General features: G+C 37.2%; 2 protein-coding genes across 2 annotated transcripts; one reads left to right on the forward strand and one right to left on the reverse strand.

The window, feature by feature from the left end:
- Positions 1-26823: 26823 nt before the first annotated feature.
- On the reverse strand, positions 26824-48991 carry LOC149781316 (uncharacterized). Its single transcript, XM_089935410.1, has 12 exons — positions 48953-48991; positions 47024-47195; positions 43956-44226; positions 41869-42036; positions 40182-40369; positions 38823-38988; positions 34583-34694; positions 33738-33888; positions 32413-32557; positions 30892-31063; positions 29722-29903; positions 26824-26949 (listed from the first exon to the last, which is right to left on the reverse strand). Exons 2-12 carry the CDS (start codon positions 47192-47194, stop codon positions 26891-26893), a joined length of 1785 nt encoding a protein of 594 aa, XP_089791536.1. The 5' UTR covers position 47195; positions 48953-48991; the 3' UTR covers positions 26824-26890.
- Positions 48992-52133: 3142 nt separating this feature from the next.
- LOC149781317 (uncharacterized) lies at positions 52134-91925 on the forward strand. The gene is made up of 12 exons (XM_089935411.1): positions 52134-52152; positions 66861-67066; positions 68015-68115; positions 69025-69192; positions 69726-69913; positions 75866-76031; positions 77645-77756; positions 80648-80798; positions 81484-81628; positions 88686-88857; positions 89548-89729; positions 91790-91925. The coding sequence occupies exons 3-12, from the start codon at positions 68016-68018 to the stop codon at positions 91852-91854; spliced, it is 1449 nt and encodes a 482-aa protein (XP_089791537.1). The 5' UTR covers positions 52134-52152; positions 66861-67066; position 68015; the 3' UTR covers positions 91855-91925.
- The last annotated feature ends 40385 nt before the right edge of the window (positions 91926-132310 follow it).

Genomic DNA, 132310 nt, shown 5'->3' on the forward strand with positions numbered 1-132310 from the left:
GCGATTCAAACTGCAGCCTAGTTGCCTTTGGTTTAACAATACTTGCAGAATTCTGCTGCCATGATCTCTAAAAAATAAATAACTAGATTTGAAAACTTAGTTTTAGCAATGCAGACTAGTATTATTTTCTTAATATTTGTTATTTGAATTATCAGGTTATTGAAATACAATTTACTAGATGCAATACATCATGAAAATGTTCCTGCAGTTGCTCAAGATATAAAAATCTACAACTTTTAGTTTGAAATCCTGACAAAGCTAAGTTTGTTGTACATATATATGATCATTCCATGATTTTATTATATATTTCTTCCTGCTAAAAAAAAACTCTAAGTACCAATATCAGAAAATTAACATAGAAGTGTTTTCTCATGCCTACAACCATCATTATAGTCACAGATGCATGAAATAAATGACTTTTCAATTATGTTCATAACATCTGAAATTTCCTTGTTATTTCTATCTTTACTTCATCTCTTACTTGTACGCCAACAAGAATGAAAAATTAGCCAAACTGTCATATCCTAGCTTTTGAAAAATCATTTGCATTACTTAGAACTTGCTGCCTTCATTCATCTTCTTAGTCAACTCCTGCTTCGGTTCTATTAGCAAGACACATGAAAGCATAATCATACTGTAATATCATCCAAAAAGACTCCATAATTGAAATGGAGATAATCTGTACTAGATTGATGTCACTATATATTTACTTTATTTTCTTCTAGTTAAGGATATTGGTCTAAAATTTCAAACTTCAACAATGTTTAACTAGAAAATAATGTGAACAACATGCAGTAACGTTAAATTTTTACCAAAAAACTAACCATAAATCCCTGGAAGGATCAGCATTTTGTTGTTCAAGCATTTAAAATCTAATAACAGGTTGTCAAAATTTCCGACTTTTGGAGATCAAGTTTTATGACAAATAACAATAGTATGCAATGTTCTGTATAATGGTCGGATTTACCCAAGGTTATTTTTCATGAGGGCAATTCCAACCAAGAACACAAACTTAAAGAAAAGGTAGAATTATAATCAGTTTGTATTGAACTTTGAAGAAAGGAATTAATATGTAATTTTAAAAAAATAAAGGTATAAATCTAAATAAAAATTAGATGTTAATTCCCTCTACGATTATCTCTATCACAACATCCACAATACCCCCGACTGACTGCTTCCCGTATCGTAGTTAGGCACACAGTAGTCGGCTTCAATCATGAAGCTGTCGATCTCATGGCAACCACCTCAGTGGTCGGACTATATGGCCAGATTACCATAACGGATATTAAAAAGTTTAAACGTACACGATTCAACTAGAGTTTAAGGTTTAAACGTATATATATATATATATATATATATATATATATATATATATATATATATATAAAGAAGACGCATGAACTTACCGCCAATTTCCACAATGACTCCATTCCAAAGCCCAAACTGAGGCAACTTTGCCAGAACTTTTTCTCCTTGTATAATATTTAAGGAATTCTCTGAGGTTGTGCAATCATCCCAATCAAACCAGCAATATACGGACGACATTTTTCTTAAAAATGTAATCGGAAGTTTTGCAATGCTTAATGCGCGGATGTCCGACAGTTGTTCCAGCCTCTTCCTGATGACGAAATTCGCGTGCATTTTACGCACGTGGTTTCGTTCGTTTATGTTTATTAAATCTGTATATTTTTAGATTCATTTATTTATTTTCATTACACTTTGAAATTTAATTTCTTTTACCGTAAAATAATTTGGAAATATCGTATATTTTATATTTACATATTGAAAATGACGTCATTAATATTTTATCTTGGGAGATTTCGCGGTATAAAATAAATGACCTACACCATATGCCCACGACAGTGTAGGTAATAATATATTGTCAAATGGCCGATAAAAATCAGAAAAGGGCTTTTAGAACGTACAAACAGTATTTGCAGTGTGAAAATCCGTCGGATAATATGCCAAAAGCAACAAAATAGCGTGTGAATAAACGTCTAAAACAGTCCAGTGATAACACCGTTCCAGCAGCAGGACCCGAAATCCAAGATGCAGATACTGATCATGATCATTCAATTCTAATGCCAATCAATGACACCGGCGCCTATGATGATGAGATAGACGCAGATGATCCGTAAGATTTAACAAGTATTTTCTTTACCCTTCGCTTTTATCTGTATACTGATTAAAACTTTTTTCCCTTAATGTCTATATATAAGGGGACAAATCGCGAATAGACGCTTAGTAATGCATACAGGCAAAAATAAAGTGGTTTTTATTTGCACTTCCCTCACTATGTAATGTTTTGATATATTCAACTATAATATTGAGTGTGTACAGTAATAATTTTGTACACTTTTTTCCATCTCATCCTTTTGTATTGTTTTCAAATCTACGTTGAGCAAAACTCTTGTATGCACACACCATGTCGGCCAATTCTGCGCGTCGGGTAATTCTGCGCAACGATACGTCATTTCTGTACACATTGGATCACGTGTTATTTGGGTCAAAAATGCATTTTGTATCAAGAAAGAACGATCGTACTTTAATTAAGAAAAGTGATATAAATAAAGGAAAATATAAATTAAAAAATGCTTAAATTGTGCATCACTGACCTATTTATTTGGGCAAATACAATAGGAAACACGTTTTGGTTTTACCGAAGTAGATGACATTGTTGACAGCTTTAGTTTCAAATACAACAACTATTTTTTATTTCAGAGCTGCTTGTGTTACAGATCATGCTGATAACACTGGACAACAAATTTTTACAAAAGTCATGTTACTGAAATAAAATTAGTCAATTCTTATCAATTTTTATGTGCTGAACACGAATATGACAGTCAAATTGCAAAATTGGCTCTAGTTTTTTTGTAATCTGCAAGAAATTAATGTTTACATAACGAAATGCATTCCAATAGTAAAAGGTCAACTGTAATAGCCTACCTATAAAAAATCAAGTCATTGACTACATCTTAGATTTCTTCGCCTGTCTCTTGTACAGCTGTTCGGGAGCATCTCTGAGGAGTGTCCAGCAGTAGTCAGCCAGCATTGTAGTGGACCATTTTCCCTGGTATCTTTGTTCCATTGTTGCGATATCTTGATGAAAACGTTCGCCGTGTTCATCACTAACAATACCACAGTTGCTAGGAAAGAAATCCAAATGGGAATGAAGGAAGTGAATCTTTAGAGACATATTGCAGCCAAGTTTCTTATACTTCATCAACATGTCTTCTACTAGTTCCTTATAGTTTTCTGCCCTAACATTTCCGAGGAAGTTTGTAGAAACTAGGCGAAAAGCATTCCTTGCTTGTTTCGCGTCACCTTCCAGCAAGTTGTTGAACCGGTCATCTTTGAAAAGCTCTCGAATCTGAGGACCCACAAAAACTCCCTCTTTAATCTTTGCTTCGCTGAGTCGAGGGAATTTTTCATGCAGGTATCGGAATGCTGGCAAAGTCCGGTCAATGGCTTTCACGAAGTTCTTCATCAAACCTAGTTTGATGTGAAGGGGTGGTAGCAAGATTTTCTGAGCCTCAACCAGAGCTGGGTGTTGGATATTCTTCTCTCCAATGGCTACATTCTGCCTGTGAGTCCATTCCTTCCTCATGTAGTGCATTTCCCTTGCTCGGCTATCCCACTCGCATAAGAAACACATGTATTTTGTATATCCTTGCTGCAGTCCCATTAAAAGGGCAACTACCTTCAAATCACCACAGAGGTGCCAGCTGTACTTGTTATACTCAATGGAATTCAGTAGCTGCCTTAAGTTATCGTATGTCTCTTTCATGTGGACAGCATACGCTACTGGAATAGATGGAAGAATGTTTCCATTGTGCAAAAGCACAGCCTTGAGACTCAGTTTCGAAGAGTCCACAAATAGTCTCCATTCTTGTGGGTCATGAGTGATTTTTAAAGCATTCATGAGGCCCTCAATATCGGAACAGAATATCAGATTACTTTCCTTTCTGAAGAAAGGCTCCAATTGCTGGTGGCGCTTTCGATATGCAGTAATTGTGACATCTTCTTCTAGAAGATTCCATTGTTGGAGTCTTGATCCTAGCAATTCTGCCTTGTTCTTTGATAAGTCCAAATCACGAATCAGGTCATTTAGTTCTTCCTGTGTTATTCTGTGTGGGGTTGATGATGCACCACAGTGAAAATCTGGATCACTGCATGCTGATGGACCAGGAGAAGAACAGGTCGACTCACCTTTGTCTTTGTCAGATGAATCAAGAGAATATTCTGCTGGAGGTTCTGGAATAGGAAGTCCCTCACCATGTGGAACTGGTCTCAATGCAGACGGAATGTTTGGGTAGACTATTCTCGACTTCTTTCGCTTCGTTATTCCGCCGGAAAGAGGAGGAACCAAGCAGAAGTAACAGTCATTTAGGTGGTTGCTTGGCTCTCTCCACACCATTGGGACTGCAAACGGCATTGATGACCTTTTGCAATTCAACCACTGTGAAAGCTGTGTTGTACATGTAGCACAGCATATATGCGGAGCCCAAGGCTTGTCTTGGTCACCAACCTTGCATCCGAAGTAAAGATGATATGCCTTCTTCACTTGAGAATTGATACTTTTCTTCTGGTTGGCAAATGTCACTTCCCCACAAATATAGCAAAAATTGTCCGCGGTATTAACACACTTTCGAGGCATTACTGTTCTTTATTGTACGTAAATGGATAAAATAATAAGTTTTATGTAACAGTAGCTCGAACTGTCTCGCACAACGTCTAAAATATTTTAAATGCTGAACCTATCTGATTGGGCTTTATATAGTACACTGCTTACGTCAGCTTCAGCAGCCGCCTGGCATTAGTATAATAGGCCTACACATGTATAGTACACTGCTGACGTCAACTTACTTCAGCAGCCGCATGGCATTAGTATTGCATTGCATCAGAAAATGATGCAATCAACTGTGGATGATGTGAGCATGATGGTATTATGCAATGTTACATCATTATTCCGGATGTTGCTGCAGTCCTACTGGAGAAATTTACACAGTGAAACATAGAAAATGAGGTATATGAATATCTTCAAAACGAGAGCCAATACAAATTTTTCACGGTTATATTCGTGTTCGGCACACCAAAATACTACAGATTAGGGCCTTTTCAAGTCAGTAATGATTTCACTGTTGACCAGTGTAATTTGTGGTTTTCTACTGGTATGCAGCAAACCTGGTTTCATGTCAATGTAGAATCTGTTTGGTTTGATGCTTTAGAAGATCTTCAATCAAATGACAGTGAACAAAATGAAACTACTTCTGCCAACAGTGATACAAATACTAGTGATGCCAATTTACCAAGGAGCTCCCATAAGTGTTGCACAAAGTGCAATTTTAATACTGACATTTGCACTCAGGCACAATCTTACTGGGGAATGTTTGTCAGATTTATTAACATTAATCTCACTGCACTGCATAACCACAACATTTTTACACAAATCATTGTACAAATTTAGATCTTGAGTGCATTTCAATCACCATTAGTATTTCACAAATTCTGTTCAAAATGTAAGATCCTGACAGAAGAAAATGCACAACAGTGCACAGGTTGTAGCTCAGAGCTAAGTGAGAAAAACAGCACCTCATACTTTGTTGAAATTCCACTGCTGTTTCAAATACAACAGTTTTTTCAGAGATAAGAGTTTCATAAGAAATTGAAGCATAGATTTAACAGAAAGAAAAAGGCTCATAATAATATTGAAGATATTTATGATGGAGAACTCTATAAAAAGTTTTCATGCCAATGCTGATTTCTGGATTGCAGCAATAACTTAAGCCTGATGTGGTATACAGATGGAGTGCCACTATTTAAGTCATCTAAAATAAATATATGGCCACTCTTTTTCTCAGTGAATGAACTTTGAATTCAGGAAAGATTCAAGCAGGAGAACATGTTGTTTGCAGGTATATGGTTTGGCAGATCAAAGCCTTCAATGCATTGCTTTCTCAAGCCTTTTAATGAGAGTTTAACACCATTCAGAGACACAGGATTTGAGATACATTGTTCACATTGTGCATCGATGATTGTTGTTAAAGGTTTATTGCTATGTGGTACTTGTGACTTGCCTGCCAAATGTATGGTAATGAATATGACACAGTTTAATGGCAAACACGGATGTCCAAAATGCAAACAAGAAGGAAATGTTAGGAAAATTGGTAAAGGGCATACAAGAGTATTTTCTTTTGATGCAAATTGTATTGATGGACCAAAGAAAGACCATGAAGAATTCATACAACATGGCGATGAAGCTTTTGCTACCTCTAAGCCTGTTTTTGGAGTGAAAGGACCATCTTGGTGGACAAATTGCTGCCCAGATATCATCAATGGAACTGTCATAGATTACATGCACGCAGTACTGCTTGGTATTGTTCGTCGTCTGCTTCAGCTTTGGTTTGATCCAAAGTTCTCTAGTGAATCCTTTTCAATTTCAAACCAAGTTCACATTGCAGATCGTAGACTGTTAGAAATCAAACCACCTTATCTTATCCATATACACCCTAGAAATATTAAAGAACTGTCCAAATAATGGAAGGCATCAGAGTGCAGAGCTTGGCTTTTGTTTTATTCAGTTCCAGTTCTCTTTGGACTATTCAAAGATCAGTATTTTCAGCATTACTTACTGCTTGTAGAGGCAATATACATCTTAAATTTAGAATCAATTTCTTCTCAGGATTTACTGCATTGTGAAGAAATGTTGATCAAGTTCAGCTGTATTTTTTCAGCCTTATATGGAGATCAGCATATGTCTGCAAATTTGCATCAATTGATACATCTGCATGATACTGTTAAACAACTTGGACCACTTTAGGTATATTCCTGCTTTTCATTTGAAAGTATAAATGGTAGACTTGTGAATCTTTTTCATGGAACACAAAATCTTCTTGTTCAAATTGCCAATGCTGTTTCAACAATGTTAAAGTTACCTGCACTTTCAAATACAAAAATTGTCAATGAAACAGAAGTAGGAATATTCTTTTAAAAACTAAATGCCAGAAGTTACCATCACAAAATTACAGAGACTATATTTGATGATGCATACATTGTTGGTAAGAAGCATTTACAAGTACTTGACATCAAATATCTTGCTGCATTAAGTCAATCTTTAAATAACTTTGCAATTGGTAATTGCTATGTATTTTACCAGATTTTGCTAAATGGAATTCTTTATCACAGTGTAAAATATAACACACATTCAAGAAATTCTTGCTCTGTTCTTTATTCATTGAATGATGTAAACCAATGTGGACAAATTATGTTCTAAGTTAAAGTTTATCCACTGTGCTGCTGCTTGTTGAATGACTGCAGATGCACTCCTTCATTCCTTGCAATTGTAAATAAATTCACAAAAGATGAAAAATGTGCATTTGTAGATGAAACCACATTGGTTCATGCATGTTTGAATCACATTTATACTGGGAAATTGTCTGATCATTTTGTAGCCATACCTCTTGAAAACATTGTTGGTCTGGGTTTATTTATTAATTTTTTAAAAGATAAGAGCTGTATCATACTAAGACCTAATACTGTGGGAAGTGATTGAATTAGTTCTATAGTAAGCATTGTACGGGATGACTTTGATAATATACTGGTTATGTGTATTTGTAAGGACAAGTTTTTGTATAGTTTAAAACTGTTTTACCTGCAGATTGTAATATTTGTATTTTTAGGAATATTAACAGATTAAAGACAATCAATAGTTATTTTATGATTATAATCCATGTCACTCACTGACAAAATAGCCAATTCAGTGTACAGTCACTTTAAAAAAATTTCTTATATGCAAAAAGCTCAATTGTTTATCTAACCTGGCTGATATTTTAAACAAGATATATCATTCAATCGGAAAAAAGACATTGTAGAAATAAATTACATTTTATATTAAACAAGGAAAAGAAATCAGCTTAATTTGAAATATATATTAATAATGTTCCTATTTAAGTTCAGACAGAAATGTTGGAATAATACATTTTATGCATGTAGCAGCTAAGTACAGCTGTTTAAGTAAGTAAGTATTGAAGTAAGTATTGAAAATGTATAAACATATATTTAACTAGAGTGCATTATCAGATGCTATGAATTAAAACAAAATAACATTTAAATTTGACTTGTTTCTTACTGCACATGATCTCATGCAGGAGCTATATAGCTACCTGCCGACTTTAAACTGTCATGACTGAATAAATTATAATTTGCATGAAAGCTTATGTAGAATTTTAGATTTTGCAAGCTTGCCAACTTGTAAAATTTCCTTCTGCAAGCTTTAATTTTTTATTTTGCAAGCTTGCAGACTTAAATTGGAAACATTTCTTTTGCAAGCTTGTGCAAGCTTGAACTTCAGATTTTGCAAGCTTGCAAGCTTGTACACTTGGAAAAATTCCTTTTGCAAGCTTGCACAAGCTTCAACTTAAGATTCTGCAAGCTTAAAAGCTTGCAGACTTTAAAAAAAATTCTTTTGCAAGCTTGTGCAAGCTTGCACAAGCTTCCTTACTAGCTTGCAGCAAGCTTGCTGCAAATTTGTAGTAAGCTTACATTTTGGTTTGGGTATTGCCCATTTAACTGTTTGCCAAGCAGTATGTATCCATTCTCCTGTAATTATTACATAAATAACATATCATCAACACTGCCTGTGGGTACACAATTTTCTGAACATAATAAATTTTTTAAAGAAATAATCATTAGAGACGAGTACCTTTTATTTCCAAACACAGCCTGTCAATGAAACCTTATGCGCTGTATGTTTAGCAATTAACAACTAGATGCCACAAAAAAAATGCAAGTGCACGAAAACAAACTTTGAAAATCAATGAAACCCCCCTCCAGCCTAAGTTGGAATCTGAATGTCATCAAATCTAGGATACATGTAAATATTATGATTACACTGTAAATGATATGTTAAAATATAAACATTTATTCTTTAATTGTCAAAACATGCTATAAATTGTAAATATTCTAATTATCATGCCTTGGGTGGGAAATACAAGACCGAAATAATACATACAATAGATGAAATAAATTGTAGCCAGGTATGCAGAAGAATGTAATGCATATGAATGCTAAATAAAGTTGTTGATATATGTATTTTGGTAGGTTTACAGATTACAAATACAAATCTTGCAGAACATAAAGAAGAAGGAACTAAACATGGCTCATTGTTGGTAAATTAGCTCTCACAGAGTAACTGTATTTTAAGCAGACACTGATGTTCAATAAATTTTCTTGTGTCTTGTATCCCACTCTTAATTTTGTGGACTTACCCCTGGGAGAGTGCCTTGGAAATTTGAGCTTGCCCAAACCGAATTTCAGCTTGACTCAGGAATTGGCCAATTGGATTTGTAAATCCCTGCTTTTAAATATTTTACCCTTACAGCTAATATGAAATCAAATATCTTGGATCTAACTCTCACACAGCTTTAAGACATGTGGAAACTGAAAATGATCTTGTTCCAGGGAATTTATAAATACCTGAACATGTATATTCTGATGTACAATACCTCATAAAACTTAGCAATTAATGATTGCTTCTCCAGTATGATATATCAGTACATTTGGAGGCTTTTACCTTCACCAAACATTTTAGCACAGATTTCATACCATAATTTTTCTCCTGCATTATGTATCTTCATGTGTACATACTGATTTATGCTGCAACTAAACAACATATCACTTACTTAATATTTAAACTGTGTGTCTCCATTATATTTCCTCTTGTGCAATTTTAGATCTCCACAGACTAAACATTTCAGCACATTCTTCATATTTAAATGGTGTTTCTCCAGTATGTTTCCTTACTTGATGATTAAATGATTTCTATCCAGAATGGGGCCTCATGATCCTCACAGACATTCACTCTTATTGTACCCTCCATCACCATCTTTGCTAGCCATAGTATGATGTGTTATGCTATCTGCACCTTGGCAGATCTATCAAATGTTTCAGTGCTACATGTCTGTGAATTTCACTGGATGCAGCACCAAGCCACAGCATCCTTACAAAATCAAGATTTTCAAATTTGTCCTGTGGTTTAGAAAACTGGAGGCCCACAACTGGAATCAACTCATAAATCAATTGTCCACTGACAGATGAGTTTGCAAAATGCGCCTTTTCCCTCCAATACATCAGTAATACTTTCAGTTTCAATGTTAAATTTACATTAAAATCCTTATGTATTTCTTAAGATATCTTTTCCCAATGAAACTACCATCATATTTAAGTGTTTTTTCATTGTGTACTTGTTTTGATTTTCTTTTTGACTAAATCTTCAATCACACACTTCACATTTTAAGCAGATCTTCTTGAGTATGAATTGTCACATGCTGATTTAGAGTTGCACTACCAGTAAACATTTTATCATATACATCACACTTAAATGGGTTTTCTCCAGCATGCATCATTTAATCTTTTTTATACATCCACTGACTAAATATTTCATCACACACCTCATATTTATGTGGGTTTCTCATGCATGTACCATCATGTGAACCTTTCGATATCCACTGTGACTAAACATTTCATCACATATCCTCACAATTAAATGGTATTTCTTGTGTATGAATTCTTATGTGCCTCTTCTGACTCTTACCTCTACTAACCATTTCATCACAGACTTCACACTTAGATATGTTTTCTCCAGTATGGATCCTCATGTGCAGATTCAATTAGTCTCTGCTCCAATTAAACATTTTCCCACAGTTCACACTAAAATGGTTTCACTCTAGTATGGATTCTCAAGTGCCTCTTCAGATGTCCACTCTGACTACATATTTCACACTGAAATGGTTTTTCTCCACTACATGTTCTCATGTGTCCCTTTAGACTTTCACAATGACGAATCATGTTATGACATACCTCACACTTACTTGGTTTCTCTCCAGTACGTGTCCTCATATGCAGTTTCAAATGTCCACTCTCACTAAACATTTTAACACATACTTCACACTATAATGGTTTTTCTCCTGTATGTATTCTTGTGTGCATCTTCAGATAACAAGGTCGACTAAACATCTTATCACATACTTCACAATGAAATGGTTTTTCTCCAGTATGTATTCGCATGTGCCTCTTCAGAATTTCAGTCCGATTGTACATTCCACCACATATTTCACACTGAAATGGTTTTTCTCCAGTATGTATTCTCATGTGTCTAATTAGACTTCCGCGATGATAAAACATTTTGTGACATACCTCACACTTACTACATGGTTTCTCTCCAGTATGTATCCTCATATGCAGTTTTAAATCTTCATTCCGACTAAACATTTTATCACACACTTCACACTTAAATGGTTTTTCTCTAGTATGTATTCTCATGTGCCTTTCTAAAGGTGCAAATTGACTAAACCCTTTATCACATACTTCACACGTAAACGGTTTTTCTCCAGTATGCACCATCATGTGTTGTTTTAGATTTCCACGATGATTAAACAATTTATCACATACTTCACATTTAAATGGTTTTTCTCCAGTATGTATCCGCATGTGTTGTATTATGCCTCCACGTCGACTAAACCGTTTACCACATACTTCACACTTAAATGGCTTTTCTCCAATATGTATCATCATGTGCTGTTCTAAAATTCCAATCTGACTGAACCCTTTATCACATAGTTCACACTTAAACGGTTTATCTCCAGTATGCACCCTCATGTGCCTATTTAAATTTCCACAGTGACTAAACATTTTATCACATACTTTACACTTAAATTTCTTTTTTCCAATATATATCATCATGTTCTGTTCAAAAATTCCAATTTGACTGAACCCTTTATCATACAGTTCACATTTAAATGGCTTTTCTCCAGTATGTATTATCATATGCAGTTTTAAACTTCCAATAAGACTGTACCGTTTAGCACATAGTTCACACTTAAATGGTTTTTCTCCATTATGTATCCTTGTGTGCTTTTATAAACTTCCAAATTGACTAAACCCTTTATCACATACTTCACACTTAAAAGGTTTATCTTCAGTATGTGCCCTCATTAGACCTGCAAGTTGTTCTCCACCTTTTTTTTTTTGTGTTTGACTGGCGGCGGAGACCAACGTTGTTCTGCACCATTCGTGCTGAGACGTCCGCGCTATGTCACCTCGGATAATCGGACCGCGCGCTATTAATTAATAAATTTATTTAGACTAACCTTTGTATCCAGACGGTAAGTATAATCCCTCTTCTAATGATCCACAGCGGTAAATCTTTTAGAACACACACTTTTTTAGTATAAATCCCTGTCAGAACAGAACACCTGTGTATTCATCGGCTGTTGACATATTTGAATTACCTACGCATGCGTGTAAAGCACCATCACCACGAGGCAAGAGTAACGCGTGAAAACCGTCTAGTTGTTGTGGGGTTTAACGCCATTTTTCAGCACACGATAGGCTATATATGGCGGCCAGTATTAATGGTGGAGGAAGAACCTGGGAAAACCCCGGAAAGAACCACCGACCCACTAGAAGCTACTGGCAAGCTTTCTCACATACCCACATTGGCTGAATCTTAGTCACGAACCGACGCAGGCAGAGGTGAGATGGCAGTGATCCGTAACGAAGAGCGCTTTTGACCACTCGGCCTCTCGGGGCATAGATCACTGGGAATTTACTGATGCTTGCGTGGGAACTGTGTCGTTACGGCAGAAATTTAGGAGAGAGAGAGAGAGAGAGAGACGTAATGTCAGAAATGTGAGATAGAGTGAATGATAAATAAATTGTAAAAAGACCACAAACTGTATTCAGATGTGAAAATATGCTACACAATAATAATAATAATAATAATAATAATAATAATGTATTATTAGTACTAGTAGTAGTATCTTCAATCATATTTAATAACATTTACAATGGTATAAATGGATTTTATGACATACATACATATCTACATATTAATACTTTATATTACTTATAAGAAGAACATGATTATTATGATGAATATTATTAATAACATTTGCAATGGTATTTATGAATACATACCTACCTACCTACCTACATACATACATTACTTAACATTACTTATAACATGATTAGCATGATGAACTTTATTAATAACATTTACAATGGTATTTATGAATACAAACATACATGCATACATACATATATACGTCTGTTATAATTTGACACCTTAACTTATAACATATGGATAATGTTATATTTTAATCAAAAACAATAGTTTCTTCTTCCCTTCTGACCACTGAATTGACAAGTGTTGCAACAATTTACACAACAATTACATTTGCCTCAAGAGCATATATTGCAACTTCCCGCGGAACATTCTTTTAAGCCAGCGGGAAGTTTATCCATTTCTGGGATCCACAATGCCTCAAGAATTTTTCTTCTTAAACAGAGTTGACTATTTTTCGCAACTTCTATCATGTTTTCATCTGTTGTTGTCATCATCATGCTTGTCCTGTAAGGTAGGAGACAAGCATAACATTTTCTCCCATCTCTGGCACATCTCCCAATCTCTTGCCAATAGCTCAGAATGCTCTTTGGGCATCCCCAAAGAATAACGATATCTACATCGCTGATTTGGATCCCCATTCCGAATGCTACCGTAGCAACAAGACAGCGAATTATGCTTTCGAGTCTTCGAAATTCCTTGATAATTCCGTCCTGTGTCTCTTTATCCGTGGAAGAATGAAACATTTCAATACTGACTAAAAATCATAGTACAGTGAATCACGGACATATATTAAACACAGCATTTAATTAGTTTCTTAAATTTCACACCATAAATAGGCTATACTATTTGCTGGGACAATGTTGGTCGACAGTTAAAGGCAAGGCATCATTCTAGGAACCGTGGCAACAAGTACATGATTTGGGCCTTAGCATATATAGCAAAGAACAGAGTGAACACCATAATGTACAAGGAGGCCTCTGATGTGAGAAGAGCTGTAGATCTACCAATGTCCACTTACTTTCCTTCTCGAGAGGAGATACAAGCGACCAGGGATAGAATGGAAGCTGTTGTGTCTCGAATCCTGACTGAAAATATCCCATACCTCTATCCACTGGCGGACCTTGTTTGTCATCATATTGATCACAAACATTGGTCCGAATCAAGGCGGAAAAGTGAAGTAGTATGTACTTGCCTGATATTTATACTAAATGCCATTCTACTATCACTTTAATAACAATAATCTCATTCAAACGATGTACTGTTCATTTGTATTGATGTATGTTCAACATTGTTATGCTAGTGCCTACGAGTTGTCCGTGTTTTGGATTAAAAGTTTACATGAAGCAGTTTAAACAAATGTGCTTTTACGATCTGAGGAGATATGTGTGCACTTAGTTTTAGATTTGCAATTGTTTTTCTTTTCTTACTCTGATAGGTTGAAAGTAAGAGAACGTGCGTATTTATTTTGTGGCAAAATTACAACAATAGTAAGTGGAGAAAATTATTTTTGTCTCAAACGCTTTAACTGCATACTCTCTTATAAAGGCTTGGTATAAGTACAGTAATAAAACTGTGTTCCATTTCACAGTTTAATATTGGTGTGATCCCAGAAAATCCTTCAACAACCGCAGCTGTTTTTATGATACTGGAGCGGCTGCATGATTACGTTCCAAGAAGAGATGATAATCATGTGTATCCCATAGTGTGCTGGGGGGATGGCCTGTCTTGTGAAAGACACACAGATGCTCAAAATGCAAGATCCAATGCTGGGAATCCTGTACAAAGATTGGAGGGCTTGGTGCCATCACCAGGAGAAATTCATAAAAGAATGCTACTGCTTCAGGTAAAATAATACACATCTATAGCTTGTTTTGTACAGCTTTATGATGGAGATTCTACTGTTTCAAAATTATCCGTATTCTATTTTTTTGCACAAGTGATAAACATCGGTACCAATGTGCTTCACTTAGTCAAAATCAGTATCAATGTACATCATTGTTAAACTAATAACAGTTTTGGTCTTATCGAATACAAAGATATCTCCTGACAAACTCAAATTATTTCCAGATCTGGGAGAAGATGAACCGATGATACAATGCCTGAATAGATCCTGCCCTATAGGCTCCATCTTCCATCTATGTTGTTTTAGCCTAGAGGAAGACAATCTACCAGATGAGTGGGTGTGCGGTGACACATGCAGGAAAACTGTAGAGGAGAAGATTTATTGTGTGTGCCAGTCGGTCAAAGAAGAACCAATGGTCAAATGTTCCAATCAGCAATGTGACCATCAGTGGTTTCATGTTTCATGCAAAGAGATTAAAGAGCTTCCAGATAGTGGTAATAAAATAATGTATCTCTTCATTAATGTTGATCTCATGGAACTTTATCAATAGAAAGGATATGGCATTACCTAAAATCATACCCCAGCTGTTACTTTATAATAATGGTCATATTGACGTACTTAGAATTTTTTTTCATATTCTCATTTTTATGTAAGATACATGTGTTTTCATTTCCAGACGAAGAATGGTTTTGCTCTGAAAATTGCAAAAAGATATCAAAAAGAAGAGCAAGAAAGACTCTGTAAGTGAAAAGGCTGTTGACCGTAAATTCGAGTATACAAAGACGATTCTCATCAGAGGGATGGAAGATAAAGTAAGAAGAGATGCTGTCAGAGAAAATGATGGTCCATCAATGGTGTCCTTTTGGAAGCAAGACATGATCAAATTCCACAACAGTAACCACAGAAGATACTTTATCCTGGGGCACAATCTAATTACAAGTAAACCATGTTATGTTTGTTTCAGAGCATTAATGTATTTATATGTTAATTAGGGCAAGCTAACTCCATCTAACATCTATGAAGGAACAACCTATATTGAAGCCTTTTATTACTGTAATTATTCTATATTAGTTCATTATCCCAGCGACTATAAAGAACAAAATGGTTATCCATGATAAAACACATACAAGAAAAATCCACTAAATGCTTACTTGTTCATAAAGTAATTTTAAAAATTCCTGCATTATATTTTTTGGGTCCTTTAATGCGGTACTTAGTGTTTGCTTTAGGGTTACTGTACAAAAATATTAAAAAGTCATGTGAAAATAAATTATAAAAGTTATGACAAGTGTTTAAGTGGATGTTACAAAATTCCACTGTAAAGATTCTATCGGTTCATTTATTTAAAAACAAGTCACCTATAATTAATATAATTTTGGAACATCACGGAAGTGACAGCTGAATACCCATTAGGACCAGGGCCGGTGCCAAACCCAACCAGACTATCTGGCGCACTAGGCAAGGTTAGATTCTAGCGCCCCCCCCCCCCATATCAATTTCAACATTTATAAACAATTAAAAAAAAATGCGCCCCCTGAAATCAGCGCCCTAGGCGGCTGCCTAGTTTACCTATATGGTAGCCCCGGCCCTCATTAGGACTATATCAGAATCATCAGATGCATATATCAAATATTCTGAAGAAAATAGTTTTAATTTAGTGTGATCATTCTGCGGCAGTATATAACATCTTTATTTCATTTATGGGTCAGTAACAGTAAATTTGTATAAGAATCAGTTAAACAATGAGAAAACAGTCCTAAGTAACAAAGCAAATTAAATTCTTGCAGACTTATCTGGGTGCGTATCAGAGAGAATGCAGCAAGACTTGATGTGGAACAGAACAGTTAATCTTCGAGGAGGTGCCAGAAACAATGATGAGGTTGACCTAGTCATTGAATTTTTGAACAAGGAGTTCAAAGGTAAATCATTTGATAACGGAATTAGTATTAATCGTTTTAAATTGGAAGAATTTTGCTTTATAAATATATGAAGTCTTAGTATATGCAGTATTTTGTAATTCGTGGAAATACGACTTTAACATGATGTTCTTGGTGTCTAATATATTATGTGTTCATTAATTTGAAAACTGCCACATAATGTTAATTTTGGAGGTTAAAATATTAATGCTGACTTTTTATTATATTTATAGAAAGCTTACGATCGGCCAGTCATCAGCTGAGTGACGCCACTTTGGACAGGCATAGCAAGTTGGCTGGTGGGGTTGGTCATGCTCTAGATAAAATATACTCTACAACAGTCTCCGAATTGAAAAGTTTCCAGACAGGAAAATCAAAGTTTTCACAAAGAAAGGATATTGAGATTTTTGTCAGAGTACTGAAGGACGAGGAACTCTTAAGAAAAATCCCTGGAAGATATCACAGAGCTTATCAGAATTTCCGCTCATTAACAAGAATAAAGAACCCAGACATATACATCTCGCACATAAACAAATTATCACGCAAATTTGACAAAAGAAACAAAATTATCGCTAACTCACATGTCAATTTATAATGTATGTATGTATGTATGTATGTATGTATTTATAAATACCATTGTAAATTTTATTAATAAAGTTCATCATACTAATCATGTTATAAGTAATGTTATTTGTTAACATGTATGTATGTATGTATGTATGTATTCATTAATACCATTACAAATGTTATTAATAATATTCATCATAATAATCATGTTCTTCTTATAAGTAATGTAAAGTATTAATATGTAGATATGTATGTATGTCATAAAATCCATTTATACCATTGTAAATGTTATTAAATATGATTGAAGATACTACTACTAGTACTAATAATACATTATTATTATTATTATTATTATTGTGTAGCATATTTTCACATCTGAATACAGTTTGTGGTCTTTTTACAATTTTTTTTATCATTCACTCTATTTCACATTTCTGACGTGACGTCTCTCTCTCTCTCTCTCTCTCCTACATTTCTGCCGTAACGTCACAGTTCCCACCCAAGCATCAGTAAATTCCCACTGATCTATGCCTCGCAAGGCGGTTTTCACGCGTTACTCTTGCCTTGTAGTGATGCTGCTTTACACGCATGCGTGGGTAATTCAAATCTCGGGTCAACAGCCGATGAATACACAGATGTTCTGTTCTGACAGAGATTTATACTAAAAATGTGTGTGTTTTACCGCTGTGGATCATTAGAAGAAGGATTATACTTACCGTCTGGATACAAAGGTTAGTCTAAATAAATTTATTAATTAATAGCGCGCGGTCCGATCATCCGAGGTGACATAGCGCGGACGTCTCAGCACGAATGGTGCAGAACAACTTTAGTCTCCGCCGCCAGTCAAAAAAAAAAAAAAAAAAAGGTGGAGAACAACTTGCTGGTCTAGCACCCTCATGTGCGTATTTAAATTTCCTCGGTGACTAAATATTTTATCATATACTTTACACTTAAATGGGTTTTCTCCAGTATGGAGCATTTAGTAGGTATATTTTGCACTAGTATATGTCGATATGATTTAAGTCAGCTGTTTACTGTTAAAAAATATTTAACTTCACTACAATCTTTAAACTTTATTCTTTTTCTACAACCAGTACTCTCGCGTAGAAAACAAAATTCACCACATTTGAATGGTTCTCTCTCTCTCTCTCTCTCTCTCAAGCTGCACACTGAAAGACCGCAATACACATGCGTTTGCATGTTCTCGATGTACATATATCAGTGTACACACAGGAATTATGATTTGTTTCTGTTTGGATAATAATATATAGAAATATGAAATAAGATTTATGTGATTCGATAAGATTTTTTACTTTATTCCCTATTTTTAAAAACAAGTCATGTAATTGCGTCTCTCGGCCATTCTTGATTCGACATACATTATAAAATAAAGAGAATCGTAGTGATATATGCACAGATTGAACGTGAAAATGGTTAAAACTAATGCCGACATTATTTTATACATTTACTTTAACTATTGAATAATATGATTAAATCGAATTACAACATCCGTTTTGGAGATTACCCAAGTTCGAGTAGTCTTTATCATACCTTCACCGTTCCGGAATGTAACTATCAGCCATTTATGATGCTTCTCCAATGAAGTACGACGGATTACCGCCTGATATAGGGGGCGCTCACCAGTTATTGTGTACTTTTGAGAGAGTGACATATATTAGGTGAATATTTCTTTGGATATTCTACTTTTGAAATTGTACATGCTCTGAGCACACTGCTAACTAAAATCACTGCTTCCTTTTGCTAAAAAAAAAAAAATCAGTCTGAATTAGCAGGTATTAAAATAGGCAAAATGAATTCTGCCAGACTAGACAATACCAGTTTCTGAAGGTGCAATGAATGAATTACCAAATATATAAAATGTAAAAGAAAGTTATCCTCTCTTTTTTTTTAATACAATTAACCTTTGAAGTTCAGGAAGTGAAAATGACCAAGTGGAGCTAGCACTTTTTTGAAAGGTGCACATCGGAGTAAGGCCAAGCTGTATACTCTATAACCCATATTACACACATTAATCATATACGAAAATAAAAGGAATTAAAGTTTCTTTGAATTATACCTAAGATATACAAGGTCTTTTTTTAAATAGCCAGTAAAACCAGTGCGGAAAGCCAGGAAATGCTGTATCTTTAAAATTCTAACCCTATTTAAAGGATGAAACTGTACAGCGCCACCATAACTAGCCTATGAGAAAAGTAAATAATTCGCATCAAAATCGCTCTAATCATATTTAATTTGCTCTATATTACTATTCAAACAAAAGGAAATCATAATTCCTGTGTTTACACCGATATATACATCGAGAACATGTAAACACATTTGTATTTCGGTGTATTTCGGTTTATCAGTGTATTTCGGTGTTTCTAGTAGCCTCCTTGATTCATTTAGTTAATTCAGATATGTACTTCTCTCATGGCTAAGGAAGAAAGTAAAATATTCCCAAGTCAAGGTGAACTGTTGTCGAAATGTATCCATGTCAAATCGTACCCAAATCAAAATCTGCTTAAATGAAAGCATGTCCTACTCGTTGGTGTTCGATTTTTTTATTATTTTGTGTTGAAATTTTTTTGTTGATTTTTTTTTATGTTGAAAGTTCCGTATACAATTGGAGTATGCGTCGACCGTTTGGGGTACATCTACCAAACATTGCCAGCTTGAAGCAGTACAACGCAAAACGACGGCACGGTTAACTGTGGGGGATTACCAGAAAACTAACAGAGCCAGCACCATGCTGCAAGATATTTGGGTGGAAAGAGCTTCAAGTCCGACGACAACAAACAAACGATGTCATAACAAACCGGACTGAATACACCAGCTGGTTGACATCTCAGCAGCTCCATACGTCCCCGATACAGGAGCCATTGAGGACACTTATGTAGATTTCTCGACCCCTTGAGTTAGAGCATACAAGGACTCCTTCTTCCTCTTAATAATCCGCCTGTGGAACTTCCTAATATCAAACCTAATTAAAGTCAAATCCATCTTATGCTTTCAGACCAAAGGTTGGTGCGGCAATCGCATTGCTTTCGACAAATACGTTTTTAACATGTTTTTTTTCTGTACTTGGACTTCTCACCATATGCACATGGTTCACATAATATGTGAGCATTCTCCAGTGGAACACAGCACATTATTGGAAGTAGAAGTCATTTTTGCAAGGGGGGGGGGGTGTGGCTGGGAAAAAAACGTTGTTTTAGCCACGTTGTGTTGACTCATTAAATTATCTATAGACCAGTCTGAGCCATGTATGACGGGGGAACAGGCAGCCCCCAAAAATGGCGCCGACAGATTTATCAGACCTATAAAATATTTGCAACCAGGTTGAATGATGTTGGATATCTGTTAATTCTTGGGTGATTGTTCTCTTTTTCTTTTTCCATTGCAATTGTTGGAACGCTAAGTGCGAAAGATGGTTTTGGGTTTGTTAATTTGTAATGAAGCACACACACCACTCAAAGTGAACCCAAGATGCTTTAGAAATAACATCTTTATTGAGGTGTGGGAGGGCCCTGGCAAGTTACACCTGGGTTAGTTTTATTCTTATAAGTTGACAATTACCAAATTAACGATATTTCGTCTTTTCTTATTGCATCCCGTACAACCCGGTACCCACTATAATAGCATTTGTCGCAGACGCTGACAATATTCTATCGCGTTTTACGTTTTATGGATTCGAACTAATGAAGTAGTTTTCACTTGTCGATTGCAAGTTTGTCTGTATGCTTGAACCACATTGGTCACTGTCTTAGTTAAGAATATACCATACAATAATTTATATGAGCATACGCACTTATTGAACAAACATACATACATTAAACATGTACACATATTTAGACTATAATTTATTGATCAAATATTTATATTTAATGTAAATATGTATATTTCTCTAAAAAGTGTACAATAATCGATTTTTGGCTGTGTAAATCTCAGCGAGTTATATAGCATAGGTATTTAGCACATTCAACCACATGATCTGATGTAGGTAAACCCTGCGTGTTATTAATAGCGCCTATGTATTTTTTCCTCAAGCGCGTAACTGTGGCAGTGTCTAAATTCTGAGTAAAGTTGAGATCAGGCAATTATATATGGAAAAAAATAAGATAAGCTGCTGGGTATACTGAGATTTTTTTATTAAACAATTTATGTAGCTGAATTAATTACACAATTTGCAACAAGCTGTACTGAATTTGGATGAGTATAAAACTATTTCAGCAGCTGTTATTGATTTAAATTTCATTTTTTCATCTGTATCGAGATGAATCGATTTAATTTGTCTCAAAGTACATTTGTGTTGTCGGATTTTTACGTTTGCTATTCTTTTTTGTGTGGTTGCTTGTAAATTTCCAGTCTATTATCTGCTCTATTTGAGTTGATGACTTCGATAACAAGACAATCATCTATATTCCTTTTGAAACACTCATAAAGAAATCTATGTAAGTAAGACTTTTCTGTTTAAGTTTTTTTTTGAATTCCAATAACAATCATGAGGTAGCACATCTTACCGTTATATCAAAAATTATTTTTTGTTTAGACGACAGTTTCTGGTGATCCCATCTCTGCTCGCTTCGTAATTAACAAATATCGGATGCTTCTTTAATTCACCAAAATCAATATCTTTCTCAATTTTTCCCTTTATAAACAAAAGTGTCTTCTTCTAATATTACATTTTTTCAGCAGAGAAATATTTCTCGAGATAATCTTTGGCGTTTTATATCATCAGAAGAATTTGGTTTTCTCCTAATATATTTTAAGCGCTCTATATTTTTATGTGCCACAATAAACACAGCTGGGTCTTTCCCTTAACCCCCACACCACACTTAAGATATGGCTGTGGTTTAGTGCTGCCACGGAAAAAAACTGGCCATGTGATATCCACAGAACTCTCTACCAGAATTTTTCCACAAGTGTGTGACGGGGCCCCGAGTAGCCGAATGGTCTAAAGCGCTCTCCGTTACGGATCAACGCCATCTCACCTCTGTCTGCGTGGGTTCGAGTCTCAGATTCGGTTAATGTGGGTATGTGAGAAAGCTTGCCAGTAGCTTCTCGTTAGTCGGTTTTTCTTTCCGTTTTTTTCCCGGGTTCTTCCTCCACATTAATACTGGCCGCCATGTATAGCCTATCCTGTGCTGAAAAATGGTGTTAAACTCTACAACAACAACAACAACAACAACTGTGTGACTGATCCAATGATGTGCCATCGACAACTACTGATAGATGACTTATTCTGCTGTTGCAAAACAACTGCAAGAACAGTACTTTAGTCTAACCTGGATAAAACCAGCTTTCCCAAGGTCGATAATTACACCATAAAAATTACGGAATGATATAAAAATCGTTATTAACAGCGAGTAAAATTGAGAGATTAACAAAAATAAAGCCAAAGAAGATCAGAGAAGAAAAAACGCGAACGAAAGAGATTAGCTGTGATAGAACCAGCGTACATCACCAGGTTCGACATTGACGGATTAACCCATCATAAGAAATAGCCATCATTCGAATTATAGTTGTATGATTTGATCAAAATGGCGATGAATGAGTTTATGAAAGATGGTGCTGTTCATGTTTTTTCAAACATTTCAAATAGATAGTGATGGTCTTTTAATTGTTTCCATATTGAATGACAAATGAGCGGCTACTATTGTTAATTAAAAGTATTGTAAAACATATCAGCGATGATGGTCCGCCTTGAATTATTCGTGATAAACTCGACCCTGTCAAGGAATCACGTCAACAAAACAATGTCGTCACGATAAATAAAATTTCTAAAGCAGGTATTTTCACTGCAATAGACAAACCATACTGCAATAACGTGTATCCAGTGTCTGCAGTTGTTTACGCAAATTATCGTTTAAATGAACCGGCTATAGATACTCTTGCTCGGATGAAATTGTGTTGCTCAGCGTATAATGGAACATTTTGTATACTCCAAACGTGGAAAAGGACTTACAGAATCAAGAATTCAAAACAATAAAACGCTGTGGGAAAACTCATATACGGAGCTAAGATAGATGACGTACTTATATTTTTTATATAAAAATAAACCCACTAAAGTTTCCGATATTATAAAAACTATCGCAAATGAGATTTTGAACAATTCTGGTAAATATTGTAGTAAGAGTTCTCCTATAATTTTATATGATTAATTCTAACATGCGTATACCGACTCGGTGACAACATTTTAAAAAGAAAGAATAATATGATTTTGTTAGGTTTATATCTACTAAAAAATCTACAACATAAGTAAGCATGGCAAAATAAGCCATATACTATTATAGAAAATGTTAGTGTAATAATGGTCTCTAAATTCAAATTTTTGTCCACATGGGCATCCATATATAGAGACTGGATTGACTAGGTGGCTTTGGCAGTATTTAATTCCACTTTACTACTCGATAAAATCGCGATGAATTGTGTAGTGTCCGCTTTCTTCGTCTAAAAGTTTATCCTATTCATTTCAAAAATAGGGTCCGTAATTCCTTTATTTTACGTGCGTTGTAGTTTCTTGTCATCTTTTTACAATATGTTTTAGCATGCTTTCTTAGCTTTTCAAGGACTAAAAATACATCTTGAAAGCGTAATCTATGCGGCCATTTAGAGAAACATGGCGTTAATCTGGGAATGCAATAATTTTCAACTACTTATATTGAACTTTGAGTATTTCACTGTATTACAATCAGCTTCACATTCTAGTTGAGTTTGCCTAATGACAACGCTGAAGAGCTTTTCTGGTGAACGAAATGTTTTAAATGTATCCATAATGACATATAATACAAATTGCAGGCAAATAAGCTCGCCGTGATTTACATGACGTGATGTGGCTTTGTTAGCTTGTATCACTTTCATCATATACAGGCAAACTCGCATTATTGGTCTGCATGATGTAAGTGTTTTGTATTAATTTGTTCAATAATGTTTTAAAGACAATTTTGTATTCGTCAAAGAAAGCCTTTTTGTTATCGTTTGATGCATATATTTTACACTGTAGTCTCTAGTGAAGTGTTTATGTGTAATAAATCATAGAAACAAAACTGAAAACAGAACGAAAAACGAAGGTTTTACAACTGGTCTTTTTGGCAGTCGAATACGCTTTGGCTGCTAATAATAATAATGATATATGACATCCATGTTTAGTGACTACCGTGTGCGATCCAGTTCCTTTCATTTACTTTGGAATGGGCAAGGAGGTAGACTTAATATTTTATATATAAATAGTCGATTTAAATCCTAAGTTGTATCTGTTAATTTGCCAATAAATGTTATATTTCTTGAGAATGATTTTCTACAGATGATATTTTATTGATAAGTCCTCCTATCCTGGTTTAAGTAAATTATTAAGGATACGCTAACTTTGCGCATTTGAGAATCATATAATATATATGGCACATTAACCACCATTCGTGTTTTTTCCCCCGTAAACATCCTTCAAATTGCCATCTCTTCCAGCTATACTTCTTAAAGACTATGCTCTTGCTGACATCAACAGTTGTGCTTATTTGAGTGATATCTTAAGTGCAATCAGATGATGAAGATAAGATCAGACATTACTACATTTTAAGGACCCGAACAATCATCCTTTTGCCTCAATTTAGAAACTGTTCTTTGAACATTATAAATATAATATTTAATTCTATCATCATCACAATTTAGTGTACAACGTTACGGACACAATTTAGGAAATGTAAAAAGAAGGAAACCTAGTTAATTAATAAAGACATAGTTTTACCTTTCTACTGAGCCTTTTAAGATGGCACAGTGCCTCTTTTAGGTTTGGAAGTTATTATGTATTTGGTTTTGAAAATGTATTGAGCAAATACGTATTTCCAAAGGAGTCAAGGATTTCCATCCTTAGCATCAGTGTCTCTCTGGCACATTACAACACTTAATAATTAGTCTTTAAAATAGTTAAAAACATTTATTCACGAATTAAATCTTTAATTGCCTGTGGCAGCAAATTTCTCAAGATTATGCGATGCTATGAGTACAGACGGCACAATGACTTGTTCAATGGAAACGGATACTTGTGTTTCCCTTATTGTGTATTGCAATGTAAACATGTAAAGTATGAATAGCTCTTGCTCTGCTATTATACGCTTTTGAAAATTATGACTACATTTACCGGCGCTATATTGAATGGAGTCCCTCCTAAATCATATCGACTCTATCTACATTGTTGATCTCGCGGTTGGTACAGATGTTCAATCACAGGTGTTCAGTCCTTAATTTCGTATTACACACCCAGATTGTAACTACGCAGGTGTCTTCTTTGAAGCCACCACGTCGATATTTTTAGACTTTGTGAATCGAAATTTTGTATAAATCCAGATTTGATTCCAATTTAATTCATACTGTAAAGGCATTATATAGCAAACGTAGGAAAATCTTCGGCGTATACTTATGATATATAAAAAGCATTCTTTCAGCCAACTTAGAACAATCCACGTATATAGTTTTGCGTATATGATACATACGCGTGCAAAAGTTTGCACATGCATGCAGAGACTCCTAAATAAGTATTTCTTACGAAATAGTAGCAGTTCATTCAGGACTATGGTAAGTACAACACCAGTGAACATCGAATCCTACCTTTTTAAAACTCGTTTTTAAAAGTAATGGTGCCAGAATTGTCATTTATAATTCACCTTTTCGCCTTCCTTGGGGATTTTTCTGCATTTCCTGTAAGCCCTCTTTGCGATTTTATCGACATAGCATCGCAAGAGATATCACTAATATTAATTTGATCAAGTTCATCATTAATGAAACTTCGTGACTTAAACTCATGTTTCTCATTCAAACTGCATCTCCTATCCTAGCTAGCTTAGATCGACATAAACAGTGATCGTTCAAGATCCTCATTTTTATTTGAAGTATTTATGTTTCCACCAAAATCAACCCGAATCATTCAGTTCTGTCTGCCTTTTCTTTGCAGGGACTGAGACCAGTTCTGTTGACCTTAAAGAGCAGAACGTTTGTAGGTTACAGATTGTAAATAGACAGTTTTTTATAATAGTTTTTAAGTTTACATGGGCAACTGTATATTCTTGCTCGATATTTATATTTGTTTTCAAACTTTTCCGTGACGTTAAAACACACAAGCTTCAAATTTTTTTATATTTTTATATTTAGTATGGTTGCAAAAGAAGGTACAAAAATGTATGATAACACTGGCCTTAGAATTTGATTATAGTCCTATGGAACATTGAGCACTCTAAGGTGGCCACCAATTTTAGAATGCAGAAAAGGTTTTGTGTTCCTGTTCCAATTAAGTGTTAAGTCTTAACATGATTATACCAAGTTCAAAACCTGACCGCATTCCGTTACATAATGATCGTATTATATTAGGGGAAGTGCAAACTATTTTTGTTTTGTTTTGATGCATATGTGGTCTCTGCTACAGTCCCTTAGTTTGCATTATACGATGATATTATGTAAAGTATTTTTTCTTCAAAATCGAAACCTAAGTGAGCATACGGCATATATCATGGATAGTGCTTATTGTCAATTTATCTTAGCGGTCTAAGAATAAATTCATCATGATAGTATTTCAAGAGAAATTATAAAATTATAATAAATAAAACTTTGTTATCATATCATTTTTATTTTCATCGCAAAATATATACATTTCCACCTGTTGTTCAACCACGTTTAGCATTTAGAAGCTGGTGCAGCAGGGAGAGCGTTGTTGACCGCAAAATGAAGCAAACCTGTGGAAAGATTTAAATTGAAATGAAATATGGCACTTTCCGAATATAAATGTAAATCAGATATGGTCTTTTTCTATGTAGTGTTCACATGGTACATTTAAGGAAGTGTGGATATTTCCAAAACGAAAACACAACTTCTTTGTAACTTAAATGTGATGCATTTAATTCCGCTTCATGGTCGTAAACATAACTATCAATAACAAACTTTTAATTTAACATTTGTTCTTGTTTTGATATAATTTCTAAAGCAGGGAGACTCTGTACACCCTTGATTGTAAGAAATCTGAGCATATTAAGTATAGCGCAATGAACATAATTGCTGGTTCGTTTTTCGCTCGTTTGTTTATTTGTATGTATGCTTAAGAATGATAAGTCCTAACAGATGCACAACAACTGCGATAATATAACTGTTATAGGTAAAAATTTTAAGTACACATCACTTATCCCTTATAATAACTCTATAAACACCTTCGTATGGAGACCAAACTATATTTGCATTAGATAAAAGAAACATGCGTTCAAAAGCAACATCAAAGACTCAAAGTCTCGTTAGATAAATGATGCTGGTGCTTTATTTCAGGTATCACAATAAGTTCCTGATATTTCACTAGAGATATGTACGTTCTTTGACTAGATATGAAGAAATTGTTCTCGAGCGAAGTGGAAACACTGTAATGCTGTCATGAATGATTATTTTCACAAAAAAATGAAAAGACGTTTAATTTTCTTAACACATTCTAGTGCGAATTTACACAGTAATATTAGTGGGTTAGGGATACCATAGAAACATGGCAGAAAGACCCAACGTACAACGGAGGGTAATATCATTAAACAAAGTTAGTTAAGTTAGAATGATTTTGATTTATGTTTCTGTTTATTTCTATATTCATTTGTATTTCATATGCGTTTGCAAGTTTATAATTTACCCCTGTAAAAGACGCTGCTGCCAAGTTTCTTTTGTACTTAATTTCGGTTTGCAATCGACACTAATCAATGTGTGATACGCTTTTAAAAGAAAACAAACACTGCCTTTCAGCATTACTTTATTTCAAATATGTACCAAACTACTGATCTATTTAATTAACTCACTGACATGTACGCTAATTAGATATGGATTCATCTCAGATGCCTAACTATCAAAATAACGTATTCAACATGGAGTATCTCCTTTATGCCATTTAATTTGTTAAAACACGGATCAAGTTCATTAGATTTTCTTCATTTTCAGCTCAGCTGTATAAAGATTATCGTAATTATGTTACTCATCCAACATATAAACAATTAGCATATGTTATGGCGCACTTACAAGAATTAGTTACATTCTTTTCAAATTAATACACAGTTGTTACTTGCGACTTTTCAAGACCTGACTTAATCGAACCTATTGACTTTATCTTCCTATACAAAAGTCTATCGGTTGGATTCAATAACCATTATATGTTCTACTTAGACTCTAATGTTTTCATGTTTTGGTTAATGCTGCTTTTCTGTTGCGTCTAACTAGCATTCAAGAATGGTTAGAGAATCACCATATAAAAGTAGAGAATGAGTCTTAATAATTTTCTTAGTGACTATAATCGGAAACAATAACAGCTGCTTTGCCTGGTGATTTTCTTTAGAGACATAAAATAGGATACAATAACAGTTGGTTCACCTGATGATTTACCTACTGAATACAAATGAATAACAGAAAGTTGTTCGGCCAGATTAGCTTAGTAATACCTCAGCCAACCTCTACTGGATGTAAGGTACAAGACGTACGCATTTCACACATCCACCCCCACATTCTTTGATATGTAATCTAGTCTGAGTCTAAATGAGGAGGACATAAGGAAAACTATGTTACGGAAAAGACAACTGATCTCTCCTCAACTGTCGCTCTGCTATTGCGTATCGACGGTCCCGGTGGACACCAAACTGATGGTCAGCTGACACTTGTTACCAGTTAACTCGGTACTACTTGTTTCACCGAGTCCCGCTGACATAATCGGCTCGCGGAGAGGTTTACTAATCAAACTCTACACTCAGGTCCATCAGTGCAAGCGACTGACCTGGTTGTAGGCCTTTGAATTTGATAGTGAAACAATCTCTAGAGCTTGCCATCTTTATTTACGAACTAGATATGTATTTCAAATGAAATCTCAAATATTTCCACCATTATGTAAACAAAAGTCAGTGCTAACAGAATTTGAGAATCTTAAGGCAATCTGAAGACAAGGACCCGAGTAAACTCAATGTTTACACATACCTATATCACCTGATTTCGATAAATTTCATGGACATGTATACATATTTTCACAACAAAAGGTTCTTAAGCAACTGACCAATGTTTGTCTTCTATATGCCAGGTCCCGTAGTCATACACTTCTCCAGCATAAAGTTTTATCTAAGACTCAAGATTCGAACATTTTAAAAATCATGTTCAAAGTCAATTTACTTTTTTTTAAATTTATCTCACAGTAAGCGACACTATACACAAATTACGCATACCAAGCTGTCAATAATACAGACTTAAAGAAGGGGAATGTATGATCGCAACAAATCATCGTTGTAATTTTTATGGAATATGAAACATAATTTAGATTACGTTTTTTTTTTAACCTCCAATTGATTTAGGTGACTCTCTTAAATGAAGCATGTCGGCCAATCAGTGTGTGAATAAATTCCTGTATTCAGCCAATTTCTAAATGTTTTGTTTGCATCATGTACTTGTTGTTAGCGTCATTTCTTTGAGCGCTTTAAATAAATGAATAATTGCTCTTTAAAACGCACCTGCTAGAGCCCCTTGGAAGCCAGCATTGTAGTCGCATGCCACTTCATTCTTGACATAATCTCCTCTTCTGTCGTCATAATTGTCTTGGTTATCAGGGCCTCCTACCATTGCCCCCTTCAAGAGATTAGGATTGGGACCAGGATCACCAGCATTACACTGTGTAGTTGTAGTGGGACAAGAGCTGGGAAATAAAAAATATTAATCGTTACCATCGTAATATTGTAAACAATTTGGACGATTTTGTACAATGAGGATATGATACTGCAGTCCCTAGATTATATGTATAGTTTGGTGGAAATATTCATAACTTTTAAGCCCAATAGTCTGATTTCTAAGTGTTTGTCTCGACATAAAATTATGCAAAATTCAACTATGTAATATTTCTTAAACAACTTTTTTGATAAAATGTAAAGTGTAATCCCTCGGTTAAATCATTGTGAATGTGTACAGATTAAAAACATATTGTATATGACTTCCAAACTTCTGGATGCACATTGCTTTCTTTGCTGTAATAAATCATCGAAGTATAGATATCTGGCAAGGTTGTCTGGTAGTAAATATAACATGTTACAAAGCACACACTCATGAAAGATGTCAGTCAGTAAACTAGTATTATGCTTTACAACAATAAATGTTTAATATCTCTGCATATGTACTATCTACAGTAAAACATTAGAACGTCAAATCAAAGGCACTAGTTGACAAGCTCTCTGGACGTTTGAGTCATTAAACGCAATATTTTTTTTTAAATCATTGGCAATGCCTTTTTTTACAGAAAGAATGGCAATCAACTTCTAAACTTAAATACTAATTTTGTTTCTCACATGTTATATCGCTTAGGTCATATCTTTATAGTTTGTTTGATTTTACCAATTTAATCACCACCGTCTAAGCTGTGTTTTTTTATTTCGTATACTTTCTAGTTCACTGTTAAACAATGTAACAGGGGCCCGGTTCGAGTCTCGGATTCAGCCAATGTTGGTATGTGAGAAAGCTTGCCAGTAGCTTCTTGTGGGTCGGTGGTTCTTACCGGGGGTCTCCCCCGGTTCTTTCTCCACCATTAATACTGGCCGCCATGTATAGCCTATCGTGTGCTGCAAAATGGCGTTAAACCCAACAGCAACAACAACTACGGTGTAACATAGGAAGCCAAGGTCAAATATCCTTACCTTCCCCTGTGATGTGGATGCTCTGGATATTTTGATCCGAAGCCGATCTCATAGCTGATATGGTACTTGTTGTCTCCGAGAATGTAGTTGATTTGAGTCATGGCCCATGTGAGGTAATCGCTTGCTTCGATTCCATCTGCAGCTGCCAGTACGGCAACAAATGCGGCATTGCCTAAAAGAAAAATTGTGTTGCAAGTATCAGTAAGACTTTCAGTTATTTATACCACAAAATCGACGTAGTTAGGACAGTGGTAAAGTTTAAATCATTGATGGAAAATATTCTTGCTAAATACATGAAAAAGATGTGTGACCATGAATCTCTCAAAGGCGCTACGATCAAGTATAGTAGCATTCCGTTTCAAGTACAGTCATACCTTGCAAGTATATATAAAATGGATACAGCCTCTACGTTGCATTTATAATTAACTATCACTGGTTGTTGGTTTTCAAGTTGTAGTGTTGGCAAATACATACCATGTTCTTGAGATACAAACCTTTTGGCGTACAATCAATATATCAATAGCAACACACAACTTCGTACAACATTTACACATGACGATTTGTATTGCACCTTCCATGGTTCAATCACAGCTACTCGACAGTTTTATTTCCCGCATTTCGAGAGTACCTTCGTATGTATTAAGTGTAGTTATATGTGCAATCCTGCATGTTTTATTGCCGGAACACCTCTTCACTGCTTGTCGTTATGCAACACAACAAGGGAAGAATCCTACTTCAGGTATAAAACTCGTTACCCAATTTTAATGTTTTATTTAGACAGCACAATATATTTGAACATTTAACGAATTATTCCAAAAGCTAATGACGTTTCCGAACGACGGACATCCAATAACCCTACTTATGTTTCGAAAATACTTGCTTTGGTTATTAGTTAGGGACTATTTTCGAAAATACTTGCTTTGGTTATTAGTTAGGGACTATTTTCGAAAACACTTGCATCGTTTATTAGTTAGGGACTATTTTCGAAAACACTTGCATCGTTTATTAGTTAGGGACTATTTTCGAAAACACTTGCATCGTTTATTAGTTAGGGACTATTTTCGAAAATACTTGCTTTGGTTATTAGTTAGGGACTATTTTCGAAAATACTTGCTTTGGTTATTAGTTAGGGACTATTTTCGAAAACACTTGCTTTGGTTATTAGTTAGGGACTATTTTCGAAAATATGAATGCCCAAGAAGTAGTTACTGTTTTCTGTAATTATTATAGTTTATATTTTTAAAGCCTGCGTATAACATTTAATTGTTTTGATGAATACGTGTTAGTACGATTTATCCAATTGTCCTCAAAGACAAGGATGATAACATAGTAAAATGACAATTATATACGTATTATTTCGATTTATGTATTTTGTTCATAGCTTTCTTAACAGCATCAAAAATGGAATGTACCGATATCAAGTGTAATAATTAGCGCCTGAAAATTGTGAATGACCGATGTCTAATTAGTAAACGTTACACCAAGTTCTTTTTTGAATATTTTTGACATTATTTTGTCTACCTGCGTAACGATTGGCTCCCCACTGGTCCCTGTAGGCCAGTCCGCAGGGAGTGTAGGTTATCCCACCTCCGGGCTTATAACTCCTGATGAAACCCATCACGTCGTTTTTATAGGTGGCATCTTGGGTGATTTCATATAGCAGGAGCTAAAATAAAAATAATTGCTATAAGTAAAGGCAAAAATAACATGTTTTTGTGCGTGTAGGCACCCATGCTAACATGATAATAAGAAAGAGTGTCGTTTGAATTCTAAGCAATGCTTGTTAAAGGATGATGCAAGCATTTTCACGCAGGCATTTTTCTCTCTGTCTTTGTAACCATCAGCTTTTTCCATAGCAATATGCAGGATAACATTCAATCATCCTGTCTACAGCAACAGGCGAGGTAACGTTTCCGAGACATATATATATATATATGAAAGATAACTCGCACAGATTCTATATATAGCATTAGGCAAAATAACGTTCACTCTGTGTAAGTATACAGTATAACGTCCATGAGGCCTATCTATAGCAACATACTAGATAACATTTCGGAGTCCTATCTATAGCAATATGCAGGATAACATTTAATCATCCTGTCTATAGCACCAGGCGAGGTAACGTTTCCGAGACATATATATATATATGCAAGATAACTCGCACAGATTCTATATATAGCATTAGGCAAAATAACGTTAACAAGTTCACTCTGTGTAAGTATACAGTATAACGTCCATGAGGCCTATCTATAACAACATACTAGATAACATTTCGGAGTCCTATCTATAACAATATGCAGGATAATTCTCACAAATTCTATACATAGCGATATCCAATATAACGTTAACCAGTTAACGCTACGCCAATGTCCTGTAGAACGTCTATTTGTACTATCTATAGCAAAATGCAAAGTGACTTTCACGCGTCCTATATGTGGTAATATTCAAGATATTGTACCCTTTTCATTGCTCATAAAATTAAGAAATAATACTGTTTGTCGTGCATCATGCCAGATCGATGTAACCTAGTTTTTCCGATCATATTTAGTAACTCGAAATCGACATGTACCACGAAATGCATTCGACGTCATCAAGACTGGCTAATGAAGTCACCTGATGAAGATGCCATCAATTGAAATATTGATCCGGATATAGATTTCATCTATGAATATTTGATTGTAACCTAATTTATAATGATCGAATATTAAGAACAAAATCGTTCGAAATGATTGTTACATTTTAAGGTTCATAAGCCACCACAAGCACACACGCATATACGCTGAGAGAGAAACAGAGGCATAGGTGGAGATACAGAGACAGAGAGGAATGGTGGTCGATTGTCTTACAGTAGCAATTATATTCTTGTTATCCCAAGACAGGGACCAGGGTACCCCAGCTTCGTGGAACTGCCTAGCATCGCTAAGATACTTGTCTTCATTTGTCGCCTTATACAACCACGCCGCCGCCAGCGACAGTTCGTCTTTGAATCCAGTTGAGCTGCAAGTGAGAATGGACCAGTTTTAAATCAAGTATAATTTTATGTCAGAGCTTTCCCAAAAGTTTGGCTTAATCCCTCAATACACGTATGTTTCCTAATAGTTTGTGTGTAATTATCGTGATTGATATAATAGTCTCTTTTGTGTCGTATGGTTCGTTGATAATCACATCTTTAATTGCCTTTTTACTTGTATTACAATGGTGAATGGTGCCCCTGGTGGCCTAGTGGTCTAAAACACGCGCCTTTAACAACTACTGTCATCTCTGTCCTCGTCAATTCTAGTCTCAATCTTGGAAGTAGCTTCCCGTAGCTCGGTGGTTCTTCCCGGGGTTTCCCATGTCTTCCTTCACCAACCATACTGGCCTCCACATATCAATTGCTGACAAATCATTAAGTGCAAAACAGCACTTATTTTAGTTCTTTTTTCTATTCAATCTGTCATTAAAGGGTGTCAATCAAATTGCGTTTTTTTTCCTAAATGTGAAAATATCTACAAAACTTTAAAAATCAAAACTATTTACTGTTTCACATAGGACACAATGTGCAACTCTGTGAATCAAGAGAACGACACCGTGCATTATTCATGAAGTTCACATACTAATTTAAAAAACTTGGTCCTCAATAATCAATACGATTGAAAATGAAGCATAATTACTTTTCTTCATTAACCGGCAAAGAAACTTAGAAACTCACCCGTAGAAGGCGGTCGCCTGAGGGACACTCTGGCTGTAGATCCCTTGGTGAGTCTTTGCGAATTCGTATATACTTTTAGCCGCTTCAAGAAGTTTATTAGCATACGGAACATCTACAGTGTCAAAACATATATATATATATATATATATATATATATATATATATATATATATATATATATATATATATATATATATATATATATATATATATATATATATATATATTACAAAGTGAGACTTGCACTTTGAACAAACTTTGCAACGATAATTGGCGAAGTTTGTTTTCCTTAAGGAAATCGAGCAATCGATAAAGCAAACTATTCTGTTAAATTAAGTGTGTGTGTGTGTGTGTGTGTGTGTGTGTGAGAGAGAGAGAGAGAGAGAGAGAGAGAGAGAGAGAAACGCTGGTTTAAAAAGAGTGTCTTCATAGTTGCATGTGGTTTAAAAAGCTTCGTACTGATTTAATGAATTCCGAAACAACTACGCGGCTATAATAACGAAAATACAATTATGTATCAGGATCCTATTACAAGTCAATAATAAATTGCCATTTGAGCGAGAGACGACGTGGTTCGCTTACTTATGTACGTCTGTATAATCGCTGTTTACAATCAAGTGTAAGATTTGTCTCATCCCCTGGGAGCGTATCGGGAACGATGATAAAGGTGTACAATGTGACGCAAAGGACACACTGACACATTATGGGTTGCTCTAATATATTTGAATTTAATACAGTTGCAATGGTTGGCCATTTAGTTCCCTTGGTCAAATATTACTGCCTTCATTATTTTATGTATGTAGATGTCAACACGCCTTTTCTACATACTTAGAGTATTCCATTTCTTCTCCCCATGTAATTTAATTATGTTTTATTTATTGATCTATTTTTTTTTTTTTTTTACCAGTAATAAGTTAAACAGACCATGAAGCTGCAATGTGGAAATAATTAATGTTACTATCTAATGTAATTAGCGACAATTATAGCTCATTATGGTATATTTGCTGATTCTTTCTTTTAAAAGAAAACTTCCTGGCAGACGCGTTTGTTTGGGTCTTCTATATGACACTTGCTCGAACTGCTGACACGGAATGAGATCAAATGCATCCTATAGGGATATTAAAATGCATTATCCTCATACCCGTTTTGATTATATCTGCTTCTTACTAAGTGTTACAGCTTTTTTAATATTAGACTTTTCATGTTCAATAAAAGAGTTAGGTAATCGGTAATTGTTACATTCAACCATTGTCCTAAGTAAAAATATAAAAAGCGTACGTCTTAAGTATTGTTTTCAATCAGCGAAAAAATGTCGTGGCCCACTCTACCTTGATTATCTTCGATTGTGAAACTCGTCCAGTGAGAGTCTATACCTTTGTTCGCATTTCATTGTGCCTGTCCAAGCCATGTATGAATAATAGACTAAACTACGTCTTACACAGTTTTCCTCATTGTTTGATCCCTTTAAATGATGGTTTCATTTGTTATATTATTGTCATCATTTTTTTTTCGAGGCAGCATATTTGTTTGTAAAGCAAACTGCCATACGTTCGACAGAGAGGAAGATGAAAGTGATGCAGTAAACTTAGGGCATGTACTATTTGCATCTACGTCCCAATTTATATCTTGTAGGAATTTAGTGTTTCTCTGTTGATTATGGGGAATTGGTGTTCGGAAGATATTTCTTAAGTCGAGTAATTACTGAACTTCTAGGAGCAGACGCCATAATGTACGACAGTTCCACGACTTTTTGAAGGCTGAGTTTAATAAAATGGCCCTTCTCTAATTTCTTAAGATATGGAATTATCTGTATACCTTTAGGTATACATGTTTGGTACTTTGAGAGAGAAATAATTCTTTGTATTAGGTGTTTGGGTCGTGCGTTGTATTACATGGTGTTGAATACTAATATTCAGTTCGAAAATACGTACTAATTAGTCATACAAATGTGAAACAATAGTAACACTATTTAAGTGTGACATTAGAGTTTCGCGATGTGAGGTTATTAGGTGATTGGAGACAAATTGTACTGTATTATTTTTGTGTTTAAAAAGCTTTCAGCTGACAACGACTGTTATCTTGAGGTCCTTGAAAAAAAGGGCAAATAGGTCACGCTTATGCAAGCGTTTGATTTGCTCGCTCAGAAACCCTATGCGTGTAACTGTATTAATAAATGACGCAAGATGTCAGATTTGAAATTCCATACACAAAGTGCATTTTTGCAGAATTAGGCATGTTATGTATATTTGTTTTGCATTTTTAGGTGCTTTTATTTATTTATTTTATGATATGCTGTGAGCTATGTAAAGTTGTATTTTGTTGATGACCTTGCCCAAAATCAAGTTTCTTGTGTACGTGACCTGAATCATTGATTTTTTAATTCTATAAACGACTAATACATAGCATAGTGAATACGGGTTAACTATTAGGATTATTATTTTAGCCTGAGACAATGACATTGTATTTACTCGGTTCTCCATAATAATTTTAGTAATAGACTTTGTAATTATAAGATTGTATCTTGTAAATATATGTGTAACCTTCCATGATGAAGTTTTCCATTAGGGAATATTTTTTCATGTTCAGAAAAATGTAATTGTGACCTGAGGTCAAGTAGACGAATATACGATCTTGTGTTTCTAGAGATTATTCATTATTGATTTAAGAATCGGAGCAGAATCAGTTGTATTATTGTTGTGTCCAGTTGTTCATTTGGGCTGGACTTTCATTATTCCCATTATTTAATTCAAGGTCTTCTTCTCTGGAAATAAAAAGTGCTCAGAAATAACATTCTTGGAAATAGAGACTTTGGATTGATAGCGAAATTTCAAAATAGGATATATTCTTGGATCGTATTATCGTGTTTCAAACAAAAGACTGCTGGCACATCTCTTCGACACAGGCCATTACATGCAAATCAACACTTCCAGCATTAGATGTATTTTAGAATACTACTAAAGTTTGTTCAGAACTATAATCATTAGGACTTGTGCTAGTAGTTCTAGATTGTTTTGGAATTTATTTTTCTCAGCAAAGTAAGTTCCTTTTTTTTACTTTTTTACTTTGTGTTCTAGGGAAAGAAACTACTTATTGAATTTCACAAAGGCTGTTGCTTTTCACTCTTTTCCATTACTTACTTTATGACCATAGAGTCGTAGTAGACAACAAAGTTGAGATAACAGAAGTGTTATAGAATCAGATCCTAAGTAAATCTACGAAGAAAAACGGAACAAGTAAATCCTGACGTTAACAAGCTCGAAGTTTTCTAGTGCAGTCGTGTACATTTGAATCACATATCCGATACATCTAGTTATTGTGTGGTGGATATAGATTGGTAGTAAAGCTGATGGATATAGATTGGCAGTAAAGCTGATGGATATAGATTGGCAGTAAAGCTGATGGATATAGATTGGTAGTAAAGCTGATGGATATAGATTGGTAGTAAAGCTGATGGATATAGACTGGTAGTAAAGCTGATGGATATAGACTGGTAGTAAAGCTGGTGGATATAGATTGGTAGTAAAGCTGATGGATATAGATTGGTAGTAAAGCTGATGGATATAGATTGGTAGTAAAGCTGATGGATATAGATTGGTAGTAAAGCTGATGGATATAGACTGGTAGTAAAGCTGGTGGATATAGATTGGTAGTAAAGCTGATGGATATAGATTGGTAGTAAAGCTGATGGATATAGACTGGTAGTAAAGCTGGTGGATATAGATTGGTAGTAAAGCTGATGGATATAGACTGGTAGTAAAGCTGATGGATATAGACTGGTAGTAAAGCTGATGGATATAGACTGGTAGTAAAGCTGAGTCTGGGGCCTAACGTGTCATGCATATAACGACATTAGGAACCAGGGAAATAATCCTGACACTCACATTGGGTCCTATTTTATATATTGACTGTATGTACAAGTTTTGTGTTCTCTCAGATCCGTCTTTCGGTTCTTCATATGTTACAAATCAGGTGTAAAATTGTCGCGTGTAACACAAAGTTTCTTTTTAAGACCTTGTTTCAAGCACATACGCTCTCTTTCTACAAATATGACGTGATCCAGCTAAGAGTTTCTTGATGAATAATAAAGGGTTTCGTTTGTTTGTTTCTTTTATATTATATATTATTACACGACAGAGAGCTAAACGCTTGTAGATGAAATGATTACTAAGGGATTTCTTACAGGGAGATTTCCTTCGGCTTATGGGTAATAATTATATTTATCGTTACTTGAACTGCTCACCTCCACATATAGTCTTGAATACGATGTACCCAGCAGCAAATGATGACGCGGCGTCACCGGCGGCGTCACTTCCTGGATTTGAGGCTGTGATCTTGAATGCTGGTCTGTTCATATTCATGTTTTCCGGTCTTCCCCAGAAACTGTGGTCCGCACCACCATCTCCAACCTAAAGACGGTCATCGAAACATATCAGTATTTTGAATTTATTATTATGACTATATGGTCTTAAACTAAGCAAAAAAAAAGAGCAAAACCCAGCAAGTTTGATACAGTTCAACAATTGACTTATTTCCCAAGAACACGAAATGAAACTTCAAATGAAATTTCAGTATCTTTAATTAAATCACAAATAGTTCGAAAAAATCTATAAAAATTCCAAAGTAGGGAGTGTTCCGAATGAATTTCGGTGGTGTTCCTAACGAATTTTGTATGTACTGGTGTAGCAATAGTCTGGAACAGTGTTGATGTGCTAACAGTCTTGACGTGTCACAGTGATATATAATCCAAAAATGTCTCTAAATGAATTTACAATAATCCGAAAACAGTGATTTAGTCCATACGTATTATTCAGTACTTCCTGATTCCATTGAATAATTTAAATAAGAAAAATCACATCAATTTTTAATTGAATTAAAATTGATTCCTTTAAAGACTGGTCTTAAGATAACAATAAAGAATCTGTGTTTACTTCTACTTTATATCAAAACCTAAGACACAATAAAAGAACCAGGATGCGGTTATTGTCCCATCAAAATCATCTTCAGAACATACTAAGCATTAGACAAGGTCAGGTCTCTTACTAAACAAAATTATTAAAGAAAAACGCGTAGCTCATCAGGACGACTTGCTTTTTTTAAAAGGAAAAGCCGATGTTTTTAACTCAGATTCGACTAAACATTACCTTCCAGTAATAATGATCTTAAAATATAATCTAAAGTCATGGACAAGAATTAGCTTCATAATATGTTGTTTACAAAATATGACATTGGTCAGTTAGGCTAAAATCATATCCTCAATGATGGACGAACGTTAATCACAATGTAAAAAAAATATTCATAGCATAATATTCAACAGAGAACTTACCAAGGTGAAGAGTTCTCATTGCATCATGGCCAGAACACACGCTTCCTAATAAAGCTTTTGTATTATTAAGTCAAACACAAAAAGGAATGGTAAATAAATCCAAGGAGAGGACAACAAAATAATCACGTGATTCTAAGCATTGTGCTACTTTGGACCGACACCAGGAGTGAGCAGTTGCTAAATAAATAAAGAGTCAAAGGCTAATGGAAACAATCACAGGACCATTCTCACGAACTAGTAACAAACTTGGACATTCCAACTGTCACAGTAACATACCTGGACGTAATAGGTTTGTGATTCAGGGATCCAACACTTCAGGAAATAATCCAGAGGCCATTTGATCATGTCGCACATCATGTTTGTCTGTCCGGCCTGCTTATACGCATCTTGAAACTTGATGAAACTCAAGAGAAGTAAGTGCGTGGACGCAGCCATAGGTAGATTGAACTTTACGTGGTCACCAGCTGTGGATTGGAAAGTAAAATATAGATGGGTGATTTTCTACAACGCTTTGCATTTGTTAACTAACATTTCGTCTTGGTAATTTCAAGAGGCAATTGTTAAATCTTTTGGATTGTCATGATTTTTTCAATTATTTAGCAGCTAGAATTATGAACAAAATATGTTTCTCTCACTTATCTACTGCTACCCTTCCGTCCTATATCAAAATGTTATCTGTGCCAAAACATTTTATTTAAAATAACTATATCTGATTTAAACTAAAAGTCTCTTTCTACATTTGTCTGAGTAGGAGGAATATTAAAGCATTGCAAACTGATTCAGCTTTGTACCTTGATACACAAACAGACAAACACAATGATTTTATCTCTCGCTATTATATGTCAGAGGATAATGTGTGAAATTTAAAAGCAGACATTTACTTGCCAATCTGACTAAAATCAGATCTCCACTGTCCTACGCGAAGATCTGACAGCGACCGCTTAGGGGTCAGGTTCTGATGACCTTTAAATTAGCTAATGGAAATGTAGTTTTCAAAACTCTGAAAGTGAGTCAAACTGTTCGGCACATATTGATGTTCTTCAGCCACATTGCCTAGACTTCCAAACGCGAAAATATAAGATTTCATCTGATTGGTTGATAAAATTAGTGATTATTGTAATAACATAGGTCACCTAAACATGACCCGTAAGCAGTCGCTGTCAGATCTTCACGTAAACATTGAAGATCTGAATTTAATCAGATTGATTTACATGATGAATGAAATATAGAATTTACTGCAGAATAGGTCATACACTAGTTTAAGAACTCAAAATGATAAAACTTCTAATGGAAATATATAATGCATATACTAAATTAGATCAAAAGAGCATAATGGTTGGTTCTCCAGTGTACAAAAGATCGTTTTTAAAGAGTGCATTATTACAGTGTGCGATGGATCGGGAATCATGTAATGATATCATCCGCTTTTGTCAGATACCTAGCAATTATGCAGAAATATAATAAATACGGAAAGCCCTTTTTACGGCGTAACAAGGTTAATAACAAGACCGAACCGTATAACATGAACGGACATACTGTCATTTAAGTTATAAGTCTCTTTTGAAATTATTAATAATTATATTTTAATAAATCATTTTCGTACAATACATAATTTCTCAAGAATTACTGTACTGTTAAGACTGGTTAAAGACGATGGTCAGCCGTCTCCGCTTGACAACTGGAGACTACGTTAGCATGTTTCTGAACATTGGCGGTAAGAACGTTAGACTTCTGTTGGGCGTGAAGTTAGAAGCCAATCTTTACGCATTTGAACAACAACATGTGTTTAAATTCCATTAAAACATATTAACTCCTCGAGCATTGGGCGCAACCATGTGATGCGATAAAGTAATTTACTTTATCGGACTGTAACCGCAGAATATACATGTGTGCATGTCCGATTTTCAGAAAATGACTAGGTGGGATTATTTATTATATATAGGTATATAATAAAGAGACGTACCGTCGTACCATCCACCGCTGAGGTCATGACCACCATCTCCGTCATGGACGGCAGAGTCACCTCTCCACGGTATGGGGTTATTTGCAGGAAGTTTTCCCGATCTCTGGGCATCATAAAACAGAATGGAAAGTCCTAGTGCCTTAGCGTAGTCATATTTCATGGCAGACCCTGTGCAAAGAAATGAAACACATTATTTAGCTATAGCTCTGCTTTTCTGAAAAGGGAACATTGGAGTTACTTTCACCTACACTCCAACAGATAATGCACTGCACTCACAGCAACACATACTCCACAACAGTAATTCTTCGATAAAATTAGGTTTCATTTTGTCTGTGAAATGAGTTGTAAAATGGAGAAAGTAAAGGCGAATTAAGAAAAAATTATTTTTCTTTATTCTTAATAGAAATAACTATGATGAGATTTTAAGAGACAGTTTGATTTCTGGATCAAATAATTGTATATAATAGCTTAGATTATGACCTTTATGATCATTCTGGTGTTATGTTCATCAAAATTTTTGTTAATCTTTGTTACATGACTGTACATATATTGTGTGTATTTATTGTTCAAAAGTGTAAATTGTATCGATCATCTATAACCAAGATATTATATAGCTGATTTTGTTCATAGCTGTTCACATGTTAACTTCAGCCTATATACTGAACCTGTTGATAAGTGGAGAATAATTTCTCAACGGCTAGTGAGTTCAGGTAGGTTGTAAGAAGAATCAAGTTATTTTCCATAGGATGGGTCGGTAAGATGGGTTCTTTTACAATATGAAGTATTGTAATATATCACATAGGGAGCAGGAAACAACTGCGTTTTAGGGTTATTTGGGTGCATACAAGGAAGTATTGTTGGAGAAATATTAATTATTAGTTCAAATGTTCTTGTTTTAAAATCACTCTGCAGATGTGTTTAATGATGGGCTTCTGTATAATTTGAGAGCGATAATAGTTTGACTATTCACTGAAATTACAAAGTGCTCATTGGACTGCAATATCATTCTGGGACTATTATGAATTTATTCAATGGAGTTCTGTCAATGCCATTTTGATCCATCAGAACTGTTGCGCAACCAGTCTCTGCAAGGATCTGGAATTCACTTGGAAAATTCGAGTCATTGGACTCGTGTAGAACACTTCATGATTATGTTAGCCTTAATTCACAATACTGTAAATTCCCCTATCGTTTTGCACCAAAAAAAAATGTTGGTTTCGCTTCTATTTGTTATTTAATTTATAACCATAGAGTTTTAAGACTGGTTTTTGTAATATCTACATTCCTTGCATTTTTATCTCTGCCAGAGCCTGTGTTCAGGTTGAAATAATATAATATCAAAAACGAAAACTAACGGCTTTGTTTGGATTATATGTCAATTGTAGAAACAAATTGAAATCCAATGTTGAACATACGATCTTCAATCTGAAAGGAGATCAGTTGAAATATTTAATGTGTTTTAAAAAGGAAAAACAGTATAAACTATTTATTTTAGTAAAATACATCTGCAGGAATATATTCATCCTATCCTTATTGTTTATTTTTTAAAGAAGGTGTCCGTTGAAGTCAGACATCATTTTCTTACCGTGTACTTTATACGTGTGTTTTGCCATTTGGCTGGCCTATTAGACTTTTCCTTGACCCGTCCTGTTCCAGGAAGGAAACACTGATTTTTGATACGAAACAAATAATTTATATGCATGTAAGTACAATCGATTTTAATCGGAAGGAACGACGTTTACAAATTATATAATAATAGTCATCTGTGCAAATTCATGTTATTATTACGTTTGAAGCGAATCTTTTTGATGTTTACTTAAATTGTACACCTTGTCCGAAAATAACTATCTTGTTTATATATTTCTTTTCATGAATAGTGGTAAAAATTTTAAAACAACTGTGTATGTTTTTTTGGTCAAAACTACTTCACTCATAAGAATTTTCGGAGGGGCTGTCCGGCAATACACAAGCACCTACTCACTCACACACAAACTGACATGTTATATTGTCTCCACATTTTCGAAAACCTTTGAAAAAGGTGGTAATTATTACATGAAAGAATTTTTACACTCAGCTGCACAACGTACCACCGACAACTGGTGTCCCGGGCTCAATAGGCCTGCCGCCGCCAGCAGATCCTGTATGTTGTGTCGGTGGGTGAGTGTTTTGAGGGTTGGACCCACCACCACCGACGCCATCAACGGTTACGGTACAGCTAGGTGCGCTGTCTCCAGACATTCGACCAACGAACTCTACTTCGAGATTGTTGCCTTCAGAGATGTCACCGTCCCAGGGCATATTCTCCACAACGAATTCCTTGCCACCATCCTTTGTTTCCACTAGAGTTGCTTTCCATATCTGAAAATAGCAATGTTATAATGTCTCCACATTTCGAAAACCTTTGAAAAAGGTGGTAATTATTACATGAAATATATATATATATATATATATATATATATATATATATATATATATATATATATATATATATATATATATATATATATATATATATATTTGCTTTATTATTTGATGGAATATTCGCGGGCGCTAAGGCCAGTGTCAAAGCATGTTATCACCGATGTAGTCTCTTGGTCTCTTCACTGACCTTAGAATATGTATTGCGAAAAGAAAGACCCGGTTATTTAAGTTCGTGAATTCTATCAGAAAAATAAACGGACTAAATCGGTGTACAATCTTAAATCACCCTTTAATGTTTGCATTGTTTTTATTTACCTTCGCATACGATGTTTCATTTAAAAGGATATATCCTCCACTCCTAGTCTGTTAACCAGGATAAATATAAGATTGAAAGGGTTCTAATAACGGGTCTACGACAACTCGGTCAATGAAATACTCGCCGAATGGACATATCATTGAACGGCAAACATCTCGCCAAATAGACAAACTCAGTGATGGAACCTCTTGCTAAAGTCATGAAGGAACTCGATGAACGGCGGTGAGTCTCAGCGTAAACATGTGGAAAACCCATTTAGACCACAATCAAACTGAAACTATAATTCTGATGAGTACGGTTTCTCCCCTAGAGCGAAATCTTAAGAATTAAACTGCTCCCACCGTATCTATCGAAAAAGGTGATATGTAATATTTCACCACACGCACGCACAGAATAAGCTTGGTTAAATATTTCATGATGAACTCTCTTGCTAAGCCATCTCTCAGCACTTATTTTTTGTTCAGTGAATTCTACGTACTAATTTCCTTTAAAGAGAGCTTCAACTCTTCTCGTATGCTTCTACGAAATGTTTCGGCGATATGTCGTTCTTAATGTGCACAAAGGACAATGCTCCATTTGACGAGTTTGTCGTTAGTCAAAGTATTACATTCGCGAGTTTGTCAATCGGCAAAATGTAGGAGCTTCGAGTTGTCGTCCATCCACTACTCTTACGTTTAAACCCATTCTCAAACGTTTCAGTTATCTCCCGCGAGCCCCGAGTAGCCGAGTGGTCTAAAGCGATCTTCGTTATGGATTACTGCCATCTCACCTCTGTCTGCGGCGGTTCATGTGGGCATGTGAGAAAGCTTGCCAGTAGCTTCTTATGGGTCGGTGGTTCTTTCCGGGGGTTTCCCCGGGTTCTTCCTCTACCATTAATACTGGCTGCCATGTATAGCCTATCGTGTGCTGAAAAATGGCGTTAAACCCCACAACAACAACAACAATTATCTCCCATTCTAGTCCCGAAATTAAGTTTAACAATGCTTTTTATATAATGGATCCAAAAAAGATTCTTCGAATACAGTCGATAAACGTTACATTTTTAGTGGAGTCAAATAGGAAGTTGAGACGAAAACTTCAAAACAAACCCATCGTTTATTATAAGTTTGTGAGAAATGAAAGGGATATTTTGCAACTGAACAAAGAGATGGTTGTAGGGAAAAACACCTGACACAATGTTAAACGACAGCCGGACGTAGTACAAATAAAGAACGGAAAACAAAAATCTGTTGCGGCGCTATTTTAAAATGGCAGAGCATGGGGTGGGGTATTACTGAGGTAAGACAGAGATGTGTTAATCAAGCAAGACAGAGCTGTGCCGCTCGTTGCACAATCTTGTGCATGTTTGTTCCGCACAATTCCAGTGCACTGATTTATTTATTACACCTTTGCTAAATCCTTTCAATCCAATGTCATATTTGTTAATAGTGTATTTTACTCATATAGACGTGTCTCGACACCAGGTAGGAAGCTTATATAATCCTTGAGAAATTGTTTAAACACAAAAATGTCAGGGCCTCCATGTTGAGACCACAATCACTACTGTAATGCCAAATATGTGACCTTGACCCTATTTCCCAAAGGTGGAGTGAGTATGTTGAAGTATTAATTGTTTTATGAACGAAAGCTATCATTTTCTTTAAGAAATAAAAGCAAATAAAAATCTTTAATTAAAACCGTAATACCGAATTTATATTTTTAATTTGTAAACCAAACATCAAATGGTCGAGAGTGAATATCGTAGAACGGCCTTATCTTCATGATGATTGACCCTGTGAATAACGAAAACTCATTCAGTGGTTCAGGAAATGTAAGTAAAGCAAAACAAAACAAAAGTAAAACAACTTATCGCAAATCTAGGATTGTGACCGTGGCCCTAAGGTCAAAGGGCAAGTCAACACAGAATAGTGTATATTATTATCACACATTCCATGTATGACCAAATCCATCAAGGAGTTCAGAAGATATAAGCAAATTGAAACGATTGAAGCAAATCCTTATTTAAAATTTATTACGGCTGTCCCCATGTCTCTAAGGCATAGATGTAAGCAAACGTTGCACTGATGAGAATCTATTCTGGGGTTTAGGAAACATTAGCAAACGAAAAGCCAATCAAAAGTTTGATGCAAATTTTCTGTGAACTTTTGACTCAGGGTAAAAGGGGGCTAGTGAGCATTTATCAAATTCATTCTTTAAGTGCCTTAAATATTTATGCCAAGCAAGATGAGAATCTTCAACAAAAATATATAAAATTGAACATTTTAACAAACATCCTTAACTGTAAACAATGCAGATGCCTCGTCTTCTACAAAAAACAAAAAGAAAATTTCTTTTCAAGATTTAGATATAGAAATAAAGCTGTGTTCTTTCAAGATCTTTAAATGTTTTAAGTTTCCATTCAGATTCGTAATACTGTACCTCTACTGCGTCAAGAGCTCGATCACAGATGATGTGCGCGCGCCAGCCGTGCAACGCATGATCTGGAGTAATAGTGAATTTCCCCTGGAAGCCACCGTTCCAATGATTGGTCACGGTAACGTCGAACGCTGCCACGGAGGCAATCACTGTTACAAGAATTGCAATCCACATGCTGCGAAAAAACAAGATCTCTATATGATATAAAACGATTACAATACCAACAGAGCAATGTTTTCCTAATAGTCATAAAAAGTTATTGAAATGTGACAAAGAATGTTGAAAGAACATGCATGTAACATTAAGAAGTCATTAGGCTGCAAATGTCAACACAACCTAAATACTATTTTCAGTTGGATCAATAAGTTATTATAAAAAGTGATGAATTAATGAACTTTTTAAAGAAAATTAATCTTTTCGAAGAAAGTAGTGAATGAAAACAAATTTTTGTGAGGATCGCAAACAGTAATGCACATAGTTCCCAAGGTCATTTAAAACAAACAAACCAGTGTCTTCGTTAAACAACAATTCTTATGTCACGTGTTTGGGCTCGAATAAACAGTAACACAAGAAAGAGAGAAAACAACAAGCCTTTAAAAAATACAATAATTTATTTCCCAAGGTCAGGATTTAGATCAACACCTGGTGTTTATAAACTAACAGTCATGGTCAAACTATTTTCTGAAAAAGTATTATCTCTAGTGAATATATTTACATTACAATATCATGTAATGAAAAATAAAACTAACAATTAAATTGAAATAAATATATATTAAATCAGATATAATTAAATCAAATATACATAACAATAAAATGTTACGAAAGTAGACACTGTTTTTATTAAACGACAATCAAACATTAAAAGTTAGATGATATCGTTAGCAAACATCAATTAAGCGATCAAAATTTAATTTAGACAAAATCATTAGCAGACGGCATTAAAATGTTTTAAAAGGTATAAAATAGTGTTAGTACACGGCAACGAAAAATTAAAAAATTAGACGATATCCTTTGTAAACGGCAATACAAATTTTAAAAAAATTAGTATCGTTAGTAAACAGAACTAAAAAAGCTCAAAAGTTAGACAATATCGTAAGTTAACGGCAAAAGGATGTTAAAAAACTGAGACTACATTGTTAGTAAACTGCAATAAAATGTTCAAAACAAAACTTGGACAATATCGTTTGCACACAGTAATACAATGTTAAAAAATTTGACAATATCGTTAGCAAATGGCATTAAAACATTAACATTCTGACAATATAGTTCGAAAACAGCGATGAAACGGTCTGTATATTGTAAAGAAAGGTCATTCTGATCGATCTTGAGATTAATTTTTCCTATCAATATGATTACTCTGTGAATGTAACTTAATATTAACATCAATAACACAACACTCAATTGTTGCTTTGTTCCTTTTATTTCAAGGTTGGAATTAAAGTAAATTAACCACGTTCTAAATCTATAAAAAAAAAAAAAATATGCATGTCAGTGACTCCTTAAAGCAGGTGCCCGTGAAAGAAATGAACGATTGACCATACTGAGATAGTTAGGGAGTTTAACTTAAATCATAGGTTACAATGAGTGATGTAAACAACGTATATCTAATTTACAATTGCATATAAACAGAAACGACACACTTTTTCAAGGATATGTGTGAACGTATACATCCAAATCAAAGACAGACAAACAAATGGATATACCGAAATGGGGTACTAAACTTCGCTGATCCTTTAAACGGTTACGTGCTGAAACCAAACTTTAAGTTAAAAACTTGTATTTTGAAATTCTGTTCATTAAGAATACTTGATAAAAATGTTAAAGTCTCTCTATATATTGTTTTATTGTTGACATCAAAGTAGTTGTATGAACCCTCCTATAACAAAACCATATATATATCTTAGTACATGGATGCATATATATAAGATTTACCTTAGTACTGTGTGAAGACTCGCCGACGACTGATTTGATCGTGGCCCTATGTCGTCATTTAAAGCAAGTCTTATCAGAATGCACCTGAAGAGTTCGTTTTGATTGGTCACGATAATTTTAGAAACTAGAACCATGAATTGTTATTGTAAGAAGCAATTAAAAATCTCACCAGAGTCATTTTGGACATTATTGGGGAAAAGAAACCGAAAAAAAACTTTAAATTTGTAAGATTTCTAGCTGTATTATGTCTTCTCCGAAACGGCAAAATTAATGAAGCTGGTATCTCTCTCTCTCTCTCTCTCTCTCTCTCTCTCTCTCTCTCTCTCTCAGTAATATGATAATATCTTTTTTTGGATTTATGTTACTAATTTTGGTTGAATCCTCCTAACCAAATTGGTTTTGTCCTCACATCACAAGCACGCGCACGCACGATTGCCCAAGCGCAAATGTAACAATGACTCGCCCATGCCAGAGGATAGTCATAGGGGAGTGGGAGAAGGCTTTAACCTAGATCAGTAACCAAAGAAAACTGATATCATCATGCTAGTTGCAACATAAACTCTGCTGACGTGATAATTATATGTACAAGTACATATGCGAATACATGCGTAAAGACATAGATGAAGATATACATGGATACATACTTAAATACATACACGAAGGCATACTTGAATATACACACGAACATACATGATCTGTATCAGCACCCGCAAGACAACCTGAAAGGTTACACCAACCGGGCTGTCAATTGTCTTAACCAGTCAGTCCTTCCTCGATTTCTTGTTTGACAACGACAAAACCATACATGAAAAATTTAAACCAAAATATTTAAAACAAAATAAAGCAAAATGTAAATACAGTATACTCCGACGCACGCATAAACAACATATTTCACACAAATAAGACCTTCCGTTTCAACCTGGAAGAAGTAGATAAAAAACGATTGCAGAGTATAACAAGAATTTCGCCTAAGTAAGTCTGTCCTATTTATTAGCAAGGCAGTAGCACATATACGAAACACCAGAAATACTTCAAAAAAGGACAATGCTCATATAGCTAATAGACACTATGGCCAAGGTCATAATACACTTGGAATCTTACAATTAAGAAGGCAAACGTGAGGAAACCTGCCCAACAGGCTTATACCTAAAGACAAATGGAGTACGAGCCTAAAATATCATTTTGAAATAACTAAATAAAACGAGAAATAGAAGAAGATTCTAAAGTAAAGAGAATGCTCAATTCAAAATTCTTTCCGCCAAATTTCGCACCTGCAACACACACACACACACACACACACACACACACACACACACAGAGAGGGAAGGCAAGGGAACTACATATACAATCTATGAGAGGGCATTCCTAAAGTTTCAACCAGCTATATATTGATGTGAATGGCTAAGTGATATCCACAAATAAGTAAGTCGCCTAAATATTCATCTGTAAACCTCCTTTTTCTATCTCCATAAAATTATCTATGCTTTTTGCACCAAAGCGTCCGGCTACTGTCGAAAACATTTCAAGTGTTAGGAGCTTTTGTATTGATATCGTAATATTTTAGTCGTTTGTTGATAATTTCTTATCCAGCTCTAATATTTTGTCTACTATTTTGTCTTTCACAACAATTAATCCATTCAATTTTATTTGGAGATAATCAATTAAGGAACGCTATACCGAAGCCGAAGACATTGACTCCAAGTCTGCTCTTGAGGTCAAGGGTGTGTGTGAAATGAATTGTTGTTGTAGATACGGCATTTACCTTTTAACGTGAGTGTTTTAGGTAACAAAAAGAACCTTAAGAACGTCTCTGCAGAATCCATATATGTGTGAAAGTGGAATCCTACAGGAAAACTCACCATACTTGTTGAGCTGTTTTCATCACGCCGCAAAGCCAAGGTTTAAATTTGGGTTGGCACGAAACAGTATACTGCTGCTAACGTCATGTCTGGGAGGCTTACCAGCAGGTTTAGTCAAGATTGTATAACCTGTATCACCACAATTCTGAAAGATATCAGTGCTCAGATGCACACATGCTCTCAAATTCAGATCATTATGGTAACCTATGTTTTGGCATTAGAATGAGGATAGTTGTTGGTGAAAATAACCTTCTCGTGATGATCGCTGATCCGGTGACCTAGTGGTTAGAGTCTCTACCTCGGATGCGGAAGATCGCAGGTTTGAACTCCGGCCGAGTTATACCAAAGACTTGTAAAAATGGCACTAACAGTTGAATGTTTGTAAGCTCTACTATTCCGCTTTCGCAATAAATATAGTGCCGGAAATCATAGCGCTCCGTCTGTCACTTTCATCGTTGTCTCTGCTTGCATCTTTACAACCTGAAACAATAGGATGAATCAAGCTTGTGAGAATGCGAACATTCCGATGTTATTTAAACAGAAACTGTTACATGCTTGAAAAATATAGGATAGCTGACTGACGTTATATTTTATACACTGACGTTATATTTTATATACTAACGGCCTTCATGTCGTCAGATGGTCCCTCTACGGCTTTGTTACAACATTGTAACATTGTTTCGTCTATTACACACGTACCAGCTTCCACAAATATACTTGATATACAAGCTCCATAGGTATGCGTTGATAAACAATGCCACTGTCCTTACAAACCAAATTTGTATGGGGCCCCCCTCTTGGGGTTAGCTTTTACTTGAAATTTGACACAAATGTTAATACAATATTTCAGTGCATTTATGTTATTTCTGCTTCAAGAGTTATATATTTTGAGAATTGTGTAGAAAGCAATAACAGCGCGTGCACTTGTGTTTTCTGATAAACTCTTGCATAAATTGACTATAATGATCTCATTTACAATGAGATCTTTGGTAATTCTTCATTGTCAACTGGAAATAAACAAGGATTCTGTGTTTATAGATAAAAGCCAGTTTCACAACACAGACAATATGTATACACTGACACAGAAATCCCTAAAAGACATAATTTCATTGATGACCTAGGAAATGTTGTCTTAGCAGGTTAAGAGTGTCATTTACAAAGACGTGCATTCGAGGTTAATCTACTTTTAAATTTCGGCTATTTTCACTTCCTGATTTTGTTCTATCCAATTTTGGATCCGTGGCCTGAGCTAACAGGTACTATCAGATAAGATTTGAATATTGTGTATAAATTTGACAAGCGAAAATATCTTTATCGGTGAAACCTGTGACAGCTGTTAAAGTAAGTTCTGTTTCAAGTGCTTCTTGTCTCAAGACTATTCAGGATTCTTTTAAGTTAAAATCAAGACGGAATTTTATTTAGCGATCTTTGTTAATATGTTTCTAATTACCACTTTGCTGATGTTTTAAAGTCAAATCAAATCAAAGTAAATATGGACTATATAGCATAATGAACAAAGATTATAAAATAATTGCGTAAATGCATAAACAGATACATACATACATACATACATACATACATACATACATACATGTCAAAGGAAAGGATTTTTGAAACTTTTCCAGCAAGAAATTCAGGTCAAGCTCAAAATTCAAACTCAATTCATATATAACAACTTAACGTATACCCATGTCATGTACATTTGACAGTTAGACGATGGATCTAATCTAAAAAAAACCCGAAAGGTTTGTGACTGTAGCTTTATTCTAATTAAAGTTCGACAGTCCAAAATATAGGACTTTGAGCCTGGACTCGTGTTTTGTGCTTGGGACGTTCTGAGAATAAGGTACCAGATCAAATGAAATGTGAAAGTTACCGAGCATTATTCATTGTGGTAAATTTTTATCGGAATGATCGTTAATGATGACTCTGTCATATGTCGGTCTGTTATTCAATGTATGTAACCACACTCTGATATTTGCCATATGTTATTCGAATGGTAATTAAATTATATGTAATCATCAATCATACTGTGATATTTGCCATCGGCTTATAAACGCTGACTAAATTATATGTAATGATAATCAATCTGTGATATTTGCCATCTGTTATTCTAATGGTAATTAAATTATATGTAATCATTATCACACTGTGATATTTGCCATCTGTTTTTATTTGGTGATTAAAATATGCGTAGTTTCAAGATGTGGCTCGCAGTACTTCTAACGGTCAATAAGCATGACCACATGATTTGCCTTTGTCCAGAAATCCTCATAATCCATTGAAATTTATTTATACAGGTATACATTTAATCAGACGGTTAATGTGTACTTTAAATGAGAAATCAAAACGTTCCCAGTAACCGCTCCATGTCCCATTATTTAAGCATGAAAGTAACTTAAAGAAAAATATGAATTCAAACACATGGAATGAAATACAGTTAACGCGGTAAAAGTCTTATATCTGCACGTGTTAAATTAAATGACTAGTGTGCACAATATCGTTACTTATTCCTTGACTTTGGGTAGAATTTTTTTATTTAAATGGCGCAATGAAAAGTTAGAGGGGAAAAGAGCGTCGACAGTCCACAAACGAGCCTGTTCAGTATTAAGAAGTCAAGATCGCTGAGTCAACTGCATCACCATTTTAAAGACGGTGTTGCATTCTATTTTAATATATTTTAGCAAGCAGTGTGTCTGTTTCGCCGATTATTTTTCATCTTTTCAGATTTTTTACCCAACTTTGTGTGCCTTTTTAAGTAACAAAATTTGTTGGTGTATGTTTCAGGATAGTATGTATAGAAAAACAGCTAACACTATCTAAGGCAAGAAAACGTTTTCGGACGACGTATAAGGCAAGAAAACGTTTTCGGACGACGTATAAGGCAAGAAAACGTTTTCGGACGACGTATAAGGCAAGAAAACGTTTTCGGACGACGTATGTATCTTTGAGCGTACGACAACGTTTTATTATGGCACTTTTTATTCTAAGCATAGGTTCTGCAACAATATATAACTAATCCAGTGCATTCTATTATGCCCTATGATGTCCAAAGATCTGGGAAGCTGCCAGCAAACCTAGTGGTTAGAGCGTCTGCCTCTGATGCGGGAGGTCGTGGGTTCGATCCCCGGCTGAGTCATACCAAAGATATAAAATGGTACTAACAGCTGCCTCGCTTGGCGCTCAGCATTAAGAGGTTAGTGTTAGGACTTGTTGGCCTGGTGTCAGGATAAAGTGACTGGATGGGACATCATGCTACATGTCTGTGGCATGATGCCCCAGTGCTAGACATCACTATAAACTGCCACACTGCATATATCGTAGTGATATGACTGAACAATTGTTAAAGCTACGTTAAAAATCCAAATCACACAACCACACGCCAGCAAACTAGCCTATCCAGTGGAGGGGCGATTCTGGTAGCTGGTATGACGGTACGTAACAGCAATGATCTGTTCAACTTGTCGATAATGATGCTTTCTATAACATTTAAAAATATTTTACGAGACTTCAGTGGTCCACATAAAAAGAGCTCTTTTTTGTAATTTTCAAATGAAGATTCCCGCCGTCCCGCTATGCTGTTTTTGTTTTCTTTATGTTTTCTTTTCTTTATTTTTTGTGACCATTCTGGCTAACGCACTCAAATGTTTAAACTATAGTATTTGGTTACATTAATGCATGTTGACTTAAGTGTTCGCAGTGAGATTTGGCTTATGGGATCATTACAAGTTAGGGATGTATATGAATTTCTTGTAATAATAATTAAACAAATGCATTAAACATTCAAAAATTAGTCCATATTGTTAGAAAAAGTAATAAAATGTTCAAAAGTTAGATAATATCGTTAGTTAACGTCAATAGAATGTTAAAAAATGAAACTACATCATTAGTAAACTGCAATAAAACGTTCGGAACATAGACAATACAGTTTGTGAAAGGCAATAAAACGGTGTTAAAAAATAAAATGGCATAAAACGTTAAAAATAGGACAACATTGTTCTAAAACAGCGGTGAACCTTTAAATAAGTTTATAAGTGCTACTTAAATATCTGTTCCGATAGTGAAATATGTATGTATATTAAATTTGGTGAGATAAAGAATTTATGTTGAAATCAGGACAATGACCACCTCACCCCACCCCAGTTCTTAACTTCCGCCAATTACCAACATACCCCACCCATCAATTCCCATTGCTAAATCACCCATATACCCCGGTCATAAATCCCGATGCATCTCACCATACAATAATTAAAGCAAACCTTTCCCCGTTCATTAAAAGTCACAACTCAGTTATGGAGATGACTAAAATCGAGAGGGACCACTGATTCAAAAGCACGATGTCTGTCTGTAGTTCATAATTACAGGAAGCAAGCAATTATTGATTATTTACGTAAAATTGAAAAAGGGCTTCAACTAGCTTACTTAAAAAAAATTATTTGCTATTACTGAGTCAAAGATTTAACATTAAATTAGTCCCTCTCAGTTAAAATTATAGTTTAAATAGATCAAAGAACCATATTGATTTAATGTAGTTAGTAGTTAATATTAATTATTTCCTATTTTTGAAGCGAGGATTAATTATGCTGACAAAAATGTAAATAAATTATGGCATCATTTATTATTATTATTTTTTTCTTTTTTATTCTTCTTTTTATCATTAAAGTAATGAGTCATGGGAATAATTAACAGCGGTAATTTTAGCATGGGAAATGTGGGTGGGGAGAGTAATTGACCGAGGGGATGCTGGACAGGGGATAGTTGTCTAAACTGGCATACATCAACCACAAATTATCGATGTAATTTGGAAAACTGTGGGCTTCAACATTTCTAGAAAGTATCACGGTACAATGTGCAACCTACCGCCAGTGTGAATTAAAATTGATTGGAGCCAATAAGGGCATTGGTGTTGTAGTTTCATGGCAATACTATTCCTCGGTTAAAGCGGTATTTACATGATCTGAATTCATTGGAATAAATAAAGCAGGTACCCGTGGAAGAAATGAGCGATTGACCATACTGAGATAGTGAGGGAGTTTAACTTCAATAAGAGGTTACAAGGAATGATGTAAACAACGTATATCGAATTTAAAATTGCATATAAGCAGAAACGGCACACTTTTTTAAGGATGTGTGTAAACGTAAACATTCAAATCGAAGACTTAAAAGCAAATGGATATACCGAAATGTGACACTAAACTTCGCTGATCCTTTAAACGATTTGCATGCTTAAACCAAACGTTATGTTAAAAACTTGTGTTTTAAAGTTATGCTCGTTTTGAATACTTGTCCGCGCTTTTCATAATAGAATCAATACCTAGGAAGACATCGAAATCTTGCAATGCAGTGTGACTGTCTACGGTTGAAGTTAGAAAAGCAACATGACATACGAAACGATAAATAATGAAATTATTAGGATAAGTGGATGTTGCAGTTTTTCTGCACATGTTGTGATCAGGTATCCTTTCATAAACTGCATTCTTTCCAATTTCACGTTGTTGAGTTTTGATTTTCTTTCTCCAAATAAAATCACACGGAATTGATGTAAATTCTACAAAAAAAACCATAATTTTGAATATGTAAGATTTACGAACAGAACAGGTACGAAATACTTGATAAAAATCTTAAAGTCTCGCTGCATGAAACAGTTTTTATTGCTGACATCAAAATATTTATATCAACCCTTCTGTAATAAAACCAAATAAGAACGACACAATACGACTGGAATCTGACAAATTAAGTGAGTGAGTGACATATGAATTTATAACGTAGCTTTAAAAATATTTCAGTCATATCGCTACGACGTCTGCAGTGTGGCAGTTTATAGTGATATCTAGCACTGGAGCATTATGCCGCAGACATGTAGCATCGTATCCCACGCAGTCACATTATCCGGACACCAGGCTGATCAGTACTAACACTAACCTCCGCTTGGCGAGGCAGCTGTTAGTACCATTTTTTTTATAAGAATGGAAAAGGTGAGAGAACCGGCCTAATAGCCTCATACCTAAATGTAAAGGGAGTACGAACCAAAAATATAATTTTGAAATAGTCAAATAAAACGTGAGACAATATAAAAATCTAAAGTGAAGAGAATGCACAATTCAAATTTCTTTTCTCCAAATTTCGCACCTGCAACACACACACACACAGACAAAGCGAAGACAAGGGAACTACATATAAAACATATGAGCGGGCATTTCTAAAGTTCCAGCCAGCTATATAATGCTTGGAAGGGCTAAGGGATATCCACGAATAAGGACGTCGCCTAATAAATCACGAGGTATAACACGCACAAGCACTTCTAACCAATTACGTTCTTTTCTGATACAACTGTCATACAAGTAAATGTCTGCTGATGAACATGTATGTCTCCTGTGACTGCGTTCTGGAGTCCTTGCACCGCCTTCATTTAGAAACTCCGACTACATCATTGACTTTTTTCTGAAACGATTGTTTTCGTCTTAGCCCAAAAATGTTTAGCACGAACAGGTGCGTCCTTGCTGAAAAATAAATTCAATACTTTTCTCTTCTTGGTTGAGTAAATGTTGGTGCATCATGATGGTCGGTGAATGCATTATTTATGGAGTTTCCTGATAACTCCACTTTAAATGTTTTCGTAAGTGTCAGTGCCGTATAACACCAAGCTGGCCTCTAGTTGGTAATATACATTAGGGTGGTCCCAGCTGCCTATATATGGCTCTTAAAAGATTATATTTTAGTGTCTGTAGGGTTTGTTAATACCACACTAACAAAGATATTTGTCGACAAGTGAAGCAAAGCTCCATCAATGTTAGCATCCACCATCAACCGGTCTAACACCCCATCAGTAAATTCTGCATCCTCAACAGAACGGTCAGAATTCATCACTTATAAATTTAATCTTAAACAGAAACACTAAAACATTTAAGTACCCGTATGGATATAAGTGGAATGCTTCAAACTGAATTTCATCTTTGGCGACCAATAATAATGATATTGTATATGTAAAAGATTCTGCAATTTCTTAGAGATTGTTACCTATAATTCTTGGAGCAGGCTAATTGTTTGTCGAAACTTTTACCTGACGTCATCCGTTACAATAACCGGATATGACAAATAAATCTGATTCGTACTTGCGTACTGCTAAGGTACTAGGTTAAGGTTTATCACAACCATTTATATTATTAAAAACAATTCGAACATTTAAGATATTATCAGTTTCTTTTTGTTGCTCCCCTTCCTGCGTCAACAACTTTTATATGCTGTAAATACAGTTGCCACAACTGGTGGTGAGGTCGCCTCAGCAATCTGTACATTCAGGATTGTTTTTCGGGGTGGGGGGTAGTGTTTTTGTATCATCATCACCATTGAATGAACTGTAGTTGATTTCCGTTTATAATAAGGTAACCCCTCACTTCATCGAGAGACGCGTTAACTTTCCATTTCGTATTTGTGCTGACATAGATTTTGGTAACTGAAACCGACTGACAAGAGACTCTGATTCGCCCGTATTCATTGATTTCGACCAGGGTTTATCGTGACGGAAGATCATCCTGAATGTCTACGTTGGCTGTTTTAATTAGTCCTGTTTGATCTTGGAATATCACAAGCTCGCCTGGATTAACGTAAACAACAACTCACCTGATAAACACAGTCAAATCTGCTATGGTTGAAACCCGAGTCAGTTCCACATCAAGGTCGCGTCTGGTTGCTACGACTTCGCGTCCTTAAATGTAAGCAGGAGTTTGCGGGGTACGTGAAGACTCGTGTGTATGCAGTATTTTAGCAACAAAATGTCTACCTAGGGTCGGACGAACTTTGCAACGACGGTGTTGAATAAAACAGTGGTCGTCTATTTATACAACTATGTAAATTATCAAGCACTCCACGTGGTAGTACGAGTCAAAATATAAAAGACGTTTGGCTGTCACCGCATGTGCGAACCAGTGAGATCCAGACCCTGTTGTGTAATCCAAGTAAACGATTCCAGTTTCACAAGTGCGGGGGATCATATCACCTCGGAAATATTTGATTTGTCACGTGCGTAAATCAAAATTGATTAAAGGATGTAAATCCACGGCCGATGACCTTGAGCCCAAGTCTGCTCTTGAGGTCAAGGGGATGTGCAAATTGTATCGTTTTTGCAGCTGAGGCTTTTATAAGTTAACGTGAGTGTTTGCGGTACCGAAAAGAACCTTGCGAACCTCTCTGATGAATCCATATGTGTGTGAGAGTGGAATTCTACAGGAAAACTCATGCACTTGTTAAGCTGTTTTCGCCGCGCCATAAAGCCAAGGTTTTAATTTGGCTTGGCGCCAGTCAGTGTACTGCTGATAGCATCATGTATGTGAGGCTTACTAGCGGGTTGAGTCAAGTTTCTACACGCGTGGCCGTATCACCGCAAGTCAAAAAGACAACAGCGCGCAGAAGCATATATATTCTCAAATTCAGATCATTAAAGTAACCTATGTTTTGGCATTCGAATGAGGACCACATTATATTTGCGTGTTCATAGTCGTTGGTGAAAATACCTTCCCCAGACAATGATGATAAGTGGAATCACCACAAAATAAATCTGGGACAACCGAATTTCTGCGAAATTGTTCCAATCGCACATATAATCGTAAGGATACATACCTTTCGAGCACGAAGGATAACCTTCCATCTTTGGCACCATCTTATGGAAGAGTTATTAGGAAAACATCATTCGTACGCTTTTACGAGCGTTGTCTTGGTTTAATCACACTCAGCATAGTGATATATAATGGAAACTTCATCGTCTAATTAGGAATTGTTTTAAATATTACTTTTGTTTTACTCGGTTCAGAAACTCTTTTTGCTTCATTCTTGGCTATTATTTCGATGATTCGTTATCATTTCCAATGGTGATGACGTTGACGTCATCTGGTGTTTTTACTGTCATAGATTCGATGAGTCTTCGTCTGTGCTTAATTAATACTCGCTAACTTGCCTTTTAGTCTAGTTTTAAAAATAACTAAAATAATGGTCAACTAAAATATCTTGCCTTATATTTAATAGGATGGCACATTAACATACTATTTTGCATTTTAACATTTTTACAGTTACAACTGTTTAGATTTAGACGTTGATTTTTGATTTCATTGATTGCTTCGACCGAACTCCTGTTCTGTGACGAGAGTTATTTTATCACTGAAGTAGCCTTAGAAAAAGGTCAACTCATTTTCTGGTTTTATTTTGAGTGAAATAATTCTACATCCTTGTTTCTATATGGATGCGCTTTTCGTCTCAGCAAAATAGTATCGAAATATTGATAGTCTGGATTTTATGTTTGATTCTTTTTGTTCGTTATATTGTTTTGTCATTTGTTATCATTACGTCATTACTTGAAACATTGTTTTTATAATGTTGTAACAGCGGATTGAAATGAAAATTCACCAAAGCAGTTAATCTGACGAACTAGATGTAGCCACTTCTATACGACTATTAAATTTAAGCATGCTACAACCATAGCATTGTCACAGTGCAGGCCTCGTGGCCAAGAAATAACAATGGCTCTGCCAACAACTGTTCTACTAACATTGGTTTTACAACTAACTGCATAACTTCACCCAAAAGAAAAGGGGTTATCTAGGCAATCGAGTACGTCTACGTGGAATGTAAAAATGAGAAATATAGACCGTAGAATCTATGGATCATTTGTAAACAACATATTACATAGCTATTTTTTGTTCATAATTGTAGGTTGCACTTTAATTTAAAATTTGAAAACATGGATTTTAGTTCATGACATTTGTTTTTCGCTTGAAAATTATATGGTCAACCTTATTTCTGTCAGTTCGGATGCTAGAATATAAGTAAATAGACCTCTGCTTATTTACAAATTTGATGAAAATTTATGTTTAAAATCACCCACAAGCTAGTCATCATATTGTGTCTCAGTTTTAATATAAGGTTCTTTATATCAACCTTCCCATCATTATATCAGTCTTTGTGGAGTCAGTTTTTGGTGTGGCCAGTCATACTTCAAGCAGACTAGTCTGTTTATATAATTCATTAGAATTGCAATGTGCTCATTGACAATCTGGACTTAGACATTACTTTGGGAATATTGTAAAGTCATTTACAATCATTCTGAATTATATCACATTGGCGCATTTAAAGATTGGTCATCAGCACAATGAAGATAATAATTCATTCGGAACACCATTGCAAATTATTCTGAACACTGTAATTTAGACTTGTGGTAGACTATTGAAGATATTTCTGATATAACCCACAATACCGTAAGGTCTTTTAAACTTTTCACTTTTCATTATACGAAAATAAACTTTTTGCTCAGTTTTACTGAATAATTTGGCTTTTCTATTTATGTTACTTCATTTCAGACCATAAAGTCGGAAACAGAAACTTGAGGGCTTGTCCGGATTCTTTATTTCTTTAAATCATTTCAGAGAACTAACTTAAAAATAGCTTTTAAAATTTAAATTGACTTTGTTTCGGAATTTTCATAAACCATTATTTGGAAAACTTTGTGTGAAACCAACAACTTTTCACAGTGTCTTCTAAAGTTGAGAACTTTGTCTTAAATCATACCCTGGAAGGGTTAGAGTCTTTGAAAGAGAAATAAAAATGCAGAGAGAGGACAAAAGAGGCGGGGGGGGGGGGAAGGGGCAAATGCAGAGAGAGAGAGAGAGAGGATATGCAATTGAAATTTAATAAATTACAACTGTCAGGCCGAGCAGACTCCCCACACTTACATATAAATTCAGGTTATGGTGTTGTCAGAAATATTAGGCCAGTACCTATGAAAGAAATAGAAGGTCAGTACTTTCCTATCCTTGAAGAAATTCCTGTAAACGTGAAACGGCCAAGAGAGTATTGGACTTTCTTATTGCAACGCGTACTACGTGGCTAGGTAATGTATCCTGAAAGTTAATAAGTTGGTACCTGAGGCATATTAACAAACGCTCTGGAAGCACAGAAAAGAAACAGGACAAACCCATGTTGGATTTTCTTGGAGAAAATAACAATTATTCGAAAGGCAAGGCCCAGCCAAGAAGATTCATCAAGTTTACGATAACCGTTTACAGCTCACAGTAATTAAAGAGTTCAAATATTGCATCCATAATGACCCCAAGACCTTACCATGAAGAGCAAAAGGTGGATATGCTGCACGCACAGCTGATGATTCTTCTTTGGCTCACAAAGTTTCATTTATCAATAGGTCTTTCTCTCTAGTAAGAAAATAATATTAGCCTCATACGAATACTTCCAAATGTCAATCTGGCATAACTTTCTTGAATCAAACTTCTGATAAAACTGACCGTAGATAACATAAATCATTATCGCTTCCAACGTGCACCTGTTGTATGAAGAACGGGCACTTTATTTCTGTTTGTAAGGATTGATTGGAAACTTAACCACATAACAGATGCAGATCAATTCCAAAATGTTTTTCTTTCAAAAATGTCAAAGTTACGGTTTGGTATTGAAAGTAAAACATTTGTAGGGTCCAACAAAACCCATTTTGATTCACTTATGGAAAATTATGAACTATTTATGTCGAAAGGTTTTATATCTCTTCCTTTTTGAATTTGCCAAGTCTATCCCAATTGATATTTTAAGGACAAATGAGCTTCTCGTTGACTTTTTTACTTTGTCTTTATCCGATAAGTCATCTTCTAATGAAAGTGTTCTTATTCACGGAGTAGATTGCAACTTTGTTAATGGTCCTTTTTTGCTATATCAATTCAACATCAGACAGTATTAGGGCCCGTGTCTGTAGAAGCAATCCTTCTTTACCCATTGAGGGCATTCCTTTATTACAAGATAATGCCCTAGCTGGAGATAAGATTGTGGTAAATCTATATGTAACCGACAGGCCTTATATTGATCAGAAATTGGATCTTGTTGATATTGAAATTCCTGATTTATACCCTTCTTGTGCAGTTACTAGAGCTAGGGCAAGAGGAGTTCTTGTGAATGACGTACATCTAGGACATTATTAGATTAGCTGACAACTTTATTGGTCAGCCTTTTGATGAGGTTATTTTGCTCCTGGTTTTGATCGATCAAGAAGTATGGAACACAGTGAACCTCTTTTTGCTATTCATTCTCTCTATTCTAATCCTGTGACAAAAGACAATCGCTCTTTGGGAAATTATTTGAATTTTCATACAAAGAAAACGGTGTCATGGTGAGCTTATATACATTGCATTAAATATATTGATTCATGATAATAAAATAATTTTGGTTACTTTATATGGTAATAATAATGATAATCCAGACAACGTTAAGAATCTGAGACAAAATATTGTTCTTTCTCAGAATTCATATATTATCATTCATTAGAAAACGGGGGAGGGAATTGTAGTAATTTGGAAAAGAGAAGATAGTATGAATCTAGTGTAAAGAATTTAAAATATTTACTTAATCTGGAAAAGAGAAATTTTATTAGGTAAATAATGAAGGAATTAATATTAAATAGTGGAAACTATTCACATTCTTAACTAACATACTAAATTAACAAAAAGTTTGCATAAAAATGTTATCAAAAGAAAACTGGTAGCAATGTACAAGCAATCAAACACTTCATGCATGATGGAAACGTTACAATTGATACGTAGACTGACAGTTCTTGAGTGTGATTTATCACTAAGAAACATGAAAAAGGAAACCAATCTTGGTTCTAATACAATTGATAAATTCCTGGGAAAGAGTTTGACGGCTTTTATTTAATTTTAAATGTTATATATGAAATCCAAACATTGTCTGAATTTTAAAAATAGTGAATTTATTACATGTATCCAAACAAAGATAACAATGGCAGATTTTTAACATTAAGGAAGAATGTCATTGCTAAACGCAGGCTATAATAAAACATCCACTTTGATAGCAAAATCTTAGATCTTTTCATGTTTGCGTTTATATTTGTTATTTGTTTAGATTATTTTGGAACAAGTCCAAAGGCAGTGGCATCAACCGTGGTTATTTGTTGAAGTTTATTCTTTGAGAGAAGGCATGTTGCCAGAGAGAAACAACATCAGCATACTTATAAGAACAGAACTCTTCTTATCCCAATTGAACTCATGTAGAACAGAAATAATACGTGTGTTGTTTATCATGACAAAGAATATTAATTGGATCAATATGCTGATGGTGTCGTTTTTACCATTGAATACCTTGCCACCAGATATTAAAATTAGAGGAGACAAAACGAACAATGATTAGTAAATGTTTAGCAATAAATTTTGGCAACTTATTACCCATTTCTTAGTAACACGGAAAATGGAGACTTCGTCATTGAGCAAATTCTGGCTATCATAAATTGTGTTGCTATTAATAGATTTCACTCATATACAGGAAAACGGTCAAATGAACAAATATGTCTCAAACATCTCTTTTTAATAATCTGTGATCGTTATTTAAATTTTAAAGCACTACGTCAAAAGACATTAATAATTTCTTTGAATATTTCTCACTTATTTCACAAATATATGGTCACTGGAATGTGAGCTTACAAACTTTATCGACAAGGGAAACACTCTTTTGAAAGTCATTCAGAAGTAATAGAAAAGAACTTTAAACCTGTATATAATGATTTGATGTAGAATAAAATACATTCTTTGTTGAAAACACTAGACTTGACTCATATAATTAAGGTGTCAGATGGGTGATGAAAATGTTTAACAAACTCTCTATGTTTTGGCTAAGAAACATGCCGAAGATACAAATTTAATTCACTTTCAGTTTAAATTAATGTAGAGCATTCTTATGCAAGAAATCAAAATTTTAACACATATAATGTATTAATGGTGATCCGTGTAGGTTTGGTAAAGATATCATAACAACTGAAAATTATTTCCCGGTTTTTTATGGATTAGAAATTATATACTAAAGATTATGATTTTCACATGTGACTTCTGTCTTGGAAACAACAAGTTTGGTTATCTCATTCCTTCTTGTTTTCATTGCAAAATATCAAAGGCATATGCCAGGCTAATGTTATCATCTGATTAATGTGTCAACATTCATGTACCTGCCGGTGATTAAAACAAGTCTCTTGTATGAGAAATTTATTTTTGTTCAATAATTACTCAGCCTTTTTCTGGCGATCGCTAATTTCGCAAACAATGTCTTCATGGTATAACAAATTTGCATTTTAATTATTGGTGTCACGGGTGTAACGGTGTGGCTATCATTATCCGGGAATCCACCATCACGTTACCAGATCAAAGTAAAGAGAACTGCATAACCAGCATCGCAGGGGCCCCGAGTGGCCGAAAGGCCGAGTGGTCTAAAGCGCTCACCGTTCCGGATCACTGCCATCTCACCTCTGTCTGCATGGGTTCGAGTCCAAGGATCAGCTAGCATGGGTACGTGGGAAAGCCTGCCAGTAGCTTCTCGTCGGTCGGTGGTTCATCCCTGGGTTTTCCAGGGTTATTAATCCACCAGCTATACTGGCCGCCATGTATAGCCTATCTTGTGCCGAAAATGGCGTTAAACCCTAGAACAACAAGAACAACAATCACCAGCATCGCAGTCACTCTCAAATGGCATCTGTTTGCTCAATAAACCCTTCCTTAGCAAAACATTTTGCAACACGATCTGTGAAAACTTTCGGCCGTGCAGGATAAATCATAATGATTGCCGACAGTGTACTTATTTCACGTTAAAGTATTTTGTATACAATTTTATGTTTTGATATCTAATAATTTAGTCAAACGAAATGCATGGCAAGAATCCGTTCTTTTCAGAATGAGGGTCTAAAGTTCATTTCCATAACATTGTGAGTTATAACCAATATCAAGTTTTTAAACTTTTGATAGGAGGCATGTGTCTGTTGGTAGTTAAGGAAAAGAGATGTACAAAAGGAAAAAATTAACTTTTGGCAGGAAGTGTCTGAACATATATAGATGTTCATAATTACATCAGGCTTAACCTTACCGAAAAGAGCGTCCAAACACATAAACTTTACTAATTTATTTAAGACGGAAGACGGGCGGATGGATGCACACATTTACAAGTTTTCAAGTTCACAAGTTACCAAAACAATTGTCATTTTTTTAAGTCTGAATATCGCCCAGGAATTTTGTTTTAATCTTAGTTCAAAGACATGTATTATCAAGAGAGATATGTGTGTCCTACTTCCACTAGTTTCAAACATCTCAGGTAACAGCAAAATAGATAAGAATCAATTCTAGCAAGGTTTTATCCAGGCATTAATTTTAAGAAATCTCAGGTTTTATCAGAAACCAAAGTCTAAATTCTAAGCCAGCTTATATATTATCCTTTCTACACTTACTATTAACTTAAACACAGTCGATGTGGTTGAATGGTTTTAAGCTTTAATATTCCACTTTTATCAATCAAAATAGTGCCGGGAATTATAACACTGCGTCTGTCACTTTCATCTTTGTCCTTGTTTGAGTATTAACAACTTGAAACAACTCAATGAATCAAACGTGTGATAATGCAAACATTCTGACGCCATTTAAAAAGAAACTGTTACATGCTTCAAAAATATAGGATAGCTGACTCACTCTGTAATTTGCATTATGAATCGCCCTTTGATATGGTCCATCTATGGTTTTGTTGTCATATTATTTCGTCTATTACACGCGTATATTATTTGCTCTTCCTCAGATACACTTGATATATAAGCACGATTGCAAAGAACCCGCCTGTGTACAGAATCGATCCATGGGTATGCGTAGAGAAACAAACCAAATGTATATAGGGTCAGCTTCGTTTGGGGTTTGGTTTTACTTAAAATTTGACACAAATGTTGATACCTAAATATTTCAGTACAAGACCTGTTGTTTCAGCTTCACGATTTATATATTTTCTGTAACGTTTATGAGAATTATGTAGAAAACGATATCAATGCATGAACATGTGTTTTCGATCAAATTCTTGAATAAATGAAGAATAATAATCTTCTATATGGAACAGCGATATCTTTTGGTAATTCTTACTTTAAACTGGAAATAAACAAGGAACACAGTAAAGATCCATACAAAAATCCCTAGGTAAATATACTTCGTCACGTGTTCTCATGAATGGCAGTGATAACGTTATCTTTGCAGGTTGAGAGTGTGTCATTTGCAAGGACGTGCCGTCGAAGTTAACATACTTCCAAATTTCGGCCATTTTCACATCCCGGTTTAGTTCTACACAATTTTGGATACGGCTTGACCAGAGTCAACACGTCCATCAGATAAGATTTTAAGATTGCATATAAATTTGCCAGACTGAAATAGCTTTATCTGTGGAACTTGCAACAGCTGTTAAGGTAAGTTCTGTTTCAAGTACTTCTTGTCTCAGGACTATTCAGGAATCACATGCATTAAAGTCGACATGGATTTGTATTTAGCGATTGCTAATATTCATCTATTTACCAGTTTATTGATATCTGAGGTAAAATTAAGCAAACTTAAATATATATTATATAGCTCAATATTCAAAGAACATAAAATAATTGTATTTAATGTCGTAATTACAAATAAAATGCAAAAAAATGCTGAAGCAACAAATCTATAAATTGGACATTTGACATCAGTAATTTGATCCAAAGAATGGGTTGTAATAACAAGAGAGATACTGCTACATATATACATACATACATACATACATACATACATACATACATACATACATACATACATACATCAGTGTCAAAAGACGGGATTATTTAAACTTTTCCAGCAAACAAATCAAGTTCAAACTCGAAATTCAAAGCCAAGTGAGATACGATACCTAGGGCATACCCATGTCATGCAAATGTAGCAGTCTAGAGGATGGATCCAATCTGAGAAAAGTCCGAAAGTTCTGTGATTATAGCTTTATTCTAAATAAAGTTGGACTGTCCATAGGACAAGACTTTGAGCTAGAACTCGTGCTTTGTGCTTCAAACGTTTTGAGAAAAGGTTGTCAAATCAAATAAAATGTTCAGAGCACTATACCATAGTTGTAAATCTTTATCGGAATGACGGTTAATGATCACTCTGTTATATATTCTGTCTGTTATTCAAACGTGATGATTGAGTTATATGTAATAATAATCACATTGATACTTGTCATCTGTTATTCCAATGGGTTATTAAATTACATGTAATCATAATCGCAATCTGATATTTGTCATCTGTTATTCAAACGATGATTAAACTATATTAAAAAATAATCATTCTGTGATATTTGCCATATACTTTTGAATTCTTAATTAAATTATATGTAATTGCAGCATGTGGCCCGCAGTTCTTCTAACGGTCATTGCCTTCGTGGCAGTTTCAGACGTGACTGGCGGCGAAGGATCATATTTCCAACGCATAGCAGCACGTGCCGGTATGGTACTTTATTTTTTTTAAATACTCTGCAAAATATTTGCTTCTTTACATTATACGTCTTAAGTCAAAGTAGATAACACTGTATCTGAGAGTGTCATTCTCTAGACAGTTGAGATCCATTCGCTTCTCGTTTTAATCTTGTTATTAATTTTCATTTATATTCTTTTCACATTGTTATATATATATATATATATATATATATATATATATATATATATATATATATATATATATATCGAACAAATAAGTATTCCTATATCGATGTCCAGAAATTATCTTAATCCATTAAAAGTTATTTAAAAAGGTACACACTTAATGGGACGGTTACTGTGGACTTTAAATGACAAATCAAAACGTTCCCAGTTCCAGTTCCGTGCTTCATTATTTAAGCTTGAAGGTAACTTAAAGAAAAATATAAATGAATACACACGGAATGAATGCAATTAACGTGGTGCTAAGACCTATTTCTGCACGTGTTAAATTAGAGAACCAGTTACCACACGATCGCTACTTATTCCTTGATTTTGGGTACCATTTGTTTTATAAATAGCGCAGAGAAAAGTTAGAGGGGAAATGATCGTCGAAGATGTGCAGCCCACAAAAGGGTCTGCACAGTATTTACAATACGTTACGATCGTTAAGGCGGCTGGATCAGACATTTTAAAGACGGTAGTGCATTCTATTTTACTTTTGCGTCTGTTTCGCTCATTTTGGTCTTTCAGATATTTTTAAACCAAATTTATATTCCCTTTTAAAGTAACTATACACTGTTTTGAATATTTCAGGATAGTATGTATACAAAAACAGCCAGCGATATAAAAGGCAAGAAAACACTTTCATACAAAATGTGTATCTTATCTTATACGAAAAAGTTGTATCATGGCACTATGTTTGATTCTATGCCTAGGTTCTGCAACAAGATATGACTACTCCAAGGCCTTATCACTTTCCATTCTGTTCTATGACGCCCAACGATCTGGGAAGCTGCCACCACACCAACCCATCTCGTGGAGGGGCGATTCCGCCCTCCATGATGGTGATAATGGACATGACCTGACCGGTGGCTGGTATGACGGTACGTAACAACAATTATCTGTTCAACTTGTCGATAATAATGCTTTCCATGACATTGTTCACCACATAGAAGATTCTTAGTTACTAATTTTTACGAGGCTTCAACGGCTCTTTTTTGTAACTTGCAAGTGAAGATGCATTTGGTTTCTTTTTCTTTATATTTTGTGACCATTTCCGGCTAACACACTCAAAATGTTTAAATATAATTGACATTTGGTTGTAGTAATGCATGCTATTTGGAGTTTCCAACGGGTGATATCTTTATGGGATCATTACAAGTTAGGGATGTATATCAATTTCTAAGTAGAACGTGTTTCTTGTAAAGAAAGAATCATACCAATAAACATTATCATTAAATAGTTACTTTTTTAAATCCCATCAATAGTGTTAGCTGTATACTATCATACATATGTTCGTCCGTTCATATGTCCATCTGTTCATCAACACATGGTTACGTTTGATGTTTAGGTCACTCTTCAGGCAACGGTAGGGCATCCGTGTTCTATAAATACATTTCCAGCTTTCTTGATACAGCTGGTGACCACGTGAAGTTCAACTTACCGATGGCTATGTCCACACATACGCTGTTGTGGGGCTTCATCAAGTTCCGGGACGCATACGAGCAAGCTGGACAGAAGAACGCAATGTGTGATATGATCAAATGGCCTTTGGACTACTTCCTTAAGTGCTGGATCCCCAGTCAGCAGACCTTATATGTCCAGGTAAAGAATTGTTTTCCTCAGCATGCAGATAAAACTGACTTTTGCCAGAACAAGCCTTAGATAGGTGGGTTTTCAGATTTGCAATATGCATGTATGACCCTATATTGGATGGCGAGTAAAGAAATGTAATTAACGATCTCTTAACAAGAACTTTTATTTTTCGTTATTTTTGAATCAACTAGATCACTGGTCTGTGTACGCGTAGTGCGAAACTGAAAACTGGTCTTTACTTGAACACATCAAACAATTACTTAGAATCCTACATACTGCTCACCGGTGCCCCGATTGGCCGAGTGGTCTAAAGCGCTCACCGTTCCGGATCACTGCCATCTCACCTCTGTCTGCGTGGGCTCGAGTCCAAGGCTCGGCTAGCGTGGGTATGTGGGATAGCCTGCCAGTAGCTTCTCGTTGGTCGGTGGTTCTTCCCTGGGTTTTCCAAGGTTCTTCCTCCACCAGTTATACTGGCCGCCATGTATAGCATATCCTGTGCTGAAAAATGGCGTTAAACCCTAGAACAACAAAAATACACTGCTCACCTGGTGGCGTTGTTAAAGAACAGAGCTTTTGATCTCATTGTAGTGCTGATTTACATTTTCCTTGTCCTTTTTATTCGGCTTTGACTAAAGGATTCCACCTTGATTATAGCAAGACAATTACCTGAATTAAACGATACATTTTCGATTCTTTTTGTATACATTTTGCCAACAGTTTTTTTTAAATGTATTAGAAATACAATAAGAAGGATATCTACAATATTCTTGCTAAGAAATTTGTGCAGACAATAAAATCGTTACGATTGGAGCTGGAGCGCCATACGTACATCACTTCTTGTAGATCCTCTATCACACATGTATTGGGATGAAACTCAACGTAAACGACGATTTTAAAAAATAATAATGTTCGCTAATTTTAGTGTACACTAAATCGTTATATAATAGACTGCTACTGTATTGTCCCCATGGATACACCAGATAAAATATTGCTTACCCTAGCCATTTGTTGAAACTAAACCCTTGGAATACATGAAGAATCAGCTGTACAAAATTATTTTTATTAAGAAACAAACAAACATCCAGGAAGATGACATTGTTTTCCAGTGCAATTTTGTTTCCTGTTTCGCGAAGGACAGTCGATACTAAATTAAGATAAACGATAATTTTTGTAAATGTGTATATATTTTTAAGAATACGATAAACGAACAGTGCAAGATATGCAAAACGTATTACCTTGCTTGTGTTTAGACGAAGTATGTGCATAACGGCTGTGATTTAATGACCAGAAGGCGCACCTCAGATAGATCTTGAATGAAAATGATTCCATTGTCTGTCAGATTTTTTTTCTGTGCAATAATATTGAAGAAGTTAACCATATTGTAGTCGAATAGGAGTGAATAATTTCTATCGTAATACCTAAACACTTTCAAAACAATTTTGTAATATAGAGACATAACATTTCTGTTTCGATTTAGCTAGTGGCTCCTGTAAGGAACCACTTAAGAGTTTATCGTTCAGCCATCCTAGCCTTACCTAGTTTATAAATTCAGGGTTTTTAAGAATCTAAACCTAAAGATTAAGATTCTCCCTTCGTACGTTAGTCCTTGTTGACGCAAAAATGCCTTGCAGGCGTATTTTAAGTATAGCTTTAGTCATTGTTAGCTTCTAACACACATAGGTCATCGCTGGCTGTATTTTACATATTTAAAATTGTTTTTTTTACATATTTAAAATTGTTTTTTTTTACATATTTAAAATTGTTTTATGACTGTGGACGCGTTGAACACAATAGTTTAGACCAGTTTTAATTTTAGGACTTATCACAATCTTGGACCAGCTAGGAAGACATAGAGGACATGTTAATCAAAGCGTTTGCTTGGGGTTGTGCTAGAAGTTCCGTATTTGGGCTTTGTACTTTGAGTTGCATTTCTGTGCAACTATGAAAGTAATGTTCCACTCTATAAATATTCGTCGTCGACGGCTGCCTCTGTTTCATTATTCCTTTGGAGCTTTATTTACGAACGTACTCAAGCGCCAATAATATGTTCATGCAACACGGGTAATGGCTGCTAATTAATAATGTGGAGGTATTATGTAGCTCTTGGGGAATTTAACATACATGGGCCATATTTGCCCCTATGGATGTTTAATATTATGGGTCACTATGAAACCATCGTCGTAAGTCACGGGCACCAATCCGCTACGTTCTATTATCACACACGGCTGTTTGAGCTGAGATTTCCTCGTTTCTCTTAAAGATGCACAAAATGGTTCAACCATTCCCTGCAAGTGCAAACCAGATTTTCTTGCCATTGTGACCCTACATGATGTCTACGCCTTTTGCCTTCAAACACAACACTTGCTGATAAAAATAGGCATTTTCACTGCAATGTAACATTGTGTTTCTAATGACTTATGTTTCTGAGCACTCATGAAAACAAGGAAATTTCAGTTCAGGCATTAACGGGTCAAAACTCAGCAGTGAGGATAGTAACCCATGGTTTGTGGCGATGCTATGGGTTCCAAAATTTAACATTATCGGATCTTCCGGGCCCTATGTGAAATATATATTTTAAAGGGTCGATTTATTATGGGGATCATTACCAATGCAACATTAAGCCTATCTCTATAGGACCAAATGGTAAGTTAACAGGTTTCACTGTGGTGGTGCATAGACATTTGACATTATAGATGTCATTATGAGGATAAATGGGAATTAGCATCACGGATATTATTATGTGGGTCTATGCATATTTGTATCAAAAACACCGACTGGTCACTATAGCCCACGGAAATTTAAGATTTTTGTCCATGTTGCTACAAAAGCTCATCTTGTTGGGGCAACCATGAAAGGTAAGACGGTTGACTGAGTTGAATTCGACCATATGCGACTGCCTGAAATTGGGCGCACAGCGCACTATTTATTTAATTTTTTATTACAAGAGGAATAAGTTCACAAACGTTGTGTCAAGCAACACCGAGCAATACCGGAATTCGTGAAATAAAAATGTGCTTGTTACACTCTCTCAATCAAATTATCCCAGTTATCTAAGTTGGCCTTGTCCCATTGTGCGAAATATGTTCTAGCAACGTATTTTAATTACAATGCTTATGCTATGTTGTGTTTTACCGATTTCATTAAAATTTAGAAAACAGCATGCAAAATGTACTCAATGTTATCAAAAAGTATAGATAAATAACAAATATAGGTTACCATTCAAATAAAATAGTGAAATTAATTATTGCTTCAAGTTCAGGATGAAATTACAGTATTTTATTTTACGTGGTGGGTTGAAAGAGCAGAATTTGCATTTGGTTAATTTGGCATCAAACGAGGTTTTCGAGCACCTGATTGAACATCCTCACTGAGCATTTTCGGAACAACTGGTTCCTGGGGAATACTTCCCGTGGAGTGATTCGTGGTGGCAGTCTTTTAAACCATCGTTCAACATGATTGTATCATTAGTCTCAAGGCAACTCGTCCACAGTGACTTCTTCGTGGCTGAAATCCAGGCGTCACTTACGTTTGCCACTTGTAGTCGCTGCTTCTAGCTACAGCGCGTTTAACAGCACTCATGGTGGAATAAATAGATCTTTGACTGCGTCAAAAAAGCAAAGAATGTCTTCAATAATAATAATAATAATAACAATAATAATAATTATTATTATTATTATTATTATTATTATTATTATTTAACGAGGATTACACATTTGTTCTAGTGTTAAATGTTTCTCCTCATTTTTATGTAGTTTCGTTTAAAGGCGTATAGAACAATCAAGGTCTTATTACAGATATTTTCGTCATAATTATAGTATTTATTTAGCTACATATAATAAAAGATTAAATGGACACAAAAAGTGAATTCACCGTAAATAAATTTATGTCAGTCATGTCTATGGAAATATTACGCTGCATGCAAACTGTGAAAATCTGTTACTTTTCCATTTCCATATATTACGATGATTTTTAACGTGCTAATTTAACCTGTTTTTTTTAAAAAGAAATGTATAACCATTCGATGAAACAAAGTTTACATGAAAACAAAACTTTGCCGGTAGAGGTTCTAATAAACCTGAGCAACTGCTATTAGAGTAATTGTTTGACATTGTTAACTTCCACGGATAAAAATTGGATAAATATTTAATTTACAAAACTAGACAAATTGAGCAGATGTATTTTAGATTTCTGACTATTGAATCCTAAACTGTTTTAGATGTTATGTAGACTGCGTAACTTTGACATTATTACTGCTGGTAATTTTAATTTGTATAAGTTGTGTTTCAAACGTTCGGCATCAATAATTACTTCGTTGTTGCAATATCCAGTCACTCCCTTCTTCGGTTTTCTTAATGTGTGTATTTCATGATTATAACAGACATTAGGAATTTATAAATTCATTATTTTCTTTCTTTCTTTGATTTTCCTGACTCGGTAGACATGTAGATTTGCACAGTGTCCACAATTTTATATATAAATTTGGCATATTTCCTTGAGATCTCAAAAACAGAAATGTAATTCTCCTTTGCACCAGATCTACTCATTGATCTTTCATGAAAGCTTTGCAAAATATTTTTTATCGAGTACCAAATTTATCTGGCAAATCTCCAAATGCTTTACGGAGCCACTTCTAAATCGACAAAATGAAATTAATAGGTAAACATTATGAGAGTTTTATTTGCCATTGGGGGGAGGGGTGCAATGCTTTTAATGCATTATTCATGTGTTTATGTGTTTGTAAGTAAAATCTGATAGCTAGTTTGAAAGCATCAAACACTGTAAGTTTGATTATAAATCTTGCTTCTGTAGTGTTTACAATTTTGTTAGGTAATAGTCCGTAGTCATTGCTAAACAGATTAAGTGAACAAGAGTAATTAATTTTATAATTTCTCTAAAACCCACATAGGATATATTTACCTGTTAAACATCTTCAGAAACATGCAGTAGGCAATTGTTGTATATATAATTATATTTTTTGCTTATTAGACGATAAAAGATGTACTTTGCGTACTCTTTAAATATTACCAGTAAAATATATTTCTGGGATTGCGTAAGATAAAGTCCAAGCTTCTTCGTTGTAAATAAGAGCCATGGTTTGATCTCATTACTATGTTGTAGCTGATTGTGCATTGTTAACTCTTGTCTGAACAAAATTCATCTTCAGCATCTATAATAACTTGATTTTAAAGAATGCACAGCAAAATAATTTTACTTTGAGACCAAATGGACAAAATGCTTGAAACGACCTAACTTTACTAGGCTACATTATGTAGTAGAACTTCTACAGTAAAAAACAAACCACGTGACAGATGCACTTAAAACCAAATCCTGCACTAAAATAGACATATAAGTCTTGCAGCTTGTATTCGAGAATTAAGAAAGGAAATATACAATAATATAAAGTTTGTGAGGAAGCCAAACTAACGTCTCAGTATGTGTTTGAAACCTTGAATGCAATTAATCATTGATGTAACTTGTGTTTCGCCAGGCACGGTGTATGTAAATCTTCAAGAATTTAGTGCTTTTGTTGGAGGATACAGTCCTATACGTGCTTTGTTTTGATTTTTGAAAGGTTTGTCGAATTCAAATTTAGCTTAAAATTAGCCACTGAAATTACACTTTATAAACTTACTGAAAACACTTAAATCGCACAGAACTGTCCGGAAAAGAAATTCATGGTCAATAAAATTATATATGAATAGGTTTTTATACAAGTTGTGTCAAGTTGCAGATAGAATATGAGTGAGCAAATTAATTTATAAACGATCAAAGATAGATGAGGGGTATTTTACTCTTAGGCTTTATAGGTCGTAAGTTTTATTACCGAATAATAACCGTCATTATTGCTGCAGTAAAGCCAGTATAATCAAATATGAACGCAATATCAAAATATGTACATGTAAATATGATGGTTTGTAAAGCGAAACTTTGTTATGCAAAAAAATTAAAATACGTTTTCAGGTTGGAGATGGTGGCAAGGATCACAGTTATTGGGGAAGACCGGAAAACATGAATATGGAGAGACCGGCGTTTAAAGTCACTGCCTCAAATCCCGGAAGTGACGTTGCAGGCGACACAGTGTCAGCATTTGCTGCGGGATCCATTGTATTCAAGACCATATGTGGAAGTAGGACATCTTTTTGTTCTTTACTCATGCAGTGACTACAGTCATATTACAATTAATAGATCTGAAAATTTACTTTCTAAAGGTATCTTAACTTTGTAACAGAAAAATGACAAAGTAACATTTTAAAAATTAAACGCAGTGTTAAATATAAGTAAAACGACAACAGGATACTTATAAAGAATGTTAAATGTCATTAAATTAAATCGAAACTTAACTTAGTTTTGATCATGATCTTGATTCAAGTAAAATGAAATATATTTCAGTGTTTAATGGTGTTTTTTCCGAGTTTATGATGGAGTAAATTTTAAGTTCCCGAATCACACAGCAAATAACGCACGAAGGGCGTCATGTAAGTTGTCTGAGTCGGCAACTGACAGCTTATACCACGATAAACTCAGAAAAAAACTACACTGACCTCTTATAATTGCAATACTTTATAATTTTATTTCTTTATTTATTTTTATTTTATTTTTAAAAGATATTCCTATCAGTTTTAGGGCTTTATTTAAGCGTATCTATTCTTGTTGAGAGCTTCTGCTTCGTAGCTATTTATAGAACGTGGGATTCTCCATCATTAACGTAACAGCTATGTCAACATCAAACAAATTCTACCAATGATTGGCGATCTAAGGTTTAGAACATTCCACAGCAAGGTTATAATATTTTTATCTAAACTGGCATATGTGATCTGTGTAGAACTTCAATGTTCAAGGCAAAGGAAATGTTGGGGGGTTGTTGTTGTTGTTGTTGTTTTTTTGCTTTTTTTACAAACGAATGGCTCATGGATTTGATGCTTTCGTGAATTCATTGTGGCTTGGCCGAATCGTTATTCTCAGACATACGAGTAACCCATTTTCGCTTCTTTAAATCTATTTTCAACTTCGTTAACAGTTTAGGCTACCTACAGAGAAGAGTACGTACAAATGAAATTAAGAATATCGGTAAATGGTTACACCGATGTGAGTCCAAAAATCAAAACGTTGAAGACATCGACCATGACAGTTACGATAGAGGAGTAGCGGATCTATCCCCACCATTTTCAATTCGTTTTAAGGGCATGCAGTCTGTATGCCTTCCCGTTCAGTGTTTATTTATAGAAGTTAGTATAATATAAAGTAGTTCTCCGTACAGTATATACATAAATAAACGCAACTGGATCTGGTCACATGGTTATAAAAATGGTACTAACAGCCGCCTTGCTAGGCGCTCAGCATTAAAAGGCTGGTTTTAGGACTGGTCGGCCTGGTGTCAGGATAATCTGACTTGGTATGGCATGTTCCTACACGTCTGCGGCACTATGCCCCAGTGATACACATCACTCTAAACTGCCACACTGCAGACATCTTAACAATATGAATGAAAAATTGTTAAAGCTACCCTTAAAAAAGGTCTAAATCACACACACGTTATGTGCAGTAAATTATCTACAAATTTATTTGTGACGTCAACTTCAAACATGTTCAATTTGCCATATCAATTAAAATTTAATGTTGGTCCCATCTCTCTCTCTCTCTCTCTCTCGTCAAGAAAATACATCTTACTATTAAATCTAAATAATATTTATAAAAGTCTAAGTTGTGATAATTGTTGACTTGAATTCGTTTTAATTTTAGATACCGCGTATGCCGACCACCTCCTCCAAGCTGCTAAGACTCTCTATGAATTCGCCAAAAACCACCAAGGGATCTACAGTAAAAGTGTTCCCCAAGCGGCCGGCTTCTATAAGTATGTTACCTTGTAAATAGTTTGTAATTAATAACCAGTAATTCCAACAGCCTGTTACTGTACCAATCATACAACCGGAAATTGCACCCCCTACTTATTTGCATTTTTCTCTACAATTAAAACCCGAGTCGTAAGTTCATTAAGAAACATCAAATTCTAAAGAAATGAATCGTGTACATTTTATATTAAAAATTCTTTGTTTTAAAAGTGTATCTCTTGCCATCTGATTATACGGCAACTCACACCTAAAGACCGATGGAGTAAGTTAAAATATTTGAGTGAAAGATGTCACTCTACTAGTTATATAGTGCATACTGGACAATGACACAAGCCGTTTATATTCTGGATATTATTTCAATCAGGCCGGAATATTGATTCTTTATTCTTTAATAAATGCTGAAAATTATTTCAATTTGAAAAAAATATCACAGATAAGAACAGACAAGGGAAACAACCAACAGCTTTGACCAAAAAAAGGGCTGGGAAGTCTTTTTTTAATACTCGCAGTCACCGCTACTATAACTAATATGATCGGAGCCAAAAAGATGGAAACCAGTCTATGTAAATCACGCAATGTTCTTCAGACATGTCATCCATGTACGTCGGCATATTCCTTTCTGTTGTTGTACCTCCACCGGTTGTTGTTGGCGAATTGGATATTGTGATTGTTTTTCCAAAGATATGGATAAAAACTTACCTCTGTCTGCACTAGATCTTAGGCTATCGGATTTAGAGACTATGACCATAGTAGCACGATTAATACCAGAGAGGCTTAAGCTATTAAATGAAGAAAGAATGTGTACGTATTGGGAACTTAATTGCTGCACATTGTGCATACATGTTGCACACTGACAGAGGTAATAGTTGATGTTCATTGTGCCATACATTTTGTTTACGCTTATCAAGGAAACGGGTGCTGCACGTTATTTGTACATTTATTTATACTAATTGAGGCCACAGGTGTTGTACATTGTACATTTTTAAAGTAATCGAAGCCAGAGGTGTTGCACATTGTTAGTACAATTTTTACACTTATTGAGGCCACAGGTAATGCACATTGTTAGCACATTTATTTGCACTAATCAAGGTCACATATGCTGCACATTATTTGTACATTGCTTTTACTAATTTCGGCTACAGATGTTTCACATTGTCACTGTTTCTTACACTGATCGAGGCCAGAGGTGATGTACATTGTTAATACAATTTTTACACGTGTTGAGGCTACAGGTACTGCACGTTGTTATGTGATTTTTTTACACTAATTGAGGTCACATATGTTGCACATTGTTTTCACTAATCGAGGTGTTGCACATTGTGCAGTTTTTACACTAATCGATGCCAGAGGTGCTGCACATTGTTCAATTTTTACACTTATTGAGGCCACAGGTACTGCACATTGTTAGCACATTTATTTGCACTAATTGAGGTCACAAATAATGCGCGTTATTTGCACATTTTTTACACTAATTGAGGCCACATGTGCTGTACATTGTTTGTATATTTTCACACTAATTGAGGCCAATAGGTGATGCACGGCGTTTATATATTGTTTTGTACGAATTGAGGCCACGGGTGATGCACATTGTTAGTACATGTAGTTACACTAATTGGGGCCACAGGTGTTGCACATTGCTTGTAAATTTATTATACTAACCGAGTCCACAAATGCTGCACATTGCGTATATACATTTTGCACTTATTGTAGCGTCAGTTGTTATGCAGTTTTGCGTACATTTTGTAAACTTATTGAGTTGTCCACGCCTCAACACACACCAAAACAACAAAGCCATACATCTAGAGGATTTTTAAAAAAACATCCATCTTAAACAGTGGCAAAATTTAACTAGATCTTCTTTTGCATGAAACAAATAGATTGTTTTAACAAAGCCAGGTTTTCAAAACTTTAAAATATGCCCACCCCATAATTTCAACCACCCTAGGCAGGTTTCTTGTTTACCTAATAGGAAATTGGCACTGTTAGTAAGTATATCAATTTCCATTTTGGTACGGTAAAGATAGTGCCTGCTAAGTAAGTTCTCATTCTGGCATCATGACACCCATATTTGTCCTGGCAATATGTCAACTATCCTTGTTCTGGCAACATATTAAATACCCTTGTATTGGCAATATGTCAACAATCATTGTCCTGACAAATATCAAATATACTGGTCCTGGCAATATTTCAACTATCCTTGTCAAGGCAATATGTAAACTATCCTTATCCTGGCAATATATCAACTCTCCTTGTCCTGGCAATATGTCAACTATCCTTATCCTGGCAATATGACAACTGTCATTGTCCTGGCAATATGTTACGTATCCTTGTTCTGGCAATATGGCAACTATCCTTGTCATAGCAATATACCAACTATCCTTGTCCTGGAAATCAGACAAAAGGTGACAGCACAATTTCACGAAAATGATATCCGATGCTCTTTCAGATCGGTGGCTGAAACGACGAGCAGTTGTATCCGTGGAAAAGCTCTACAGAAATGTTGTAAAATTAGTTCGTATTTTAAGTAAAGCGTAGAATTTTAAGCAATGATATGAGCATTCTCTAAGCCCATCAAGCACGATCTGACCAACAGTTCTGCCACAAACTATTCTCATCCCTTGGTTTTAGTTGGAAGCAATTACTTTATACTCGCTTACAAGTCGAGTCAAACTGCAGACGTGCCGCCACGTGACGAGTGACAGATCTGGGTCCATGCAGTTTGTTAGCAATAATCAGTAAACCAAACAACATAGACCCAGATCTGCAAGTACATTATACGATGACAGATTAGGGTATATCTGGTTTGCTGCTGGACCCGCCATAGAAGCAAGTATAAGACGGTACTAAAAATGTTCTTATGCTATTTTTTTTTATTTATTAATTAATTAAATAGCTCGCAGGAATTCAAAGACGAGCTGTCAGTGGCAGCGGCGTGGATGTACCAGGCAACCCACGAGAACAAATATCTCAATGATGCCAAACAGTTTCATTTGCCGGGCACACCATGGGCTCTCTCCTGGGATGAAAAGAAAATAACCGCTGACGTGAGTCAAACGTTTTGCCTTTTATGATGAGCTATAAAAAAAAGAATCTACAACAATAACAACAACAACAACATAAATTAAAACCAAATACTGACTTTTATCCCATTTGTGTTAACTGCAGTCCGAAAAAGCAAACAAAAGTAGGAAATTCAATGTTATGTAATATTGATCGAAAAATAAACAACTAGAAACTAAAGAACAAAATAAATGAAAGTTAGATACCTGAACAAACATTGACAGAAATATGTACCAAAATGAACTTATTTTATCAATTTTATAATAATAATAATAATAATTTGCGACGTTAATATCATGTTTCAAATATGTATATGGGGGACATTTGATATATCCATCTAGCACACGCTTATATAATAAACTAAAAACCGAAATCATCACCTTTTAAACAGGTTATTCTGTTGTGTATTCGACAGCAAAGAAAGCATGTAAATAAAATTTAAAGATAGTTATCGTAAACGATTAATGGCATTCGCTGCATGTTATTTATTTTTCAATGTCACTTTAAAGCAGTGTTTACTTTTTTAATCAACAAAATGTAATTAGTCCAATCGTTCTAACATTGTTTAACTCCACCCCACCACACCAACAGGCTCTCTTAATGTACACCGACACAAACATAATAACGCAATATTATCGTGATTTTTATCAAAGCATCTTTCTTCTTCAGTTGCTCCTGTATGAGATCACTAAGGACGCATCGTACAAAAGCGAAGTAATAAATTTCGTCAAAAGTTACAAACCTGGCGGTGGGATTCCATATACACCCTGCGGTCTTGCATTTAGGAACGAGTGGGGACCTAACAGATATGCAGGTAAATGAAAAGGTCATTTACAACTTTTAAAAATACAATAAAACTTCTAGCCCCTACACCCTCTTTTCCCTGCACATAAGCAGAGCATAAACCCTCTGCAAATAGTTATTTTGTTTTGTTGGGATGTTGTGTGGGGTGCAATCTGATTAAAATCAGATCTCCGCTATCATACGTAACAATCAAGCAGCGACCTCTTAGGCGTCATGTTCTGGTGACATTTGAATATGCCAATGGAAACGCTGCTTTCAGAAATTTGACAGTGAATCAAATCGTACATGCACCTCTAGCCAATTGCTTTTCTACTGGTACAGCTGTCATGCAATTATAGAAACCTCTTCGTGTGGAATACTTAAATCTCTGGCGATTGGTGGTTTGACGCGCTTTTCTCCTGAAAACACGCCAATTACACCTCCACCTTTTGCATCTAACGATAGTCTTTGCCCAATAATTGTTATCGGAACACATGCGTCCTTGTTGGATAGCAGTCGAGACCTTTCTCTTCTCAACTGACTCAATGCTGACTTATTCATTCAATGCGTCAATAAACTGGGATGGACACAGTGGTGAGTATCACTGCACCGTTATCGAATTAATTGATAGAGCAGAGTAACATCAATAAATGTTAATATACATTTATATAATATTAAACATATTATAATGTGAAATCAGTACTTGATGTATTGGTGAAGGGTTAAGTGCATGCCATGCTTTAACGACAAGATGATCGCATATGGGTCCAGGAAACCGAATTTGTACTGGTATGATTGAATAAAACAGTGATTGTAATCCAGATCCACCGTGTCTGAGTAAATAATCATCAACTTCAATTGGTGACGCAAGTCTATTAAAGTCAATATACAAATGATGTCAAAGATGTCTATTAAAGTCAATATACAAATGATGTCAAAGATGTCTATTAAAGTCAATATACAAATGATGTCAAAGATGTCTATTAAAGTCAATATACAAACGATGTCAAAGATGTCTATTAAAGTCAATATACAAACGATGTCAAAGATGTCTATTAAAGTCAATATACAAACGATGTCAAAGATGTCTATTAAAGTCAATATACAAACGATGTCAAAGATGTCTATTAAAGTCAATATACAAATGATGTCAAAGATGTCTATTAAAGTCAATATCTATTAAAGTCAATATACAAATGATGTCAAAGATGTCTATTAAAGTCAATATACAAATGATGTCAAAGATGTCTATTAAAGTCAATATACAAACGATGTCAAAGATGTCTATTAAAGTCAATATACAAACGATGTCAAAGATGTCTATTAAAGTCAATATACAAACGATGTCAAAGATGTCTATTAAAGTCAATATACAAATGATGTCAAAGATGTTGAGACGCATGTGATTCAGCGAGTGCCAGTTCTTGTTTTTAAATCCAGGTTGACAATACTGGTTTCACATATGCGTGGCACCATAGATGCAAATTCATTTCGCACAAAGCTCCTTAAAAATGTTTGACTGATTTAGCCATCGCAAGTAAATCAAGATTGGTCAAAGACGTGATCTTCTGCGATCGGGTAATCAAAGACCTATGCCAGATGGTATTCGGCGACTTGTTCCTGGTAATGGAACACCTTTTCCTATTTTTACCACCACAATGCGCTATGCGACCACTAACTGTCATCTTTCAGTGACATCACTAATGCAGTTCAGACAGCTCCTAACGCCGCAGCTTCTGCACCGCTGGAGCCACTGATGAAAATAAAGCTGGAATCTCTGCAATGGATTCCACCGGTCTTTTGCATTTGTATGACGTCTGACTGATTATTTTAATATCCCTGAAGTGTTTTATTGTGTTTCGCTGCATTAAGTTGAGCAAGCATTTTTGGGGAATTACACACGAAAATCGTAATAAGGCTCCAGGAAGTCGTCTTTGGCGCTGAAACAAATCCAAAATTGAAAGTGCCGTTAGGGCCTAAAAGTACAGTGTTTACATCTGCATTAGCGTTGCCAGTAAAGTTTCTATGTCGCCAAATCGTATACTGTTGGAAATCCGCATTTTCAGATGTATCCTTGATAACATTGCAGTTGGACCAGCTGTTCTCATGTAATCATCACTATATCTAGCAAATCCAATAATCATCGTGGCTGCGTCAACCTTTTTATGAACTGATTCGATTGGACTAACTTGTACTGGGGAACAACGCCATGATTCTGTTGTTAACAAATCCAACTGTAGTAATGGCAGGATAATCTGTTCATCCAGCACCATTATATGACATTCCACCAACTTCAAAGAATGCCTCACATGGAAGGAAAAACCTAGACGTGATTGGAGTCCCTATATGGATATCAGTAATATTGAAAGTCTCGTTTACTTCGATCCACTAACACATGCGCACCCACATTAGATGTTAAATCTTTTAACCGGGCCATAATGAAACTATGCATTATTGATTTTATCTAATACCACTTACGCCCACCACCATTGCAAGATTTTTTCAATCACTGAATTTGGCAAACGTTGTTTAACGACTTCATTAAATGATTTTCTCAACCGCATGCGGTATAGTTTATGTTAATGGTAGCGTAAGTGTAACCTTTGTTGGTGCTCGCGTCACTAATCGCCAAAGTCGATCTCGAAGCGAATGGGTCGCATGTAATACCAGTTGTTTTATCTATTTACAGCGACACGTTTAACACTATCAACGACTCGCACTACAACTTGTTTAGCTATTGGTGCAGCGCGCAAGGTCAGAACACCGAGCACTTTTGGTGAACAATCAATGAGCACAAATCACCTAAACCAGTTCCGTAATATGTCGCGTAAACAAGTTTTTTCGCACGGATTTCACATGTCCACGTACACCTGTAATTATTATATTTAAATTTCAGTTCGATCTATAATGTATAGTTGTGCCATTAATATTTTACCACGAAGATCGACAAAGTGCCCGAATTGATCCACAAGGAAAACACGTATATGCGCCAACCGATTATTATAACATGAAAGATATCCAGGTGCTACGAACGTAATTAATATCATATTATCATATTATCTGGTTCCAGGGTTGGTGAAAACCCAAACAATGAATAATCCTGGGAGGCTACGACTGTCGTTTCAGACCTGCTTTCATAACTACCACTGACAGCATCACAAGTTAAATTTACCCGAGTCTTTGAGGTAATTCAAGCTCGATATGATATCCCAACTTAAAACTGATTTTATCGACGACTGTGCCATGTCAACGGCGTACCTTAGAGATTATATTGCTATGACAGAACTGAGTGTGTGCACGTATAGAAATTCTAGAGCTTATGATCGTTATTAATATGATTCTTAATCGAACATTTTCGTTGATCGATTCTATCTCGTACGCGCCAGAATGAAGTTCCATATTATGCTAGACGGCACCAGTGTCTGATGAAAACACACATGTGTTGTTCGAAGGCAGTCCACCGATTGGTTGTGATCGGATAGTATGCCAGCTGTCATAGACTCGCTGAGACACAAGTGCGACCTCACATGTACGCGATTGTTCTCAGCTGTAACAGATGCAGAAAACGTCAGTCTCAATGTTGGTTCCGTTAGTGGGATTGTGATCATCGAGGTAACGCTTTGGGTTGTATCTACAACAACCTGTTGCATTGAGGTTTATATTTCATGCAAGACACTCCGCACCTCAATTGTTTCTGAACTCATTATCAGTTAAGATCTTGGTCGTCGCATACAACATATATATCTTAAAGAAGTTCATGTATTAGCGCGATATGTATATGTCGATGATATGATTGGTGGTCAATCGTTGTAGCTTCACTAACACTTCGGGTACGTTGTTGCCAGCACGAACTGATCCCACAGGTATTTCCAATTAATCAGCAAGGTCGTTAGCGTCACACAGTCCAACTTAACCCCTTCCTTTTATATATTTTTCTTGTATAGGTGTATGTGTACGTTTCGGTAACAGTTTTAGCCACGTTTATTTCTTGTTCTTTAATCCGTTTCTCTTATTTTTTCGGTGTGCTAGATTCTCGCAATGGTTGATATTCCTAATTTTTCATTTGTTTCTATTCTTCCTGTGTTGATGCAGCTGTACTTTTTGGTCGTCACTCTTGTTATTATGGGGCTTTCGCAAGTTTTTTTTTCCCTTAGGAAGCTTATATTTTGGTTTAGGTGCGGCTGCTTGATCCAAATATTCTTCTGCCCCAATTTCTGCCCCTATTTCAGGAGAAAATACAGCTTGCCTCAAATATATTTCTGTCTTAATTTGAATGGCTAGTCGATAAGAATATTCTTCTATTTCAGTTGTACACGGTTCATTTGTAAATCCGCACAAACATGTCACCAACTGTGATCGGCGGCACACCACGTCCAATAAATGTTTCGAAGGTCATGTGCGTTAATGCCATGAAATATCATTAACATGTTACATTTGCCACCGATTACGTTTGGCAAATGTGCCTATCATTGAATTAAATAGATCATGACCGTGGTTGTATGTCGGCCTCGTTGAAAATATTTGCACGGGATTGACTTGGTGTGCAAGCATCACACCGTCGTGTATGACAAGACTGATTTCGTTCACATCCATATTGTGGATAGTAGGACCTTCATCGATGGCGGAAGAAAAATCGATGGATGACAAAGGATGACAAAAGGCATCTTGCCGTTCCTACCATTGGTCAGCGTTTTCTGAAGATCTTTTATATCATCATAACACGTCTGACCATCATCCGATGGCGCAATCGTATACAAACTATTCCACTTCAACCATCTTCAGCAACACGTGTTCAAACATGTAAAGGACGAGCTTTGATGACTGGAACGTTTGTTTGATGTGCGATCAAAGACGTTCACGTTTATTAGAATCTCTGGTGCCGGGCCTTCGATTTCTATTAGGAAAATGGTAAACGCATATGGTTTTCAAATAAGCCGGCGGTGATATCAGGACTTCATTAATAAATTAAATGGGAACACCATAGACTAAATACCGTTGTAAAATATATACCTGGATGCTATTACTATGGACCTGGTACACAGATGGATAGCAACCTCCCAAAACCTTGGGAAGCACCAGTAAATCGCGTTAATGCTGAGTGTAATGGGCATGACCATGCTTATAAGGCATGCGTGTGTGGGTGGGTGAGTGGGTGGGTGTGATTAGGATTTCTAACGTAGGTTTATTAAAAAATCAGTCATATTGCTACGATGTCTGCAATGTGGCAGTTTATAGAGATGTCTAGTATCTTTCCGCAGACATGTAGCATGATGTCCCATCCAGTTGCATTATCCTGTCACCAGGCCTACCAGTCCTAACACTAACCTCTTAATGCTTAGCACCAAGCGAGGCAGATGTTAGTACCATTTTTGTAAGTCTTTGGTATGACTCGGTCGGGGTTCGAACCCAAGACCTCCCGCTTTCGTGGTGGACGCTCTAACTACAATGTCACAGGAGCGGTCTCCGTACAGATAAGTTGATTCGCAGCAGCATTATGGGGAAACGCATAAGTGGTAATACCATCAGAGAGTATCAATCACTTGGTATCAAGGGGGACAAACACCTCATTGCATCGGTGAACACTATTGCGATGCTTTTGGTACCGACTCATATTTGCTAGCGCCAGTGACGTGACAATGGTCACGGACTTTACAATTTCCAGTTTTATCAGTAGAAGTAAAAGAATCTTCGCAGATCTAGCAATGAGTGGTTGCAGAGAATTCACGAACGTTACCACGGATGCATAGAGCTGTTGACGAATCCATATCTCAGTAACTTAATTGATTTAAGAAACATCGGAACCGACTCCTTTCCACGATACAACATTGATGGTGCAGTTTGCCATCCACACCTAACTACTGTATAACAAAACCCACATGGGATTTGTTCAGCGACGTGTTGTTGGACGTGGAGTTGCGTCCGCCACTGAAACGTTGAGCCATTCAAGTCCGCGTAGATTATATAATAAACTTTCATCTTTTGTTGCACTGCAGTGAATTTGAGAATGCTTTTGCCTAGTTCTGGCATTATTGTTGCTAATCGCATCCCAGCACAATAAAAGTCATGGGCGTTGAGCAATCGATGGTTGTTTAAAACATGCAGGCTGCGTCTGCGGAGAATGTTCTTATGTACGTGTTCGCTAGGTTGGTTAAGCAACGGAGCAAAATTCTTTATCCATACGTAGTGCGATACCAACTCTTTCCTTCATGTCAATCACTAACAACAAATCAATTTGGATTCGTTCATATTGCTCATGTGGAGATAGTGCAAGCGAATAAAAGCCTTTGTCCCAATTGAAAAACACTAACGGCGATATATGGGCTAAGTGTTTCAAATTTATGCTGTGTGGTTTTCGTAACTTGCACGGAAAATTCAATATCACAAAGGTTGAGTCAACCAGGTGATGTCAGTACTTTCGAGGCATGCATTGGTGATCACTACCTTGATATAACGCAAACAAACTTACCCATTCAAGAGATCGATTTTCCGAATTCTTTAAGTTTATAATTGACCTTGGCGGGACGATATGGCTGGTATTTAGAGATATGTACCTCATCTTGGGTACATCTTTCGACACTAAATCCTTATGTTGCATTGGTTTATTTTTTCAATGCTTCAAGAATCTTTTCAAAATGACCTTTATATATTATGTTCCAACGAAATTCATTGATTGTGACTTTCGCCGCAGCATAACCAAAATGACATTTATCGCATTATTGATGATGGTCCAAGAAAACCCGTTTTTGTCCTTTACTGGTTTATCTATTGCCGTGCAAAAGGACTATCAAGAAATGGGGATATTTTCTCAACCCATTTACATGGCATATTTATCTTTCTCCATTCATCAGATTTGAAATAAAAGGTGGGAGAATAATGAAGTGACAATTTTAGGCACATGGCAACTTTAGGTTTGTGTATGTTTAGGATATATTGCTGTCAGTGATAATTATATTAACTAAATCAGAACCTATACAGAGATTCGTTCGATATGCATGAATTTGTTTTTAATAATGTTAAAATATTGGGACTACTCACGGTGGATTTCATGGCACATAATTAACTGTAGTCATGATCGTTTTACATTCCAGCTAACGCTGCCTTCATTGCCGTTATGGCAGCTGCGGACGGGATCGAGACAAATGATTATCTTACATGGGCCATGACTCAGATAAACTACTTGCTCGGAGATAACAAGTACGGCATCAGCTACGAGATCGGCTTCGGAGCCAAGTACCCACAACATCCACATCACAGGGGAAGGTAAGTCTATTTAAATATGTGATAGTGTTGGGGCCAAGACAAGCAGAATTCAGTCAATGCAACCTTACTTACCATAAGTGTTTAAAAAAGCTCCATGTCTAGCAATGGTATTTAGTATGTCACCATCTATATTTTAGTTTAAATAGTGTATAATTATACTCATGGATTATTTCAACAGTTATACATTACTTCAGGCCGTTATTGCTTACTTACTAACAAAAGGGTATACAAGTTATGCATTCCACGGGTACGTCCAATTTTCATGATTTTATTTGTGATACTTTATTGTTGCTTTTGCAAATGATGGTCAGCAAGAGTCTCGTTGAAACGAAATTCGCTTTTTCTATAGCCCAGGGTGTTTTACCATTATAACGAAGTTCATTAGTACCTCTACATTATAATTCGATGCTGTCGATGTAATTCTAAAAGGAGATGCATTACAGGCATGTTCGTTCTCTGATGAGCTAAACTGTACACAAAATTAAAAAATATCGATTTTTTTTCAAAAAACAATATAATAACTGCAAAACTAAAATCAGTCAAATGAAATGAAGATCAGTGAGTGAATTGGGAAAAATTAAATGTTAGTCCATAACCACTTTACATAAACAGCAGTCCTACTGATTTGGCTTTATAGCTTTGAAACACTTTAATACCAATGATAAATGCTTTGGTTATCTATTTTATTAGTTCCTGTCCAACAACAACGCACCAGTGCAACATAGGTGACCCAGGCCCCAATCCTAATCTCCTTAAGGGAGCGCTCGTAGGAGGCCCCGATAACCAAGATAACTACGACGACAGGCGAAGTGACTATGTCAAGAATGAAGTTGCATGCGACTACAACGCTGGCTTCCAGGGGGCGCTTGCAGGTAAGTTTTGGGGATAAAAGTAAAATACAAATAGCAATTATTCAGCTGCTATAACAAACGCCAATGAAGAAAATATAAGCGGTTCATCTCTCTAGCATTGATAGGGATTTCACATGTATAATTTGGTAATACAGCAGAAGATAATAACCTTACAGCTTATATCGACATGCATTTAAATAGCAGGTGTGCCAAGACATGAGCTGATATCACTGGGTCCAAAGCATCCTCTGTAAACAAAAATAATTTCTTGAATTCCTTTAGGATTTATAGGTACACTAGTCTTATAATATAATTTGTTGTTATGATGTGTACGGGACACATACAACTCTAATTCTAGGTAGCGCAGTCTTAATGATGGTTAAACAGAACACATTCTCCTTGGGTCAAATTCTTTCGTTATTACAACACTTTTTCAAAAAGCAGAGATATTGTGACACGGTCAGTCAGTCATACATATATAATATCCATGAGCTCCTTGTACATCGTTAAGGCAGGGTCAAGGACATTCCTATCAATGTAGATCGTGACAACACTTTTGGAACTTCCATCACGCCCCTTGAGTGTGGCATGAATTATTGTACATGAACTTTTCAAACTGTACATCTCGAAAGTCTGTGAACATACACGTTTGATAAATTATGTTAATATTAACTAATGTCTTATGGACACTGAATGATTCATACAGAGTTCCCCAAAGCAGAAACGTGACTTGTAGGTCACAACGTAACAACTATTCACAATCCCACTGGAAATTAAAAGACAAATGTGTACATGCAGCTAACAAGGAGTCTGTGCCTATGTTCATCCCTTACTCTAGAGACCAAGTCCATGGCTCATAACTTGCACACAATTAAGCAACATATCCCCTCAGACACCTACTGGACATAAGAAAATAATACACATGCAACTAACATTGAACCCGGCATCAATTCTTACCACATTGTAATTAGTTGTTAACTAATAATATCTCCAAACAATAAAAACATATACAACTATTTACTTGACATCAAAAATGAAATGCACAGGCCACGAGTTACATTTGCCCACAAAGCAGTCTTTGCCCTCTAGAACCTACCCAAGAGACTTAGAATTTAGAGTGGGGTCAAAATGAGGAAGTGAGGGGATATGTTGCCCTCGAAGCGCAACATTGTTAGAAATCGGAAATTAAAACTGATACACTATATCAAGAAAAGACGGAAATAATATGTTGCTTTAAAATATCAAAATGTCAAGAATATAATTAGTCCTATATCGAGAAATATTATAATTTTGGCCCTGGTTTATATATGTTAAGTGCTAAAACTCTTGATAATAATTTCTGGTCTGAAGTGGTGTTTGACGGTACAATACAAATTAGTTGGTTATTTAGTACAGAGACAATCGGTGTCAAGTGTCTTGCCCGAGAATGCACCACTATGCTTGACCGAGGTTGATCCAATGGTGGGATTCAAACCTGCATCCTTACAGTCAGAGTCAGAGGTCTGACATGCTAACCACTCAGCCACAGTTATTCTGGTTTGGTTTTCCATAGCACAACCGGCATGTGTCGGTTTTCACTGCTGTGCTATGGAAAACCAAACCAGAATCAAAATGAAATAAAACGAGGCACCCATAACTTCAGGGCACTAGACAGTGAAGTATTATAAATTAAATATTTTTTAAACAAATGCCAATGAACACCTTTAACGTTAATCAAGAGCGTTGCAGCAAGATCAAGTTAGCTGTATAACAGAATAACGTCTCCATTGAAACCATGCACATTGTGACATTACAAAATTTATACATTTTCTTGACGGACAAAGTCAAAATATAGCCGCTTTGAACAAATTATTTGCACGCGAATGCAATCTTTAAACCTTTATCCCTTACTGATATTTTCATATCTTCTACACAGATACAATCTTAAAAATGCTTGCTCGACAGAGAATCCCAAAGCCCCTCCCGAAAATGAAATGGTTAGTCCCAAACACAAAACAATAATGTTGTACGGGAGAAAAATCTAACTTAAATAAACCTCAGCCATAATACATGAATAAATCATTCATTCTTTCTTTCAACAGGTTTGGTTCATTTTGCAATGCACAATACATTGCCTGCTGCACCTGCTCCGAAATGTCATCACTAAGAAACACCGTTTAATATATTTATTATATGTGTAGATGGCAACAACAAAAAATAAACTTGGAGGAAAAACTATCTTTTGTTTATTCTTTTGGAATTTTCTTTTGTTTCAAATGTTCCTGGATTGATTGGATAATTTAGGTTTTAAACAGCTAATGCTGCGAATTCTTTACTATTTTGTATTACCATTTTCATGGTCTTGGAAGGAATGCAATTTTTTCTTCTGTGCTCAAATGTGCAGGCTGGGGAGAGGGTACACTTTTGTCCACATTCAGCATTGTTCGTTGGATCGTTATATTCAAGGTTTGTAGTAACCATGTTACGAATCTATGATTTTAAACTAAGTATGATTTTAAACTAAGTAACAGAAAGAACCAAAGCCAACATGTTGTATAAAACTTAACAAATAGTTTAAATCTCAAACTTATTAAATGAAAATTAAAGAGGAACTTAACAGTATTATGAATTAAATTAAAAATGTTCTTAAAAAGGTATATACAATTCCAAAGTGATCGAATATTCCGAAAGAATTTCAGGTCTGAATGTGCTGACATACCAGTAGCCTTGATTGTGTTAAAGTAACTAGTCTTAATGTACAACAATGGCATTGTCCAAAAATCCTTTGAATGACTTCGCAATAATCCCGAATGAACACTTTGTAATTCCAATTAATAATCCAAACAAACGAGTCTTCTCAAATTATATATAAACACATTAAAACATATGCTGACTGATTTTAAATCAAGAACATAGGAAATAAGAATGAATTTTCCACCTTTTTGACCTTATATACAACTTTATGGCAGCAGCAGGGAAGTTGTACAGACCTTAGTTTCCAGACCAAATAAACCTTCCTACGCGAACTTTCTCCGTAGAAGCCTCAGAATTCAAAAATAAAGCCTTCTACGGGAGCTAATTTTCATGCATTTCAGACCGGATGCATCGGGTGGTCGCGCCGGTGTGTTAGTAAATATAGCGTTCGAGACAGGAAAAATAAATGAAGGAAATATTTTGTTGTTTTTTGTTGCATGGTGGGGCTGCTTTTTCATGAATAAATTTGATCGAGACCAATTCGATACCGACTGCGTGGATCGTGAAGATTTATCGTAATAAAACCATGCGGCGTTGCCTGAGCGCGGCTGAACAAATTTTTGAATTTATTTATGTCCATGTCGCCGTTGCACCAGGTCTGATGGATATTTCTCAGCGTGTGCGTGTCTACGCCATTAAATACCGATAAAATATTGCAATTGTCCCTAATCACCTTGGGAATCTGCGTATATCTCTGTGTTACGTAAATAACATCGGTGTTTTTGTGTCTGCCACGCGAGAATATCCTAGCCGGGTTGGTCTGCTTGTCCAGCATAACATCGTCGAATACAACAAGATTATTAACATCGCCGTCCAAATTCTCCACGGATGGAGCTTCGTTGATGTCTGTGATGAATTCGATTGTGCCTTCGTCGGTATTGTCGCTAAATTCTTTTAACACTTGATAACAGCGTTGATCGTCAACGGATGGTGCAACAAAATACAACTTATCCCATTTTAGCCATCGCATGATCAAATTCAATAACAATTGTGTCTTACCAGATCCAGATGGGCCGATGATTATCATTCTAATCGAATTCGGTAATGTCGCATGATGTTTTATTTGCTCGCGTCGCTTCGTGGCTGAAAAATCAATTACATTCATGTTACTAGAATACATGGATCTATATTGTGTTAAGTGTCGCAAGCACACAGGTACGATAAATCCAACTGAAATCGTTACACGTAACAACAGGAACGCAATTGCAGGAGAATGCGAAGTTTGCAAGACACGCAAGTTCAGATTCGTAAAAAAAAAACTAGAACCGGAGGAGACATCGCAGCCTCCTTGTCAAATCTACCCGGAACTCCCTGGGCAAAATATCCCGGAGAAAAGCATCTGCCAGGATACAATTATTGTGGACCCGGAACGAGGCTCGATATCAGACTCGACGATAATAACCAACCCAAACAAGATGAAAATCCAGTAAACGCCATCGATAACGCTTGTTACTATCACGACCTCGCGTATCGCAGCGGGGATTTACAACAAAGGCATCTCGCTGATATCAAGCTAATTCACGCACTAGACGCGATTCCTGATAAAAGTTTCAAGGAGAAATTGGCATCCTGGTTGATAAAAGGCGCGATGAAAGGCAAATTAGTATTCGGCGCTGGTAAATAAATATGGAGCAGATATATTACTCTCCGCGAGGATTTTGGCGAGGAAAATCAGCAATTGCCAAACTTGCCAAGGCCGCTAAAGTAAAACAATCCGTCGCTGAATCGTGGCTATCAAAACAGGCAATTTGGCAAATATATCTTCCTCCACCTAAAAAAATACCGTACGCGAGTTTCACCGTCAGTGTCCCTAATGAGGTCCATCAAGCGGATCTGATGTTTCTTCCTCACGATACCGTTGACGGAGTCACATATAAATATGTCCTGACCATCGTCGATATCGCTAGTAGGTATAAAGAAGCAGAGCCATTATCGAATAAAACAGCAACGGAGATCGCTAAGGCGTTTAGCGAAATTTATTCCCGATCCCCGTTAACATGGCCGAATCTTCTCCAGGTTGATCCGGGTCGAGAATTTCTTGGCGCGGTTACTTCACTGATGAAAAAGAATAATGTTAAAATCCGTCGCGGTATTGTAGGTGTTCACAATCAAGCTATCGTCGAAAGATTCAATAAAACGCTTGCAGAACGATTATTCGGATACCAGTACGCGCGCGAGTTTATTCAAGATAATCGATCTCACGATTGGGTATCAAGATTACCTCATGTAATCAACGCGCTGAATAATGAGACAACTCGAACAATAGCAATGAAGCCTGCAATTGCAATTACAAAATCGAATATACCACTAAAGCGAGATTCCACAATTCAGCCTGTACTAGGTAGCGTCACAGTCAGATATTTATATAAAGAAGGCGAGGCTGAAGGAGGCAGAAAAAGAGCGACCGATCCAACCTGGAGCGTTACAACACACAAAATATCAGCCGTAACAAGATCGTCAGGAAGACCAGCGATTTATATCCTAGATTCGTTAGCGCCACAACGCGGATTTACCAAAGAAGAATTACAAATAGTACCAGAAGATACTCAACTACCACCAGCGTCACTTATGTAGTTTACTCGAATTCGTCCTAGTTGAGATAATTTTCTTACTCTCGACACGGCTAAATATACCAAATTTGACCAGGAAATTATATCATCGACGATCCAAACTTGGCCATCTACGGTCAATCCTTGCGACGAGTGTATCGTTGTTGCGTATGCTAGTTTCCGCGGTGATTTTTCTGCATTTATCGCGTCATTGACAAGATTAATATCAACAAAGATAATATCATTTAGGACCAAAATCTTTTCCTTTCCGCATGGCAAAATAATATTAATATTTTGTCGTCGAGTATTAGCCGGTCTGTAGCATAACGGTACCTGCAGCGTTGGAAATTTCTCGCAATGCAGCTTGAATAACATTTCCTGAATAATATCACGAATAATTTTCCTACTAGCAACGATCAGATGATCGGGACGCCACAAATTTAGAAAATCGCTCATCGGGGTCTCGTCGATTATTTTTCTCATGACGTCACACTGAATCTTATTCGGTTGTAGTCGAATCAATTTCTTAAATTCGGTCAGTAAAATATCTGTCGATCTATAATCAGCGTCGATTTCCTCATAATAGTCAACGAAGTTTCTGAGCCATTCGTGAGGCGATTCACCATCGATAGGATCAGGTTGGCCATGATCTCCGCAGCATTATCACAGCGGTATTTTTCCCTTCCAACCAAGTCAAGATCGATTTTAATATATCTAAATTCACCGTGCAAATCTCATCAAATATAATGATCTTGTTGATATATTTGTTTCCCATGCGAGCCGAGTCCCATGATCCACCGCTGTATTTGAAATAACTGTGATACGTGCACGAATTAACGCCACGCTGCTTTATTTCTCGCGCTAATCTATGTGCCGGAGTCAATACAATCATATCGGAGTTCGTAAATAAATTTATTACTCGCGTTGTTTTACCGCTACCACCAGGACCATTTAGGTAGACGAATTTGCTGCGTGAAATTGGGTCAAACGCAGATGAGGCTGCCGATATTTCCAAAATCGAAGATTTTTCAAATTTACCTTGATGAAATTCATCGCGATCTTCAACATCGGCGTCTTCGCAATAATCTAGGATATCTTCATTTTTTATCCTCCAAGTTCCCCATGAACTACCATCGGTGATTAAATTTTCCAGCCTACACTGGTATTTTTTATCGATATAAAATGAATCCGTTGCGACTCTTACCGCGATATCAGAAAATTTGTTTATCATCGAGAGCAAATTTATACTAACATAAGCCAGCATCGATGATCGTAAATGCGTATATTGCGCTGATTCTCCGTCAAGATAGCTAATCACGGTACCTAATTTTGCTCCATCAATGATAATATTCTCTCTGTTACAAAATATTCCTCGTGATACCGTATCGGCGATTATAAAATCCATCTCCGCATCGTTGATAAACAACCTAGCGTGTCGATGTTTATGATCAACGGATCCACCTTGAGTAAATTTACCAATTATTTTTCTTCCTATATCTTTCGCGTTATCGCAATCTGTTGGCAGCCACACATCGGTCTGTTTCCTATACGATATAATCGCCTCGCTCACCGTCAACGACACTAACATCGACGAATCTAGCATATATCTCAATAACACTGTAGGAACCCAACGGCGCTGAGATAAATGCCTGCCAAACCAAATGTAGCAAATTTTATGTAAATTTTTAGCAAACTCGAACGACGTTACATAAGCGAATCCGGTCATGACAAAATTAGGTAACGGTCCGTTAATTGCTACTCTTGTCATCTCGCTGGTAGGATGGCCGAATTTAGCAAAATAATCTGCACAATCGCCATATCCAAGGAAACTTCCAGGATAACACGCGCTCATATCAACGGAAATCATATCTTCGAAATCGTACCTGGTATTCCACAATCCGCCATGGCCATACTCGATACAACTAAGTTGAACATCAGCGAGGAATTCGTTCCTTGTAGGCTTCCACGAGTTTTTCTCTCTGGCGGCGTGAGCGGCCACAGACGGAATTGTAAAGCAATTTGTCAGTAACTGATCGGGATTAGACGAATATTTCATCGCAAGTTTTTTCATCGACTCGTGTAATATTTCATCCCTGTCAATATCGCCACATGGCAAAATAAATTGATCGTATCTTTCCTCGCTCGAGAATAACCATATCGATATTGGATCAGATGCGCTTAATTTTTTGATAAATCTAAACATGGCATCGGAATTATTATTCTCAACATCTGCCGTGGAAAATTCCGCAGATTTATTATCTGTGGGATAAAATTTAACAATACGATCCCGCGGAAATATCATTACCGACTGCGACCACGCATGTGAATTATGATCGACAATCTCGATTGGTGCTCCTCGGGATCTATACGGCGACGAGTATAATATTTCTCCCGATAACGTTTTCACCGTGATCGGAAATTTAAGTTTTTTACTCAACGCAGCTACATCGTCCACCGATGCACCATCAGCGACGGTCTTCGCCCACGCGTTAATTTTATCCAACCTCAACTGGGTCAAACCAGATCCACGTCGAGCGTTTTTCATATGTTCGATAACACGCTCAGCCACGCAATTTATCATCGGCGATTCTTTCATCGCAGGTAGATTTTTCACATCCGGATTATTATTTAGCCGATAAATTCCATAAACATCTGCACTAGATGGATATGCCCTAGCATAATAAGGACCATCGATTCCCAATAACAATCCGGGCTTAGAATTCTTATCGAGAATAAAGTTTTTCTTACCGCCACGCACTGGATCTCGTTTATCGCGAATAATCCAAGTATCGTCGGGCATTTGTGCGATAAATTTTATTCCAAAGATAAATCGCTCTTCTTTGTGTTCGGTTTTTATGTACTCGATTATTTTCTTAGCTCGCTCCAGGTTCATCGTGGCATCGATGGAATTTGTTTTCCATGTCGACCAAGTGTGAACGGCTCCGTCATCGAAAAATTCTTTCTTCGCCAGATCAGCCTCAGGTATAATATATTCTGCCTCATCAAGATCAAATACATCCATGATTATATTTTAGACAAATGTTTAAATTATAATGAATCAATGCAAGTGGATATTAATCGGCTCAACAAAATTCTGTGACAAATCCTGCAGAGGCGATTATTGCGGCGCTCATATACATGCGATTCGACGTGGCAGTAAAGGACCACAGCGATGTTTAGTTTGTCAAGTTGGCACGCGAGGAAAAACTCGGTTGTGTTTGGCCTGCGGAGGAAAGAATTATCGGGAATTGCGGCGATATTATGAAAAAAGATCCTCGTCGGTGATAACATGTGAAGAAGATTATATTAATCGATTCAAGGCAAATAACGATTTAGACATATAATTATTATATAATGAACTTGAAATCAGTGATTCCAGAAACAACAATGACATGCGAGTTTAAATCTCATCCAACGATCGAGGGATACGAGGCGTCATCGGATGGTGTTGTCAGACATATCAAAACGAAGAAACATGTTGGTAGAGTTGGCAATTCGGGTTATTTGATATGTACCTTCAGCGGGGGTAGAAAAGGAAGATATACAAAGTATACCCTTCATATATTTGTATTCGAGTGTTTTCACGGACCCATCAAGAATAATTTGGTAATCGACCATATTGACGGAAATAAACTTAACAACAAACTGTCCAATCTTCGCGCGGTAACTCAGAGTGAAAATTGCATATCCGGCAATACCGGCCGCGGATATCGACCAGCTAAGGCGGTTAAATCAATAAATAAAGAAACAAATGAAGAAATCATATTCACATCGATGAATGCCGCTGCAAGGTACTTTGGTATTCACATGGTCTCGGTGCGACGTGCAACAGAAAAAATAATCAACGCGACATTTTCCTATCGATTTGGTGAATGGATCGAGTTTTCTTATATTCCGATAATTTCAGACTAAAAATAAGGAATCGGAGATTCTTCAGGATTTTCTAAAAATTAATTAAATATTACAAATTTGTATAATGAACGAGAAGAATATAAATAACATCATCGAGGCCATCGAGGATTTAAAAAATAAAAATGTAAATTTATCCTCAGATTTGGACACAGGTAAAATCCGGTCCGAATTTGAGACGATCGTCCAAGGAAAACTCGAATACAGATACACGCTACCGTCAGAATACAAATTTATAAAGAAAATCCAGATTGCGATGTACCAATCTCTTGCGACTGTCAGCGATGATCAAATCGAGGATTTTGTTAAATTATCGACGCTGGTAGAAAAAGTTAGGTCGAGTTTGTCTGACGAGTACGAGTCAAGAAAAATTACTAGCTCGCGCGTCAGGCAGCTAAAAAAGCTGGTCGATGAAAGTAAAATTAGCGTCAAAGATTCTTAAAAATCTTTGATTTTCATTCTTGCCACAAAAAAAAACAAAATTTCAAGAATCTTAAGAATCTTCGATTCCAATTCTAATTTTTATTATTTTTTTTTATTCATTTTACTGAAATTGTACAATTTTCTTGTTTCTGACTACCATTTACCCCAACAAATTTACGAAATTATATAAATTGCACAATTTGACGGGTATTTACCCCAGCAGATTCACGAAATTATGTAAATTGCTCAATTTGACGGGTATTTACCCCATCAAAAACATAAAATTACACAAATTTCTTAATTTCCCTGATTTTTATTATTTTTTTTTTATTATTTACTAAATTAATTTATTTAATGAAATTGTGCAATTTTCTTAATTTTGACGGGTATTTACCCCATCAAAAACATAAAATTATATAAATTACTCAACTTAACGGGTATTTACCCCAACAAATTTACTAAATTATATAAATTACTCAATTTGACGGGTATTTACCCCATCAAAATTAAGAAATTTACTAATTTTGAAAATTTCCTGGTTTTTATTTATTTTTTTGGTTATTTTTCTCTGGCGGGCAGATTTAAGAATCTTAAGAATCTTCGATTCCAATTCTACGATCTCACCAGCAAGTTGATACTCAGTGTTTCCTCGCGTATATCAAGTAAATTTCCATTTTGATCCGTCAGTTTGAAATTTATCTTCGACAATAATCGATTGTGGCATCGCAGGTAAAACGGATTTACTGGCTCTTTTATTATCAAAAAACCCGGAGAGGCGCTAGGTGAAAACGAATATAAGATAAATCCCTGCTGTGCCTGCTCTGACACAGACGAATCCACGTTGTAGCTACCTTCGACGACATCCGCGTGAAGATAAATCGCGATAACCTCCGTTATGTTAACGATACCTGGCGAGATATGCCGCCCTTGCCCGGCAGGATCATTATTATGTTTGAGAATCGATTCCGATTGTATTTTTTTAGTCCACGCGGCATGTAATTTCGGAAATAAATCATCGATGGTATCAGTGACTGATTTTCTCATTTTATCAACATCATAATCGGGAAATTTGAAATTTGGTAGCGTTTCCTCGGTTAATCCAAATACTCTCATGAATTTTTGTTTTTCTCCTGAATTTCTGATCAACTCGAATTTGCTAATAGGAAGAACATAATCGGCAATTGATATATCGTCGATTATCGCCCGAATGAACATGTCGTGATAATATTCAACATCATTCGCGACTTGATTTAAAATCTTAACGCGTTCGATAATTTCGCTACATGAACCTGATTTATTTAAGATGCATTCATGAAAGGATTCCCGCAATAAATTTAAATGTACTTTATGTTCTTGAATAAATTCGTCGAGGGTTCTTCTTATCAAGATACCGTCTACGGGGGTTATTATCCTGTTAATATTGGTAGCGTCGAAGATTTTCACACCGGGGGGAATTTTAGGAAGAGACAACCACGAGAGAATTCTTTCGTCCCTAAAAGTAAAAGCGAACATCACCAAGTTAAATTTGTGGCTATTCATGAGATTGATGGCGCTGTGGATTATAGGTTTATGTCTGATATCTCCGTACCATCCTTCGTCGGTGGTAAAATCTGATTTTTTTGGCTCCGGTAGTTCTGGAGGAGCTTCTTCGTGCCAACCTGGAATAATAAAATCAGATTTTTCTGGTTTTGCCAGAGGTGCGATTTCGGGCCAACCTAGAACTGTCCTAATCGATGATTGGTAAATATCGACCATATACGGCGATTTTACTTCGATTATCGATGACAGCGTTGGTTCGTGTGCTAATATTTTTATTCCTGGTTCAGCATCGCCGGTTATATTTGATATCCTATATGTGAATTCCTTATCTAGTTGCTCAATTTCGTAACTGCCTGTTGGTATGCCAACGACGATCCAATCGGGAGTTCCATCGGGGCGGTTTTTATTGGCAAAAACAAGCGAATTATTCGACGATAATCTACCGAATGATTTCGACCTAACATTGGGCCAGCTATTATAGACGCGTAACTGTGACAGCGCAATTTCCTTGACGCTAATTGGTATTGGAAAATCGATACTAAATTCTGGCCTGGTTGAGCTTGCCGATATCAGCGTTGTTATCGGTGGTGTCGTGTTTGTCACGATTTGAGTTAGTTCCGACATTATTGATATTCATTTGTTCAATCTCAGAATAGATATTTACCATCACGGAAAATTCTAGATCGGATATAACTCCGTCGTTGAGACTTTCAGAAAGCAGCGATGATAATTTCGAATACGCTTCGTTGACCTGGGATAGTTTACTCGTGTACAGGGATAATTTTTCGTTTGTGCATGAGGATATTTTTTTTTGCGATAATATTAAGAACACCCGCGATTGTTGTTGTCGACGATATTATTATCGTTGGTACGATTGGCGCGATTGTTGTTACCGCGGATAAGATTATTCCTGCGCCGGCGATGATTGCGCTTACCGCGTACACAGCAACATCGATGGCAACTAATCTGCGTTGATATTTTTTTATTTTTATCTGATATTCGTCGAGGAGCTTTTTTAACGAATCCTGCCATAAACGCGCCTGATTGTATCGGTAATCCGATGCAGTCATTTATTAGTTAATTTATCTAACCAATTGCGTGTGTTCCGGATAAATATTCGAAAATTACAATATAATCAACCTGTCTTGTAGTGGTTCTATCTGGCGGTTCTAGCGTGAATGTTTCCGTGTATTCTTCGTATATCGGAAGAATTAAAAATCCGGGATGATACTCATAAGAGTCACGAAATCTGGTTTTTACTTTGAATCTTATCCCGGAGATAAAATATATTCGATATACACCAATAATCGGTAGTTTAAGGCTAAATGTGTTATTCTCGGGTGTCCATATACCTTTTTGTACCTTTACCACAAATGGTACATGACAACTAATATTTTTTGTTTCTACCTCCGATGGTATAATAATACGCGCTAATTTTTCAAGATTCACTGACGATATTTTTGTGTTAATGTCGTTAATTTTTGTAGCTGCGTCAAGAAGTTTTGTGTTCAAGTCTCGAATTTTTCCGTCGTACAACGATATATCGACCTTTTGACGCGCCAATTCACGTACCACGTTAATATCATCGTTGATTTTGATAATATCCTCGTTGATTTTTTTTGTTTTCTCGCTGAGATCGTCGTGTAATGTTTTATCGCTTTTCTGACTCATTACGGTATTTATTTCGGTAATATCGGCGAGAATATTAGTAATATCCTCGTTGATTTTTCTCACTTTATCGCTAAGATCGTCATGCGATGCTTGATCGTTTTTTTTCTTTGCTAGTTCGTTTGCGGCGGAGGAAGTATCGCTGGATGTTTTTATATCATCCTCAAATTTTTTGCTAAATTTAGCCAAGGTATCGTCGAGTTTTTTAAGGTCGTGATTTAGCCTGCTAAGTCTCTTTGTCAATCTGTCCTGAAGATCGTCGTATAATGTTTTATCAGCCTTTAGAAGCAACGTTGCTGATAGCTCGTTGTCCTTTTTTTCCACATCCGCGATATTAGCCTTCAGGGGTAACTTCGCTATAATATCGGCGATATCAGCGATGGATTTTGATACCGAATCTGACAGGCTAGTAAATTGATTAATGCGATCGTTATATTCGTCTCGCTTGATTATATCAGTTATTTTGACGTTGCTTGTTTGTAATCTCCCTTCGCGGCTCTGAAAAATAGCAACTTCGCCAGGATCTACCTCTGACAGCGATAGAAGATTGTTAATATCATCCCTGGTTGCGAATTTTGATAGATCGACGTCGGCTACTTCCTTCTTCCTGTAGAGGAATCTCCCGTAAATATCAACCATGATACTTATCTACGACATATTCAAATACGATTCTATGATACGGACCGGATGATTTTGAAATTGCGTCGAGGACATTAATTGATTCAGGACCGCATATCGGTGGATCCATTAACGTCTGCGTTGGAAGTGTCGAATACCAAATCGGAATATTTAACTTTGACACGTAATCGATAAATTCTTTTGGTGGAGCTAGTCCGTACGAGTCAAAGTAAACAACTTCGCGAGGATTAATCGCGTAGGCGACCCAATGTGTGCCAGGGCCGGTATTTGAATCGAGATTTATTATTCCTGTCTCGGTGGGGTTTGGTTTTTCTGGTAGTTGATCCCGCATAAATACGCCTCTGAAAAATTTTATTTTTTTATTTTTTGCTTCGTTGAATAAATCTAAATTTGAATAGGCCGTGCTAATCTTAGGCCGGATCCGTACGGGGGGCGTCTTAGATAAAGGCCGCTTCCCTTTTTTTTACCATATCGCCCTCCCATTACTTTGTGTACTAGTTTGTCGCCTACAGCTCCGGCCGCACCTAATCCTATCGCTTTTGCAATTGCCGGAAGAGCCCCGGATAATAATCCAGGAATAGCAGCTAGGAAAGGGAAAATTCCGCCAGTTTTGACCATGTCTCTGATGGCACCTATACTAAGATTCACATGAACGCCGGAATTCGCTGATTTGGCTTTGGTGAAACGTTCACGTTGATTCTTAGTTAGCGACAGTTTGTTAGGTCCGCCCTGAATTTGATCATTTTTCAGGGTTAATTTCACACCGCATCGCTTTGCTGTTGCTGTTTGGAGTTTTTTCATCTGACCCGGGGTCAGAGTTACGCTGACGTGTTCGTATGGCATATTAATAATCGTTTAATCTAAATTTAGAAATCTTCGATTTTGTTACATTTTTTCGACAGGCGCGTCGATGACTCTCATTCTGCCGCTGATTCCTTCCAAGATCATTGTTCTATCGCTGAGAATCACCGCGATCGCTCTTGCTGCTCCGGCTGTGTTAATTCTGGCCTTGAAATGGATATCAACGACAGATTGTTTTACCAAATCGAGATGTTCCAGGGAAAAGTAATAGATAGGATAGAGAGTATTAAAATCCAGCTGATTTTAACATTTTCTGCGTTTCTTCCCCTTCTTCTTCTTTTTTCTGTGCTTGTGCTTGTTCTTGTTCTTGTTGCTCTTGTTTTTGTTTTTGCTCCCTTGACTGCCGTAATTCTTTTCGAATCTTTTCCCGCCGCGCTTGTGTTTGTGCTTGTGCTTGTCCCTGGCGAATTTGTTCAAGCTGACCTGGCACTAATCGAGTATGTTCCTCAATATTTTTCACCATAGGATAAATTCCACTTTCCATGATATCCTTATCTTTTTTCTTACCATATACGACTCGCTCGACTGTTTCGGTAACTGGACTTAACAATCTCGACGATAAATCGGTAAGATGATACTTCGCGTCTTCGTAATCACGAACATTTTTCTTGAATAATTTTTTTACTGGAATAAGTTTCTTTAGTGCCGCTAATTGTTCTCGCGCTAATCTAGCAGAATGAGGCTCTCCAACTGTGCTAGTTTTCTGACTCATATTATTTTCAAGTATATTATTTTAATGCGACGTAAAATTGGCCAAAACAGCCCCACCATGCAACAAAAAACAACAAAATATTTCCTTCATTTATTTTTCCTGTCTCGAACGCTATATTTACTAACACACCGGCGCGACCACCCGATGCATCCGGTCTGAAATGCATGAAAATTAGCTCCCGTAGAAGGCTTTATTTTTGAATTCTGAGGCTTCTACGGAGAAAGTTCGCGTAGGAAGGTTTATTTGGTCTGGAAACTAAGGTCTGTACAACTTCCCTGCTGCTTTATGGCTCTACATCATTATTTTCCTAAGCGATCTATGTCACAATACCTCCTATGTTACATATTTCACAATACCACATGTAGCAACAGAACCCACCTAATTCAATCGTCCAAAGGATAATTACCCCAAAAGTGTCAACAGGTGCAACATTAAGATTGACTTTAGGACTCAACACCTATTTGTTTCCTATATGTAATCTACTGTCATGTACCATAGGAAAATACACAATATAGACATACGTAACACATCCCCTCATAATGAAAAAGAAAGATTTATGCAATAAAGTTTACTTTTACATATTAGTCAAACATAGATATGAGAATATATAATAAAATTACACAGAAAGATGTCTCATGAATGTCACAAAATATATACAAATAAAGCTCTTCTGTACACGTGACAGTTCATCTGCAATCATTCTTTTTCCTTGATGTGCTCAATATCAATATCCCTCAACAATCTCCGATTTTTGTTTTTTATTTTGTTGATGAAAGTAAAAGGGTTATGATCACTGAATATAATAAAAGAAGGAGGTGAGTTAACAGATACTTCAAAGTGTTGCAAAGCCAATATTAAAGTACTCTTCGATGGTGGAATAATTTTCTCTGGTACTTGTTTAACTCTTTAGAGACATAGGACACTGGATGATCCACACCATTTTTGTCTTCTTGAATCAATACTCCACCAACCTCAGCAGCAGAGGGGGCGAATCGGACATTTTGTCCAATCGTTATTTTGCTTAATTATTACTTTCTGCACTCAACGATCTAGTGTCGTCAGCGCCTGGTAAAAAAAAAACGACGACGTCGTTGGGGGATCGTCGCGTCGTCATTTGGTTTAATTAACACCTTCTGCGCGTCGATCCCCAGCGTCGTCAGCGTCCGGTAAGCACATCGACGACCGCGTCGATGTCATAGCCCCCTCTGCTGCTAAGTGGTTATTTACAATGAAAATTATTTACAACTAACCGAATATTTGGTCAAGTCCGATACGATATCGTGTCCGAGGATCATGTAAATTTATCGTTACGAATCCATGCGGGGTCGACTGAGCATGACTAAAAAAGTTTCGAAAAACATTAAAGTCCATGTCACCGCCGCACCATGTCTGCCAAATATTTCGTAGCGTGTGTGTATCAACGCCGTTGAATACAGCAAGAATATTGCAGTTATCTCTGATTACTTTTGGAATCTGAGTGTATCGTTGAGTGACATATATCACGTCAGTGTTTTTATGCCTGCCTCTGGAAAATATCCTAGCTGGGTTCTTTTGATTGTCTAACATAACATCATCGTACACGACTAGATTGTTAACGTCGCCATCAATATCATCAATACCCGGTGCATCATTGATATCCGTAATAAACTCAATAACATTCTTTTTAGCGATCGCTGATGCATTCTCGTTGAAATCTTTCAACACCTCGTAGCATCGTTGATCATCTACGCTAGGAGCAACCAAATACAACTTATCCCACTTCATCCATCTCATTATTAAATTGAGTAACAATTGCGTCTTGCCGGATCCAGATGGTCCGATGATAATCATCCGGATCGAGTTTGGTAACGCTGCAACATGCTTAACTGGTTCTCTTGTTTTAGTCGCCGAAAAATCAATTATATTCATATCTCTATACATAAATTATGGATCTATATTGTGTGAAGTGTAGAGTGCGTACTGGCACAAATGATATGACAACCGTTACGACAAGAAATAACAGATCGGCGCTTACTGGTAAGTGTGTACAATGCGGTACAAAGAAATTTAGATTTATTTCTATTAGACCCGGAGATGTTTTAAAAAAAAGCGAGGAGGTGACATCGCAGCCAAATTGGCAAAACTCCCCGGAACACCGTGGGCAAAGTATCCAGGAGAAAAACACCTCCCAGGATATAACTACTGTGGCCCCGGAACACGATTAGATATTAGACTCGATGATCAAAATCAGCCCAAACCCGGTGAGTATCCAATAAACGCTATCGATAAGGCGTGTCATGCTCATGATGTTGCTTACAAAAGTAGCGATCTGCAACAGCGTCATATCGCGGATGTAAAATTAATTCACGCATTAAATGCTATTCCTGATAAATCCGTCAAAGAAAAATTGGCCTCATGGTTGGTAAAATCGGCTATGAAAGGTAAATTAATGATTGGAAGCGGAGCTTCTGGCGCTGGTAATTGAAAACGATAGCGTTTATAATAACAACATGGAATCCATCTATTATTCTCCGAGAGGATACTGGAAGGGGAAGGCCGCAATTGGTAAGCTTGCAAGCGCTGCAAAGGTAACAAAGACCACTGCGGCTAATTGGTTATCCAAACAGGCTATATGGCAAATCTATCTACCACCGACTAAACAAATCAACTTCTCGCGCTTTGATGTCAGCGTACCTAATGAAGTTCATCAGGCTGATATACTATTTTTGCCGCATGACAACGGTTACAAATACGCGCTAACCGTAGTTGATGTTGCGAGTCGATACAAACAAGCGGAGCCGTTAAAAACAAAGTCGGCAACTGAAGTAGCCGCTGCGTTTGAAAGAATTTATCGAAGAGGCCCTCTGCGCTGGCCAAATCTATTACAAGTTGATCCCGGTAGTGAATTTCGCGGCGCTGTTTTATCAACGCTGAAACATCATAGCGTCGCGATACGACGAGGTTATACTGCGCTACATCGTGATCAGGCAATTGTTGAACGATTCAATCGGACTCTCGCTGAACGGTTATTTGGATATCAATACGCGAAGGAATTCATCCAAGAAAAACGATCTCGTGAATGGGTTAAAAGGTTGCCAGGTGTAATTGCAGCGTTAAATAACGAGATTACCCGAGCAATCAACATGAAGCCCAGCGACGCGATTAAATACGAGTATATACCCGGAAAATCAAAAATAAATAGCGTTTCCAAGCCGATTCTTGGCGATGTCACTGTTAGATATCTATATGAACCAGGAGAGCTTGAAGGCGGTAAAAAAAGGGCTACCGATCCTATTTGGAGTGTTACCACACATAACATATCAACGATAACACGATCAACTGGTAGACCACCGATCTACAGATTGGATTCAACTGCTCCTCAGCGCGGATTTACACGCGAGCAACTACAAGTGATACCTAACGATACTCAATTACCCCCACGTGGTCTTAACTAGCGCCGTTGCGTCTATTGCACTCAAGACAGGTCAACCTCACATTGTTTTTGACATGACCGAGACTGTTATCGATCCTATCCACGGTAAATTGGCGAGTGTCTTTATCCGAATAACGCCAACTCATTATACAATTGCAACTCGCGCAGTGATTATTCTGTTGTTGTCGTAGCGAGATTATTAATACGGCATCAATATCAAAACGCCGCTGTTTTTTTTTATCCTGTTGGCGGTAACCCGAGAGTTTTCTATCAATGACGCTTGCATCGATGGTGACTTTGTCGTTGGTGACTCCGTCACTGACTTCGTCAATAACAATTCTTCGAAGCTGATTTATCCTTCGTACTCTGGACACTGCAAGATAGACTAGATTCGACCATTCGATGCGATTATCAACTATCCAAACAATTGTGTCCGTGATGGTTAGTCCCTGCGAGGAATGTATTGTTGTTGCGTATCCTAGCGTCCACGGGGATTTATCAGCACGTAGCGCGTCCTCGACGACACCGATATCAACGAGCACGATATCATTCAGCACGAGAATTTGTTTTTTTGTCCCCGACGCTGTCGGGGCTGGAATTTCAACTTCAATGTTCTGCCGCCGTGTGTCCGCGGGTCTATAACATAACGGCACTGGACGCGTTGAAAACTTTTCCTTATGCAACGTAAACAACTTCCGCTGAAGTGTGTCTCTGACTATCTTTCTACTCGCTACAATCAAATCGTTTGGTCTCCATGTTTCCCAGAATTCATTTAACGGCGTTTCCGGAATTACCTCGCGGATTATTTCACACTGAACTCTATCCGGCTGTAATCTGATTAATTTTTTAACCTTGCGCAGTTGTTCATCAAGTGCTCGGTAATCAGTATCGGTTTCTTCATAATAGTCCACAAAACCCCTTAACCAATCATGTGGACCCTCGCCGACAAATGGTGGTGGTTGGCCATGGTCGCCACACATGATCACCGCTGTATTCGCGCGCAGCAACCACTCAAGAAACATTTGTAAAGTATCTAACGAAACAGTACATATCTCATCCCAGATGATAATGTCGGGAATAAATTTTTCACCCATTCGATCAGGAGTCCACTCACCGCCGCTGTATCGAAAAAAGCTGTGATAAGTAACGGCGTCAACATTTCGTTGTTTTATCTCTCGCGCTAGTCTATGGGTCGGTGTAAGCACGATTATACTTGCCCGCGTTCGAAATAATTCAATTGCCCGAGTCGTCTTTCCTGACCCGCCACAGCCGCTTAAATAAACCGTCTTGTGTCTACAAATTGGATCAGAACACGGTGGTGCATTAGACCATTCTGATAATTTATCACCACGTAAGTAGTTGTTCTCAACGGTGACATCTGCTGACGAGGAATAATCGCGTCGTATTTCATTTTTAATTCTCCATGTACCCCAACTCTCGTCCGGACTAGTAAACTCGGCTACGTTTCCCTTATACGCTACGTCAATATAAAATGAATCAACGGCTACTCTAACCGCGGTATCGGGAAATCTATTTATCATCGAGAATAAATTGATAGCGGCATAACCCAGCATAGACGCCCTCAAATGTGGATACGCCGGGCTGTCTCCATCGCTGTAGGTAACAACTGTACCCAACTTTGTTCCATTGGACAAAAAAGCTGTTTCGCAGTTCACGTATCTATTTTTTGCCACTGCGTCCTTGATTACGAAATCATATTCTGCGTCATCTATAATCAGCCGTGAGCAATATCGTTTGTAGTCGCTGTTTTTTCCACCTTGTGTGAACTTACCAATTATTCTTCTACCGAGATCTTTTGCCTCGCGGTTTCGTTGGTTAAATATCCTCCTGGACCATTCGATGATATATTCCTCGTCGGCATCAATGTTTTTTCTGGACTCGTCAATTATGCTATCTAGACGCTCCGGTTCTGGTAACCAGACTTCAGTCTGCGCCCGGTATGATATAATCGCGTCACTGACAATCAACGAAACTAGCATGCTACAATCAATCATATACCGTAGCAGCGCTATTGGCAGCCACTTCTTTTCAGCCATGTGTCTACCGATCCAAATATAGCAACAGCGATGGAGTCCTGCCGCGAATTCAAATGATACTATGCGAGCGAATCCGGTTAAATCAAAATCAGGCAGTGGTCCATTAATAGCAACACGAGTCATTTCATGACTGGGGTGTCCAAATCGTTTGAAATACTCAGCGGCGGATCCATACCCGAGAAAACTCGCTGGATAACAGGCAACCATATCAACCGAGATCATAGCGTCGCGGTTGTATTCAGTGTTCCATAGTCCACCGTGATAGTATTCCAAACAACTGGATTGTACATCCGGCAGAAATTCCTTGCGCGTTGGTCTCCACGCATTTTTCCTTGCTGCAACATGAGCTACAACCGATGGAATCGTAAAACAATTTGTTAGCAGTTGTTCATCATGCTCTTCAAATTCTATGGCGGTTTTTTTCATCCTGTTGTGAAACGCTTCAGTGCGATATAATTCGCCGTTTGGTCTTACAAACTGATCAAAGGTATCCGCATCGTTTTCAGCGCTGCGAAGTAACCACACTGATACAGGGTCGTTTTTACACAAGTAGGCAATAGCATCAAATAGTTTCCTCTCCGCGAGAAAACCGTTCTCTTCCAGGAATTCCCCCGGGATATACTTTACTGTTCTATCCCGTGGAAATATTGTGATCGCGGGCGTCCATGCGTGTTCGTTATGATCAATAATTTTGATTGGGGTTCCCTTTGATTTATACTTTGATTCGTGTAATACTTCACCGGTTATCGTTGTAACGGTTATTGGAAATCTCAACGACGTTTCTAATCTCGCTATGTCGCTGATGGTTGCTCCACGCTCTTTTACGGTTAGTTCCCAATGGTTGATTTTGCTACGTCGTAAATCAGTCAATTTGTTTCCTCGACATGCATTTGTAAAATGCTCTATTATTCGTTCTGCTACACAATTTATCCCAGTTGACTGTTTCATTGGTTTCAGTTTTCCGATATCAGGTTTCTTATTTAACGGGTATATTCCATAAACAACTGCTGTTTCAGGATACGCTCGTTCATAGTATGGTTTGTCAATTCCGGTTAACAACCCCGGCTTGGAGTCGCGGCTGACAGTGACTGTTTTCTTGTCGCTGAGAACTGGTTCAAATTTATCACGTATGATCCAATCACCTGATTCCACCCGGACAATGAATTTTACTCTGAAGAAATACTTTTTACCGTCAAGTTGTGATATTATCATTGCTGCGCGGTTGTCGTTCATGGTAGCATCAACAACACCATCAATTCGAAATGTTGACCAACTATGAGATGCACCATCACGTTTGAATTCATTGATACAATCGCGTATTTTACTCAACAGGGTTTTATCGTTTATTAACGCTTTTGGTGTGTCCTTGAGGACTCTATCGAGATTGAACTTAATATTTTTCCAGGGTTTAATTGCTGCCAATCTCTCGAACTCATCCATATAATTAAAACAAGTATTTAAATGAAAGAATATAGTATAATGAATCACTGCAAATGGTTGATGATTGGGTCGACAACCCCGTGCAATAAATCATGTAGAGGTGAATTCTGCGGGTACCATTTACAAAGCGTTCGTAATGGTTCTCTTGGCCCCCTCCCGTGCTTGGTTTGCCACGTTGGTGTAAGAGGAAAATCGCAGTTGTGTATTAATTGTGGCGGAAAGCGATACAGGGAACTAAAACGCTATTATGACAAACGAATTAAAAACGCCGTCATTGACCCCACCGCTGACTCCGTCATCAAAACCCCCCAAGACTATGTTGAAAGATTTATAATTAAACCAAATAATAAATTAGACAAGTAGTATTATTATATAAATGGACCAAGAATTTCAGCCGCATCCTGTGCTCGTCAATTACGAGGCATCTCGCGACGGCATTGTTAGAAATCGCAAACTGAAGAAGCCGGTTGGTACCGTAAGTAATCATGGATACTTGATGTTTAGTGCCGGGGGAAAAATTTATCTTGTTCACAGGGTGGTATTTGAAGCATTCAACGGATTAATCGAAAATGGGCTTGTGATTGATCATATTAATAATAATAAGACTGATAATTCTCTTACAAACCTGCAAGCCATCTCTCAGAGTGAAAACACCAAAAAAGGCCAAACCGGTAAATACCCAAAGAAAGCAAAGAGTGTCAAATCGTTTGATACAACAACGCACGAGGAAAAAACATTTCACTCCATGAATGCGGCAGGAAAATATTTTGATATTTGTATGCCCGCAGTGCGATTTGTTGCAGAACGAGTATATCAAACAGCGATCTCAAAAAAGACGGGTCACAGAATTCGATTTTCATATATAACAGAAATTAGCGAGTGACAAGGTCACCAGCGCCTATGGCGCTGACAAGGCCACCATGACAGTGTGAAACGTTATTGTCTGTTCCGGAAGAAAACAAAGTATGAACACCTCGGAATTGATACACGGGGTTTTCATTTTTTTTATTTAAAAACAAGATGTTTTATAAGAATAATGAATATCGAAGACATCAATAATATATTAGCCGAGATTTCAAAATTAAAAAATCAAGGAATTGAATTATCTGATGGTCTCGACAGTGAAAAAATATTATCCGATTATGAAATTATTAACGAACAGTCGAAACGGGGGCGTTTTACCCTGGCCCGCGAGTATTTTTTTATAAAACGATTACAACATACGATTAATGAAAACTTGTACCACAATGACGCAAATGCATTCATTGGACTATTTACTGCCGTTGAAATAATACGAAAAAAACTCGGACGTGTTTATGAACGACGCCGGGAGATTTCTAGCAAGATCAAAAACATTAGAAGGATTATAGACGAAAACTCCGGCGAGAAATTAGAAATTGCTTCGCAATTGCAATAATGGTAGGTGAATCACTCACTACTCGGCTAGCCAGAGAGCGGCTAGCAGCGCTTAGAAAGTTCATACCGTTACGAGACAGGGTCCGAGAGCAACTTCAAACGCGGCAGCAACTACAAACCGATTTTACTGTTGGAAGCGAACAACTCTTTGCCCCGGTAACTAAAGCGACCAAAGATGTTACGGCGGCAACTGTGCCCGTCCTCGATGCGCTTGAAAAGATAGCGGCTCAGACCGAACAAACAAAAAGGTCTTTAGAAACACTTCCTGCAAAAATAGCGGCTGCTACAACACGGAGGCCGCCACCACTCGCTATAACCGAACCACAAGAACCCTATGTTACAATGGCCGATGAAGAAGAACTAGGTGCTACTGCGAAAGAACCGGAAGAAGAAATACCAGAAGAAGAAATACCGGAAGAAGAACTAGGCGCCACCGCAAGAGAACCGGAAGAAAAAGAAGGGAATATACCCCGTATTGTACTCAAGAAGAGCACAATAGATCAAATTAGAGGCTTCAGCAACAGGGAAGAATTAATTAATTTTGCTGCCAACAATTTTGCTAAGAGCATACGAGATAAGAAGCATATCAATAGCGGTTACGAGAAAAATATAAAGTCGTTAAAGGACTGGGCAAGAATAGTGTATTTAGCGAGTAAACATAAAGATGCATTACCACATCGTAGTAAATCCGATTACGACGCATTCCACAAGGAAGTTAAGAGTATAACACCAAAAAAAGGAAAAGGATACTCTGTTGGTAAAGAATCCTACGGCGTTACCTGCCCTAATAGTGTTCTCAGTGATATATCACGGCTGGAAGTACTAATCGGAGGAAAACGAGCCGGAAATAACTCTACGGAAATAATCAATGAGGCCGCTGATATTTGCAAGCGGTTATTTACAGGCGGTATTATGGACATTAATGCATATCGAACGCTCATAGACGAGCTCGTGGATAATTAAAAAAATTATAAAATTATCGTTTTTGTTAATTTTGACCGTTTTTTGACTGTTTTTGGCCATTTTTTGACTGTTTTTGGCCATTTTTTGACTGTTTTTGGCCATTTTTTGAGGGCAAAAACCCAAGGAAATCATTTAGAGAAAATCGATGTTTTTCTGAAAAATCGAGAAAAAAACGACTATAGGCAACAAAAAACGACCAAAAATGACTAGAAATCAAGAAAAAACCAGAAAAAAACCGGATTTTTATCGAGGGCAAAAACCCAAGGAAATTTTGATAAAATTTATTCCGGTTTTTGATTCGGTAGGGGGGGGGTAATCAATCACTGGTGATCACAATCACTAATTGGAAAACTGGTGTTTTTATAATAAAGATGATCATACACTACAACCACGATAAACCAGTACCCGTCTACGTGGTAAACTCGCGATTGCCTGTTTACCGCGCGTACTATGGAGATGGTCTCGGTAGCACCATTGCGGGGTTATTTACAAGAATGGCTCCAAAAGTAGCGCCGTTAGCCAAACAATTAGGAATGAAGGCTATTGATGTTATTCGTGATAAGGGTATTAGTGCTATTGGAGACGTTGCCGGAAAGGCGCTTTCAGCCGCGCGGGACAAACTAATGTCATTGGTGAAATCCAGGAGAAAAAAAAAGAAACCACCAGTAATGCCATCAACGACAGTGATGCCTGCAAATGTCAGTAAAGTAATAAATAACGCCGTGGAAGAAAAATTAGAGTCGTTGGCGACGACTCAGTCGTTGGCGGAGACTCCGTCGTTGGCGACTTCGCCATCCGCCGATGCGGCAACCAACGCGCTCATGAACGCGATAGCGGGGAGTGGTTTAAATTCAAAGAATTTACGACGAAAAAATCGCAATTGAAAACATCAACATGATAAATAATAGAATGTTTGCGCGTACCGCTGATCCCGCGTTTGATATGGACGCCCCAGTACGCAGGGATGATTCTGTCCGCGATTATCAATATTATTCTTATTATGCAGCGCAACCTGACCTACGATCGCGAATTGAACTTCAAGTCCAAGATACCAGTAAATACTTTCTGCCGTGTGAAGCGTTTATCGAAATTGAGGGAGAACTCGTGACAAATGCCGCCGATAATGCACCATACACAGATGACCATCGTGTTCGAGTTGGCTTCGTCAACAACGGTATCATGGCGTTATTTGAGAGCGCCAGATATCTTATTGACGGGCGAGAAATTGAATCAATAGAACGCGAGGTTGATGTTGCAACGACGATAATTGGGTTGGCGAGATACTCGGATGATTATACAAGATCGGCGGGCCCATCTATAATGTTCGCAAAGGACACCACTAATAACGCTGATCATATTCAGTATATCAACGTGCTAGCGAAGGAAAATATCGCAGGTGATCAGGCTGAAGCAGCCAATCCAGATCGCAGAGCAAAACCAGGCGCTGATTTCAATATTATAAAAAGTCTTAACGGTAATTACAATATGGGATTCGCAGCACGAGTAGGAATGTTGCAAGGACCACGCCGACAGTTTTCATGCGCAATTCCACTCCATCACATATTCGGATTCTGCAGAAATGTCAGGAAGGTTATCTATGGGGCTAAGCATACAATCGCGCTGACGCGAAGGGGCGATGATAACAATGCAATATGGCATGCTGCTGGCGTCGCTGCCGGTAAAGTCATTTTAACTAAAATGGCATTGTGGATGCCGGTGCTGACTCCATCAGTTACCACGGAAGCACGATTGTTAGCATTTATGGAACAGGGAGGGAAATCGTTGTTGAGTTGGCTAGCGGTAACAACTGATGCTAAAGAGGATAACGTCGCCGATACGTTTACATGGCACTTGGCATCAAAACAGGGTGTTTCAGCCCCGCGTCATATATTCATAACGCTACAGAATAGGGAACGATTGGGCAGTCAAGAACGCAGCCATATGATATTTGATCAATTAGGAGTCAGGGATGTTTCGCTGAGAATAAACGGACAACAGGAACCATCCGAGGATATACAGCTTAATTACGGCGACAACCATGTCGCACGTGTGTACCATCGATTGCTGTCATATATGGGTCGTGATCAGAATGTCGACACTGGTTTGCAAATATCACAACTTGATTTTAAAAACCTGTATCCGATTTATTATTTTTCGCTGGAACATCTTGATTTAACGAGACAATCCGTCGTTGATATACACTTCCGAGCTCGTATAGCCCCGGGTGGTGTTAATTATAGAGCGGTTGCTGTCATTCTCAGCGATAAATCAATGCTGCTAGAAGGTGTTGGTGGACGAATGAGAATCGTTGATGCGCCAGTGGAAAACATGTAATTGAAAGCACAAAACGCGTTTACAATAAAATGTCGTATAGTGTCGTCAATGTAGAGTTGACTGATGGTCAAGTCAAGAAATTACGATCAAAGTCGGCTAAACAATGCGGGATCACAATAACGCTGAAGCCGTCACAGATGGCGGGTGGTAATCATAAGATATCGTTGACGGCGGTCAAATAAAACATTTCAATGATGCGATGAAGAATAAAAAGGGTGTTCAAATAGATTTTTCAGCCGCAGCAATTAAAAACATGGAAAAGACCGGTGGGATATTTCCGCTGTTAGCTGCGATTCCGGCATTGATTGCCGCGGCCGCACCAGCAGTGGCTAAGGCGGCGGCGTTAGGAGCCGTTGGTACCGCGGCGGGGATGGCATTGAAGAAGGCAACCGGGAAAGGCTACAAAAAAAAACGACCCGTGGCCGGAAAGGGTCTAAGACTACCGGGAACCCCGTATTCATGGTACTCGGGAAAGGGTCTAAGACTACCGGGAACCGTTTAATGACTCCCATGTCTAATTTTGATTTAATAGACGCCGCAAACGCGCTAGCGATAAAAAACTTCAGAGGTGTTTTTATGAGGGATCAATTACCGGCGGCACCAAGGAATACTGAAACAGGCATAATTAACCTCGATGGGTCCTCCGGAGCGGGAACTCATTGGGTTGCATACGCGATTGATCCGCGTGCAATCGTCTATTTTGATTCATACGGGTTAGCCCCGCCGAAAGAGTTCATGCGGTATGTCCGGGCGTGTTCAGCCCGGGCGTGTTCAGCCCCGGTTTTTTATTCCACGCTGCCAACACAGCGATTAAGTGACCCACCGATATGTGGCCGTGAGGTATTGAACGTACTTGCGGCGATTTCATCATCGCGAAAACCACCTCATATGGTTGTAAACGAATACACTAGTGGGGTCGTAGAAGCTCAACGGATTTTAGAGAATAACATTTACAATAATAATGATTGATATCTGGGGGCGACCGGTTTCGGCGCTGAAAGAATCCACGGAAACGGCCGCCGCCGACATAAAAAAACTAATTGAGGATGAAATCGCTGATATGTTGAATCTAACAAGTGTTGACCCGGGCGAAATAGTTGTATTTCAAGACCGCCAGGGTAAATTGAAATCCGGTAATGTGTCACTGAATGACGTTTTAATACGACAGCGTGATGCCGCCGAGGACACTATCGCGCTGTATACCAGCGACGGACGACTCAAACCGGGTGAATCCATCTTGACGATAAATGGAAAAATAAGTACACTTGGCGACAATTATATAACCATGTCAAATTCGTTAAAAGGTTTACGTAGTGAATTTAACTTGCATGAAAAACAGTTCGAGGGGGTACAAGTATCTGTCGCCGGTATGCAATTCATTATCAATAGTTTTTTTGGAACCACGACGATAACCGAACCAAATCTTAAAACAATAAGAGATGCTATTTTGGAGTTTACGGCGATGTCGGCCAATTTATCCTCGTTACGAAAAAATGTTAACAAGATTGATAGCGCCGTTGATAAATTCTTTGGTAAAAAAAATATCAAACCGGATGAAATCACAATAACTATAAATGATATCACTGCGTATAGACAGGAAATAGAAACAATCAAAATTATTGTTGAAGCGTTTAGACAATCACTATTGAAAACAGATCAATACGAAAAAATAAAAATCCCTCATGAGAATATCATCAACACAGTATACACAATTCAGCATGGATCATTCGATTGGACTCCTACACAGAATACAGTAGATATCACCGCAACTGTTAAGGGTATTTATCGATTGACATTGATTTCAAATACGAAGTTTAGTATATCATCGTCGAGTTCATCCGGGTTTAACAATACAATATCAACAATTATAGACAAGGACGCAACTGAACGGTTTGTGATTAAGGCCGTTGATAGCAGTATATTTAGGGCAGACATTACATGGTATGTGGAATTTGTAGCGAATCTAAGTAATTAAAAACACTAGCTCTTTTAAAATAAAAATGACCACCAAGGAAATTGAATCAGAGGTATCACCGACGTCACATCAATATCGATTCGATACCGCAAAAGAATTTTCCGCGAATTTGAAAACGCTTTCCGAACAATACCGTGCAAAAATAAAAAAATACCGTCGTAAAATAACCGCCATCGACGCGGTCGTGTACTCGGTGTCGGGTATAGTAGCTGGCGCCGGTGTTATTTTATCCACGGTGACCACGATAACCCCGATCGCTGTTCCAATCGCTGTCTCCGCAATGACAACAATTGCTGGAGTCGCCAACGCAATCACTAGGAAGATATCATCGTGTTTTCAGAAAAAACTCAACGAGTATACAGTAAAACATCAAATAGTATCCGACGCGTACTCGAAATTATCCGGGTTGATCTCGTTGTCAATTGATAATTTGTTCGTATCCGATGTTGAATTCTCCACGATGGTCCAGTTGTATAGCTCCGCGATGTCAAAAATCGAGGATTTTCAACTGGAAGCCGAAACCACCTGGTTGTTGAAATTAGACACTAAAGAAAACGAATAATAATAATGTCGCTGAACCCCGAAGGGTCTCAATTACTTCAGCGGATCGCGGAGAACACCACTCCGGTACAAACAAATATGATATCGATAACGTCAACGAAACCCGAATTCAGTGTGAACTTCCCATCGCCGGTTCCAGTAAAGGAAATAGCGCTGGCAAAATTGCGAGTATATCACAGTTGGCCTAATATTCGAGCAGACGCATTTAACGGACAACAACCTAATAACTCGCTGGTTTTTGCATGGACAAATAAGCCCGATGGGACCCCAGACTGGAATGAGGTTACAATACCAACTGGGTCATACCAAATAGAACAAATCAATAAAGAATTTCAACGCAGGATAAAATCGATCACAGGAAAAGAATCAAAAATCGCTATTACGGTTCATGAACCGACGTTATCGTCAACGATTGAAATAAACACACCGGGGTATATGGTTGATATTTATAACAGTTCAATAAGAACCATACTAGGTTGGCCTAAGAATCCACCCGCGGACTTGCACACGAATGAGAAATCGTATCATGAGATTAATCCCGGGTATCGAGATAATTTGTCTATTATGAAAAACACGTCATTACCCAGCAGGTTTATATTTCAAGACATGGACGCCATGCAGTGGTATTTTCAGTATGACAAAACCCCTGAATCGATCGTCGTATTAACAGTTAATTTAAATGATATCACTAATGCGTTTGCCGAGATTAATTATATTTACCATTCACAACTAGAACAGCTACGGCAAACAAAAGCACGAAAACACGTTGAGGTGTTAAATCAACTTATATCAGACATGGAATATATCAATGAACGAATCGTTAAAATAATATCCGCTAACAGCGATGGTAATAAACAAAAACTCCTAACCGAGTATAATATCACAGAAGCCGATTTACCCGATTTAAAGTTTTCAGGATACAACGCACCAGAACTAAGAAAATCTCTTAATGATTTTCTCGGTCCATCAACTTATATCCTCAAACACGATAACGGAGATGGTGGTAGGCATATCGCCCCGTACAACGTAAATATCGCATCGGTGATAGCGATTAATCTAGTGTGTGATGTTATCGAAGGGAGTTACCAGGTAAATACCAAGCAATCAAATCAAGCTCAACAGGGGTATATCCTTTATTCGTTTTCACCAACAGCCCCTCCCGGATTTTTAATCGTTGAGAGTCCGATTAATCCGGTCTATATGCGATGCCATAATCGGTTTTTAACGAGAATTAATTTTAGAATTACCGATCAGTCAAATAACCTAATTGATCTACAGGAGGAGGAGTTAGTGATCACTCTGTTTGTAAGATCATTGTAAATAACTTCTTAGCAGCAGAGGGGGCTATGACATCGACGCGGTCGTCGATGTGCTTACCGGACGCTGACGACGCTGGGGATCGACGCGCAGAAGGTGTTAATTAAACCAAATGACGACGCGACGATCCCCCAACGACGTCGTCGTTTTTTTTTTACCAGGCGCTGACGACACTAGATCGTTGAGTGCAGAAAGTAATAATTAAGCAAAATAACGATTGGACAAAATGTCCGATTCGCCCCCTCTGCTGCTACCTCTGCATCACTTGCATCAAAGAGACATTTTAAATGATTGGTTGAAATCTGGAGATGAATGAATCAATGCACGCTTATCAAAAGCCTCCTGACATTTGTCAAAAAATAAAACTTGGTTCTCTTACAAAACCAAGTAGTCAAGAGATCTGCAATTATGGAAAACTTTGAACTAAATTTTGATCATATCCAGCCAAACCCAAAACTCGCATCAGTTGCTTTTTACTGACATGTATGTAGGCTAGAAGTCATCATGTTCATAAACGCTGAAATGCTGAGGAAGAAGTTTTCATACCAAACGGCATTAGTTTATAATGATACGAGTCCAACTGGAGTTACTAATGCCGAAATTTCTTTGCCTCTTTATGTGATTGGAATCTGCTAAAACTCTATCTAAAGGGTTTTAGCTTGGTGACATACCCTACATTTCTAATTTTTTCATGCAGTTATCGATTCATGGTATTGGAAATGAATCTGTATTGCTGACACTTTTCACTTTTCTACAATCAGTGCACATACAGAAAGTATTGTCTAGTTCTGCAAGAACACATGGCGAACTGCAATTACTATTACTTGGCTCAATAAAATCTCCATCAAATATTGAATTTTCGTTCTCAAACATTCCTGCTCGAGAGGATTCATCCTGTAAGGATGTCATTTCATACGCATAGATCTACGATTTCAAAATCATGGTGAATTGTTGTTCATGTTGGAATATCTGGAAATGAGCACTCATATTCGCATAACAGTTGTTTTAATTCATTCTTCTCTTTTGGCTGTAGATGTGCCTCTTGTCTAGATTCTTTAAAATTTCAGAATTACTGAGACTGGTTAAACGAAAGTCACTACAGTCCAATTACATGCCATCATTTAAATCCTCATTATGTGGGTCAGTTACAACTAAACTGATTGAATGACTAGCAGGCATTTATCTAGCAACCTACCCTTTAACATATTCATGTGTCAGAGTTGTTTTTGTTTCCGACTCCCAGGAGTGCTGGTATTATTTAAATCACTTACTTTGTTTTAGCAGTGTTTGATTTATATGTTGTAATGGAGGTTGTTGAATTCTCTTGCCAAGTGGTGTGGTACTTACCTGTTTGAGGAGATAAGTCACCACCACAAAGTTATCAGACCAAAAGAGGACTGTTATCTCCCCAGGTGCAATCTGTACAGAAATGCAAGGCATTGATGACAGCCTTTATTACTAAGATGCTAATTCATAGAGGCTGTACCCCAGGTGTCACTGATGGTAATGAAGGTCAGCAACAGGTGGGCAGAGTGTGCACGTGCATGTCATGCATATAGTAAATATTTCCTGAAATGACGCTAGAAAAAACGTAAAGTACCATGGAGGCAGTCTCCGTTCGCACTGGCAGTGGTACTTTACACGTTTTACCACTTGGAGTTCTTTAACGGGATTTTGGGATGCTGACCAGGTACGCTGCCGTCGATGTAGATGACATTGTCCAGAACAGTCAGATGATACAATCCATTGAGTGAAAGCCCAGGGATAATATTGTGGCCAAAGGGAAGAACGGTTAATTGATAACAGTTTGGCGGTAAGCTGAATGGGGACACTAGCGATATACAGGTTGGATAGGGACATGAAAGTATGCGTCTGATCAAGACTGACAACATACTCTCTCCCTCTGATGAAGAGGTGGAATAAGCTCATCATCCCCCTCTTGAATAGGGTGAGGAGACTACAGTCAATGATGGGCCTTGACCTGCCATTTGCATTCCGAAAAGCAACAGTCCTGAATAAAATGTTGCCTGAGCACAAGCTGCCACATTTTTATGAGCGACCATATCCTCTGTTTGTCGAAAGGCATCCATCTCCCGATCTGACTGTGCATTTGTGTAGAGGGGCTTTGGGATAGTTGATGAGCGAAATGTGAAGCCCCTACTACTGACCTGGATCAGCCCCATCCTCATTTCTAAGGTAATAATTAGGTCCAGGGAGCTGAAAATTGGTTTCATAATGCCGCTGTACTATTGCATCATAGGGATCGATGTGGGTGCACATGTGACTAAGGAGATCCCCTGTCTTGCGGCCACAGTACATTCTTTCACACTGACGAGAAGGGGGAATACATGAACTACCCGTCTCCAATATCCCTCTAGTCTTCCTCCAGAAAGGGGTCCTGAACAGGGTCACCCTGAAAGGTTGGGTATGACAGGGTAGGAGCGACGTAGATATCCTACATGTGACACATCGCATAAAGAGACTGGCCGGACCTTTCAAAGTATTCCTGATCAAATACCCCAGCAAACCTGGCCATCACCTCCCAAGTGTGGGTGTTCCGCAAAATCTGTTTCTTCCTCCTCAATGAGATCTACTGATTCTTTAGGGCAGCGTTAAGTATGGGGACATTCTGAAGTAGTCAACACCCAAAAAAAAGAAGTTGTCCTTGATGGCGGTTGGAGAGCCAACTTCAGTCCATTCCATATGGTTCTGATGCAGTTCCGATGTACACACTGTGTGATGAGGCATAATAGAGCCTACTTTCAGCACTAGATGAGACATACCAAGTGGTATGAAGACTCAATTCCATTCTCAGTAAAAGATGGGTTTGTTGGTGACTCATCACCCTCACTGTGCACCAGGTCCTCATCTGGCTCGTCTTCAAGCTCGGCACAAGTCATGCTGGGTGGCCTTGATGACTCCACTCGGTCGTATCTGTATAAGACACAATCTCTCCCTTGAGATAAGCTGTGAGTAATCTAATACCTGGCATCACTGGTACTGCCGGCCTTTCCAGTACTACCAGCATTACCTGCCCTATCAGCACTGCTGACTTTCCCGCATTGCTGGCACTGTTGGACTTTTCAGCACTGCCGGCATCGCCATCCTTTCCAGTACTGCTGGCATCACCGGCACTGCTGACCTTTCCATCACTTCCAGCTTCGCCAGCCTTTCCCGCATTACCAGCCTTTCCAGGATTGCCGGCACTGCCAGTCTTTGCAGAGTTTCTGGCTGGTGCAATTGGTGTGTGAGGTCAGCTTGAATTGACCCGGCTTGACAGTTTTGAAATAAATTCAATGCATCTGGTGTGAACGACATGTGGTCGACTTGGGTGCTGGCAGTATACAAATGGTCCAGCAATCGCTAATACCGGCCGCACTGAAGGCGTGGTTGTATGGACAGATTTCTCATTGAAATCCCCGGTATGGTAATGATAAGATACTAACAGATGGTAAAGATACTGATGGCCTGGCTAGACTGAAGGATCTATCACCAAGATCCCCGTATGAACAATTTGGCTGTCTGCTTAGCTGGTAGTAGTGGCTGGACTGCAGTGTCAGCTGAGCTGCTAGAATTGGCTGGACAGCTGGTAATGTTATGCCAACTGGTGTTAGCGCAGCAGTATATTATGGATTCAACGGATCTCACATTAAGCCCATGCACACAGACTGACAGGTCCAAAGGCCATGCTCGTACGTGCAGGGAGGCTACACCACCTAGGCTGACTAAAATGGGGAAATATTCCCCAATGCATCGGTATCACCAACCATGAACCATATATTGTCTTCCTTGCTTTATTCTGTTTTTCCCTCCCTTCAATGCCGCAGAGGAAGATCGCTGCGCACATGCATGTCATGCACGTAGTAAATATTCCCTGAAACGATACTAGAAGAGAAAAAACAGCACAAAGATTAGCAAAACAGAATGTGACTAACTAGAAAATATTATAAAAATCTAACTCAGCAGCCCAGGATGCCGCTGAATACATATTATAGACGCTGTCTATCAGAAACAATGTATACATAATATAACAAAGCAGAAGTCATGGTGGACTTCTGTGCTTTGAAAATGTGTATAGATCCTTTAAATTAATATTCTGCTTAAATTACACAAAAGACAAAAACTAGTAATACGTTGAAATTACTAGGTTGCTAAAACAGTGCCATGACTAAAAGATCCATGAACATTTCGTATCATAAACATATGGTCCTTTATTAAGCTTATGCATAATGCATAGTTAATAAAGAAGGAACATTGTATACATACTATAGACAGAACCAGAATCTTGGTAGACTTCCATGCTCTGATACATGAGATACTGTCGTAATCACATGTTATAGATGCTGCAGAACAGAAACAATGTATATATAATATAAACAAAACAGCAGGGAGTCGTGATAGACTTTCATAATGAAACTGCATGTAGAACATTTAATTGATATTTTGCAGTAATGTCTTGAAATTTCTAGGTCACTAAAAACAATGTGGCAACTAAAGTTAGGTCAATAATTAAACCATATTTCTATCAAAACAGCTTGAAAAATAAATAAACTAAGCATAATTATCAAGCAGTACTACAGAAATTAGCTATTAACAGCTCTATAATGGACAAAGCATGCTAACAAAGTCAAATGTACACTAACTCGTAATGACCTTGTGTAAGGTCAACGACAGCATGGAGAGACAATGGTCCTACAAGATGAAGTCCGGACAAGTGTGTTTGTGTGTGTGATTTAGAATTTTAACATAGCTTTAACAATTTTGTCAGTCATATCGCTATGATGTCTGAAGTATGGCTGTTTGAAGTGATGTCTAGCACTGGGGCATCATGCCGCAGATATGTAGCATTATGTTCCACCCAGTCACATTTTCCTGACACCAGGCCAACGAGCCCTAACACTAACCTCTTAATGTTGAGTGCCTAACGAGGCAGCTGTTAGTACCATTTTTAGAAGTCTTTGGTATGACTCGGCCGGGGTTCAGACTCATGACCTCCCACATCCAGGGCAGACGCTCTAACCACTAGGCCACTGGAGCGGTCAGTCCCAACAAGTGACAAATCTCTATATAAAAAAATTGGCAGAAATTGTAAATTAAAGCACACAACCTGCAGTAGATTGATAAATCCACATAAATGCAAAATGGAGGTTTTATGAGTCCATAGGAACCCAAAAAAGGGCTGGATTGCTGGAGGCACACAGCAAAGCTAGAAACTCGTGACACCTGGTGATATCAAGGGAAGGTAATGGGAAAGAGTAACTGCCCTTTACTTATCTAAAAAAAGACAGATAATGCATTTTTTGTCTTTAGTAGGGCTGGATTCGTCATGTATCATGCTAATATTCCTAACATAATGTGATCAGGGAACATATTGGAAGGAGGAATAGGAAACCATAGAGTTCCACCAACCAGCAGCAAATAGTCAAATCACAGCACACAATCAATCAATCAATCCAAAACATTGGTAAGCGGCAGTAAAAATAGTCACATCACAGTACACATTCAATCCAAATATTGGTAACTAATGGCACACAGTCAAATTACAGTACACAATCAATCAATATGATTAAATACTGTACAGTATGTTCACCCTAAATATGCAGCCACATATGTTATTGAAATTAAAAGAAAACTGATTAACTATAAATTTAAATAGAAACAGAGTGATCCTCTTTTGTTTTCTTTAGCTAGAAAGTAAAAACGTTAACACTAAACTTTGATAATAAAAGTTTTCCTTTAATATTGACCTTATTCTTGGGTGTGGATGAGTAGATGGAGGTACAGATATGTACATGGATGCCAATGTGATTGCTGTGTTGAACTGCTCAAGAAAAGTTGACAAAGTTGGGGGAGAGGGGAGGCTCTAAAAGAAGGTAACCACTGTAAAAGATTGGGTTAAGGATGCCATCAAGGGAAGGCAATGGTTAACATTTGACACATAGTAATTAAAACATGGAACCTATCAAGCTGACCATTGAGAACATAGACTGCAATGACCTGTCCTGGCAGAGATATGCTGACACTGCAATAATCTGCCCCAACAGACACAATGAGCTCACAGACAGCCATAATCTGTCCCAATAGAGACACACTGAGCTCATAAACAGCCATAATATGTCCCAATAGAGATACACTGAGCTCATAGACAGCCATAATATGCCCCAATAGTGATACACTGAGCTCACAGACAGCAATAATGTCCTGACACTGTACTCATAGTCATAATCCATCCCAACATACATTGTATTCAGTCATAATCTGTCCCAACAGAGAACAATGAGCTCATAGACAGTCATAATCTGTCCAAATAGACACAATGAACTCAGAGACAGCCATCATCTGTCCCAATAGAGACACTGAGCTCATAGACAGCTATAATCTGTTCCAATAGACACACTGAGCTCATACACAGCCATAATCTGTCCCCACACACTGTACTCATAGACAGTCATCTGTCCCAATAGACTACTGAACTCATAGACAGGCATAATCTGTCCCAACAGAGAACAATGAGCTTATAGACAGTCATAGTCTGTCCAAATAGACACACTGAACTGATAGGCAGCCATAATCTGTCCCAATAGACAAAATGAACTCATAGACAGCCATAATCAGTCCCAATAGAGACACATTAAGCTCACAGACAGCCATCTGTCCCAATAGGGACAAATTGAGCTTATAGACAGCCATAATCTGTCCCAACACAAATGTACTCAGTCATAATCTGTCTCAATAGTGACATTGAATTCATAGACAGTCATCTGTCCCAACTGAGAACAATGAGCTCATATACAGTCTTGATCTGTCCAAATAGACACATTGAACTCATAGACTGCCATAATCTGTCCCAATAGACACAATGAGCTCATATACAGCCATAATCTGTCCAAACACACTGCACTCATAGACAGTCATAATCTGTCCCAATAGACACACTGATCTCATGGACAGTCATAATCTGTCCCAACAGAGAACAATGAGCTCATAGACAGTCATAATCTGTCCCAACAGAAAACAATGAGCTCATAGACAGTCATAATCTGTCCAAAAAGACACACTGAACTCATAGACAGCCATAATCTGTCCCATCAGAGACACACTGAGCTCATAGACAGCCACAATGTCCCAACAGAGACACACTGAGCTCATATACAGCCATAATATGTCCCGACACACTGTACTCATAGACAGTCATAATCTGTCCCAATAGAGACAATGAACTCATAGACCTTCATAATCTGTCCCAACATAGAACAAGGTGCTCATATAGTCATAATCTGTCTCAATAGAGACATAATGAGCTCATAGCAGTAATCTGTCCAAAGATAGACACACTGAACTCATAAACAGCTATAATATCCCAACAGAGACACAGAGCTCATAGCTATAATCTGTCCCTATAGACATACTAAGTTCATAGACTGCCATACTCTTTTCCAATAGACACATTGAGCTCATAGCCATAATCTGTCCCAACAGAGACACATTGAGCTCAAAGGCAGCTATAATCTGTCCCAATAGACACATTGAGCTCATCGACAGCCATAATCTGTCTTAACAGAGACATTGAACTCAGACAGCTATAATGTCCCAATCATGACACACTGAGCTTTCAAACAGATATAATGTCCCAATGGAGACACCATGAGCTCATAGCTATAATCTTTCCAAATGGAGACACAGTTAGCTCTGACACAGCTGTACTTTATCCCAATAGAGATACATGTAAATGAACTCACAGACAGCCAGGATCTGTCCTGAGACATGTTGATCTCATAAAGTGCAGTGTATTCTGTCCCAATGGAGACACTGAGATAAGAGGAGTAATCTCTCTTTGTAGAGACACATTAAGATCACTGAGTGCAGAAATTTGTCCAGGCATAGACACACTGATCTCAGACTATAGTAAGCTCACTGAAAGCAGTAATCTGTCCTGGTAAAGATACAAAAAACTCATTGAGCAGTAATCTGTCAAGGCAGAAACACAATGAACTCACAGACACCATCAATCTGTCCCCATTGACAAGGCTGTGATAATAAGCATATGTCTTGCTGATACAAGTCATTGTGTTAGACATGATACACTGAACAAGAGGTCGTTTGATTTTTCAGGAAATTTTTATTTTGGGAGTTCCCTTCAAGATACTGCGGTCACAGATGCATGCTGGAGTGGCCATCAATTCATCTACCACTATGTAAATTATATGTAAAACTATAATACTCAGTGCCAAGTTTCTTCTACAAATCAATTTTTGATGTATCCAGATCTTGATAAAGTAAATCAAATCTTAACATTTACTTGTTAAGTATCTCTTTCAAAAAATTTCAAAGATTTAAGCAAAAGAAATAAAGTACAGATACAGATCAGTGCATTCATGCATGTATGATCTGTTTGTTCAGCTGAAAAGCTAACTTATGACCTATATTTTCCAGAAATATCACAAACAATTTTGATCCTGGATTTGATCACATTTTTTTAAGGTTTGTGTTTTATTTCTTTTTAAACACAATAGCGTTCATGAAATATCAGACAACACTGCATCGGGAAAGCTGGTATAGTTGAATACAAGATCCACTATGAGTTGATTACACAGTGATGAACATTATTCCAGAATATTTGTAGAAATATCAGTCAACCTCAACTCTGATACTGAATTAAAGAAACATGCAAGATATGGCAACCCAGCCCCACCCAAGTACATTATGCCATCTGTACACTACACTAAATACAATATGGCATGTGTACACAACACTCAAAAACATTATGACATGTATACAATACACACAAGTACAATATGTCAAGTGTATATTACACTCAAGTACAATATGCCAAGTGTCTATTACACCCAAGTACAATATGCAATGAGTACACTAGACCCAAGTATGATATGTCATGTGCAAACTACAACTAAGTAAATTATGCCATGTTGTCATCATTGGTGACTCAATCTCAAAAGACCATTCGAATAGCACCCTTGGGGTGTTGTCTGTCTCTGGAGTGTTGGCATCATCTGCTGTGGCTGTGCAGGCCCATATGCGAGTGACAGTCACTATTGCAGTTGGTGCAGACATACTGGGAAGTCTGAGTTACTGTGGTTACTGCCGCATTCTTCTTTCTCTCATGTTTCTCTGCCACCAACTGGCCTCTCCTCGCATCAGCGACTGATATTCCCTTGTTTACCATCAGTCTCCAGGTGCCTCAGTCCTCGGCCAGCACTTGCCAGGCATCGGGTGAAATGTTGCATGCCTTCATGTCCCTCTTGCACACATCTTTGAAACGGAGTGAGGGGCGGCCAACTCTTCTTGTGCCAGTGGCCAGCTGTCCATATAGGATGTCCTTCGACAGCCTCCCATCCTCCACGTGTCGGACATATGCCAGCCATCGAAAGTGGCATTTGCTCAGCAGGAAGTACATGATGGGGGTACTTGCATGCTGCAGGATCTCGCTGTGTGGGACATAATCTTGCCAGCTGATTTTCAGGATGCGTTTTAGGCAGCATATATGGAAGGAGTTTAGCTGGCACTCTTGCCTCATGTAGGTACTCCAGGTCTCACTTCCATATAGAAGGATGTTGAGATCACAGGCCTGGTAGACTTGAACCTTGGTGTGTTCTGTCAGAGCGTTGTTTTCCCACACTCTCTTCATTAGTCATGCCATGATGGTGTTTGCCTTTCCAAGCCTTCTATCCAGCTACATATCAAGCGAGAGAGTGTTGCTGATGGTTGACCCCAGGTAGGTAAAGTTGTTGACTGCTTCCAGGGTGACACCGTCAATTTTGATGGAAGGGGTAATGGTGGTATCTTGCATGCTGACATTTGTGTGAGCCCAAACTGCATGCAGGCATCAGCAAAATGGTCTCCCAGTCTTCCTCGGTGTGGGTCACAAGAGCTGCATCATATGCAAAAAGCATCTCCCTCATGAGTACAGCCCTCACTTTGGTCTTCAAGCGCAGTCATGCCAGGTTGAACAGCCTCCCATCAGACCTGGTGTGTAGATATATGCCATCAGTGGACGAGTCGAAGGCGTAGGACAGGAGCAGGGAGGAGAACATCCCAAAAAGGGCTGGTGGCAGCATGCAGCCCTGCTTCACGCCACTGATAATTGGGAAGGAGGTTGAGGAGGATCCATCATACAGGACTGTTCCCTTCATATCTGCATGGAAAGAAATTATCATGCTGAGGAGTTTTGGGGGGCAACCAATCTTACTGAGAAGTTCAAAAAGGCCCTTCCTGCTGACTAAGTCAAAGACCTTGGTGAGGTCAATGAACATCATGTAGAGTGGTTGACCTTGCTCTCTGCTCTTCTCTTGGAGTTGTCGTAGGGAGTAGATCATGTCTGTCGTCGACCTGCCTGCTCTGAAGCCACACTGGGATTCCGGGTATGCATGGTGCGCCAGCAGCTGCAGCCTGTTGAGTATGATGCAGGTGTACACTTTATCAACGATGCTCAGGAGTGAGATCCCTCTAATTATTACAGTCACTGCGGTCGCCCTTGTATTTGTAAAGGGTCACAATCATGGCATCACGCATGTCTTGGGGACTGCTCCTTCCTCCCATCAGAGGCAAAGTAGCTCATGCAGCAGCTGAAGCAATGTTGGTTTCCCATATTTGATAGCTTCGGGCAGGATGCTGTCACTGCTTGGTGCTTTGGCATTTGGGAGGGAGTAGATTGCTTTGTTGAGCTCCTCTAAGGTGGGCACTTTGTCGAGCACCTCCATGGTGGGCAGTTTCTTTATGCTGCTAAGGGCCGCATCGGTGACTGACATTTCTTGGGAGTATAGCTCTGAGTAGTGCTCCACCCATCTGGCCATCTGTTGCCCCCAGTCTGTGATCTTCTCTCCCATCAGAGATTTCAGGGGAGCGACCCCTTTCACTGTAGGGCCTAGAGCCTTCCTGATGCCACTGTACATACCTTGGATGTTTCCAGAATCGGCACTGCGCTGGATTCCTTCACATAGTTGTTGCCAGTACTCGTTTGTGCACTGTCTAGTGATGCGTTGGGTGTTGTTTTGGGCACTTCTGAGAGCAGCAAGCGTCCGTTCATTAGGGCATTTTTTGTAAGCTATGAAGGCTTTTTATTTCTCCTCGATTAGTGGTAGTTCCATCCTTGATAGGTGGGGACCGACATCTATGCAGTGTTTATAAGGGCGTTCTTTTGGTTTTGAGCGGTGTAGTGTGTGTGGCTGTAGTCACACCCTGCTGCTCACGAGGGTATGGTCAGAGTCGCATTCTGCACTGTCATAGGTTCTGGTGGAGAGGATGCTGTTAAGGGCAGAGGACTGGTGATGACCAAGTTGAGTTGGTGCCAGCGATGACACCTAGGGTGTTTCCATGACACTTTGTGTTGTGGCTTGCACTTGAAGGTGTTTGTGATGCATAGGCCGTGGTAGGTGCACAGCTCCAGCAGTCTCTGACTGTTTTCGTTGATCCAGTGCCATGATATCCAAGACAGGTAGGCCATGACTCGTGGTCCACACCTACTCTGGCACTAAAGTCACAGAGGAGGAATAGTTGTTTTTGTTTGAGGCATCCTTTGATCTGTTCGTCCAGCTGCCCATAGAACTGATCCTTTGTGTCTTCTGAAGACATGAGGGTGGGGACATAGACACTGATGATGTTGACAGGATCTGCAGCAGTGGTGAAGCGGATGTACAAGAGACACTCAGAGCCCCCTGATTGAGGTTCAACCAAAGCCAGGAGATGTTTTTGATGGCGAAGCCCACTCCGTGCTGGCGGGCTCCTCAGGTTCGTGACCCTTCCAGAAGAAGGTGTAGTTTTCCTCTCTGAGGAAGCCACTACAGGTGAGCCTAGTTTCCTGGAGGGCAGCTATACTGATATTTAGTCTGGTGAGTTCTCTATTGATGATAGCCATCTTTCTGGTGTCATCCACTTCCCTGAGGTCACTGGAGATGCCTGTACACATGGTGCACACATTTCAGCTTGCGAATCGAAGAGCTGGAGTCTTCTTTAATGGTTTCTTGTTTCTTTTGTCTGGTGTGGAATTTCTGTCTGCTTGTCATGCTGAGCAACACACTGAGCTCCAGACACCCACTGGAGCAGGCAGATGATGATGGGTCAACACCTTATTGACTGG

Source organism: Sinohyriopsis cumingii, chromosome 15 (assembly GCF_028554795.1).
Source record: "Sinohyriopsis cumingii isolate HCF-2022 chromosome 15, ASM2855479v2, whole genome shotgun sequence".
In the NCBI taxonomy this organism is placed as follows: domain Eukaryota; kingdom Metazoa; phylum Mollusca; class Bivalvia; order Unionida; family Unionidae; genus Sinohyriopsis; species Sinohyriopsis cumingii.

What these genes read in the sequence shown, in the direction of transcription:
- LOC149781316 (XM_089935410.1), bottom strand. Translation starts at nt 47,194, where the DNA reads ATGTGGATTGCAATTCTTGTAACAGTGATTGCCTCCGTGGCAGCGTTC. An exon ending in CAGCGGTGGATGGTACGACG is followed by an intron (nt 40,370 to 41,868) that starts GTACGTCTCTTT and finishes TCCAATCCACAG; the next exon opens with CTGGTGACCACGTAAAGTTC. An exon ending in ACAAGAATATAATTGCTACT is followed by an intron (nt 32,558 to 33,737) that starts GTAAGACAATCG and finishes TTTTTATTTTAG; the next exon opens with CTCCTGCTATATGAAATCAC.
- LOC149781317 (XM_089935411.1), top strand. Translation starts at nt 68,016, where the DNA reads ATGTGGCCCGCAGTTCTTCTAACGGTCATTGCCTTCGTGGCAGTTTCA. An exon ending in GACCGGTGGCTGGTATGACG is followed by an intron (nt 69,193 to 69,725) that starts GTACGTAACAAC and finishes TTCTTGATACAG; the next exon opens with CTGGTGACCACGTGAAGTTC. An exon ending in CAAGCGGCCGGCTTCTATAA is followed by an intron (nt 77,757 to 80,647) that starts GTATGTTACCTT and finishes TTAATTAAATAG; the next exon opens with CTCGCAGGAATTCAAAGACG.